The 111743-nt window shown below is 30.3% G+C and overlaps 9 protein-coding genes and 1 non-coding gene across 16 annotated transcripts; 5 read left to right on the top strand and 5 right to left on the bottom strand.

The window, feature by feature from the left end:
- Positions 1–12406: 12406 nt before the first annotated feature.
- On the bottom strand, positions 12407–19141 carry LOC129310807 (loganic acid O-methyltransferase-like). The gene is made up of 4 exons (XM_054952720.1): positions 19023–19141; positions 14629–14725; positions 13255–13914; positions 12407–12748 (listed from the first exon to the last, which is right to left on the bottom strand). The coding sequence occupies exons 1-4, from the start codon at positions 19139–19141 to the stop codon at positions 12407–12409; spliced, it is 1218 nt and encodes a 405-aa protein (XP_054808695.1).
- Positions 19142–24086: 4945 nt separating this feature from the next.
- On the bottom strand, positions 24087–27782 carry LOC129310806 (loganic acid O-methyltransferase-like). The gene is made up of 3 exons (XM_054952719.1): positions 27690–27782; positions 25536–26204; positions 24087–24434 (listed from the first exon to the last, which is right to left on the bottom strand). The coding sequence occupies exons 1-3, from the start codon at positions 27780–27782 to the stop codon at positions 24087–24089; spliced, it is 1110 nt and encodes a 369-aa protein (XP_054808694.1).
- A 5625-nt stretch (positions 27783–33407) lies between these two features.
- On the bottom strand, positions 33408–34955 carry LOC129310805 (uncharacterized). Its single transcript, XM_054952718.1, has 3 exons — positions 34612–34955; positions 34038–34125; positions 33408–33569 (listed from the first exon to the last, which is right to left on the bottom strand). Exons 1-3 carry the CDS (start codon positions 34953–34955, stop codon positions 33408–33410), a joined length of 594 nt encoding a protein of 197 aa, XP_054808693.1.
- Positions 34956–48228: 13273 nt separating this feature from the next.
- On the top strand, positions 48229–64246 carry LOC129310804 (probable disease resistance protein At4g27220). The gene is made up of 6 exons (XM_054952715.1): positions 48229–48280; positions 48472–48677; positions 55184–58171; positions 63045–63122; positions 63206–63290; positions 63475–64246. The coding sequence occupies exons 1-6, from the start codon at positions 48229–48231 to the stop codon at positions 63789–63791; spliced, it is 3726 nt and encodes a 1241-aa protein (XP_054808690.1). The 3' UTR covers positions 63792–64246.
- LOC129312199 (disease resistance protein At4g27190-like) lies at positions 58046–62391 on the top strand. Of its 2 annotated transcripts, none has more exons than XM_054954827.1 (2): positions 58046–58177; positions 59747–62391. In XM_054954827.1, the coding sequence occupies exon 2, from the start codon at positions 59825–59827 to the stop codon at positions 62255–62257; it is 2433 nt and encodes an 810-aa protein (XP_054810802.1). In that variant the 5' UTR covers positions 58046–58177; positions 59747–59824; the 3' UTR covers positions 62258–62391. The 2 variants fall into 2 exon arrangements, with proteins under 2 accessions (XP_054810802.1, XP_054810803.1); XM_054954828.1 differs by lacking the exon at positions 58046–58177 and adding an exon at positions 59628–59671.
- An 8530-nt stretch (positions 64247–72776) lies between the features above and the next one.
- LOC129311906 (loganic acid O-methyltransferase-like) lies at positions 72777–76748 on the bottom strand. 6 transcript variants are annotated; one of them, XM_054954397.1, is made up of 5 exons: positions 76394–76746; positions 75687–75742; positions 74968–75075; positions 73821–74483; positions 72777–73287 (listed from the first exon to the last, which is right to left on the bottom strand). In XM_054954397.1, exons 3-5 carry the CDS (start codon positions 75058–75060, stop codon positions 73162–73164), a joined length of 882 nt encoding a protein of 293 aa, XP_054810372.1. In that variant the 5' UTR covers positions 75061–75075; positions 75687–75742; positions 76394–76746; the 3' UTR covers positions 72777–73161. The 6 variants fall into 6 exon arrangements, with proteins under 6 accessions (XP_054810372.1, XP_054810368.1, XP_054810371.1 ...); XM_054954393.1 differs by having other exon boundaries at positions 75687–76205; positions 76394–76745; XM_054954396.1 differs by having other exon boundaries at positions 75687–75965; positions 76394–76745.
- A 20376-nt stretch (positions 76749–97124) lies between these two features.
- Positions 97125–97896, top strand: LOC129312027 (uncharacterized). The gene has a single exon (XM_054954576.1). It carries the CDS (start codon positions 97208–97210, stop codon positions 97748–97750), a length of 543 nt encoding a protein of 180 aa, XP_054810551.1. The 5' UTR covers positions 97125–97207; the 3' UTR covers positions 97751–97896.
- On the top strand, positions 97646–102524 carry LOC129312028 (uncharacterized). Its single transcript, XM_054954578.1, has 2 exons — positions 97646–97784; positions 102263–102524. Exon 2 carries the CDS (start codon positions 102276–102278, stop codon positions 102513–102515), a length of 240 nt encoding a protein of 79 aa, XP_054810553.1. The 5' UTR covers positions 97646–97784; positions 102263–102275; the 3' UTR covers positions 102516–102524.
- Positions 102525–102788: 264 nt separating this feature from the next.
- On the top strand, positions 102789–102890 carry LOC129312237 (U6 spliceosomal RNA). The gene has a single exon (XR_008593486.1). It is a non-coding gene; the product is annotated as a U6 spliceosomal RNA (small nuclear RNA).
- A 7869-nt stretch (positions 102891–110759) lies between these two features.
- On the bottom strand, positions 110760–111458 carry LOC129310552 (uncharacterized). Its single transcript, XM_054952424.1, has 2 exons — positions 111240–111458; positions 110760–111149 (listed from the first exon to the last, which is right to left on the bottom strand). The coding sequence occupies exons 1-2, from the start codon at positions 111328–111330 to the stop codon at positions 110857–110859; spliced, it is 384 nt and encodes a 127-aa protein (XP_054808399.1). The 5' UTR covers positions 111331–111458; the 3' UTR covers positions 110760–110856.
- Between the last annotated feature and the right edge of the window lie 285 nt (positions 111459–111743).

Below are 111743 nucleotides of genomic sequence, written 5' to 3'. Positions count from 1 at the left end.
TATTTAATTATTCACTTGGTGAGGGAAATAAGGCTCTACAGTCTTGCCTATCTTAGGTAGATGTATCTATTTGAGCGTTATATGAAAATATTTAAGAGATATTAAAAAAATTCATATTATCTTGAAGCCGCTATTGTTGAAAGATCTGTTAAAGAAGAGGCCATAGAGTTTTGTATCAAATACCTAAATAAGGTAAAGGCTATTGGAGTTCTAAAATCTTGCCATGAGGTGAGCAGTCTCGTAGGTAAGGGAACATGAAGGGTTAAAGTGAAGAGTATGTATTGTGAAGAAATATTGCAATCTCATCTTTATATCTTAAATAACATGGAAGAAGTCCAATGTTACTTAAATACTTACAAGAAAATGTTGAAGGACAAAAACTCAAAAAAAGAATGATATGTAGCTAACTAATGAGCATAACAAGACATTCCGCAAGTGGTTCAAGAAAAAAGTTTGCATCGAGCCCAATGTATTTGATATGATAAAATGGTTAGCTAAAGGGCCTCGTTTTGAGGTTGTATGTTGGGGTGGGTTTGACATAAATAGATATTCGTTTTATACAAAAACCCAAGTGATTTAACCAAATTTAATTTATACTGTCAGTTTTTCTAACTTATTAAAGGTCGAATGGATTGTTAAATTTAAATGCATTGTTGTTAAATTATGAATAAATATTTGTTAATAAAGAATTAGCAGTTATAGAAGTTTGGGCTGCTACATATTTTCTTTTTTGTCATATATAATTAAGAGTACTTGGTGGCTTGGTGGCCATCAAACTTTGTATGTGGCCAAAGTGTCATGCCTACACCAATTATTCCTCAATAAATTGTCACGATGGTAAGTAACAACTCTAATGTAACTTAAAGCCACAAATATCAGGCACACCATGAAGGCCACAAATAGCGGGCACAAGTCAAAGGTCATGAATAACAGGCATGTTGTGTTTGGTTCCTCTCCCGAGTATGTCATAATAATTTTTTTTCAATATATGAAAAAAATTAGTAAAAGAATCCAAACAATGTCTATAAGCCATTTTTTTAAACTTTCTTCTGCAGACTTTTTATATGCTTGTAGAAGATTTTTTTCAGAAATACAAATAACTTTTATCATTATAAAAATACTTGCAAAAATCTCAATTTTGACACTTAATTTGTCACTCTCAAAATGATATCATTTATTTCTTTTATACATGTTAAAAATTCAAAATTTTCAATCAAGAATCGTAATAAGTTTTAGTATGTAAGGGACACTTTTAGAAAGTCTGACAAAAGGCTTGTATCTAAATTCTAGACATGCATACTAAAAGCTTGTCTAATTTTCTCTTCTTTTTTCATAACCTTTCTTTCTCAAAGGGTTCATTGAACACTTGATATACAGCCAAATCCTAATATAAGAAGCGCCTAGACTTAAACATAAAATAATCAACCAAATAACAAAATTTTCCAACACTATTTCCAAACTTCCCTTATTAAGAATAATTGTCTACTATAATAATTTAGCCAATAACAATAATACATTTATCACCTTTATTAGCTATCATAGATTAAAATCTTCCTATCAAATATTTCATCAGACACTTCATGTGTATTAAAAAAATCTAAACACATAACAACCATCTTACTCTTTAAATCTCTTTCCCAACAACTTTCCAATCATCAACATTTAAATTTACTATATTTCCCAAATTCATTCTTTACCAAAATTAAATTTAAATCTAATAATAAATCTAAATCCCTCGCACACCACAACAAGCAAAGTAGAAATAAGGGACCAAAAATGATAAACACACACGAAGCTCTCATATCCACACAAGACAGAGGCGATGCAACAAGGGAAGAAAGAAATAGCAAGCTAAGCAGCAATCTGTAACAGCAAATGGATGGCAACGAGAAGCAAAAAGAATCAAAGAAACCTCACTCACACCAAGCTAACAATAACGCAGAACTAAGGAAGAGGAAGATCGTTGCCGACGCCAGGTTGAACGGAGAAAGAAGATTATGACAGCTTCAACATCCACCATGACAGCACGGAAAAAAAAATTCACTCCCTCCTACCAGCCGATGACATGCGGAAGAAAAATTGAAAGAGAAAGAATGATGCAGTGAAGATTCTCGAACTGTCTCTCACACCATTGCTATTGACGGTAACGAAAAGGAAATATGAAGAGGAAGAGTGTATTATTATAATAAATATTCGGTGGGATATTTTAGAAATTTCTTTTTTTTTCTTATATATATATATATATATATGTATATAATTTCTCCCTCCTAAACATAATGGGATCCGAATTGAAAAACTAAATTCCCTGTGACATATTTTTTTTTCTCTAAGTTGCAGCAACTTTTCTTTTAATGCTAAAATAAAAATAAATAATTTATTTATCACTTATATTTTTAAAATTTTTAGATTAGCCGTTCATTACACAGGCAGGGTCTTCTGTGACAGTCTAGTGGCTAGTGCTTTGTGACAGTGGAATGACTTTTTCAAATTATTTTAAATTTTAAAGATATTTGAATCATTTTATGTAAAAAATTAATTTTATCTAAAGACTAATAAACTGTAGTGCAATTTCAAAATCTATTAGCTCTTGAATAATATAAATTTATTCCTATGATTTTTGGTTGATATTTTTGTAAAGTTTTATATGCTGAATTGATCTTTTGAACTTATTCCAAAAGGCCAAAATTCACCATAATAATGATTGAGAAAAACAGGAATCAAGGGGAGGGTGACAAAATTTAACCAAATTTGCAAATTTATTCTATGTGATTTGCCAGAGGTAGACATGGAGCAATAGACATAAGGAGTGAGCCAAGATCTCACGGAACCAATATTTTACTGCTTCACTTTACACCCCACAAGCCTCTTTTATGTTCTCATTTAATGGGTTCAAAAAACTTGCAAAGAAATGAAAGTTACTTTTACCTTCACCAAATGACACGGCCTGCTTAGATCAAAATGGACTTTTTGTCTGACATTAATTACATGTTATTATTTGGTTATTCTCCAAAGTAATTTTTTCAAACTAGAAATGGAGCCAATATATTACCACAAACAAAAAATTACAGTAGCTTGTTCATTCCAAAAGGGAAAATAGCATTTGGTCAATGTAGAAACTTGACTGTGTTGACCGTTAGGATTTGATTGTGCTGACTGTTAGTCAAACCTTTAGTTGCCACCTTGGCAATATTTGAAAAATCAAAAATAAAAAAAAACAAATACACGTCAAATTAATTCCTTAGCTCTTCTTTCATTTCATCTCGTCTTCACCCTTTCATTTCCCTCAACGATCGAATGAACTCAGATCAATAGTTCCACATCAATGAATCCATATTGAGCAAACCCAGATCAATAAACCTAAATCCAAAGCAAAATAAAAGCATGACTAATGCAAATACAAGATTTTTCACACCTAAAATTGTGACCAACCCAAAATCGAAATCATCGCTAATTCTTTTACTAGAAAACTACAAAACAAAGTAAGGTATGGCCGAATCAAAATGAAACAGGAACTCAGATATATGAATTTCAGTCTAGTGCCATAAACGGATAAACTAGGACAATCAAGTCAAGACAAAGATTTGAACCGCAAAAACTAAATTAATGAACCCAAAAATTAGCATCGATAATCAAAGAATAAAAAACAATTAAGAACAAGAACCCAAAAATCATCACAATCAAAGAACACAAAAATCATCACTAATCAAAATCAAAGAACCCCCAACACCAAGACTTGGGCAACAGCGAGAACACGTTCAAGTAGTCATTGGTTTTGGGTTCCAGAATAAAAAAACAATTAAGAACAGTCATGAACCTAAAAAAAAAAAAAAACGATGCCCGCAAGCCTGTGCTCTAGTTCAAATCTTGATAGACCATCATGAACTCAAACCATTTTGCGATCTGGAAATCAGAAGAGCTAGACCTTAGCTATAGTAGAGGGAAGGAGGAAGAAGACAGCATCAACATCAGCTTCTCGCACCTGAGCTTTTCCTTCACTTATTAGCCAGAACAAAGAAACCCTCGACCCTGCTCTCCAACTTTAGATTTGACTCACCCTTTCTCTATCTTGATTTGACTCCATTGCACCCTCAATGCTCTCTTGTGTCTCTAGAAGGAAGGATCTGTAGAGAAGGTTTTCTCAAACCATAACTCTAAAATGGGAGTTGGCATTGTTGTTGGGGTATGAAGAATAGGTAGAAGAAGAGGTTGAGGGTTCGTGAATGATATCTTGGTTTTGAGGAGGAGGAGGAAGAAGATTGTAATGAACAAGATTTGGGTTTAGAGAGAAGTGAAAGGGAAGAGAACATAAAGGCAATTAACAGTGAAATTTTTAAATTTAATAGTCAATATGGCCAAACAGTTGGCTCAAGGTGACATTGTACCTAAGTAAAAAACATCAAGGTAAAATTGTGTTAAAAAATACTTTAAAATATAAGATACGCTTGAGTATATATATTGAGGACAGTTTTTAACCTTAACCTTTTTATAAATAAGTTGCATGACAATTTGACTTTCTATACAAAGTAACCTATGTTAAAAACTTTTATTTTTTTCTTTTTGCCTAGATTAACATAACACGTGAGTGTAGAAAGTTAAAAAATATATTAAATCTCTAATAATATTTACTAAATTTAGCTAGTGTAGAAAGTTTTAATTTATTTATTTTAAAAAATTAAACCTTTTCTAGCTACTCCCGTTATAAACTTAACAATGTAAAAAGTTTTTTAAAATATTTAAAAAATTATTCACTTTCTACATTTGTTATAAACTTAACCATGTGGAAAACTTGATTAGAAAATCTCCCATTCAAAAACCTATCTTGCTCTCTCTCTCAAAACACGAACAAGCTAAGCAGCTCTCACGCTCTACATCACTCTCTCTCATTAATGATGGAATTTTCTAATGGATTAAAAAGTGTCACAAATGAGACAGATAGCCATTCCAAAATCCGTTCCAACTTTTTGTGGCAAAATTTGAGAGAATTTTGCTTCTAAAAAACTTGCGAACGGAATTTGGGACCATTATTTTGTCCCTAAATTTTGTCTTTGGGATGGAATTTGATTAGCAATGCCATGTGGGACTAATTATTCCATCCCAAAATATTTCCGACGGAATATTGGAATAAAAGTTTCTGTCACAAAACTTTCCATCCTAATAGCGCGACTAAAGGAGTTGCAAAATATCCAATTATAAATTTTATTATAACTGTTATAAATATGATTCAAAATTTGTATGAAATTAAATATTCTAAAATTTATTAATTTTAATGCATATATTAATTTTAATCATTATTGAAAATTATTAAACATATAATAATACTTTTTTTGGTTGAATTATACAAATTACTTGTTATGTTTAACAAAAATGTTCTATATTTATAATATTATATATGTCGCGCCCAGATTGTGATCTCCCCAAAAAGGAAGGATCAATTAACGTAGGAGTCGCCACCAAAATTTAAAAGGATAATTTTGAAAACCTTTTTAAAAATAAAATGGTCTATAATAACCAGAATAAGGTTCGGGAGTCGGTTATGCATGGGGAAGGTATTAGGCACCCCACAACACTCGTTCATAAGAACGGTTACCCTAAATTGATTGTATAAATTAATTGGCCTTTTAATAATATCTTAGTGGTTCTTTATTGCACATGAAAAATAAAGGTAAGAAATAAAAGAAAATAAATTATTTATTTACATGGAAGGATTTGACCTAGAATTAAAACCTAGGGCCTACATACCCTGTGATGAGGATCAAAATCCACGTAGTTCGAATGTTATTATTTAGGTTTTTTAATTTTTTTATTAATTTATTTAATGAAGAGAAGGTTATTTTGTGTTACATAATTGTATTTATTTTTAAATAAAAAAATTTGACATAAGGAAGTACCTTTGGGTAAAAGAAAAATAATCAGTATCAAAACTTGCGGTGATTTAGTATCACTTATAATTTGTTGGTTGACACTCTAAATGCGCACGGTGATTTAATATCACTCATGGCGAACCCTAAAAGAAACTTCAAGGTGAATTTGCTATAAAATAATTTAACTTTGAAACTTTAAATATAAAATTAGATACTTGTGATGACTTAGTATCATTCGTGGTATCTCATTTAATATTTTTAGGAATCCACGGTGATGTAGTATCACTCTTGAGGTAACCTAAAATATGCTAAAAATTTTATTATTTTATTATTTTAATAATGCATAAGAGAGAAAAATTTAACAAATATTGGAACTTACGATGATTTAGTACCACTCGCAGTCCACTAGTTGATGCTTTTATATGTACATGGTAATTTAGTATTACTCATGACAAATTTTAAAGAAATTTTCAAAGTGAATTTTCTATAGAATAATTTAATTTTAAAATTCTAAATATAAAATTTGATACCTGCGATGACTTAGTGTCATTCATAGTTTTTTTTTCTTTTGATATTTTTTAGGAATTCAAGGTGATTTAGTATTGTTCACAATACATCGAATACCCACAGTGATTTAGTATCACTCATGAATCTTTCTTTGTTTTAAAGGTTTAGAAAAATGCATTATCATTGATACTCATTTCTCTTCTTTTCTTTTTAAGAAAATAAAAGTGAATGATTATTTAGTCTGAAATAAGGATTGATACAAATAAATTAATGGCAAACTCATTCTACCACATAATAAATTATCATCAAATAATCACCTTGACAGCCCACACACCACATGCTTAAGCAGAATCGAACAGCCGTACTAAGATCAATCACAATGATATCAATTACTACGGGTACAAGAACGCACAGGTAAAAGAAAAGCAACCCAAAAGGAAATTATGAGTGATATCAATTGAAGGAATGAGAAACGCATTACGCACATGAAGAATTGACCAAATTGGAGCATGCTTACCTAAGCAAACGTTTTGATCAATTCCTAAATGCTTGCGGAAGGATAATGAATTTTGAGTGTCAATTTCTTCCCTTTCTTTCGTCCCCCTCTCCAATCTCTTCTTTACCTTTTTATAGGTGCTAATTAAGGTTCTCTTATTTAATAAGAGGATCAAACAAAAAAGGTAATTTTTATTTTGAATCTTTTTTTTATTATTTGAGATTTCAGATTAATTAAAAACAAATCTCAGTCAAGGCACAATTTTCTCAAATTAAATTTCAAATATTCTAAATTTCTATTTTTTAAAAAAGTCAACTTTAATGGGATCATAATTAAGGGGATTTGGGGTAAAAAAAATTTATTGTTATTATTATCACAAAAGCCCTTCCTTTTTTTATTCCTTTATTTGATTTATCATGTTTTTATTAAATTTTAATTTACACTTGAAAACCCGGGTAAAATACAGTGTTTACAATATATAATAGTTATAATTAAATTTAAATGTTGAAATGTGATTTCTTTTGTAAATTAATAATTTAAAAATGATGGACACCTTAACCTAGAATTTATATATAATAGTTATAATGAAGTAGTATGTATGCAACAATTGATTAGAGATCTTCATACTGGAGAAAAACATAAGAAGATCCATCTTATAGTTGTGACAGCCGGGAAAAGGATCCCGATCCTGTGAGGGTGAGCTAACCCCAAATTCTCGTCCTTAGTTCAAATTTCAAGCTGCAACTTGCTTACATGAAGCTAGAATCGCTAGTAATTGCCGATCAACCACACGACATTGAATTCATTCCCAAGCCTTATACACATTGCCTATCACACTATGGGAGCTGGTCATGCTTGAAGTCATTACCTTAATGAACCATCTTATTTTATAAACTATTATTCAGTAACAGAAGCTATCTTAGGTTCCATTTGAAGCAATTAAAGATAAGAAGGACTTAAAAATTTGAACTCAATCTTGGTTACTATAACTTGATATTTCTAGAATTTTGGACTAATTTCAAAAATTCATAACTTATCCTATGAAATTCAGTTTGAGGTCATTCATGTCTCCTTTTAACGATGGATGAGTTCTCTATATAGGAAAAAAAAATGTTAAACTTGAATTTTAGTCAACAATTTAACACAGTTTATTCATTTAGCTAAATTATTCTGTTTTCCCCAGTCCACTTTTCAGATTTATTGCCTTGGCTTTGTAAATTCATATCTTGAACTATACTTATCCAAACTAGGTGATCTAGGACTTATTGTAAAGCCCTAGGTGTCCTATGTTAAATAAAAATATGGCGCAGAACTTTTATTTCTCCGATTAGTACAGTTTAAGGAATCTTCAAAACTGCATAGTTCTTAATCATACTGAGTCCAGATTTATGTGTCCTATCTTTCAAAATTCATACCTAGAGACATAGAACTCCAATTGATGTGATCTTAGACTTTATAAAAACATTTTGGCCTTAACTATATGGGAAAAATATGGAACATAACTTTTCAGTTCTCATTTGATATAGTTTTATTAATCTTTAAGATTATTTCATCTGGACTCTGTTCTGAATCCAGATTTTATGCTCTGATTTGGAAAATGGATATCTTGAACTATAGGAATCCAATTAACAATGTCTTGGACTTTATGAAAACCTTGGAACGTCTTAAATTATATTAAAATATAATACAAGATGTTTGATTGTTAAATTGATACGTGTAAATCAATAAATGTAACACTGTGTAGAATACTCTTCATTGTTTCCAGATTTCCCATCTCTGGTTTGTTAAATTTATTACTTACGTTTTAGAACATCAAGAAGCATGGTTTCAAGTTTATATTAAACTTTGGCATGTTGAGTTTGCTCATAAAAATCATCATAGCTATTGGCTCTGTTTAGGTTAGCTTTGGGACCCAAAACAAGACTATAGTTCCATTCAACATTCCAAACTCAAGCGAGTCCTTCACTTCAGTTCAATGATCACACTCTTAAAGGAACATAGAAGTGAAATTTAATGTTTTAGTTACTTATTATACCACTTTATACAAAATTATTTACAAAACACGCCAAACAGAGTCAAGGGAGTCATTCTAATATCATGCCTTCACTTTGCTTCTTCCATGAGTTCTTTACCTTTGCTTGAGCTTTCTAGAATGGCTCGAATATTTTGGGAGGGTGAGAGTTTACAATCCCAGTAGCAACGCAAGTCAAATCCACAAGTAAATAATCTCATTCAATCATACAAACAGTTTCAAATGTGTAAGCGTGCTATAACTACCCATGACATGTATTAATCTTCTCAATAATTATTCATGTAATTAGAAACATGCTTACATAAACATGGCCATATACTTACAGTACGAAAATTCATACTTTTCACAAAAATGAAGCAAGAGAATCTCACAATCATACCAATGCATGAACAGAATTATGCACAAGGGATAAGGGCAAGGTCACTCACAACCTTGAGTTTCTACTTTATTTTCAAGTAGCAAATTCACATTGAAGCTTGCCTTTGATTCTTCTTTAAGACCTTCAAATTTGACTTCTCAAGAATCTAAAGCCATGATGACGCAACTCGTAGATTGAAGAGAGTATTGTGAAGGTATATTAGGAATTAGAGGTTTTGTTATTTGTTTTCCCCTCTTCCTCTCGTCTTCTCTCTCTCTCTTCAAAACGCCAATGGATTCTGTTGCTCTCTCCCTCCCAGATATGGACTTAGGAATGGAATGGAAGTAATAATATATTAGATGATGAGGGAATGAATTAGCTTGGTGGTTGCCACATGGAAGTGTGGAATTAATAAAAGAAGACACCTAATCCTAGCTATTGTAAATTTCTGCCATGTAGCCACTTCGCCAACATTTCTAATCTGATTGAATGCCACCTAATCTAATGGCATGAAGGGCCAGATAATTTACGTGAAAAGGAAACGGATATATAAATGAAGACCTAAGGTTAGTGATCTCATCTTACTCAATTTAGTGACACATCATTCCTTTGCATTTCTTGTTATTATTTTTCCTTTACCATATATTCTTTTCACCTTTTAATTTCTTTGATTAAGTTGTTCGATCACTTGATTAAATTTGGGAGAAGAGGAACAAACCAATTGTCACATGCTTGCCGTCTATAATAGTCTCATCTTTTATAATCTTATCTATTGCCATTTGTAACCATGATTAAAATAACTTAATTATATCTATAATCCAAATAAATATTAACTTAATAATACTTAAACTATTACTTTGTCTTCCTGAACTTCACCTTCATGTCCTTCTTTCTTTTCACGTATTTACTTATTCTTTTCTTGGTCCATGATTTCATCAATGATTTCCTGCTAATTCTTGACATAATAATTTTTATTTCTCCTTTGAGCTATAAATAGAAATATGTCTATTTAACTTTATCTCATATTGAATTATTTCTTTTTCTTCAAATACATGGTAAATCTATATTACTCGAAATAATTAACCCGTTAGACTTGATCAAATAAATATTTATCATCTCTAATTTTGTGCTTCTCCTATTTACAATATTATTTTGAAGCCCTTAGAATATAAATATATTTATTATATTCAAGACTCTTCCTAATCCACCCAATAGCTTTGGGTGCTACTTGATTTAAACAAAGGATGTTTACATTTTAGTCCTCACTATCTTTGCCTTTTCTCTTAATTTTCTTGATATTCTTAGACATCTCTAAAATTTTATGGAGCATTTCTTGTATTTCCACATATCATAATTTATAATTCAATAAATTATATGATAACTGGACACAAGAGAACTTCTAAACATTCTTTAACTGTCGAGACTTATCTTTTACTTATCTCAAGCACATCTTTTATATATCTTTTAGCTCCTTTTCAATTGAAAAAAATAACATGCTAATAAAAACTTATCGCCTACACCTACATGCACTAGATTTAAATTTTAGGATGTTACACTTAAACACAAGGAGGGGATGTCGAAGGATTAAACTCATGCTAATTCAAATCATTGAATCTTAATATATATAATCTTCAATTACATAATATAATATTATATTAATAATATATGAATAACTATTTAAAATCACATTTTAACTAATTAGATACAAAATATTTGATGACTTTTTTATTTCATTATCTTTTTTTAATTATTTTTCAGTCTAATGGTAAAACAATTTATATATTAATAATAAAAATTTTTATTCCTTTTTTAATTTTTAATCCAATTCGTAGAGAAAATAGATAGTATTTTGTTATAATTTTAAATTTATAGTATTTAGCATACAATTAATTCAACCATGACAAATAAACCGATAATTACAATTTAATAATTCGAATGATATATATTTTCAAATTTTGTTAAATAAAAATAATAGTATCTTCGAAATTTTTTTTTTTTAAAAAAACTTAATAGTTCTTGTGAAGAGTTAAAGCCGCAAGGTCCTTACCAAAAATTCACTATTCCGTAATTTCATCGTGGTGTTTGTCCATTCGAAATCTTTCAACTCGGCTTCGCAATCATCAATCTCCTCCAGCAACCTTCCTCTCTTTCAGCCTCCAGTAGGAATGCTTCATCATCTCTATTACTGCATTTTGCAATTGCTCTTTTCATAAACAACTTATCATATCTCAAGTTTCTTGTTAATATGAGTCCCAAAAACAGGCTAGAAATTGCCTACCTTCCCATCAAATTTGCAATTATATTCTCTCTTACTTGGGTAATATATTTGTTCTGATCAAATACATATTATAAAAATTGTATTTACATAATTGAATTAAAATTAAGATTCAATCAAATAATTAAGGGTTAAGGATCATTTTTATCTTTAAACTTTATCCGAAAGGTTATTAAAATCCTAAACTTAATTATGGGTCAATTATATTTCTCAATTTTAAAGATTCATTTCCTCATTTGCTTGTCATGTTTCACCAATAGTTAATTGTTAGTAAGTCTCACATTATGATTTTTTTTTAATATCTTTTGTTATAAAATATTAAAATTGAGGGTCTCCACTGACCCTTTGAATAAAAGTTAAGGAGCAAAAATAACACTTAGCCTAATAAAAATATTAAAAAAATAATAGGACTCACTAATAACTAACAAATGTTAAGTGTTTTTAACGTCAAAGTGATAAATGGGAGAATCTTTAATGTTGAAAGATAAAATTGACCATAACTAAGTTTATGATCTTCAGTGACTCTTTGAGTAAGGTTGAAAGACAACAATAATCCTAACCCAATAACTAAAGAAGAAAAAATTGAATTATATTTAACTAACCCCTTAATTAGAAAAAGCTTTTATCTTGTATTTAAATCCTCAATCTACCTTCACAAAAAACGTCATTGAAAGTCCTTAGTATAATTTTAGGGATTGAAAATTAAATTCAAATTTAAATGAAAAAGAAATTAAAATGAAGGATGTGATACTAAAGTGCATCGATGAATGTGTAGACAAGGGAAAACATCATCACTTAGCTCATAATTTATTGGCTTATTGTTCCCATTGAGAGAAAGAGTTTGTGCCAATAATACTGTTTCTTACACAAGTTGAAATCATGCATGCACCTTTCGCTTGAGAAGAATAAAAAGTTGATGCTGTTTAATTTTATGAAAATCAATGATCTCTGGGAATTCCATAATTTTCTTTGCATAACGATCAAAGAGCTCGTCAACAATTTCGTCTCCAAAATGCTTCTCAATTAGCACTCCCAGCACAGCCCTTCCTGTGGAAACATACGTTTCTATGTCTGGTACATCAAAGGACTTTTGATCCAATATGACCATTTTCTCGAGGCTAAAATCTTTGTTACTTTCAAGTATTTTCTTCAGATCCTTCAGACATGGGAAAAATGTGGGCACGTTGAAAGTGTCCACTTTTTCCTCACTTACTTGTCCCTGCAATGACAAGAACTCTTAGCAAAAACCTTATTTAAGTTCTCTTACTTAAGTTGACTTAAATAATCTGGCAATAAATGACAATGAATAGATTTATTTCTCACGCAATAAACAACAAATATTATGCAATGTTATGAGAGAAAAGATATGCATACACTCGTCTTAATATTTCAATGGAACTTCTTACTTCCATCGTCCCTATTTACTTGTCATAAAAAAGAAAACAAACAAACAAACAAAAAGAGAGAAAAATTTAATGACACACTATTTTAATTCTTAACTAGCTAGCTACGTACCTCCATTTAATGTCCTCTGTCTAACAAGACTATTATTAGAAACAAGTAATAAGTATACTTTGAAATTTGGAACATGATATATATTCAAGGACAAGATGAAAATGCAAAGCAGAACAAGAAAATACCAATCGAGATAGGACTTGTTACTTAAATGAGTCTCACACTATCAATTAAGGAAGCTGCTAATATAATTCGAATTCAATTACGCACCAATTTGGCCATGTCCATTAGACAACTTCCCAAGAGTTCATTGTCTTTCCCAGCATACAAGTCTGTACTAAAATCAATGTCATCATGAGCAGCATATGTCATAACTGCCATTAATCCATTGCCCACAAGCTCTTGTGCTCTTGCATGCAGAAATGTCTCCAAATCCATCATAAACTGACTCTTATAAGCTACTTGAACTTCACTTGGAGCATTAGTATAATAAATTCTTCCCTTGTTGAAAGCACCACAATTTCTGTCTGTAAGCTCTCTAGGCAACTTAGATAGCCAAGGCAGTGCTGAGGATGAATGAATTACATGTATGCTCTGCCTTGGAAATAGGCGTCCATAGAAAGAGCCAGGAACTCCAGCTGCAAAGTACTTTTTATTGGGAGGAAGATTCTGGAAGAGAGTATTGAAATCATTTGACACTTGGTCATTGAAGAAAACTAGAAATTCTGGGGTAGTTTGATTTTGAGATTGGTACTGGAATTGTATTGCTTCTACAATGTTTTGTACTGCAATGAAGGCGTTAGGCCCAATGGAGCAACCCAAGTCTGCAATGCAAATTGGATTTGAAGATGAAGCACAAACGGCTTTCACGTCAAACTTGTCGGCTATTGCACTTTGGAACAGGCTTTTAGCTTCATCAATTATCTTTCTCTGCATATGTCAATTGGTTAGTTAATTATATCTTATGTGCATATTAGCATCTAAGAATAGTATAAAATACGAAATTTTTGATTAGATATACTTTAAAAAGTATTAGTCATAATTCAACCAAGGTAAAAAAATCAAAGCTTTTTTACACCCCCTCTTTAGAATAGTAGTGACTGGAGATGAAACTCGACTAATTCTTGTGCATGAATCATTATTCATTATGGAATTTTCTGTAAATGGGACATCTACTTGTTTACAATAAAATTTCAGTGTTGACATAATTTTACACTAATGAGAAAATGGTAAAAAAAAAAGAAAAGAAAAGAAAAGAAAAAAGAAACCAACTTGAATGGCAAGGCCAGGTTAGACTAAATGGACAACAGAAAAATCTTCAATGCCACTTTTATTGATGATTCTTTGGAGGAAGATAAATTATTTTCACTCGATCTATAAAAATATACTCCCTCAAGCCCTAATTATAAGATCCAGTTTAAAATTCATGGATATTAACTAAGAAAGTAGCTAATGTTGATACACGTCTAATTTTTTTTTTTTTTGGCTTCATACCAATTTTGACCTTGATTGAATGTAATGATTTAAAATGGCATGGAAGAAACAATAAATCATTGTGTGTGTGTGTGTGTGTGTGTGTGTGTGTGTGTGTGTGTTGGTCAATAATTTGGAATAATAATGTAGGCTGAAACTAAGATCAAATGCCTGAAAAGTTGAGTTTTGAGCATAGCTGCAAGGACCGTATCCTCCCTTCATTGCAAATGATTCAGAAGATTCAGTCTCCATCTCTTTCTTTTTATATCTGCATCATTCTAATATGGTTATTTGATGAAGAAGCTCAGCATGAAATTTAATTTAGAGAAAACCTTAACATTTGAGAACTATTGTTTCCTAATTTAATTCAATCAATATTTCATGCATATTTTCATAATTAAACTACAGTGAATTAAATCAATATCAATATTTATCTATATCAATGGCTTCCATCCTCATCATGTGACCCTAGCTAACACTCCAACTCGACTTTTATACATTGGGTGAAGTTAAGAGTTCAAAAATGTAAATTAAAGAGGAAACAGGGTCAATAAACGCTTAATCTAAAAAAATATAAAGAATTAATAAGTATACAAAACATACAGCTCGTTAGGAAGGAGCATTTGGAAACATTCAATTATGATAATCTTGGAGCTAATTAAAAACCAAAACTTGTCAAAGAAAACATTAATTTGATATATATATATATATATATATATATAGGAAAAGCCTTTGTCACAAAGCTAAGTTGCCTTTGCACACACACATTATGTTTGTATGTATATGTATTTATGTATATATGTTGAATATATATATATATATATATATTCCTCACAAAGCAAACATTAATTTGAATATATATATATATATATATTTCTTGAATAAACACACATATTCCATGAACACTTCGCTTACAGCTTCCAGAATATAAACTAAGAGGGGGAAAATTAAAAGGAAAAGAAAATATCTCAATACTTAAATGAGTATGTAGCTCCATCTACACTAGAGCTGTTCATTTTGATAATGGACTGTGTTAGAATAAGTTTTCAGAATCAATTATAAAGATAGGAGAAATGGAAAATGCTCAAATGCTGATAGTTGATTCTCAAATAGAGAGAAAAAAAAGCTTATGTCAAATAGAGTTTAGAAAAATTGGAAGTGTTTATATAAGATTTTTCAAAACCATGATTTTTAACCCAAAATAATTATGGATGTGTATCCAAACAAGCCCTATATAGAGCAAAAGGGAGTATTAATGCATGTATCAAGTAAATTATCCATTCTTACTTTGGTTAAGAAGAAAAGGTAAATGTGTATTTTTGCTTTTCAAGTATTTCCTGAAGAGTGCTTAATACCATAAACTATTTGGTGCAGCACTCTTGCTCCTAATATAATTAAAATATAGCATTTTTCACCTTGACATTAAATAATAAATGTTGACTGTTAATATAATATGAGAGAAGGTAATGGATTGTATAAAGGATATTTGTAAGTATTTAACATCAAGATAGAGAATTCTATGTTTTAATTATTTAGGGGTGAAAAGACTACCAAATAATTTAGGATACTGGGTGCTCTTCAGAGAATATATCAAGAACAAAAACGTACATTAAAAAAACTAGCCATCCTTACTAGACTATCCATATGAAAAAGCCAATTGTAATTCATGTGATAGGATGAAGGAATAGAATAGTGATTTCTACCTTTCTATCTCTCCCCTGCTTTCACCCTTCTTTCTTTCTTCTGTATGTCTCAATCTTCCCACTCAATTTTTCTTTATGTCTTCTATACTTCTATTCTCACCATTATATATACACAAAAGCATGAATCATCATTCATGTGACTCAATCCAATATTCTAATCTGATAATCAAATCTAAATTATTCATTATTTCCTCTTTTTAATTAATTACTAGACATTTTATCATTATAACTTTTTTATATGCATATCTCTAGCTATTAAAATCAAATCTAACTTTTTTTTTAAAATCAAAGTTATTGTAAATATTACCATATTCTGTGGATAATCATTATTTTTATGAATCACGGCATCTTATTTAATCAAATCAAATTATTAAATAAAGGAACAATATAATAAATAGTGCATGCATAGCGCGCGCGCTTGTGTATTAGTATAAAAGACACTTGGCATATACTAGGGTTGTACATAAGTTCAAAAGGAATTATAGGAGTAGAAAGTTTGCGCAATGGTAATTTTATAAATAAGTTGCATGACTACTTGACCTTCTACACCAATAGATTCCTAAAACAACCCGTGTTAAAAACTTTACACTAATTAATTTGACACTCGATATAGAAAGTTTAAAAAATATTGAATATTTTAAAAAAAATTACTAGCTTTAAGTAGCATAGTAGAAAGTTTTAATTTATTTAGAAAAAAAAATTAATCACTTTCTGTGCCACCAGTTATAAACTTAACAAGTGTAGAAAGCTTTTTCAAATATTTTAAAAAAATATAATATAAATACTCATATAAATATACATATAAATTATTTTATCATATTAATAATTAAAAATAAAATATACGTATATTTTTTAATAATATAATATTTAATGTATGAATGTAATCAAATAACATATATTTATATTTTCATATAATGATTATAATAACTGCAAGTACATGTATTTCAATTAAAAAAGGAAGGCACAAAAAGGCTTAGAAGGTATGTGAAGTCATTTTGCTAAAATGTAATGAATACCTAACATGGTAATTGGTAGACAGTGTGGCACAAGGTGTCAGGATGATGTGACATAAGGTGGCTTATGACATGGCACGAGCTAACACATTTGTGGTGAGAGATGTGGCACTAGGTAGCTAATAATATTAGTCAGCACACTTGTAACATGAGGTGATATGTGATATGATACAAGTTGATACACACTTGGCAAGTGACATATATGACATGAGATGGTCATTTTAATTTTTATAAGAAAAAATAAAATGCCACTATTAAAAATGTACTCTTTGCGATGATAATATTTATTACTATTAAAAATTATTAGTGACAGGAAGCCAACTAACTTGTCAAGTTGTGTCATAGTATACCTAATAGTTTTAACTTTTTTGATGCATTCCTTTTTAATTAGCTTAGGAATTTAAATATGTGTGTGTGTGTGATAAATAATTTATTTATTTATTTTTACTTTAGCATTAAAAGAAAAGTTGGTGCAACTTAGGAAAAAATATATGTTACAGGAAATTTAGTTTTTCAATTCGGATCTCATTATGTTTAGGAGGGAGAAATTATATATCTATATATATATAAAGAAATTTTTAAAATATCCTACCGAATATTTATTATAATAATACACTATTCCTCTCCATATTTCCTTTTCATCACTGTCAATAGCAATGGTGTGAGAGAGAGTTTGAGAATCTTCACTGCTTCACACTCTCTTTCAATATTTCTTCCGCATGTCATCAGCTGATGGGAGGGAGTGAAATTTTTTTTTTTTTTCCCTTGCTGTCATGGTGGATGTTGAAGCTGTCATAATCCTCTTTCTCCGTTCAACCTGGCATCGGCAACGGTCTTCCTCTTCCTTCCTTAGTTGTGCGTTACTGTTAGCTTGGTGTAAGCGAGGTTGCTTTGATTCTTTTTGCTTCTCGTTTCCATCCATTTGCTGTTACAGAATGCTGCTTAGCTTGCAATTTCTTTCTTCCCCTGTTGCATCGCCTGTCTTGTGTGGATTTGAGAGCTTCGTGTGTATTTATCATTTTTGGTCCCTCATTTCTAGTCTGCTTGTTGTGGTGTGAGAGGGATTTAGATTTATTATTAGATTTAAATTTAATTTTGGTAAAGAATGAATTTGGGAAACATAGTAAATTTAAATGTTGATGATTGGAAAGTTTTTGGGAAAGAAATTTAAAAAGTAAGATGGTTATTATATATTTGGATTTTTGAATGCACATAAGGTGTTTGATGAAATATTTAATAAGAGACTTTTAATCTATAATAGTTAATAAAGGTGATAAATGTATTATTGTTATTGACTAAATTATTATAGTAGGCAATTATTCTCAACAAGGAAAGGTTGGAAATAGCATTGGGAAATTTTGTTATTTGGTTGATAATATTATGTTTGAGTCTGGGTGTTCTTATATTAGTATTTGGTTGCATATTAAATGTTCAATGAAATGTTTGAGAACGGAAGGTTATGGAAAAAGAAGACAAAATTAGACAAGCTTTCAATATGCATGTCCAGAATTTAGATACAAGCCCTGAGGATTTGTCAGCCTTTCTAAAACGTGTCCCTTACATACTAAAACTTACTATGATTCTTGATTGGAAATTTTGGATTTATAGGATATATAAAATAAATAACTGATATCATTCTCAAAGTGACAAATTGAGTGTTGAAATTGAGATTTTTGCAAGTATTATTATAATGATAAAAATCTTTTGTATTTTTGAAAAAAAAATCTTCTACAAGCATGTAAAAAGTTTACGGAAGAAAGTTTGAAAAAAAAAATAGCTCATGGACATTGTTTGGATTTTTTTACAATAATTTTTTTCATATATTGAAAAAAATTGATTTCTAACATACTCGGAAGAGGAACAAAACACAACACGCCTATTATTCATAGCCTTCAAGTTGCGCCTGCTGTTTGTGGCCTTTGTGCTGCGCCCGCTATTCGTGGCCCTCATGCTATGCCTGCTATTCATGGTTTTAAGCTATGCCGGATTCATAGCTTATCCTCATGATAATTTAGTAAGGAATAATTGGTGAAGATATGACCCTTTGGCTGCATAAAAAGTTTGACAGCCACCAAGCACTTTTAATTATATATGACAAAAAAAAATATATGTAGCACCCCAAACTTCTATAAGTGCTAATTCTTTATCAACAAATATCCATTCTATAACATCTAAAAAAATTTAATCCTGGTTTATTAACTTAATGAGGTTAATTAGTGAGTTAATGAGATGTGTGGCTAGAGGGGCTTAACTTGGCATAATTGTTGTGATTTCAACCCTAGAAGTAGGTCCAAATCGATGGCGAGCCACCCAGGTAAAGGAAGAGGAAGAAAATGTAAAGAATCATTCTCTGTGCCACACGCCGTGGCGCATGGTTGGTCCGCCACGACACGCAGAGACAATTTAAATGTAACAGGCTCCTCTATACCATGTGCTGTGGTGGAAGGCATCGTGCACCGTGGCACATGGCCAAAAATCAAATATATCTTATTCATTCTACGCATGAAAACAAAAGAGAAGAGGAAGAGGAAAACGAAGAGAACTCTGAGGCTTTACTAGGGCACGCATATTGGATCTCATTGTTAATGTTTTGGAGCTCCCAAACACCTAAGGTAGGTAATCTGAGCCTCATTCTTCCTTTCTCTCCCTTATTTATGATGACTTATGGTAAGGTTTGAGTTGAAAAATGGATTTTAGGTCTATAGGAATATGGGTCTGAATCCATTGATTAATATGAGTATAATGGGAGTTGTTTAATATATTGGAACACCACATTAACAATTTTGGAAGTGGTTGGTCCGTGGAAGCTTTTATTATCCAAAAATTATCATAAATATGGTAGTTATAAGAGGTTAATGTGCATTAATGGTGGTTGGTGGTATCATTAGTGATAATATGCATTAATGAAATTTAATGAGCCCATTAGGTATGAATGAGTAGTGGTTATGAATTGATAAAAATAAAGCATGTGGAGTTATATGTGTTAAAGCTTCAAGAGTTAGACAATGATAATATTCTTGTAGTATAGATGTAGAGAGGTTCGTTTTTGGCACCATTGGAGCTTGTTGAAGCTTCGGGAAGTTAGTATAGTAAGGGACAAACCTTTGACCTCTCAAAGGTTTGAGGTAATCGGGGGAAGCTTTACTTTTATAGTTGAATATTAGTTGTATTTTGGTGAAATATGATGAATGAGTTAAATTAATAATGCATATTGATAAAGTGTTTGATTTGTGAAATGGTTTTGGAAAGAAAACCTTGATTTTGTCACCCTTGGTGTTTTATAAAATTGATTGTGATTTATCACTATGGGTGGAGAATTGTGATGAATTGTGTGTTGAATTGTGGAGCATTTGTGTTATGTGAGTTCATGTGTTAAGAAATGATTGTTAAAATGTATAGTATGTGTGAAATGTGCATAGCATGATCATTGACGGGAGTTCGCCTAAGGAGAGGAATAAATTGGTTAAAAATTCATGTGGTATTGGCAGTGACCGTTGAAATTGGGAACTAAACTTGGCACCAACTATTGGAATCGAGAGGTAGCCCTTATCTCATGGTTGTTTCAGGACTGTCCCACTTGTTCTATGAGGGACTTGACCTAACTAATCTCCATTGGTTCATGAGGAGGATAGATTAAAGGCACGACACCTCATAGTTGTTAATATTGAGGGAAACCAAATTACATAAGTAAGTGAATTCACCCTAGCCCAGTAGCTCCTCACAAGTGGAAGGCTTGGTTAGTTTGTGAAAGACGTAGCCACGTGATAATCACTGATTTTATGTCGGAGGTAACAGGAGGATATAAGGTTGGCATCTAATCATGCATATAAGTTTGGCCACATGATTGTTAGTTTTGTGATCCAACATGTATTGAAGGCACATGGTTATTATTTTTGCAACCCTATGTTATGTTTTTGCTAAATAACAGGATAAGTGTTTTGTGGCAAGCCCGGTCACATAATTGTTAGTTTTGTAAACCGTTGCCTAGTGTTATGTGATATATGTGCTTGTTTGCCTAATTATATCTATTTACAATTGATATGCAACTGTATAGGTTAAGTGAAACTAAGTTACTGAGTGATTGTACTCACCCCTCAATCCTCAATATTTTCAGGACCTAGCTTATCAGATTCGAGTCGGGAAAAACATACAAAGGTTTAGCATTTGTGAAGTATTCCTCTATATGCCTATCTTTTGCTACTTTCATGTGGATTTGTTAATATAATTGCCAACTAAAATTAATTGACATAATTTATGCACTACTTGCATGATTTTGTGTATAACTAGTGTATTTTATGCCTTGAGTTAGTGAGTTTTGGTTGTGAACCCATGGATAGAGCCAAAATACTTGTGCAAGTAAAAACATATGTATTTTGAGAAATTTGAAATAAAAGTCAATTTTATGCAATATTTTCTCCCCCTATATGTTTTGTGGAAATCAGGGTTAAGTGGTGATTTTATGATATAAGTGTTTTCGATTGTGTGTGGTACGTTGTACGAGTCCGCAAGAGTTCATTGAGTATGGTTGAATGATTGGTGTAAGCTATTAACACATGTGGTTGAGTTGGGACACCCATTTATGAGATTTTGTGGAAAAGTGGTCAAAATAAATTTTGATGTTCAACTTTTTATCGAAAATGAGTTTGAATGTAAAATCGGTGCTATTAGCTAGAGTTAGGAGAAAGCTCCATAGAGAAATCAAAATCACCTCAATCGGATGTCGGACAGAAATTTGAAACACGTCAGAAGTTGGTGTCCTGTGCTGTCATATGACAACACTGATTTGTCAAATTTCATGCAATGTGCTGTGGCACACGGCGCCTCATACCGCAGTGCATGGCATAAATAAGACACGTCGCAGTGCATAAACCATAAGTCATGGTGCACATGTCATTTTCTTACAAAATCTAGTTTTGATTTTTAAAACTCATTATTTAGGTCCCAATTGATTTCCAAGGTTTTGCTTTATTTTCAAAACTCTGATTTAGATTTATTAAATTATATTTGAGATTTGAATTGCTAAGATTGGGATTCCATCTAAAGAATTTTGAGAAAATCTTTTTATAAAACTTTACAATTTGGTAATCCTTTGAGGGTAAAACCCTAGATTACCATAATTCGGAGTAATTTATAGTTTAACCTCAGGGAGGTTACACATTTGCGGTTTAATGATAATGCATTTAAAATTAACAATTCATTTAGATTTTAATAAGTTAGAAAAAATGATAGCATAAGTTTAGTGGAATAACTTTTCACTTTGCATAAACAATAAATCATTTAAGTTTTAACAACAACAAATTTATAATTAATAAGTTGTTTGTTCCATTAGACTTGTATTGTTAGTTTTTATAATTTATTAAAGTTTGAATGGATGGTTGTTAATTTCAAATGAGTTATAATTAAAACTTGAATAAATACTCGTTAACGAATGACTTACACTTTATACAATTAAATTATATCCGATCAGTTTTTCTAATTTATTAAAACTCAAATAAATTATTGTTAATTTTAATTATGTTATTGTAAAACTCAAATGGACACTTGTTAAGAAAAAACTAACACTTTAGAAGTTTGGGCTTGATAAGAATATGACTTATAATATACAAATATTCTTTTTTACCATATATGATTGAAAGGGTTTTGTGGCTTCATGCCTACCCATCTTTTTAGGTGGCTTGTGGAGGTGGGGACCTTTGCCAATTATTTTTCAATATATTGTCACCAGCACCAATGCTTCAATGAATGGTCATTGGTGACTCATTGTTAATAGAGGCTCCAATGACCTTGTTGGCAATAGGATTTTCAACAATTGTCTTATAGTTACACCAACGATAGTGGAGTGACTTTTTTTAAAATATTTTAAATTTTAAAAGCAATTTAATCATTTCATGTAAAAAAAATATTTCATCTGGGGACCAATGAATTACAATGTAATATCAAAGTTTATTGGTCCTTAAATAATATAAAATTTCTCCAACAATCATTGGTTGATATTTTTCGTAAAACTTTATGGGTTATTTCTGTGTAGACATCTCCTCCTGACTCACAATTACATTATATGAGTAACATTGAACTTATCTTTTCTTTTTCTTTTTTTTTTAACAAGGCACCTAATATAATTGTCATTTCAATTTCCCTTTTTTTAATATTATACCTTCTTCGTAGCTATTTCTGTAATCAAACATTAAATTTGCATGTTGCAACAAATGAATTTTTATCAAATTTGTAAGCTTTATTTATTATTAATTATTAAAAGAAAAACAATTAAGGTTTACAAATTACGATTTATTTTCATTCTTATAATTAATATGAAAGAAACTAAACCCTTAGTGTGAGACATCCCACCCTTTTAAACCTTTAGTGAATGAGTGTCTACATACTACTCCTCCATCTCAAATTATGAGATTTTTTTTTTTTGATAAAATCTTACATATCAATAAATTTAATTAAATACATTTAATAATCTTATTTTTTTCAAAACAAAAGTATAAATTTTCAAAAACACCATTCATTTAATATATTAAAAAAAGATAGGGACAGAAATTAAATAGAGAAAAAGAGTAATATTAAAATAAGTCTATTTAAAAAAAATTTAATCTTCTCAAAGTGTTATATTTTAAAACATTAATTTTTTAAAAAAATATCTTATAATTTGAAGGAGAGGGAATATATAGTATATACTCTAAAACCTAAATAATTGAAGATTTTGCTATCCACAATTTCCAAGAAAAATCAAATGAACCAAAATAGTCAGTTGCTACTTCAAAATTATTAATCAACAAAAAAAAGAAAAAGAAGAAGAGGATCAACTAATCACAAAAGCATCAACTTTATTTTAGGGTTTATTATTTTTTCATAGGCATCACCTGTGGACTCACAATTAAATCATATGAGTAACTGTGAGCTTATCGTTTTATGCTTTTATTACGACCTTGCGCTTAAGAACAACAAAAAGCACATGGAATTTAAACTTGAGAGCGTCCAAGACTTCTGGGTATGCCCTAACTTTCTCAGTGAAACGATCAAAAAGTTCATCAACGATTCCATCTCCAAAGTGCTTCTCAATCAGTACTTCAAGCACAGCTCGTAATCGCGAAACATGAGACTCAATGTTTGGTGCAAGAAAGCCTTTGTTATCTATTAATTCTGATTGCTCGATGCTGAAATCTTTATTAGCTTCAAATATTTTCATCAAATCCTTCACATGTGGGAAAAATGTTGGGATGTTGAAAGTGTCCACTTTTTCTTCACTTATCAGTCCCTGCAATAAATATGACAACAAAATCATTAGCAAAATTATATTACGTTGCCATGTACTCATATTCATTGTTCATTTCGTCTAAGCTTCATGTTTTACATATCAGCATACTTGCTCCGGCACTATAATATAGATATTTTTTTAAAAACCTTATTAAATTCAAAATATAGGACATTTGATAAATTTTATAATTCTTTTAACTATATCCCTAATTCATTTATTACTCTTTTTAAAAAAATATACATTGAAATTTTAATTATCATTATTAAAGCACTTATATAGGGTATTTATTAATGACGGTAAAATAAAAAATATGTAAATGTTTTTAAAAAATTAAAGTTTCAACTAATATTTTTTGTGAATCGTTAATTAGTTACCAATTCCTTATATTTTGATTAGGAGGGAGTATATAGGAAGACATATATTCATTATTTAATTTATTAACTATTTTTATTATTAAATACCTAAAACCTAAGGACACATTTGACATTTCACATCTAAAAAGTCACATTTGTTTTTTGTTTCATTACCTTTCCATTCTACAGAGCAAAAATTCAATATTTACCAAACCAAAGGATTAAATGAAAAATTATCATGTCTGTAAATAAAAAGACATGACGAATAGACTCTGCTATTCAATGCTAATTATTCCTCAAGTGAATTCCAAATGATAGTGCATGCTATTTTAACACATCCTATGTTTAATTAATTAAGTCACTCATCAAATGATTATAATATATATTTCTCTAATTTTATTTATAAATCATTGTAAACACATTTCACTAGAATTTAAAAAAAATATTAAAATTCATTAACATTGTCCAAATATTCAATAAGTTCTCAACTTTACCTTTATTAAATATACATATTTTAATAACATACTTTCTTTTACTAAAATTTAATGATGAGTAAAAAGAAAAATTTGTTATAAAAATTTAATCATGTGACTTATAAATAGAATTGAAAAAAAAAAAATTCTCTATCTTATACTACAGGGAGGGTATATATAATTAATAAAAAAACTATAATATCTATCAGCCATGATTAGCAGTATAGATTATTTTTCAAACTCTATAACAAACAAATCAATGTCTAGCAACTTACCAATTTGGCCATGTCCATTAGGCAGCTTCCCAGAAGCTCATAATCTTTCCCAGCATACATGTCTACGCTAAAGTCAATCAAATCATCAGCAACAAGTATCAAGCAAGCCAATATGCCATTGTCCACAAGCTCTTGAGCTCTGGCTTGCAGAAATGCCTCCAAATCCATCTTAAATCGTCTCTCATAAGCATCAAAAACTTCCTTTGGAGCATTAGTATAGAAAATCTTCCCCTTGTTGCAAGCACCAGAACTTGTATCAGTAAGCTCTTTGGGCAGCTCAGAAAGCCATGAAAGTGCTGCAGAAGAATGAACTACATGCAGGCTTTGCCTTGGGAATAAACGTCCATAGAAAGAGCCAGGAAGTCCAACAGCAAAGTAGTTTCTGTTTGGAGGAAGCTTCTGGAAGAGAGTGTTGAAATCATTAGACACTTGATCATTGAAGAAGACTAGGATTTCTGGGGTGGCTTGATTATGATTTTGCTGAGATGGGCATTGGATCTGTATTGCTTCTATTACGTTTTGAACAGCAATGAAGGTGTTCGGCCCAGTGGAGCAACCTAAATCAGCTATGCAAATTGGGTTTGTAGAGGAAGCACAAATGGTTCTTAAATCAAACTTGCTAGCAATCGCACTTTGAAGAAAGTTCTTGGCTGCTTCAATTGATGACCTCTGCGTACATTATATGATTAGGAGTATCTTTGAAGGTTAAGAAAAAATAAATAAATAAAGTATTCTCCTTCCAGTTTAAAATATAAGGACTTTTAACAATACTTATACTAATAATATGCTTATTTTCATGCAAATATATAATGTTTTTTTACCCTTAATTTCAATTTATTTTGAATGAGAAAATGTTATAAATTTACAGACACAAAAGTTTAGGTTAATAAATATAAAGGGATAAAATGAGAATTTTTTTTTTAACAAATACTAAGATACTTATACTTTAAACCAAGATTAACTAAGAGAAAATACTTATATTTTAGATAGGACGGAGTATATCTTTGTAGCTTGTTAAAATCATAATAGACCTTATCTTTTTGGAACTTTAGATGTCCTTGGGTAAAATCACGAAAGCAACAAAAAAAATAAGAAAAAAAATGTAATGTCTACTGTTGATGATCAATAATTTACGGATCACTCTAAATATGTGTTTAAATTAATGACTATTAAACTTTATACTTATAAAAATAAATAATAAAAATTAGAGAAATATATAATCACTCTAATACAAAGAAATATATGGGGAGAATGACAACTGAAGACCATCTAACAATGTTAATGTAAAATAAAGAATATTTACAATTAATTAAGGTCCTCGTTTTACATTATTTTTTCTATCTGGTCTTGTTTACTTGAAAATATGTACTTACCAAAAAGTGACAATTCATCAACTATTCTAGTCAGTCTTTTTCATTATTATTTTCATTAAATACTGAAACATTTTGTATTTATCCTTAAAATAGTCATGCGTAATGTAACTTGTAAGAAAATCATTTTGTATATTTTGTTATGAAAGTACATTTGTATTGCAAAGACAGGAAATTTCTTTATTTTATTCCAATCATATTATTCTATTTCATCAATGTTACTCTCTCCATTCAAATATATAAGATATTTTTTAAGAAATTAGATGTTAAAAAATGAAAGAAATTTTTAGTGTTTTAAGGTATAATTAATATGATTTTTCTAAAAGTGCCTATAATAAATAAATTATTTTATATTTATTTTAAAATAAAACATTCTAATAAATAAAGGTAAATATAGAAAAATGGTATTAGTTTGAAGATAAATAACTACTTTATTAAAAAACTAATATTCGGTTAAAAATGTCTTATACTTTTTTTTTTTAAAATATTTATGTTCTTAATTTCCTTGATGGTCATCACTATTTGCGTGTCTTTAGAGTAACATTATCTAGATCCGCGGGGGGAAAAGGAGGCGACTTCTGTCTACTATAGTGCAGTAGTGGAGAGAACTGCAAATCTACATCGTTAAAAAACATTTTATGATTTTGATTTGATAGTTTTCAAAAATATAAATTAATTTATACCATTAGAATTTGATGTAAATAATTTAAATTTCTAGTGGAGTTGTGGAGAAAAATCGTAATAAGCAAAAAAACCCCAAGAGTGTATGATGAAGGCTAAATACCTGACTGGCTGAGTTTTGAGCACAGCTATGAGGACCCTCTCCTCCTTTCATGGCATAAGATTCAGGACACACTTTGGCAACTTCACCCTCCATGTTTCTCGTTTTTCTGCATTATTGTTCTAATTAAATGTTTATAAGACATAGAAAAATGTATTTAAAATAAATAAAAGGATTTTGTACCTACTTGCCCTTGATTATATTCTGTATGAAAAATTACCTGAAGTAAGAAGAATTTTAGAGTAGATCTAGAGTTGGAAAGGATTAGAGTAGGGAAACAATTCTTGATTCTCATAACAGGAGTCAAGGATGATGAGTTCAACATTTAATGCAATTTTTAACTTCCACCTATCAACATTTAATTAATTCATTCCACTATCAACATTTAATGCTGCACCTACATTTTATTTTACTTCCTTTATTTCAATTTTTTCGTAATTTATGATTTAAGAGAGAGGTTGAGAATTGATTAATTAATACATACTCCCATCTTTATATATAAGGGAAAAAATATATCATACAGTTTAAAAAAATTGATTAACTATAATAATTATATCTAAAAATAAATTAAATTAAATTGTCCTGTGTTAATTAACATAAGTATGCATTAATTATTTCTTATTAATATAAATTATGAAAGGTGATTTAAGACATGCTTAATAAATGATTATTGAAATAGGTAATTTTTCTTACATAAAACAAATAAAAAGTGATAGTTTCTCCTACAAATAGAAATGAAGGAAGTGTAAAATACTTCCTTATTCTAATTTATAAGGTATTTTTTAATAAAATTATAATATCCATTGTTTTTCCACTCGAGTTGACTCCAATTTTATTATTTTTATATTTTTAATTTATAAAATTGTATCAACTCATAAGTTTAGACTAGATATAAAATCAACTAAACTCACAAGTTGATTCTTGGAGTTTATCATTTATACATTTTTGTTTTATATAATCATGTCAACTTACTCATAAATTTAAATTAAATAAAAATTTGATTAAACTAAACTCATCAATTTTTTTACCAAATTAAGCAAGTTAAGCATATATTGTCATTATTGTGTAAAACTTGGTTCATAAAAATAGAAGGACCCAACTGTTTGAAGAGAAATAAAACTTAAAAAACAAAAAATAATATTAATAAAAAAATAAGAAATCATAAAAATAAGTGGCCTTATTTTAAAATTTTTATGTTAAGAATGATAATCTATCAATATAGATAAATTTAATTTTAATGATTTATATTTAAAATATATGTTAAAAAAAGGATGGTCATATTTATATGTTAATTATTTAATTATATACTTTTAATAACTAACTATTTATTAATAGAAGTAAATAGTTTACAATCTGAGCGTACATCTTTATCATTAGTTTACTTAAACTTGTGAATCTAACAACTTTGCACATACCAATGAAGTTTGTTAATACAAATGATAATCTTAATTTTATTATAAACTTTAACAAAAATGAATTTCATTAATAAGAAAGAGATATAAAGAAATTTATTTAGAGAATAAAATAATCAAGGCTAGTAATGAAATAATTATCATTAATAAAATTTTATTTTTGTTAAAATATTTTATATGTTGGACACCAAATCACCTCCAAAAATATCTCATAAATTGGGATTGGAGAGTTCTATAATATCCTTATTTAATGTCACTAAAACATGTGGGTCTTATAGTAATGTACTCCTCTAATCCTATTTATAAAGTAAAGAAAGAATGTTTGCTTTAGTCCTATTTATAAGGTATCTCAATGATTATTATATTTACCTTTATAATTTTATCCCTATTAAATGTAGAGAAGTTTATTAAATGTTAGAGTAATTTATTTTAAAGTAAATATATTTAATAGGGATAAAATTAAAAACTTATTGAATTTGTAGATAGAGTTAATGTGGTTTAAGATTTTTCTTAATTTCAATGAAAATACTAAAATTGACTTATAAATAAAACTAAATGGAGTATATAATCTAAAATTGTTGATATAGTTATGAAAGCTTATGCCTATTAATTTTTTTTAACTTTTAATAAATACTTCAAAAGCTATTATCCCTGTTTTAAATTATAAAACACTTTTAAATAAAGTCACACATACTCAAAAAGCTCATTAATTATATTTTATAACTTTTTTATTAAAATAAAAATATAAATTCTCAAAAATATATTTCATTTAATGCTTCATTTATGAACAAATATTAAAAAGAGAGAATATAATGCAAAAAATAATATTTAAAAGTATCATTAATAAAATAAATTTTATTTTTATCAAAGTGTATTATATTTTAAGAGGTTAAATTTTTTTTAAAATATCTTATAATTTAAAATCCACCAAAAATTATAAATGTCATAGATGGGTTCTACATTTAATGCAACTCTTAGCTCGCACTTACCATCATTTAATTGACTCACCTTTAACTCTCATCATTTATTGGTCAAAAAAAAAATAATAACTCTCAACATTTAATGCATCAGCGTACATTTAATTGACTTCAACTCCGTTTTTTTCAAGTCTTTTCTAATTTATTAGTCTTTCCATTTAAATTTATAACAGTTTTATAAAAAAAATACCCATGTCGCTTATTAATAAAATATTAAATAGAGAAAAAATATAAAATAAAAGGCAAGGGTAATATTAAAACAAGTACTCTTTGTGTTTTTAAATATAAGAGAAATTATCATGTATCTCTTTATTTTTATTTGGAAAAATTAATATTTTGATCCCTATAGTTTTAACTTGATTTTAACTCAATCTTTGAATTTTGATCCAGTGCAATTCAGCCCCTATGTTTTCACAATTTAAAATATTGGTCATTATATTTTAAAAAAATATAAAAAAATTATTTTAAAAATTATGAACTTATATTTTAAATTACTAAAAATTTTAATCTTCATAATTTTTCTAAAGATTAGAAATATTTATATTTGAAAATAATTTTTCCTAAAAAGAGATGTTTGGCGAAACTGAAAAATCAAATAACTCGAATGAGGAGAAACAAAAAAGATGAAATAAAGTATTGACCAACATCATTTTTTTTTTCTCTGGAAGAACCTTCACGTACTGTTAATAGCATTATAACTCAAGAAAGAGCATTGGTTGATCATACCATTAGAATATACTCTACTCAAATAATTCTGATGTAATTTTGCTTTTCTCTTTTGCTCTGATTGTACCTACAGTTTTCTTGAATGAAACTTCCTTTTCACTCAAAATATAAATAAATAAATAAAAGAGTCGACCAACATCTCTGATTTTTTTAAAAAAAAATTCAAAGTGCATTTGTTTCAATGGTATGTCTGAAATATAATTCATTATCTCTCCAGTTCGGTATTCAAGGGTAGAGTGAAGAGGTCAAAGTTCTAAAATAACAATTTATTATTTTTTGAAATAATTTTAATGTTTATAATTTTATTTGTTAAAATATAGGGACTAAATTGTATCAAGTGAAAGTTTAAGGACTGAGTTACAATCGAATCAAAATTATAAAGATTTAGTTACAATGAGTCAAAATTTATATACTAAATTATACTCCTCTCATCCTATTTATAAAACAAAAAGAGAAGAAAAAATTTAATCCTATCTATAAAGCACTTTTTCAATGCTTCTCTTTACATTTTTGTTCTTATTAAATGCTTTGAATAAAAATATCAATAATGAAATTTAAGAAAATTTAGTAGGGGTAAAGATGAAAACTTATTAAATTTTAAGACAAAGTTAATAAAGTTTAATATTTTCCTTGGTTTCGGCAAAATATGCTGAAAGTGATTTATAAATAAAACTAGATAGAGTAACTAAGTTAAAATTATAAGATGAAATGATTAATTTTTTTTATTTATAAGCAAAATTATAAATTTTAAGAACCATTTATCATATTTTTTCTAATTGTTGCTCATAAAGTCAACATTTATTTTCACTAGACAATTTATTTCATTAATTACAGGGATAATTCAACATATACTAAGAAATGAGTACGCTAGTTAAACTAGCATAACCCTTCACCAGTTGAGCTACATGCTTATAGGTCAATAAGTTTTATTAAATAAACTTTACAGTTTTATTTTTATAAAAGAATATAAATTTTTAAATATTTCCTTCACTTAATATTCCATTTGTAAAAAGATATTAGAGAGAGGATTTAATAAAAATGATAATATTATTGGATAAGCATTATTAATGAAATTTTATTTTTGTTAAAATATTTATGTTTTAAAATGTCAAATATATTCAAAAAAATATTTTATAAATTAGGATGGAGGTATAACAAATAGGTCAAATGAGTACCCTTAAAAGAAATTGATGTTTGAACAATTTTTTAAAATATATCTTGTCTCCCATTACTCTATATATATAGAAAAATGGACTGTCAAAATTGGTTTATTTTTTGTATTTGAAAACTACCGCAGTCCACATAATACAAACATCAAGCAAGAAAGTAAAAATAAGTACAACCTAAAGATTGAAATATAGACTTCCACCAAGGTGTCCAATTTCCTGATATAATTTCCAACCAGTTGAAACTAAAGAGATTCAAAAGGAAGTGGATGTCTTTTTTCAGAGTTCAGAATCTTTGTCAGTTTCTCTAAGAACATTTCCATAATCCTGTTTCTTGATAAATACCACAGTGACATAAGAAAATTTAGGAGGACCAAAAAAATCCAAGTCAGTTATCCACTTGAGCACCGCAGGTAACTCCATCAGGATAAATTGCACCCTGCCTTCATTCTGTCCTGCTACATTCTTTCTTTCAACAATAAAAGCAAAATCATGGAAAATAACTATTTTACTTCCCTTGGATTTACCTCTTCCTCGCTGGATAATCTGATTGATGTTAACAAAAAATAAACCAACCCTTTCAAACTATTGCAATTTGAGGAGTGATATTTTTAGAAGTAGACTAATATGTCTTCATAGCTTCCCATTTCTTATCATACTGTGTCTGCCTCTCAGCATCAGCAATTGAGACTTGAATAATAGCCCCAGCATTGTTTATCATCTCTTTAATATGTCGAGGGTGAATTTATTCTGCATTGAATTTTTTCTTATTTCTGCAATCCCAGAGAGCTTGAACTATGAGCAGAATTTCCTTTAATTGATCTAGCCAATTATTATCAATTGCAACTTTGTTAACCCAATCAACAATGAATGATTTGATATTTGAAATTCCTTCAGATCTAATTGTGAGTTTTGATGAAAACCAAACAGCCATAGCCAGATCTCAATGAAGAAAGATGTGATTCAGAGTCTCCTCAGCATTCCTGCAAATGGCACATCGATCTTCATTTTGCAAATGATGTTTCTGCAAAATGTCCGAAGCAGGGATATCTTTATTGATAATTTTCCAAGAGAATAAAAGAACCCTAAATGGTAGTTCAATCTTCCAAAACTCTTTCCAATTGACTCCTTATGCATAAGACAAGATTTGATTGTGTTCAACCATAAGAGAGGACAATCCTTTTTTAACTGAGTAAATTCCATCACTTGTTTTGTTCCAAACAAGAAAATCATTCTGGTCAGAAAAGGAGAAAGGTGTTCTTAATATATCATCCATATCATTGCGGCAATAGAGAGAGGAAATAAGCTGTTGATTGCAAACAGGATGATCCTCGTCAATAAGATCTGCAACAGATAGATTCATATTGCCAAAATTACAGCATAAAGGAAACCATTTCACATGGTTAAACGAAATGCCACTTCCGCTACTAACCTGCCATTTCAGGTTGTCCGCAATGAGGAATGATACCTTGAGCAATCTTTCATGATCCAAGAATAGCTAGCTTTGGCCTTGCAATTTCCTTCGAGAATCCGTTTTTGATACTTGATTTTAAGAGTTCTTGCCAAAAGAGAACTATCATCATACATGATGATTCTCCATGCCTGCTTTGCCAAAAGAGCTTTATTCATTTCATTAAAAGGCCTAAAACTCAGTCAATACTACAGCAAAGTTTTCGCTAGGAGAGAAGGTGCATCCTGTTATTTCTAGAATTTGAAGATCCCCAAAAGAAATTTGCACACATCAAGTCGATCTTTGAAGCCATATATTTGGATAAAAGAAAACAAGACAGTAGATAAACACAAGAAGAGATCACAGACTTGATCAATGTTAATCTAGCTGCTTGAGATGAAAGAGAGGCTTTCCAACCACAAAAGTTTCTTGTTGATCTTTGTTCAAAATATCAGCAAAAATTCTCTGCCTATCTGAGAAGTTATCAATATAAATCCCCAGATATTTTCCAAGGCAATTTCCAAATCTAACATTGAGAATATTAGCTCAAGAAATTTTATCATCATCCAAAGTGTTTGGGCGAAAAATTACTTCAGATTTATTAAAATTGATCTCTTGACCAGCATGGAAGCAGAATTCATCAATTGTTTTAACTGTTCCACAAAATTGGCTGTTTGCTTGAAAAACAGAATAGTATCATCAGCATAACTGAAATGAGTAATAGGATAGGCATTCCTGCAGATCTTGACTCCTTTCCATTTACCTTGAGCTTTCGTATTGGATATGTGGAGAGAAAGAGCATTTGCACACAAGATAAAGTGATAAGGATAGAACTGCTTCGATAGCTTTCCGTTCATTAAAAGTCGATATGACACAGTGGTGACACATTGCATAATCATGGAAATCCAAATTGGTGGAAAGTTCATCTATGAAAGAATTTGCTAAAGAAAATACCAAGAGACTTTATCAAATGCTTTGGAGAAGTCAATTTTAAATGCAGCCCAGCAGCCCTTCGCTTTTTGGTTGAATGAATGTATGCAGCAATTCTGAAGCTATTAGAATATTATCCTATATTCATCTTCCTTGAATAAAAGCACTTTGATGAGGAGAGAATAATCACCAAGATTACATTTGATCCTATTCGCAAGGACTTTGGAAATAATTTTGCACGCTACACTGCAAAGACTGATAAACCTGAAATCTTTGAAAGTTTGAGGGGCTTCACATTTAGGAATAAGATGAATTAGAGTTTTATTCAAACTCTTCAGAAGAAAGCCTCTGTCACGGAAGGTAAAGATCATGTTGTAAACATCCTCCCCAATCCACTCCCAGTAGTGTTTAAAAAACTTTACATGAAAACCATCAAACCTTGGAGCACTATCATCAGGCAGGTCAAAAACTGGTTTTTTAACTTCATCTGAAGTAAAATTTTCCATTAGAAAGTTGATGTAATTTTGCCTCAGTGGTGGAATCACCTGGCCAAAGACATTTTGTCCTACTTTCAAACTATGAATATGAATTCCCCATGTCAGACACATGATCAAAGGGTCATAACACCACACCCTAACAAGCATTAGAAGCTCAAACCATATAATGACTGCCTGGATGGACCATGATAACAGTTTCTTAAATGTCGCTACACCGAATGTTCCATGATATTAGCCCGATCATTTAGATTTTTCATACTTTATCAATTAAAATGAACTTCCACATTATGATCATGCCTTTCACACAAGTAATTACATTTCTCATATTTCAATCATATGTACATAAAATACATCACATTTACCTTTTCAACTTTTCAAAACAATTTCCTTTAATAATAAACTTCATAAATCAAAACCCTTTTCAACGCAAAGTCATGCAAATTTTCAAATCATGCAATTTATTAAAATCACATATATTATACTATACATTTACTTATAAACAATTAAATTAGCTAATTGACGGAATGAATTATTTGGTTATCTCAATCTTTTTATTTCTAGAAAGGGTTATCCGTGGTACTTTTTAACCTGTTAGTTTCCTCTTGCTTAAGTCAACACATGAACCATGTTAATCTACACAATTTATCACTATAAGTCAATACCAATTATCGCATTTAAACTAAGTAAAGCTCGCTTTATCACTTTCAGTTAAGAATCTTAACTCTAATTCACATTCCCCATACTTTTTATAACTTCCATTAACCTTCCTATAAACCACACAAGCATTTTTATCTTTTTAAACTTCACAATTTAGGTTAAATTGAGCCTATAGTTTCAAAACTTAGTCATTACTTTTTAAACTAGTCATAAAACTTTAGTTTACTGCCCAATAGCCTTTTCATAACTATTAAGTTAGAAAACAACCTCTTAAAGCTTCTTAATTTAATTTCTCTATATCCTAAATTTAGAGAAATTAAGGTAAAATAAAAGCATAGGTCACAGCATGTGACACAATAAAAAGAATCTCAATATAGCCCACATGCTCTTCTCTGGATTATCATTCTCTCACTCAATCATATTCATTCAACAGCTCAACAAGACAAAACATCAATTTACCATCCAAATTCCTGGTTATTTACTTAGTCTATTAATTTACCCTTAATTAATAATTAATTTTTGGATTAAAAGTTCATGATAAAAAAATGAACACCATATCAATATGGGGAAAGACACTACTAAAGTCCCAAAAGGAAAGAACATATTTTTACTCGAGTCTATTTACATCACGACGTTCATGTCTTGAATTCGAGTTCTAAATATGCAACTACAATAAATACTTATTGAGAAATGTTTGTTGTCAATGTGGTCCTACCAATTTGGTTCATAAATAATAGGGGTGTATTTTATATAGATAAGATGTATGAGATATTATACTATTATATATCAAGGACATAAGGAAGGAGCATGTGTTAAGACAAAAAAGGCTTACATGTAAAACATTTTTTAAATACTCCCATCGTGCTTTATGTTTCATCATATTTATTTTTTGAGAGAAAATTTTGTTTCACATTGCATGGTCTTTTCATAATTTTCAAAACAACATTTGATAACATTTTAAATATTTTAGCGCCTTAGAATAATTTGCTATTTGTTATTGCATGCAAAAAAAAAATTACTATTTATTATCATAATGATTTTAGAGATAACGAGTGAGGGACATATTCAGTATATCAAAGTTTTATGTGTGTGTGCATTTTCTTCTTTAACTTTCATAATTTTTGCAGAGTAAACCTTAAAAATTAAAAGGGTTAATTGGCATTTGTATCCCTAACTATTCGTGAACACTACAACAGAGTTTTGGTTGCAACAGTTATAAAAGCATTGCTTAATATGGGTATAAGCAACAGTTTTTATATGTTGCCATTGATAGCTATTTTAAGCAGCAAATATTTGGCAACATTTAAAAATTATTTCCTAAAATAGAATGGGCAATAATTTTCAAATGTTACAATAAAATTTTTAAAAAAACAATATAAAAACTGTTGCCTATAATATTTCTAATAACAAAAAATTATTTTCATTTTTTAATAACTTATCTATATTCTTTTATTTGTTTATTTATTTTATTTTTCTTATTTTTAATTTTTCATTATAAAAAATTAAAATTTAATTTAAGTATTATCTATATATATATATATATATATGTTTATAATATTTTTGCATTATAATAATTAAAAGTATTATTGGAATAGTGGTTAAAACCATCTCATCTCTTCAAGTGAATCAAGGTTCTAATCCCAAGTGAGGAAAGAAATATTAAACTTTGGTTATTTAATATTTTTGCAACAATTCTTAAATGTTGCATATACTTATATAGTAAGCAACAAACGAAAAATAGACCATTGCCTATTGTCTTACTATAAGCAATGATTTTATAATTTGTGATCTAAAATATGAAAAAAAATCATTATCTTAGACTATAGGTAATGGGGGTAAGTTTCACGTTCAAAAATCATTACCTCACTATTACAAAATATACATTTTACGTCCCTCAATTTACGTTATTTTTTGTAAAATTGACATAAAAAATAAAGGTGGTGATAATATTATAAATAAGTATTAAATATGTAAGACTATCCATATCTTTTTTTAAAAAAGGGGACATATATTGTAAAAAATAAAATATTTTAAATTATTAATTTTTAAATATTTTTCACGTCCCTTTTTTAAAAAAGGAACATTGTAACTTACCACGTCCCTTTAAAAAAAAAAGGATGTAGATTGTAGAAAATAAAATATTTTAAATTATTAATTTTTGAATATTTTTCAAGTCTCCTTTTTAAAAAAAAGGAACATAGATTGTAAAAAATAAAATATTTTAAATTATTAATTTCTGAACACTTTTCACATCCCTTTTTTTAAAAAAGGGGACGTGGCTTTTTAAAAAAAAGGGACGTGAATTGTAAAAAATAAAATATTTTAAATTATTAATTTTTAGATATTTTTTACATCCCCTTTTTTAAAAAAAGGGATGTGAATTGTAGAAAATAAGATATTTTAAATTATTAATTTTTGAATATTTTTCACTTTCCTTTTTTAAAAAAGCGACGTGAATTTTAGTCAGCTTTTTTATATTAGATCGAGCTTCTTCTTTTTTTCCTTATTTTGTATTTTGAAACCTAACTCCTCTCCCTTTTTCCTTTCAATAGCAGTATGTCTCTTGTAACACCCTCAAATTTACAGACCGATTTTTCGTAAGTTATTAATTCAACAAATCTTTTTTTTTTCATTGAACCCTTATCATGGTAGAAAAATTTCTACCATGATATATCCAAGACAATATACCACAGGTCTTAAAATATCTCAAAAAAGCAATTAGAACCATGAGGGACAGAAATGATCCTCATAGCATGTTATTCAAATCAGATCATAAATCAAGAGGGACAGACATAATTCTCTTGATCATATAAATACTTTTAATAAAAAGGATTAGAGTTTACATGCTTCACAAAGAAGATATGTCCTAAGTTGGCACAAGATACATTGTATAATCTAAAATAAGAGGCAACATAAAAGATGGTGTCTCATACACCACAGTTACACCTCTGGTGCTTTCTCGGTCGGACTCGCTCCTGTAAAAATATTAACCACAGGGAATGAGACTTAAAAGTCCCAGTAACCAAAAATTAATATGTAATGATGCATGCGGATGTAACTAATTATGCGATTGCTAAGTGGGCACACAAAACATTTAACCGAACAATATTTTCAAACAAACCGAACAAGTATTTAATTGCATGACTGCACCTTATATCCTCCTTTCACCATGCTCGGACGCCAAATCACCCGGCCAAAGGTGAGTTGGACCAAGCGACACGCCACTCATTGGGTCCAATGAGGGCTTACCACGTGGTAATAATTAACCGAACAGAAATTCCCATTAACACCATACATTAAAATACCCTGACAAGTCATGCATCATTCAAATATCCAAATAGGAATATATCCGAACAATAATATCTCATCATGATAAATAAAAATAAATTTTTAACCCACTTGACAATAATTTCAAACAAGTATATAACAGTATTTACTTTCAATAATTCATAATTTTTCCAAACAACAAGTCAACATATAACCATTCACAAACACACTCATCACAATATATTAATAATGGTTACCTTGTGTCTTGAATAACAAGTTCCCCTTCACAACTCCTTTTTCACCACTATCTTTGTCAATATAATCTACATAATTATTTCACAATACTATATATTAATTTTACATTAAAATAAATAACTCTAATTTAAAGAGTTAGAAAATCTTAGATCTATAATCCATATTAACACTAATTTAAGATTTTTACCTCATTTAACTTCCCAAATTCTTTTCTAAAATTCTCGTACCCTAATAAACTATTTTTTAAGCCTCAAATCACTTCTAGTATCACAATTTCATCCTTCTATATTCTAAAAATTCGTCCAAAAATAAATTAAAAATTTTAAAATTATCCTGAAGCCTCAAATCACCTTTCTATAACCTCAAAAATACCCATTCATACTTAAATAAATATCTAATAATCAGAGGTTCATCCCTACATCTCAGATTCTACATAAATTCAACCATATAGATCTAGATTTTAACTTAAAAATTCTTAAACATGAGTTTCAACCTCAAGAAAATATCCTATAATATTTATTATATCCCTAAGAGTTTTAACCTATATTTTTACTCCATCATATCATCAGATTAACTATCCTATAGAAAAATCCTAATCAGAATATTTACTCTATCCTACAAAATAATCATATCACTAGAAAGCTAATATTATTTAGAAAATAACTATAAAATTAATTTTGTAATTAAATAAATTTTTAAATGCTAATCTAAACAGGAATGTTAGAACATACTTGAAGAAAAAGAAAATAATCCCCCCTTGCGAGAAAACGCCGAGCAACGTGAGAGGAAGAGAGAAAAATAATATAAAAATGGGATTGTGGTCCCAAAATTATATTAAAAAAAACTATAGGTTTGAATTTAATTATTCAAACTTTTGGGCCAAAAGTTGCAATTTCCTCTAAATTGCATCTTAGCCTCTCATGCTTCCTAATGCACACACCCCCTCCTTTTATACATGAAGGCACCTCTTCTCTTCCCTCATCTAACCAATGTGGGACTTAGAAACAACAACCTTCTTCCCCCCCTTTTTTTTGTTCCTTCTACATTCTCTTTTTTTTTAACACACACATAAAAAAATTATTTATGTATTATATCTTAACTAAATATTGCTTATGTGATTTTAAATTTAAATTTTTAAATTCATAATTAAATACCTAACCATAATATTATTTCTAAATAACCTCAAATAATATAAATTCCTATTATTATCATTTTTTTCCTCAAAACCTAAATTCCACAATTTCTTTATTATATAAAAATCAGGATGTTACAATTCTCCCCTCCTTTTAGAAATTTTGTCCTCAAAATTTAATAGATAAACTTAAAAACTATGTACCTAAGCAAATAAATGTGGATAATCTCGCCTCATACTCTCCTCGGTCTCCCAAGTAGCATCACCTAGGGCTCCACCCTTCCAAATCACCTTCACGAGTCGGATGGTCTTATTACGCAGTTGTTTGTCCTTAAAGTCCTCAATTCGCTCCGGTTCGGATCTAAAGGTCAAATTCTCCCTCAATTCCACTTCTTCAGGTTTAATAACATGGGAGGGATCTGGGTTGTACTTCTTCAGCTGTGATATGTGGAACAATTATGGATACCTGCAATCTGTGGAGGCAATGCAACTCTATATGTAGTAGATCCAATTCGCTCCAAGATCTCATACGGGCCCATAAATCTAGGTGTCAACTTTTTTGCCTTAATGGATCTACCAATGCCTGTCACCGGAGAAACCTTCAAAAATACATGATCTCCTACTTCAAACTCTAACGGTCGTCTCCTTTTATCGGCATAGCTCTTCTGTCGGCTTTAAGCTGTTAGCAATTTTTGCTTAATCATTGCAATCTTCTAGGTGGTCTGCTCTACAATTTCTGGACCAATGATACTCCTTTCACTTAATTCTGTCCAACACAAAGGCGATCTACACTTCCTTCTATACAAGGCCTCATAAGGCACCATCCCAATACTAGAATGATAGTTGTTATTATAAGCAATTTCAGCTAATGGCAAATGATTATCCCAACTACCTGGTAGTTCAATGGCACAAGCTCTCAACATGTCCTCCAAAGTCTGGATCGTCCTCTCTGTTTGTCCATCTGTTTGGGGGTGGTATGCGGTGCTAAAACTTAGTCTGGTACCCATAGCCTTCTGTAGCACACCCCAAAAGTTTAAAGTGAACCTTGGGTCACGATCTGACACGATTCTAGAGGGTATACCATGAAGACTAACTATCTCCTTAATGTATATCTCAGCAAATTTTTCTAATGTAGAGGTAAACTTGATCGCTAAAAAGTGAGCCGATTTAGTGAGTCGATCTACTATCACCCAAATAGCATCCTTACTTGAGGGTGTTCTTGGCAGTCCAGTGATGAAATCCATGGAAATATCATCCCATTTCCACTTTGGAATATCTAACGGTTGTAGTGTTCCAGCTGGCTTCTGATGTTCTATCTTTATCTTCTAACACGTTAAACATCTAGAAACAAATTCGGTTACATCTCTTTTCATTCCTGGCCACTACCAACCTCGCTTCAAATCATGGTACATTTTAGTTATACCAGGATGAATTGTATATTTGCTCCTATGAGCTTCTTCTAAAAGGATATTTCTCAATCTTGGATCATTAGGTACACAAACTCTACCTTTATACCTCATCTCTGTGTCATCAGAGATGGTAAAATTTGGGGCCTTACCTGCCACTATCTCCTTCCTTATATTGCTCAAGTAGTCATCACTCTGCTGTAAGACTCTGAGATCTTCCCAGAATTTGCTCTCAAAGTCTGCTACTTGGAGTGCGGCCATTTGATGTTCAATCACATCTACTGGAACATCATGAAAACTGTTCCACAAATGATATTCATGAACCATCAAATGTGCAGCATGAATAGTCTTCCTACTTAAGGCGTTAGCTACCACGTTAGCCTTACCTGGATGGTAATGTAATTCAAAGTCATAATCCTTCAGAAATTCCATCCATCGTCGCTACCTCATATTAAGCTCTTTTTGATCAAATAAATACTTCAGGCTCTTATAGTCACTGAAGATTTGAAACTTAGATCCATACAAGTAGTGTCTCCATATCTTTAGAGCAAACACAACTACAACTAACTCCAAATCATGAGTAGGGTAATTTTCCTCGTGTGGTCTCAATTGTCTGGAAGAATAGGCAACCACTCGGTCATTTTGCATCAAAACACATCCTAAACCCTTTAAAGAAGCATCAGTGTACAGAGTGTACGGCACCACAGGGTTAGGAATAGTCAACACTGGAGTAGTGGTTAACCTCTTTTTCAATTCTTGAAAGCAGCTTCATATTTATCAGTCCAAATAAATGGGGCATCCTTTTTAGTCAGCTTAGTCAAGGGCATCGCCATTTGCGAAAATTCCTTAATAAAGCAACGATAATAACCTGCTAAACCTAGAAAACTTCGTATCTCCGTCACAGATTTTGGCTGTTCCCACTTCATCACTGCATCAATCTTGCTAGGATCCACCGCAACTCCATTTCTGGACACAACATGGCCCAAAAACTTTACTTCTTGGAGCCAAAATTCATACTTGCTTAATTTGGCATAAAGCTTATTTTCCCTCAAAACTTGCAAGACAATTCTTAAATGCTCACCATGAGCTTCCTCATCCTTTGAATAAATAAGAATGTCATCAATAAACACTACTACAAACTTATCTAAATAGGGTCGAAAGATCCTATTCATGTAATTCATAAATACCGCAGGAGCATTCATAAGTCCAAACGACATCACCATGAATTCATAATGCCCATATCTCGTCCGAAATGCTGTCTTAGGTATATCCTCCGCTCTTACTCTCAATTGGTAGTACCCTGACCTTAAGTCAATCTTTGAGAAAACTGCGGATCCCACAAGCTGATCCAGCAAATCATCGATTCTCAGAAGTGGATATTTGTTCTTGATGGTTACTTTGTTCAATTGTCTATAATCAATGCACAATCGGAGGCTTCCGTCCTTCTTCTTTACAAAAAGGACTGGAGATCCCCAAGGTGAAACACTTGGTCTGATGAAACCCTTCTCAAGTAGCTCTTCAATTTTCTTTTTCAGTTCCGCTAACTCTGAAGGGGACATCCGATAAGGAGCCTTAGAAATTGGCCCTGTACCGGCTACCAATTCAATTGAGAACTCTACCTCGCACTTTGGGGATAAACCGGAGACTTCGTTTGGAAATACATCCGCAAATTCTTTAACAATTGAGATATTCTTCACGCCTTCATCAATCTCAGCTTGGATAGAGAAGAAAATCATATAGGCCTGGCAACCCTTCTTCATATATCTATCAACTTGCGCCGCCGACAAGAAAACATGATCTTGAGTCTCGACTGGGGTCACCGACAAAGAAGATAAAGACACATTCCTCTCTCTACAATCTAAGATAGCACCATTTGCAGCCATCCAATTCATTCCCACAATTACATCCATACCTCTCAGTGGTAGGATAATTAAGTCCATAGTTGTTTTCCTATTTTTAAACTCGACTACTAGGTTAAGACATGCCTTAGCGGTCCTCACAGATTCTCCCGCAGGAGTAGACACATTCATATCAAAAGGTAAAATACACACAGGCAAATCAAGGTTCTTTACACAAGTTTCAGAAATAAAAGAGTGTGTAGCACCCGAATCAAATAGTGCAACAATATCATGATGAAGGATTTTGATGTTACCTCTAATGGCATCTGGGGAGTTCATGGTGTCCTGAGTAAGAGCAAACACACGACCAGAGACAGTAGGATGTTGGGAAGGGTTCTTCATATTTGAGCCCTGGTTGTCCCCACAAAACTTTGCAATGTGACCGGGTTTCCCACAAATGTAACAGACCCAGCACTGTCCGAAATGACGACGCCCGCATTTAGTGCACTGCTGAGAGCTCACTGTACTCGGAGCAGGGGTAGATACTGTTGGGCCCCTCTATAATTTGTAATAACCACTATGATAGCTCCTCTGTCCTTGGCCCTTTTGAAATGGACCCTTCTGCCTTCCCTGGTTTCATGAGCTACTTGAACTTGATAGTTCTTCTTCAATGCCTCTTGTGGTTGGGGATAGGTTGGGGGTCTACTATATGAATACCCCCTCTTCTCTCTCTCAACCTCCCTCTTACTGTGAGCTACTACTTGCAATTTTATGCACATTTCATTATAGTCTCAGATCAATTGCTCCCTCAATTCTGGTCTAGCCTTCTCCAATAAGCGCTTGACCTTCCATTCAGAATCATCCCTATACTACAAGTATATGGAGTATCTAGATAACTCCTGAAACTTAGCAATGAATGTGTCCTCATATAGGTTTCCTTGCTTAAGCATGAAACTCAGCTTCCTTCTCAGACCTTAACTTTGATGGAAAGTAATGCCTGAACAATTTTTTTCCCTTAAACTCTTCTCATGTGAGTGTCGAATCATCCTTAGGTCCCACTGTCTCCCACCAATCTCTTGCTCCCTTCATTAGGAGCACTAATGCTACTTAGTAGTGCCTATACATATAAGCAAGGGTTTTTAGCCATTGCCATAGATAAAATATGTTGTGGTGAAGGAGCATATTATTAACTCCAAAAACTTTTAAGTGATGCAATGTGGTCCTTAAAGTTATAAAAGCGGTGCAATTCTTCCCATGCTGTTAAGAGCAAGTAACACCATTAAGTGTAATTAAAAAAAAAGATATTTTTTCTCTTTAAGTTTTTGTAAGGGTATTTTTTGCCCTTATAGCAATTTTTGCAATTTTTTTTAGTTTTTAAGATTCTTATCACCAACATACTCAAAAGGAGGGGTGGAGAGAGGGGGGACCCGGCAGGGGTCATGGCCCGAAAACTTTTTAATTTTTTTTGGATAAAATATAAAGGTTATATATTTTCGACTCTCTTAAGTTAGCACATCATGAAAGTTATGAAATACTATATAAAATTCTCATTTCAATTCTATATGTAGTCTTTTATGTATATATAGAGCAACTATTTCAATAGCTTAAAGATGTGGTTGTCATATAATCTATTTATTTTTAACAAGATAATGCTATACATTTTTTTAAAGTATTGATGTCATTTTTATTTTGCTTTTATTTTATATTTGATTAAAAAAATTATGAGAACTATTATTAACAAACTTTGTTAAGTACTATAACAAAAATCTCAAGATAGCATTGAATGCTATGTACTTGATATTTATCATAAGTTATTTATTTAAAAGTATTGATGTGCTTGATATATTGAAAGAAATTTATGGTATAAATAATTTTTACTCTCATATAATTTGATAAGTTGAGTTTTATTATTGTGTTGATATATTTATTTACTACGATTATCAATTAAAAGAATTAAATAGTAAATTTAATAAATAAATGATAGAGCTTACTACATTGAACAGAATTTTAAATTCTAATGATACATTTAAATTATTTAATGCTCATAAGCATGATAAAATTTTTACCCATTTGATAATAATCTATGTCAAAAGGAAAATTTTTAAAACATTTATCATAAATATAATAACTAATTATTTTTATATCATGAAAATTGATGAGCAAAACGTAATATAATATACATACATATATATATATATATATATATATTGTTATATATGTGTACAATTCAATATAGATATACTCCATCCATTTAAAAATAAAAGGCATGTTTTAACAAATTAAATGTTAAAAAATAAGGTATTTTTAATCTTTTGAGGTATAATCATTGTCTTTTTTAAAAGTGCCCTTACTAATGGTAACTTTATATTTATTATAGGATGTTTAATAGGATAAAATATGAAAAGATATAATTAGTTTGAAAGTAAATAACCACTTTATTAAAAGGTAAAATTTGATTAAAAATACCTTATATTTTATAATGGAGGGAGTATATGTTAGAATATTTATCTTATGTTGATAATATATAATATATATATATTTAAATTTTTTAATTATTATATACTTTATCATCTCAACTTTTCTAAATAAAAATTTTTGGTTTTGACCCTGCTCTCAAAGTCTAGGCTCTCGAAAAATAGTTGAAAGGCAAAAACGTTCATTTTCTTCTTGCACTTAATGACATCACTCTTTATAATAGCAGGGGGTACCTACTTTGCTCATTTTCTTCTTCACGTTGTGTATATTGTGGTTTCCTGAGGAACCACAATGGGTAATGGATAGGAGGGTCTTCCAAAACCTAGGGCCATTTCATAATGAGCTTCTCTCTCTCTCTCTCTCTCTCTCTCTCTCTCTCTCTCTCTCTCTCTCTCACGCTACACACACTCTCTTAATATAAGTTACTTTTATCTAATTCGAACAAGGAAAATTAATTACCTTATTAAACTGGTCTTAAAATTGAATAAGTTTAACAGTAATTAATATTATCAATTTGAAAATCAAACATTCTTTCTATCCTAATTAAGGAAGGGCATTTTGAGGAAAAAAAAATACTCTAAATATTCATGCAAAGTGACTTATATTAAAAACTATAAGAAAATTTTAGAAGATACCCCAAAATAGAAAGCAGAGGGAGATTTCCATCCCACACTTGAGTTCCAATGAATAAAGTTCATTGGGCTTTGCCCGTTTTCTTTTTTAAAAAACGCGCGCGCTCTCGTTTTCTTTTCTTTTCTTTTCTTTTAAAACGCGCGAGCGGGGGGTGCAGGTGCAGGAGATCGATTTCAGTACTTATCACATGATAAATGCTCTGAATTATTCAAATTAAAAAGGTTCAGATTTAATATTCTATTTTATATTTAATAAAATAAAAATTCTAAATTTTAATAAATCTATTCTATTATCAATATAAACAATATAAATTTAATTTAGATGATAAATTTAATATTAAGTATTTTATAAATTAACTATTCAGATATATTCTGTATAATTTAAATTTAAAATTTTTAAATTATAATTTTTTTTGAAAATTCATTTTGAACATATCTTTATTTTTATTTTTTTAATATTATATTTACTAAATTTTTTTTAAATTTTTAAAAATAATTTAATTTTAAATTTTAAAATTTCAGAATATGTTTGGATCGTTAATTTATAAAAATTATAAAAATATTAATATTAAATTTATCATTCAGATTAATATATATTATTCAAATTAATGATAAAGTAGATTTATTAAATTTAAAATTTTTATTTTATCAAATTTAAAATAAAATAATAAAAATTTGAACTGTTTAAATTAAAATTTTAAATGGTTAAGATTGCTAATCATGTGATGAACACCGAAGCTGATCTCAGGGGTGCAGTGATGTTTTTAATAGTGATTGATGCTGTTAATGACATTTTAATACTTGTAGTGTCAATTATTTTATGAATTAAAAAAAGGCCTTGAGAGTGGACTTTTCTCGTTAAACAAAGTCTTGCTTGCCGCCTTACCTTTCCCATAATCTCTCATCGGATTCTGCAAATTTCGCTTCAATGCCGTCGAACTTTCTGAGTTTTATCTGAGTCTTTTCTCTGAGTCCTTACCACCACTTTCGAGCTTTCTCTGAGTCGTTTTATCAAGAAAAGTTTAAAATATATATATATATATATATATAATACGTTTGTTTGTTGTGATTTCTGTCTCCTTTTGCTGCCGTATCTTTCCTTTCTTTCAATTTCTTTTCATCAGCAGTTTATTTTTCTCCAAAAAAAAATAATAAAATCCTTCTGATTGTTGTGATTTCTTGTGCGGTCGTAACATTTCTTTCAAATTTCTGTTGATCATAGGTTTACTTTCTTCAAAAAAAAAATTCCTTTCGCTTCTTGTGATTTTTGTGACTCTGAACCAAAACAATTCTTTTAATTTTCTTTTAATCATCAGCTTATTTTCTTAAAAAAAGAAAATCCTTTTGTTTCTGGTGATTCTTGTGCCACCGCAACTTTTTTTTTCAAATTTCTTTTGGCCGTCAGTTTATTTCCTTCAAAAAAGAAAAGAAAACAGAGAAGGAGAGGGAGCTGCGATTGCTTTGAAGAAGTTTGATCTTTGAAGCCGCCGCCATCTATATCAGGTTAGCCTACATTATATTTGTCTCTTGCTTTTCACAGTTCCATTTGCTTCTTATTTTTTCTTCTTTGTTGTTTATTTGCATTTATTTGTATTAAGTATTCAAATTGTGATTTTTCACATTTGTCTACACTAACTACGAAAAAGTCCACTCTCTCCTCCAACTTCTCTCTTCCTCTATTGTTCATACCTTAGCCCATGTGAGATTGTGCAAGTTTAGTTAATGATTTTGGGTTTAAGATCTAAGTACGCGGTTCTGTTAGAAGAGTCTCAAGGTCAACATAATCTTATCTAGTTTGTATCCATAAATAATGAGTAATTATATAAAAACATGTACTCTATGTACATATAGAAAAATGGTGCAAATCTTTCCTGAAGTCTTTCGGGGCGCGCAATTTGTATCCTAATTTTTTCGAAGACGCAATGTTCCCCTGATTTCTTTGCCGTCGACTTCCTCCATCTTCAGATCTCCGGCGTCGACATTCCTTCATCCCTTCTGCTCCGTCTTCAAGCTTCTTAGATCTGTCAGCTCCTCCTCCTTCGACGTTGTCGTTTCCAATTAATAGAGGCGGTGGTGTTGACGAGCCAGGTGGCTGCCACGATCAGCGGTTGGAATCTCAAGCTATTAAGTTCCGATTTAAGAGTCAGATCCCACTTCTTCCAAATTTTCAGGTATGTGTTAACTCTAGGCTTTCAATTTATATAAATTTAATAATACTAAAGTGATATGCATGCGTGAAAAATTCATTGACTAAATACAAAACCTAAATTATCTTTGTAGTTATCAACTAATTGGTGTATATTGATTTATATAATCAAATCAATAGCCACTTTAACAAATAAATTAATTAATTATATTTCATTAACTTTGATCCAATTAATTAAAAAATAGAAAATAAGTGATAGTTGTAGAGTTGTAAATTGAACTTCTGTTTATTGAATTTAATTATATAGTTCACTTATTATGATTCATATAAGATTATAAAGAGCAATCCAAATTCATTAAATAATGCAAATAGATAAATAAATATTCCAACAGGTATCACAAACGACGCCTCGTACTCCACCTCCTGCTCTTTCGTAGCTCCGATCCCATGAAGTTTCTTTCTAATCGATCCTTCTTCTCGTCACTCGCTCGAGAAAGTTTTGCCCTTTGTTCATCTTTGTGATCAATTTATTCTTCCTGATTGAATTTTTTAAGCACCAACTTACAAAAAAAAAAAAAGGGACGGAGGTTGGACTTGGAGATACTCATCAGCCCGACCCTGACCCTACAAACCTTGGTCAATCTTCGGGCAAGGTGGGGTGTCGGGCTAACAGACCTAGCCCGTCCACTTTCTGGGTCATGCTTCGAGTTCATTGCCCAGTCCGACCTGGCTATGCACATCCCTAGTTCCACTAATGCAGATAGAAAATTGCAGTCATTCTCGTGAAAAATAAAAAGATCATGGAATAGCAGATTTTCAACAACAATAAAAAAACAATAAATCTTCTCACCTCAGCATCCATCGGTGAGAAAACAAGGAGTAGAGAGGAAGAAAATAAAAAACATAAGTCAAGAAGCTTGTAAGTCAAGAACAAATAGAACAAATATCCAGAAACCACCCCAAAAAAAAAAAAAAGCAACAACAGCAACCCATATCGACCAACACGGAGGAGGGACATGCAATCATGGTCAGATTGGCAGCAAGAATCTCGACAATGGTGAATTCATGGAACAACAATCACTCAGTACCCCACTCGTGTTTATCCAGTATCTCGTTCCTCCATAATCCTAACACTCCGATCCAGATCTTCTCTCAAGCTCTGTCTCCGAGTCGCCGTGATGAGCTCTCCAATCTCTCGAAGTTCCCTTCCAAGCTCAAGTCAATGTGAAGGATCGGCGTGTTCAGAAGGCGATCGATGGGTGCAGAATCGTGTTTGATGATGCAGTGGATTGACTCAATGAGTCAATCGTCGCTGGAGGGCGACGGCAGCGGCGGGAAGATCCTTTCGCCGTCGAAGATCGACAACGTTCAGAAGTGGCTGAACGCTATGATTACGTACCAGGAGACTTCTCTGTACACTCTGGAGGAGTTGAATTCCACCGTCGCAAGCGAGATTCTCGGGGATCTGAAATCCGTTATGAAGAACTCAACAGAGTTCGTGAGTAGTAAGTTTGGATATGTGACTAAAGGTTCCACGCCATGTTCGAATTTCAATATCTCATTTCACCACTTGACTCTCCATTTAAATGAAAAGAAAAGTTGAAAAAAAAAATATAAGAAAAGAAAATAAAAAAAAGTAAAATTAAAAAAAATATTTTTCAACGCACAGAAGAAATAAGAAAAAAATGAGTAAATATTATAATAATTATAATACTCTTATATTAAATATATATGTTTAACGTAACTAGATGTGTAAAAATATATTGAAAGTAAACATTATATAAAAATTAACATCATCAAAATAATCTAAAATCAATTATTTGGTAGAAATTACTTTCATGTTATTATATTTTAAACCAAATAATTTAGTAAAAATATATTATTTTTTTATTTACAAAAAATTAAAAAGTGTATAATTTCTTAAAATTAAATATAGTAACTAAATAAATAAATTTCAATTCAGCTCTTGTTTGGTTGGTGAGAGTATTTTGCTTTTACTTATAGTCATGAGTTCCACAACCAGCATATGAAACAGAACATAAAAAATAATATATATTCATAATATCATAAAAATATGAAAGGCACATATTTATAAAAACATGCAGTTTACAAAGAAGATGGAGACATGCACAACACTAAGACAAAGTAATGCGAGGTCTTTAATTTTTAAGCTAAAGACTTTTACCATCATAAAAATTATGTGAATCAGTATTAAATTATTTTTATAATAGTTAGTATCACTTATTATAGTGTAGTAAATAAATTATTATAGCAAATATAATGTAAATCAGAACATTGAGGTCATGAGGCAAAAAAATAAAGGGTAAAAGATGATGAAGCAAATACTCATGTGTGAAGAAGCAAAAGGGCATATGTGAAATAAATATTTTCCTCTCAAAATCTTTACATTTGTGAAGAGAAAATATGGTGACTCTCACACCCAATTTTCTCCTATATTCTTCCTTCCTTTCACTTTTTCTTTTTCATCCAAACAAGAAAAAAAGTTATTTTTTTTATTTTCTTCTCACATTTTTTTCCTCTCATATTCTCCCCCCATCCAAACAAAACATAAGTGGAAGATAGAACTCAGAGAGACATGGGAGATAAGATAAGCTAGGAAGTTGCAAATAGAGGAAAATGTAGAAGAAGGAGAATGAAAGATATTATAATACTCTTCATCATGTTAACTATAACTTTTTTTCATATTTAAGGAAAGGGTAATATTGTACCTGAAAGTTTTAAAAAAAGTTTAGAATACTAGTCATTTTAGGGATAAAAAATTCAAGACATTTTTACTCTTTAAAATAAATTAAGAGACATTGTGCCTTCTTCTTCTTCTTCTTTTTCCAGTGCCTTTTAAAATGTACCAATCACGCCTCCCAAATAGTTAAAGGATAGATTTGCACATTCCTCCGCTCGCGGTAGCCGAGAGACGTGACCAATGGAGAGTTTGCATAGCACAAATGAGATGATACTCTTGGACCTAAGTCTGTCTTGTTGAATGATCCATGAGGGATCTGGATACGGTGATTTGTTTGTTTGGACAGTTTGGAAAATTAAAAAAAAAAATAGGCATTTAATCCTTGCATGACAAAATTATAATTTATTATTTGCCCTCCCGAATTTTGGAAGGGAGGGGGCGTAAAACAGAATAAGAATTTAAGAAAATTATGAATTGTGGAATTTGAATAAAACATTCTCAAATTCTTTAGGATTGGTTTAGTGGTAACTAATTTCTAACAATAAAATAACACAAATACCTTTAGACTTACCTTATTTGATTGGAGTGTTGACCGGTAACTGTGGATCAAAGAAAGCTATTAATTTAATAAATTTTATAATCATATTTACATATCAAACATTTGAGATTTACAAGTCAATATTAAAATTTACATGCGAAACACTTCCTCCAGCCTTATTAATTACAAGTATCTCCAACATATTTTATAATATAACATGTTCTATTTAAGCATAATTTTTTCACCTAATATCCCTAGCTAACTATACTACTTTATTGGGATGGGAAGAAAAGTTAGGAGGAAAGAGAAGAGAGAGAAAATAAAATTGGAGAAATAATGGACCTGTTTGGTAATATGTTATGGAAATATTTTTCTATTTTTAGAACAAAAGAACAAAAAAAAAATATTTGATAACATATTTTTAAAAAGTATTTTAAAGAATAAAAACTAAAATATTATTTTAAAAAACAGAAAAAATAAGAAAAATATTTTTTTTGTTCTCAAAACATGTTTTACAAAACACTAGTTCTCAGAACAATAAATAAAAAACAGTTTCAAATAGCTCCAATGTTATCCTTTCTTGTGTTTGGCAGGAAAAAACATGCAGAAAATAAAATAAATGAAGTTTACAATGATGCTATACCCTTATATCAATATATTTTGCCTTATGTTTAGTAAAATTAGCACCATAAAAATATTTCAAAATCATGTTGGACAAATATATTTTCATATTTTTCTATTTTAAAACCAAACAATCGAGTAGAAATATATTTTTCTATTTAGAAATCAAAATGGATGATTTTTCTATTCAATGATTTGTGCATGGACATGAATGTGGATTTAGGCCAGGAGGAATACTTGGTCCTAGAGGTAAACATGAGTAAATAAGCAGGCTATTCCTTTAGTGCTACAATTTTTGGGAAGTAGCAAGTAACAAGTTTGCACTAGCGTGCAATGATCTGTTGAGGGAGAATAAACCAAATCTGGTTGCATTCATTAAACCTTGATCAAGCAAAAGAAAAACTACTTGAATAATGAAACATCTCATTTACATTGAACCTATATGATTTGTGGGTGGTATTGGGATATATTGGTAGGAGAATAATTTGAGGAGTAAACTTGAGAACGGATTAGTTCCTCAACATACAGTTAAGAGTAGGATTTTGAATGGTGAATGTAATGCCTTACAAGGTAGGAAGGAAACAATGTGGGATAATTAAGCTGTCATCGAGTACTATGAATAGATATAAATGATGGATGCTTTCAATTATATTGCATCTCTCTTTATAGTAGAGCAAAGGTATTAAACCTAACTTGCATAGATGCAATCCTTTTAAAGATTAGATCCATTTTTGCGGGTTAGTGTAAATAGAAGCAGAAAGAACCATTTACATATGGAGAATTAAAAGCGGCAGGAAAAATAGTAGGTATAACTAAAAATTTAAGTAGGCCGATTCGAATAAGCCCAACCCAAATAGGTCCAAACCTAAATAGGCCCGATTCTCAAAAAAGCTCGAATAATTAAGCCCAACTAGAACTCCTTCGGCTTTGGGATGCCCAAATATCCGAATTTTATTTTAAAAATCATTTTTAATTAATTTTTTAACTTTAAAATTAATTATTTTATTTTATAAAAATATAAAATATATATTTTTGATACTTAAATGATGTATAGGACTCAAATATATGAGATATCTTAGCATAGAATGACTCAAAACTTAAAAATTAATTAATATTTATTATATTTTATATATTTTTTAAAAATAAATTTTTTTATTTGGGTATTCGGGCCAAGTCTGAACCCAATTGGGCTTGGCCCGAATTTCTTTAACCCTATTTGGGTAGCTCGAATAGGTTTAAACATAAAAACCCTAACTTTTTAAAGCTAGACCCTAAATATTTTCAAGCGGGTTCAATTTAATCCGTCAAGCTCATTCAAATTACCGACTTCATTAGTAGGCATATATGAGATCTGCTTGACTAGGGTGTATGTAATGACAAGTGGTAGCAAGATTTTTTTGACATGATTGATCAAAGTTCGAATATATTCTAATCATCAGTCATCACCCCTTGTTATTTTGCTTTTCAACCAAATCATATTTTGAGGCAATGTGGATGCAGCATACGCAATTTCAAGGACCATGTGGTGTTGGCAAGCATGAAGCAGCTGCTTACAAAGTAGAAGAGGGTTACGTTGTGATTGATCAATAAGAAGAAAGGAAGGATACTACTTCCAAGATGTATCTAAATAAGTTTGAATAGTGGAGAGGATCCATATTTATAAGATCGAATCAATAGAAATTTTTGGGTGCTCCAAGAAAGGTATAGATTCTCTCCCTCTTCTTTCCCATCTTTTTTCATTCTTTTTCTTGTTAGCCATTAGATTAGATTTGAACTATTCAGATTTGATCTCTTAAAAATTGTCAAATTATTAAATTAATAAAAATGTAAATGATAAAATTCAAATGACTAAAATTTAAGAAAAACATTAAAAACACAATAAAAGTAAAGTAGTAATAAAATATTTAAAAGAGATCAAATTTGAATTATCCAAAATTTTAATCTAATGGTTAGAAATTGAGAAAAGGAGGAAAGAGAATGGGAAGGAAGAGAAGAGAATCCTCTCCCCTCCAACAGTACCATGTAATTTTAGTACTTGAGATTTTAGATTATGCGTAAGCTTCTACGTACAATAGATGTTGATTTTCGCTATCCTCCCTCTTCCCTCTTGAGGGGTGGGGGATCCCTCAAATAGGTAAACGATTTCTTATTTCAAAGGTACATTAAAGATTTGAATGAATTTCTGGCTTCTCATTTCAATTTAATAGGATTGTGACTTCTAGAATTTTAGTTTCGAACCTCTCCCATTAACTCCGGCCTTCGCTCTTTTTCTTTAAATGTGAATGTGAAATTAATAACAATAAATTACATATAAAAGATAATCGTGCTGAAACACAATGCAAACGTAACTAATCATTATGATTTATGGACACTCCCTCTAGTCATTACTATCAGAACTTGTTTGAGAGAGTAAACAAACCTCCTATAATAATGTCTAAAGAGAGTACTTATGTGTTGGGAATATGATACCGTAATATTTATGTCAATAAATAAAATTCTAAAAAACATAATTATACAATAAAAGAAAAATGCTAGACACGTTGCATCTTCAATATGTACGGTGGCCTCTTTCAACTTGAAACGCTTTTGAAATTTGATGACTACATATTCATCTATTGCACTTGCCTTGCTATTTGCATGAATGACTTACTTTCTACACTCTCTTATTCAGGTCAGATCAGTTTCAATGGCCGACTTTGGAGTCAGTTTGGGGGCGAATGTTGCAGCAAGTGCGGTGACAGCAATAGGACGAGAAGCTCTTTATTGTTATGAATTCAATGAGATTGTTACAGACATGGATGTTGGACAACAGAAATTAGAGTCAACCAGAGCTGGCATGGAAGCCCAATTTAGTAAAGACAGAGTCAACACTAAAGAGCCTTCGGATTACCTTAAGGAGCAGGTGAAGGACGCAAAAGTTCTCATAGCCGAATCGGAGAAGCTGAAAGGGGAAGCAGAAGCAAGCCAGGACTGTTGCAATGGGGCTTGCCCTAACTGGATAGGTCGATACACTGTAGCCAAGAAAGCAAAGAAGAACAAGGAAGCATTGAAGACGCTCCATGACAAATTGGGGCCAAAGCTATTATCACGTCGTCTATCACTTCGACCCATGGGCCCATCAGAAGAATTTATTCCTTTCAAATGCACAGAAGAGGCTGGCAAAGAAATCTTAAAGGCAGTGAGAAATGATAAGAAGATAAGAATAGGGCTTTGGGGAATGGGGGGTTGTGGTAAGTCGTCCTTGTTAAAAAAACTGCAGAAGGAAGTTGAAGACTCCACACCTTACAAGACGGCATTTGCTACTGTGTCCAATCCTCCAAATTATCTAGCTATTCAAGACAGCGTTGTAAGCCGGATGGGCCTGGAATTTGGGCCGACAGAGCGAAATGTACAAGATAGAGCTGCAAGACTGCGTATGGCATTTGATGCAATGGATGATGAAAGTAAGTATCTTATAATCCTGGATGAAGTGTGGGATGTGCTTCACTTAGAAGCCATAGGAGTTCCTGTCGGTGAGAAATGCAAGGTTCTTCTGGGTTCTCGGAATAGACGTATATTTGACATGATGAAATTTGATAAAGATGCAGTGATTCCGCTGCCACTTTTAACGAACGAGGATGCCTGGAAACTGTTTCAAATGCATGCTGGTAAAGTAGAAGATTCATTCCTACAAGTGGCTCAAGAGATCACTCATGAATGTGACAGATTACCTGTTGCAATTAAAGCTGTGGCTAGTACTTTGAGGACTAAAGAACTTCATGAGTGGAAAGAAGCATTCGCGACATTGAAAGATCGTAGGCGGCCACTAGATATTGAAAAAGGACCGGATAATCCTTATACATGTCTAAAATGTAGTATTGATGAGTTGGAAGGTGCAGAAGAGGTATCACTTTATTCATTATGTACTCTGTTCCCTAACAATTCAGAGATTGCCATTGAAGATCTCATCAGATTTGCATTTGGGTTAGGCATATTTCTGGATGTCAAGTCATATGAAAGAGCAAGGTCGAAAGTGCCAACAGTCATTGATAAATTCAAAAGACACAGTTTGCTGCTACATGATGAAGGGCAGTGTGTTAAAATGCATTACATGTTGCGTGCCTTAGCCTTATGGGAAGCGAAGAACAAAGTTCAAGTGATTATGGGTCCCAGACAAAGTCTAGAGGATCTAACAAAGGAATATTATATGAAAGATACAACCAGATTATATGGCCGTAATATATATGTAATGCCAGATCAGTTGAATTGTCCTGAACTTGAGATACTACTAGTGTCCAATGATAATGGATGCTCAACAGAATTCCTAGATGCTTGTTTCAAAGGGATGGTAAAGCTCAAAGTGCTCGCCATCAAAAATACATCCATTGGGATGAACCCAGTTCTACTGCTACCTGGATCAATTGACAGACTAAAAATGCTTCGAACTCTTTGTTTGAGAGGATGGACATTAATTGATATCTCTGTTCACCAAAAATTAGAGATGCTTCACACTGTTGAGCTATCATATTGTGAAATAAAAGGGCTTCCTGAAGAATTAGCAAATCTAGAGGCATTAAGATTATTGGAAGTGTCACATTGCAAAATAGGAGGGAATCCTTATAAGGTGCTTACCAGATGTTCCCAACTGGAGGAGCTGTATTTCGTTGAAAATGATCTTCCAGATATGGTGCAGGCAGATCAAAATGTTGCTGAATTTTTTCACCGAATTGGCTCCTTTAAGGTCCTCCAAAGGTATCATTTAGAAATTGGAGGCTCCATAAATACTTCCAAGGATGATTATTCGTTGTCTAAACTCATATCCGTAAATAATTTTGATGCCTCTATCCCAAATGCAGTAGTCAAGGCATTGCCCCAGACACTTGAGGTTCTTTGCTTTGAAAAATTTCGGGGGAATTGTACAAGCATCGTTCCTGACATATTCCCAACACGGGGTGAATGTTTGGATGAGTTAAAAGAATTTGTACTTCGTGATTCTGATTGCATAAAATGGCTGATTGACACCACAAATGATCAATCATATCAAGCTAGAATCATCTTCTCCAAGTTGCAGGTGTTGAAAGTGGAAGCCATGAAATGCTTGGAAGCCTTATGCCATGGTCCACCTCCTTCTGGCCTTTTTGAGAAATTACAGAAGATGTTTATAACAAATTGTAGCCAATTGGCATCTCTCTTCACAGCTACCTGTGCTCAAAAAATGGTGATGTTAGAAGAGCTGGAAGTGATAGGTTGTGGTGACCTGAGGAATATGGTTACAGTCGAAAAAGATGAAGATATTTCAGTAGGGTCAGTGCTCCCAAAGTTGAACCAAGTCAGGGTAAAAAGTTGTGAAAATCTTGAATGCATAATGCCGATCTCTCTTGCTAGTGGCCTTCTGCGACTGGAGAGTCTCGAAATAGAAGATGCTGCTAAGTTGCAATATGTATTTGGCGAAGACAATCATGAAAAAGATCAAAATCAGAACCAGATGATCATTGAGCTACCAATTATGAAGAAACTCAAGCTCATTAACTTGCGAAACATCATCGGCATTTGCCCACAAAATTATCGTGTGAAGTGGCAATTGGATGAACGGTTTGTGGAGGCATGTCCAACGTTGAGGGATGCATCTTCTTTAGATTCAGAAATAAGACAAGAAGATGATGAGGAGGCTATGAAGCAGGTAGTGGTAAGACTAGTTTTTTATTTATGTGTGTATGTGTGTGTGTAGCCTGTAATTCTTTGGTTTGCAATAGATGGCCTGATTTTCAGATGGGTATAGTTCTCTTATCAGGCCAAAAACATTATAAAATGCCCTAAGCAATCAGTTTATTCTAGCTACGGACCAAATACCTAAATTGCCAATGAGAAAGCAAAGACCTTAAGTGATTTATTTTCCAAGACTCGCTACTTGTTAAAAAGTAGAGTAATTTGTAAGTTGCAATAAACATTCTTCATTTTATGATGGATTATTGAAGATTTTTTACTTAAAAATTTTACAAGTTTCAGTAATATGTATAACCCAATGACCTGATTTTTTCTTTTTTAGTGGCAGTAAACGTATGCAAAGTTGGATTAACTATGTCATGGATAAGCTAAACTGTATTTAAGCTTTAAATTTAAGGTTAAGTGATTTTGGGGGAAAGGAATGTGAAACAGATTTAGATCTTTTCCCTCTATCTTTCCTCCCCGATCTCCCTCTTACATATATATTTTGAATTTCCTGGAATTAGGAACTTGGAAAATGTTTGTGTGCATCACTGTCTCTTCCATTTCAAATATACTTTTAAGAGAATTTCAGATTTAAAATACTGCATATAAAATTCATGCGTTTAAAATTTTTTGTTTGGGAATTATAGAAAATTGAAACCAATAACATCAAGTTACTATACTAGATTAGGTATTTGAATTTTGATGTTTTCATTTCAATTTTATTATTGACTTGAATCTTAGTTTGATCTCTGTCACATTCCAAATTGCATTATTTCTTTCTTTTAATAGGAAAGTGCAAATAACATTTACATCTAAGGGAGAATTTCATCTAAGCCTCTCAAAATTTTATTCCAAATTGAGCACTTTAAGATTCTGAAATTCCACTGCAAACTGAAAGGCTCAATCTGGAAATATTTTTGTTAATTACTTAAATGCCCCTTCTTCTTTTTCCTGATTGTTAACCTCGTTGACAGGGATCAAGTGAATTTATTGTTGTCACGCATGGCTTGTTATTGATTAACGCACAGGCACTTGTTAATAAAATTTTCTTTTTGGTAGGATGGTTTTTTTTTTTTTTTTTTTGGTTTTTTCCAGAGGAGGTGTTTACCCAATTGACAAAAAATACAGGTTGAGCCCTTGGGCTTGCAGTAGAATTTCATAATCTTAGGGACCTAATTTAGAGTAATAAAGTTGCTTGAGGGGCCTCAAATGAAATTCTCCTTACATGTCCTACAAAAATACAAACACAACAAATTAACAAGTCTTTTGTTCATCAAAAAGAAAAAAGAAAAGAAAAGAAAATTAAAAAGTTTCCATTATGATTTATAATATACTAATGGAAAGTATACAATCTAGTAATTATGCCAATAAAACATATTCTAAAACAATAACTATAAAATAAGGGCAAACAATTTAGACGCACGCATCTTCGATATATGTTATCCGATCATTCAACTTCAAATGAATTTTGGTAACTATAGATTCGTCTATGGTGTACTTACCTTGCTATTGCATGAATGACACATTTCTGTTCATTTCTATTCAGGTTAGATCACTTTCAATGGCCGATGCGGAATTGGGAGTCAGTTTTGGGGCAGGGGTTCTAGTAAATTGAGTGTCGGCGATGAGACGGGAGGTTCGTTATTGTTATCAGTTCAATGAGCTTGTTGAAGAGCTGGGTGATGAACAAAACAACTTAATGTCAACCACAAATGACATGCTAGCCCAATTAAGAAGAGAGAGAGCCAACTGTAAAGAGCCGTCATATGTCCTTCAGCGTCAATTGCTTAAAGCAGAGTATCTGATAGGAAAAGCGGAGACGCTTAAACATAAAGCAGAAGCAAGCCAGAGCTGTTGCTATGGGGCTTGCCCAAACTGGATACGTCGATATATTGTGGGCAAGAAAGCAGAGAAGGAAACGGTAGCAATGAAGTATCTTAATGCAAGTTTGAGACGAGAACTGTTGCCATTACTTCAACCCATGGGCCCAGCAGAAGATTTCATTCTATTCAAGAGCACAGAAGAAGCACGCAACAACATCTTAAAGGCACTGAGAGATGATAAGAAGATAAAAATTGGGCTTTGTGGACCGGGGGGTTGTGGTAAGTCAACCCTGTTAAAAGAATTGCACAAGGAAGTGAATGACTCTAAACTTTACCAGACAGCATTTGTTGTTGTGTCCCACCCTCCCAATTATCATGCTATTCAAGAAAGCATTGCAAGCTGGATGGGCCTGGAATTTGGGCCTATAGCGCAAAATGTACGATCTAGAGCTGCAAGACTGTGCATGGAATTTGGAATGGTTGATAAAAAATTTCTTATAATTCTGGATGATGTGTGGCAAGAGCTTGACTTTGAAGCCATCGGAATTCCTATTGGTGAGAATTGCAAGGTTCTTCTTAGTACTCGACGGCAACAGATATGTGACATCATGGAATTTCACGAAATGATTTATTTGTCACTTTTAACAGAAGAGGAATCCTGGCAATTTTTCCAACGTCATGCTGGAGAAATAAAAGACACATTCCAACAAGCAGCTTGCGAGATCACTCGTGAATGTGGTGGATTACCTGTTGCAATTAAAGCTACGGCCAGTATTTTGAGGGGCCAAGAACATTTTGCATGGAAAGACGCACTGGCAACATTGAAAGAACGTGGATGGCCGCTAAATATTGAAGAAGGACTGGATGATGCTTTCACATCTTTGAAATTCAGTTTAGATTCGTTGAAGCATGATGCAGAGGAGCTATCACTCTATTTATTATGTGCTCTATTCCCCAAGCATTTAGAAATCGCTATTGAAGTTCTAATCAGATTTGCATTTGGGTTGGGCATATTTCAAGGTATTGACTCATATCAAGGAGCTAGGTCCAAAGTGCATGCAGCCATTGATAAGTTCAGTAAGTACTGTTTGTTATCGCAAGAAAGACAATATGTCAAATTACACGACCTGTTACATGATTTGGCCTTATGGGAATCAAAGGAAAAAACTCAAGTGAGTATGGGACCTAGACAGATTGTAACCTTGACGGAGGCAAAATATATGAAAGATACAAACAGATTATATTGCCATGATATAAGAGAAATTCCAGATCAGTTGATTTGCCCGGAACTTGAGATACTAGTTGTGTCCAATAATGGTGGATACTCATCAAAATTCCCATATATGTTTTTCAAGGAGATGGTAAAACTGAAAGTGCTAGCCATAAAAAATACATCTATTGGGATGAACCCGGTTCTACTGCTACCTGAATCAATTGATAGACTAAAAATGCTTCGAACTCTTTGTTTGAGAGGATGGACATTAATTGATATCTCTGTTTTTCAAAAAATGGAGATGCTTCACACTGTTGAGCTATTATATTGTGAAATGAAAGAGCTGCCTGAAGAATTAGCAAATCTAAAGGCGTTAAGATTATTGGAAGTGTCACATTGCAAAATAGGAGGGAATCCTTATAAGGTGCTTACCAGATGTTCCCAACTGGAGGAGCTGTATTTTGTTGAAGATCATCTTCCAGATATGGTGCAGGCACATCAGAATGTTGCTGAAATTTGTCATCGAATTAGCTCCTTTAATGTACTCCAAAGGTATCATTTAGAAATTGGAGGCTCCGTAAATACTTCCAAGGATGATTATTCGTTGTCTAAACTCATATCAATAAATAATTTTGATGCCTCTATCCCAAACGCAGTAGTCAAGGCATTGCCCCAGACACTAGAGGTTCTTTTCTTTGAAAAAATTCTGGGGAATTGTACAAGCATCGTTCCTGACATATTTCCAATACAGGGTGAATGTTTGGATGAGTTAAAAGAATTTGTGCTTCGTGATTCTGATTGCATAAAATGGCTGATCGACACCACAAATGATCAATCATATCAAGCTAGAATCATCTTCTCCAAGTTGCAGGTGTTGAAAGTGGAAGCCATGAAATGCTTGGAAGCCTTTTGCCATGGTCCACCTCCTTCTGGCCTTTTTGAGAAGTTACAGAAGATGTTTATAACAAACTGTAGCCAATTGGCATCTCTCTTCACAGCTACCTGTGCTCAAAAATGGTGATGTTAGAAGAGCTAGAAGTGATAGGTTGTGGTGAACTGAGGCATATGGTTACAGTTGACAATGATGATGATATTTCAGCAAGGCCTGTGCTCCCAAAGTTGAACCAAGTCAGGGTAAAAAGTTGTGAAAATCTAAAATGCATAATGCCGATCTCTCTTGCCAGTGGCCTTCTGCAACTAGAGAGTCTTGAAATAGAAGATGATGCTGAGTTGCAATATGTATTTGGTGAAGATAATCATGAAAAAGATCAAAATCAGAACCAGATCATCATTCACCTTCCAGCTATGAAAAAACTCAAGCTCGTTAACTTGCGAAACGTCATCAGCATTTGCCCACAAAATTATCATGTGACGTGGCAATTGGATGAACGGTTTATGGTGGTATGTCCAAAGTTGAGGGATTTCTCTTGTTTAGATTCTGAAATAAGACAAGAAGATGGTGAGGAGGCTACGAAGCAGGTAATACTAGTGCGCATTGGCACACACTATTATTTACAACTTAGCCTAACAATTGCGACAATCACTTGCTAGCTTGACAGGAAGTTCGTTTTTTAAGTCCAAAGGCTTGCTGGTGTCGTAGAAGAAGATGCATCAAAAGTCTTGATGCAAGAATTTGATTTAGTAGTTGACACTCAAGAAGGCCTTTAAGAGCAAAATTTATATTACTTTCTTTTACATTTGTGAATTACTCTCAGTAAATTACACTATATTTTAGGTATATAAAATTAAGTTGATCACTGAAGTTAAACTTAGAAACTAAAATGCATCAATTATCAATTAATGTGCAGAATAACACAGAAACATCAAAGGGAAGTCTTCATAAAAATCCTGCGTCAGAAGAATCAACAGTAGGAACTTCATCACAGGTAGGCTCACTGCACTCTTCTTCATGGGATAACATGATACAGAGGATAAACTAAAAGGCTAAAATTGTTGATCATATATACAGGAGTTGATTGTGAAACAACCACAGGTTAAACTTGAACCGCCACAGATTGTGATAGACTCGCAACAAGCTCTTGAAGATTACAAAGGTATCATTTGAGTTAATCAAAAGAACTAATGTACATATCCAAGTTGCACAAACTGTTAGCCACTTTAAAATTTCAATTGAAATGTTTCCAAGCTTCAAATAAATTGCAACTTGCTGCGATGACTTCCCAAACTTTCTCCTATTTTAAATATTTAAATTGAAATTGGTATCATTGTTATTTGTAGTGTCTCTTCCTCTGTCTATGGATCCAACAGTGCTTTCACCAGGTAGTAGCATCACTACCACTCTCCTGACTGCAGAAGCACTGAGGACTTCGTCTTCAACAAATCAGCACCCTCCAGCAGAGGAGTTGATTGATTTTCATGGTCTGTTTAAGATTAAGGCAAGGCGTGCTTTCTTCCTCGAAGAGGCATTTGTCAAATATCCACATTTATGGCAATGGAAACGCAAACAAAGGACTCCTAGGATTTGCAAGGTGGGATATAAATCCTTGGCTGACATGTTGGCATTCTTAAACTCAGACACCAAAGACAATGGATAATTCAAAGATGAATGAATTTGAAGATCTATACTATGAACTGGAACATTTTGGCTTTGACAAGATGTGGCTGGCATCTGTTCGACAAAGAGTGACGGATATGCAAGCCAATCATAATAACAAGTTGACCTGGCTGGATCAGTTGGAGTCTCAAATAAGCATCTTGGAGAACGACTCAGTGATGCAAGAGCAAGCTTGGTCAGTGTGAAGGATGATCTCTCAAAACCTGAAGATGTATTTGGCTTTTAAGTATGCTTAGTGATAAGACATGAAACTCTTGAGATCACTCTATTTGTCTGAACTTTGATTTGGTTTGTGGTTTATCATACTTTATTTTCTAAGAACACCCCCTGCAATTGTACTTCCAAACAACATGTCAAAAATTGCCATGTTGACTAGATCTTATCTTTCTTTATCTTGGATTTCAAATATCTGTAATAATAGTCATTGTTCTTGTATCCCCACGTATTCTTCATGCTGTGAGTAATATATATGTTATTTGGGCAAATCCTCTAGTTCTTATGGCTCACATGCCTGATCACTTCCACTCTGACCCTAACTTTTTGACTACTAACAGGTGAAAGCGGAAAGACAAACAAAAACCAAAAATCAAAACTTGTGTAACTCCTATTACAGTAGATTACTATAAATTGTTAGAATGGAGAAAGAAAATAATATTTAAATCAAAATAAACTTCAATAGAGTATAATTATATTTTTATTTCGTTCTATATTATCTAACTAAAATCTTCAAAGATACTTAGGCCTGGGTCGTCGCTGAGATTGCTAATGGGTAATAACAAAGAAATTTAAAAAAAAAATACTAATGGAAAATGATAGCATATACAAGTTTAAAATGTTTCTGTATGTTTTCACATATTGCTCTTGAGGAAGGAAATTATTATGTACATTTTCTTTTAATAATTACTTTCTATCTTTTACCAAGATTTAGTAACAAGCTTAACATCTACAATGAAATTTGAACCTACCCTTGCAAATAAAGGTGAAAATAGGTTAAATTAAATTTTGGCTAAATAAACTAAAAGTTTAAACCCAGCCTAAAATTTATATAAGACTTTTGTCTCAATTCAACCCTAAGCCTATCAAATACCTAACTTGCAAGTCTATTTTTTAAAAAAGCTTTATCCTTAACCTTTTAAATAGTCTTACACACTAAGCTTTAAAAGCTTTATATAGGCTTTAAGGCCATCAAAGCCAACACTTACATAAATAATATATTATATATATGTATATTAAATAATAAATAGACTTTAAGCTCATAGGGCAGGCCTTGTGACAATAACCCCAACCTATTTTTTTATAGTACAAAAGTTTGGATAAGTTGGGTTATAAAGTTACTAACGAATTGCTCACTAACAAAGTTCTCACATTAACAGTAAAATTCAAATCCACAACTTTATAGTTGTTGGCCAATCCCTTTGCCAACTAGAGCAACTATTCTTGGCTTGTGAAACATATATTAATTTTCTAATAGATCAACTGGCAACTCAAAGCTTTCTTGTGTTAGAAATGGTAATATACCAAAGAAGGGATGAATGACTTTTCTATCAAATTTTCATACTCTATTTTTTGCTAAAAACAGAGTATGCTATAAGTGTATTTTTAATGACAGCAAGCCTTATAATGAGTACAAAAAAATTATCTCTATTTACCTATAAAATAGATAAGAAGTGTAATATGCATCTTAACAATATCATAATATTCCACACAAAATTACGCTACTAGGATTTGATTAATCCCCTCTTAGTTATCATGATAGAAAAGGGTGAAATAGATTTATAATTAAAACATTTAAAAATTAAGATCTCATTTAAAAAAAACCTTTTGAGTTTGAGGTCAAACTCCCGCCATCTGATGATCATACCAAATATACTCATGCTTCTGTTAATTATCATGTTTTTTATAACTCCTATCATCACACAATCATGATTATTCATATTAATTTTCCTTAAATTCATCTTTCCAAGCACATATATTTAATTATTGAGATTCAATTCCCATCATATAATTTTTAAAAAAAAATTACATCATATAATATACTAAATAATAGTTTATTTTACAAACACTCAAATACCAGACAAATAAGTAAATAAACGAGCTAAATTATTTAGTTATCTCAATTTTTTATCATTAAAAAGGTTATCTATGGAAATTATTACCCTTCTCTAGCTTCTAATTACTCAAAGAGCACTTGAGCAATGGCAATTTATAAGATGAAATACTATATGGCAATTCCCAACTAATCATAGTTACTTAATAGCTCAAATAAGATTACCCAAGCTCCTTAAGTCCTAATCATCTTTTATTAACTTTATTTAACTTCTATTAAGTTAAATAACACCAATAAAGGGTTCCCATAACTCCATAACTCTCATTTTAAGGATAGGGTTTATCCAACCCTAAAGCACCAATATAAAACTCCTTCAAACCACCAATTCTAAGTATAGAAACTTAAATCAATTCTTAATAATTTTATTTCAGTCATTAGATTTGGATCCAAACTCTTGGATCGTGCAAAACCATCATCTTTGATTTCACAAAAGTAAAAGAAATCCTAGTAGAAAGGAAAATTAGGGAGATATAAAGCTTACCCAAAATTTTAAAAGTCTAATTAGTTCCCAATAATCTCAAAATTGAAGCCCTAACAAAGTTAAACCCAGCTCCCTTCTCATTTCCTTTTCTTTCCTCTTCTTTTTTATTCTCATCTAATTTAACTAAAGTTTGTGCCATTCATTGCAATGCACAAGATATTTGCCATGTGTTTCAATATCTCACATATGATTTGGGCCTCCACTTGGGCCTTATTAGCTCAATTATTATCCTAACTCAATTTCAAAACTATCCAAACAACCCAATAGATCCATTAGTAATTCGAAAATGTAATTAACTTGATTAATTCATCAATTTACTAATTTTACCTTTAATTATATAAATTCTGGATTAAAAATTTGATATGTTACAAGAGGAAATATCACACAATCTTAATTTAAAACTTATCTAGTGTGTGAAAAAATACATTCATTTATAGCTCTTGGATACACTTGTTGAAATGTAAATTTTAAAAGGGAGACTTATAAATTTTGAACAGAGATTTATAAACTATCACACATTAAATTATAAAATTGTTAGGTTGTAAATTGATGGGGGATTTGTTAATGATCTCAAAAGTTGACTTGTTGACTTGTAAATTATATGGAAAGATTTGTAAACAGAATTGATATTTATCAAGTCATTAAATAAATATAAAAGTATCAATATTTTAAAAAGATATTAAATAAAAATATTATTATTACTTACTGACAGTATCACTAGGAAAGTAATTGGTCACCGGTAGACAGTCAAAGTAATTGATTAAAATGGTGTTTTAGTCTTTTACATAATTAAAAAAAATAACATTAGCCACTTGGCATTCATTTCTAATTTTTGAGACTTAAAATGGCATCAATTTTCTAATAGAATATTTATTGACAAAATTACAAAGGAGTCCCAATTAAAAAATTTATTAACATATAGGTTCCATGAATTTGTTAAAAAAAAAAAAACTCCTAGGCCTTCTTCGCTTCGCTAGAACAATTTTAATGGAAAAGACAGGAAAAAGAACAGGGATATGTTTCAGAAGCATGTCTGATTTGCTGGAAAGAATGAATCGAATCTTTAAAACATATTTTTCTTAAATTAATTTTTAATAATGTAAAAAGACAATATTACCCTTCTCTTCTTAATCGAACCACATTTGTGAAAATACAAAGGAAATGAAATAGAAAATGAAGATTCGAGTGCTCTTTCTCCCATAACGGCAAAGGTTGGGAGCAAAAGGCTGAACGAAGATTGTGGTGTCACCATTGGTGGAGCGACATGTAATTGACGGGGGCATATACCCCTTTCCACTAAAAAAAAAAAAAAAAGTTTCAGAGTATAAGGTTTTATATTTTAAAATTTATACTATTTATTTATTATACTTTGCACTATTTATTTTTATATTTTAAATTTTAAACTCATTTTAATTTTACTTTTTTAATCTAGATCTATTCAAATTTTTAACTTAGCCTCATGAATATTAACCTACAATTTCACTATACTTAAATGCCAATATTATTTATTAATTATTTAAAAATAAAAAAAATTAATATAACAAAATAGACTTGCTCCTCGTCCTGAATATTACTCAGGGGTTGGTTAAAAAAAGACAATGATAAATAATAAAGATTTAAAAATCAAGAGTAAATTGAATGAATATTTTTCACTAGCTCGTTATACTTACGAATCTACAATTAAAAGTCAGGTAAAAAATAAAAAAAAAGAGCAATAATTGATATGAAAGAGATAAAAATATCTTTTTTTGTTTGAGAATTTTAGCTCCGTGATTGCCCTTCCTGATTCAAGATTTTAGTTCCACCACTGGGTGTCGCCAGAAGGGAAGGCTGGGATAAAAATTGTTTTCCTAAAAAGATAAAATTTTCCTTGGCCTGGCCTCAAGAACCTGAATTCCACTCTCTTCCCTTAATGAACTTTAAATTTGATTCCTTCGTTGACAAATTCCTGCCAACCAAACCAAGAATTTTCTCTTTCCTTTTCCTTTTCTTTTTCCAAAACCCAAATTCCAACCAATCAAAGGAGATGTTAAATTCTAGATGACTTAATTGTAGTTAATTTAATATATAAAATGATATAAATGTTTTTGGACTCGTACCTCTTTCATTAGGTTAACCGACCCACAGGTGGCATGCGGCCGTTGACCAATCACAGGCCACAGTTGATTGATTAAAAAATAATTTTTTGAAAAAATATTTTATTAAAATATTAATACTTTAATTTTTTCAAGTCATCAATATTTACAAGTGAAACTTAATATATTTACAAGTTAATCTCTTCCAATATTAATATATGCTTTAATATTTTTAAATTAAATTTAGTAAATTTACAAGTTAGATTTGTAAATTTGTGAAGCTTAACTTGTAAATCTGTAAAATTAATTATAAATATTAACTTATTGGTTAAATGCTATTTTTTTTATTTTCTAAAAGCATTGAGCATCATATATTAGTAAGTGGGAAATATTTTTTTAATTATTTTTAAAACTTTTACAGATATAACCCATATTATATAATCAAATCAAACAAACAACTCAACATTTATTATATTTTATATTATACTTAATTTATTATATTTGTTAATAATATATTATTGTATATCAATAATAAATATTTATGAATTTATAAATTTTTAATAATAAACTCCTTGTAACCATACTCTCAAATTTTAAAAAATTTAATTCATATTTTGTTAGACATAAAATTTTTTTCAATCATTGGACCAATTTATTCATGTTCTTTTAGGGGCAATTTGGTCTTTTTATTAAAAGCCTGTCAATTTCACCGTGATTTGCTTAGTGTATGACATCTGGGGCACAATGACCATCTGACGAGGTTTATTATTTAAAAAAATGCTACCAATTACACTTCCCTTTTGACACTTACATCTTTGTAAAATAAGGAGAAAACAGGCTTATAAAAAATGTGAAATCTAAAAACAAAATGAAATAATCATTGGAAAAAAAAAATACACACACATGAGGAAATGCCTTTGTCAAAAGATAAATACTCTAATGTTCCACATGAAAGTAAAATCTATATATATTTATATAAAAGTAGATTTATAAGGTTAGGTATGATGATTTCACTTTAAATTATAAATAAAACTACCTTATCCTCACATCTCTTTATTATCTCTTAACTTTCTATTAACTTGTTTGTAATTCATATTTATAATTAAAAAATCATGTTATATTATTTATAATTTAAATTTATAATTAAAAAATACCGCAAACTTAAGTCTAATGATGCCATATATTTTTATATTTTTATTTTATTGGTCATTATTTAAAATATAAATAAAACTAACTCACTCTCACCATTATCGTAACATCTCATTAACTTGTTCCTAATTTTAAATTTCAAATTTAAAAATGATTATTTTTAAAACCATCAAAAATCACCTCCCATTATCTTCTTAAATTGTCAAAGACCATTCCACATTTTTTTTATATTTAATTCAAAAACTACTCTTCTATGAAATCACTATCTCAAATTATGTATATGTTAGAAGACGGGATGTGAAAGCTTCCTTCTTTCCTCATCTTTCTCTTTCTCCTTCCCTTGCCTGTGGTGTTTAACAATTTCTTCTTCTCTATTCGTTTTCTCAAGTAGTTTTTCTCTTATGGTATGTTATGATTCTTTTTCTTGATGAATTCTCCTCATTATAGATTTGTTGTCAAACAAATGCACTTTCAATGCTCTACAATTGATTCGAAATGGAATTTCATGTTTGTGCATTTTGATTCTTATTTTCGTCCATTCTGTCCTTTGCATTATTATAAGCTTTTATAACACTATTTCAAGTCAGTCCTCCATATGTTTGTATTTCCATAAGTCCATCTTAACTTTATAATTTGTATTTACTAACCATATCAACATCTTATGAGTGACCCTAATATTTGAAAGATATACAACAACTCTAATATATTCATCAATATTGTAGGTAGATGACTTTATCTTTTCTTATAATCCCCTCCTTTTTGTTCTTGTAAATGGTTTGCTATAGAATAATATATTCATAGTTATCATCTAAATTACTTGATGTCTTCATTTGTTTCCCGTTTAAAAGTGTCAAAAATTATAGTATTTCTAAATTTAATGTATGAGTTAATTATTTTTATTTAATAACAACTCACTCCAAATGTTAAAGTAAATCTCACTATTTATTTAAATTATTTTCTTTCATATCCCGTGTATAGCACATGCCATATACTAGTTAAAAAGAAAAAGAGAATATCTCAATACTCAAATTAAATGAGGGTGGCCTCTATCCACACTAGTGAAATTCATTGGCATGAATTAAAAGAACATCTCTAAGATTTCATCAAATTATGAACATACAAAGCAAAAAAGGAGCAGTGCATATAGCGAGTAAATTATCCGTTATTCTTACTATAGACAGCCCATTTGAAAAAAGAAAAACTGGCAATAAAATTCTTTTTAAACTATGTAAACAACACTTTAGTTTGTCAAAATGCTATAATTCTCCTGAAATTTTAAGAGATTTTTATGTAATGAACAATTAATATAAATGATTAAATTATCTTTAATTCAAATATCAATTATCATTCACAAGTTTTATTTTAAAATTTATAATTTTTCTTTTTAAAATCGTAAGAATTCAAAAGAAATTCACAAGTTTCCATTTAAAATCATGATATTATTCAAGTGTTATAAATATCGATTGTCATTCATCAGTTTTATTCTACGATTCATAATTTTTTTTTAAAATTGCAAAAATTTGATAGCAATTCGTAAGTTTACATTTAAAATCCTGATATTTTTCAAGTGTTATAAATATTAATTGTCATTCACAAGTTTTATTTTAAGATTCACAATTTTTCTTCTTTAAAATCACAAGAATGTAACAACAATTCAAAAGTTCGTATTTAAAATCCTGAACTAAAAGCAATTTAATCATTTATATTAATTCTTTAATAATAAAAAAGTCTTAACAAACTTTAGAAAAATTATAACATTTTGATAAACCAAAATATTATTTATTAATTTAAAAAAATTTTATTACCATTTTCTCTTGAAAAAACCAATTCTAAATGATGACATAGGGTGAAGGAACAGTTATTTCTACCTTTCAATGTATCTCTCTTACTTCACCCCTCTCTTTCTACTCTACCCCCCCGGCTTCTCTCTCTCTCTCAAAATCTTCCCTCTCAATTTCTCTCTCCTTTACACACAAAAGAAAGAATCATCCACATTAATGTGACTCAATCAAATCCTAATATAGATATCAAATCTAAATCATTCATTATATATTTTCTCTTTTAAATTAATTACTTAACATTATATATTTTCTCTTTTAAATTAATTACTTAACCTTTTATCATTTTAACTTTTTACTAGACATAGATGATCTCGAGCTATTATGATATTTTGTGGATGATCATTACTTTAATTTTATGAATCATTATATTTAAGCCTTATCTCATTCATGAATCAAATCACGTTATTAAGTACAGGAACATTCACATGTACCGAATACATTAAGATTCATTTACTTGGAGAAATGTACTACTCTATTTCTACATATAAGGTGTTTTAGTTTTAACCAAATCTCACTCATATACCAATAAAAGTGTATTTTTTGGATGAAATGAAATAAAATCACAATAATTTTTTAGTTTTGCTCATAATAATATCACAATTAACATCATATATGATGGTATTGATGTAGAACACACAATTAATATCTCTTTCATTTTTCAAGATAATAATAAAATTATTTAATTATTCAAAAATATCATGACATTCATCATATTTAGGAGATAAAATAAACCTCTAGAAGACACTTAGTACATCATAATGTTGGCATAAATACACTATAGTATAAAAAAAGACACTTTGTACAATAGGCTTTTACACTAGATCAAAAGGAATAGGTGTAGAAAGTATGGCCACTAGCAACTTTTTCACTAAATTGCATGATTATTGAACTTTCTACATCAGTTACTAAAACAATTAGTGTTAAAAAAATTTCGACACCAACAAATATAACATGTTATGTTGAAAGTTAAAAAGTATTGAATATTTTAAAAAAAATTATCACTAACTATAACAAGTGGAGAAAGTCTAAAGTAATTTTTTTAAAAAAATTAATCATTATACATTGATTATGAACTTAAACAGTGTGAAAAATATTTAAATCATTTAAAAAATATTTAACCAGTTATAATTATTTGTACCAGTGTAGAAAACTGAACCTCTTATAATCAGAAAATCCTCCCCCATTTAGCTTTTTTTTTTTTTTAAGGGGGGGTTCTCTCTCTCTCACATATTCTAGAAATAATGACTATTCGTAAATATCAAGCAAATAAAATATAAGATCATAAAAATCACTTAATATCATAACAAATGGAAACAGCAATACCTTACCACAAAATTATATATAAAAAACTTTTAAAACACATGAGGTCAACACATGTTACTTTCACCCTTCATCATAATTAAGTCCAACAAGCAGAATAGAGGCAGTTGCATTATCATAATTAAGTTCATCAGGAGAGAACTGTTAACTTATCCATCTATGTCTACACCTGCTTGCGCTTGAGAACAACAAAGAGCATTAGAAGTTTAAGCTTCTGAAGATTCATGACTTCTGGGGATTCCATAACTTTCTCAGCAAAGCGAGCAAAAAGTTCATCAACAACTCCATCTCCGAAGTGCTTCTCAATTAGCACTTCCAGCACAGCTCTGCATTGGGAAACATGCCCTTCCAAGTTTGGCTGAATGGAGCTGTGGCAATCAAATGAGTTCCATTTTCTCCACACTGAAATCTTCATTACTTTCAAGCATTTTCTTCAGATCCTTCACATGTGGAAAATACGTGGGCACGTTAAAAGTGTCCACTTTTTCTTCACTTACAAGTCCCTACAATGGCAAAAAACTATTAGCAAATTCTTAACTTTCCTATCCATGGTCGATTCTATCAAATTCTCAACAATAGTTTACAAATAACAAGTTTTATGCCCATTTGAACTTGGTGGCAACTCTCAATTTTCCATGAGGCAGAACCAACACAATACCAATTGTCAATTAAAAATTATACCATGTTTATATTCTAAACTTAGTGAACCTTACACTTATAAAGTGAGAATCATGTAACATACATATTATTACTTATCAACTAAATTGGAAACCTTTAAACTCAGAATTTGCAGCATTTTATGAAGAAAAAAGGACTTATCACTTTAATATTCATATTCTCTAATGCAAAAGGCTTATAAGATAGAGGATGTCATGAGTTATAACAAAAGGGCAAATATATAGAGCTATTCAAATGGGACTTACCATTTGAATAAACCCAAATTAAAACTATTTGACTTTACTTTGTTTTATCACACAACACACTCTTAAGCAATGCCAAATTATTAAAAGAAAAAAAAAAACGAACGAACACTCACAAGTTTTGCCATGTCCATTAGACAGCTTCCCAGAAGTTCATAATCTTTTCCACCATACAAGTCCACACTAAAATCAATCACATCATGAGCAGCAGGTATCAGAAGAATCACTATCCCATTGCCCACAACCTCTTGTGCTCTGGCTTGTAAAAAAGTCTCCAAATCCATTTTAAACTGACTTTTATAAGCATCTTCAACTTCTTTTGGAGCATTAGTATAGTAAATTTTCCCCTTGTTCCAAGCATCACAGCTTCTATCAGTAAGCTCTTTGGGCAACTTAGATAGCCAAGACAGTGATGCAGATGAGTGAACTACATGTAGGCTCTGCCTCGGAAATAAGCGTCCATAGAAAGAGCCAGGAACTCCAGCAGCAAAGTACTTTTTGTTGGGAGGAAGTTTCTGGAAGAGAGTGTTGAAATCATTTGAGGCTTGATCATTGAAGAAAACAAAGAATTCCTGGACACTTTGTTTTTGAGATTTGCATTGGAGTTCAATTGCTTCCATTATGTTTTGTGCTGCAATGAAGGTATTTGGCCCAGTGGAGCAGCCCAAGTCTGCTATGCAAATTGGGTTTGTTGTAGAAGCAACACAAATGATTTTCAAGTCAAAGTTGTCAGCTATTGCACCTTGGAGAAGCTTTTTGGCTGCTTCAATTGCTGATCTCTGCAGATATCATGTAGTTCATTAGTTATATCTGTTAAGCAAATAAGCAGATTAAAATCCTATAAATTTAACCAAAAAATATAGATGATAATTTTTTAAGAGACAGACAAAATTCATATAAGATCGACATTTAAATGATGAGACTAAAATGAGTTTAATATGACGGATCTATCTCCATCTCTCTCTTCTTCTTCTTCTTCTTCTTCCACCTTTAAATTTACCCTGTAAATCTCTTCTGAACACGTTCCTATATTGCATAATTGTCATGACAATAATAACGTATGAATGATTTTTTTGGCATAGAATATATGACATCACGGATCATCTATTCTCTGCAAAACTAAATTATCTTGTTAATAGTCATATAGCTTTTTATAAAACAGAAGATTAATGCCTGTGTGTACACAAACATTAGCCATCAAATAAGAATCAAAAGATTTCACAAAACAAACTGTAATTAAGCGATAAGATTAAGATTAAATGCCTGAAAGTTTGAGTTTTGAGCATAGCTGTGAGGACCCTCCCCTCCTTTCATGGCATATGATTCAAGAAAAGCCTTGTTAGATTCATTCTCCATCTCTTCCTTCGATATCTGCATGCTTCAAATATGTATCAGATCCAGAAGCATGAATGTAACCAAAAAGAAAGAAGAAGGAGGAGAAGTAAGAAAACAGACATGTAAATGAAGAGTTAGACTACTTGCCCTGAAGCGTATGTGAATGAGGGGAAGTAAGAGAGAGGGATGAAAGATATATAAACAATAGACAAAAACTAACAAACTCATCCGTAGAGACTTGGGATAGCGTGAACTTTATGAGAAAAAACAAAAACAATAAACACACACAGTCACAAGAATACATCAAGGCATTGAATGGCATTGGGCTTGGGATTATCGCTGCCCTATGAGCACATAACGTTAAGGGCACCGTCAACCGGCCAGGTCAATCTAACAACATTTGGGATGGACGAAATGCACGATTATCACATAATACAAACAATTAAGTTCGTTAAAGGAGTGTCAGCTTACTTATCACAAGATTATCACATAATCATCGTCAAAAAACTGCTTTGCTAATCAAACTCATTCTTCATTTCTTTTCTTTATATCTACGTAATGCTAATAAGTTTATCAAATCCTGATCCATGGATCTAAAAGAAAATTAAGAAAGAAAATAGTAAAACATATAGGTAGAATATACTTGCCTTGAAGTCTATATCAGCGTAAAGTTTTCCTTCCCCATGAGCACAGAACGCTTCTCCTTAAAGACAAAATTTAGCAGCTCGAGGGAAGTAGGAAAGTGTCATTGCTAACAAACTGAACCAATCTAATCTCAAACATTTGCCCTCTCCCAAGAAGTTTTCTGCTCTTGCATGTGCTTAATTTCTATTATTTTGATCCCCCTCTATTCCAAAATCCTCAACTGAACTCGAGTCATTTTTATAAAGACAATCTCTCGCAGGCAATGAAGTTCTCATCCAGAGCTGATCAAACTCGAAGCAATTAATCAATCAATTAAATCGATATAAAGAGCAAGAAAGTTATGTTTATCTATAGCCACATTTTACTTTATTTACAACAAACATCGTGAAGGAAGTATTCATGACCTGGTTTCTTTTACCCACATTAGGCGCTTCCATCCATATTTTGCATACGATTTTCGCTCATGAGCACTGGAAACCCAGTTCAATCTGGCACCGTCGGGATGGTCGACAATCGACATACTCGATAATACCAATCAGACAACAAATCAGCAATCATTTCATTTAGCTTCCTCTTGTCAGTCTTAGACATTTTATTTCCACTTTCCATTTTGCCTTTCTAAACTTGAGGATAACCTCCCTTTCTGATCAAGAAGCTATTATTGAATTTGAACACTCACAAAATCCAATGAAGAAGACGTGAAGCATACCAGAGAAATACAAGCTTCCGAAACAGAACTCCGCTCAGGTCCTGAAAACGACGACGCTTTGACGGAAAATTCAGTGGAAAGTCTCATCTCAACCGTTCATTATTTCTTTAATCTTGGCGGTCTGTCGAGTTGACCCAAAAGAAATTAGCCGTCTTTCTCTGCGCTAGGGTTCTCAAGGAAGCAGGAACCGTGTGATACAATTCAAAAGCATCGTTGAAGTCAAATCTAGCAAGTCCATCAGCCACAAGATTCAACTGGTGATGTAAAGTATTTTGATCTCCATTGAAGCAACAGCATTCAAATGATCTCCTTAAACATCAAAGACCCAGCATTATAGCAAGCACAATCTTTCTCCATCGTTGATGATGCCCACAAGTTTTTCTTTTTTCTTTTTTTTTTTTTTCTTTTTCATAAATATCTGTCCACAGATTCAATACTAACGTGTTCAAGTCCACAGCCCAAGCAAGATTTAAACCCTTAAATACAGTCCATTCCTCGGCTTCAAATGGATTACAAAAGCCCAAATAGTTTGAAAAACTCACAATAATGAGCTGTCTCTATTTACTTCACACTTCTAATAATGGAATATGTTAATTCTCACACCGTAATAAATTAATATTAAAAACTCATATTTACTATCTAACTCATTCAAACATCAATACCTCTAATGGAAGGGCGTCTATGAGTAACCCAAAAAAAAAAAAAACAATTCTCACTTTTAATTGTTTTATTCTATTTCTATTAAAAAATAGGATTAAAGTATATTTTTTTCTCATGTACTCTCATTTGAAAAGTGCTGGACAACATGTACATAAGTGAAACATTGTTCTTTTTTTTAAACAATTTTTTAGAAGAGCAACAATCCCCCTCTATCTAAAAAAATATTTCACTTATCAGTATAAGATATCTAACACTCTTAAAAGGAAATACAATGAGATACTAGCAAATTATAAATAATATGATAAAATTATGACTTTCTTAAACTTTACAGTAAACGTAAGCTCACGTCACCTAATTCATAAAATTCAAATTTGAGAGAAAAGGGGAGGGAGAGAGGACCTATGATTATCACCCATAAGCAAATTCTTTGATAAGTGAGTTCATCTCATAAGATCGTTTGAAGAGAAAATTTTTAGGAAAAATCATTCATAATTAATTAGACTAATAGGTTACAAACATAAAATATTTGATATCCATAGGACACGTTATTTTGAGAAGTGTTACAAAAGGCCTTTTTGTTAAAATTAAAAAATAAATATTTTTTCATTAGTTTAGAGATTTTATGAAAAGAGATTTATTTTTTAAAAATTTTCTAAAGACTAAATATTATTTTATGTTAGTTGCAATAATAAAAAAAAAATAATTATTAATTAGTTATTTTTAAATTTTATGATATCTTTCTTGATTTTTATTTTATAAAATTAATTTATTATTATATTATTTTAAAATTTTATGATATTTTTACGTATCTCGTGTCTTTAAAATACCCTCTTTTATCTACTGTATTAGATTATTTTCAAATGTTATTCAAATTAGCTTCTTAAAATAATTAGAAATTGGTTATTTTTTGGATTCTAATGATTTTCAAAAATTTAAATAAACATAATAAAAACTTATAAAATATATTTTTTAAAAAAAAGCAAGTAATTTCTTCATAAAATAAGCTGAAACAAACAAGCTTAAAAATTTTCAAAAGCACTTGTGATTTTTTAGTATTTTTGTTCACAGATTTATTTTTTTAAAAAATATAGATTATATTAAAAAAATTAATTTAAAGCATAAGGTTAAAGTCAGAAAGCCTAGAGAATCTTTCGGGCATGTAGAGTATTATCAGATTATATTGGGCCTATAAAACTATTTTTCTTCTTCTAACAACCTTAGACACGGTTCTTCTCCGGAAAAAATTAAAAATAAAAATGCAGGCAATCCCCTTTTTTTTTTTAATTGTATAGATATTTTATACTTCCAACTTCTCAATATTTATGAAAACTATTCTAATATTGTAATATATTCACTTTTTAAATATTGGTTTCCCTCATAGTTAAATCACGGCTCTGCCTCTTGAGCCGGTCTAGCTAATTAAGAAGAACACAATAGCGGTAAAAGTTTTTTTGACAAGCATGTAATACAATTACATATCCAAAGTTAAAAATCACACAATGTATATCTTTTTTTTCATTATGTTAAGTTTAATGCATTTTTTTTAACAAATCTGCGTCATTTCAGAAACCGTATTTATAAATAAAATTTAAAAAAATCCAATGAAAATACTTAAATATGTTTCTCAAATTTAATGCATACATATCAACTTAAGTGTTATTATCAAAACGTGTGAGATTTCGTGAGATGATTGTTAGCCATTAATTGAGTGGATATCGTCAATCACTGGATTAATGTGCTCCCTCTAAAATACTTCTTTCAGATCATAATATAAAATATCTTTTAAAAACTTTACCCACTTCAAAATATAAAATATTGAATAACTTTTATATTTATTTTCAAACTATAGCCCTACTTTATTTATTATTCTTTTCAAAAAAAATCATGCATTAGAATTTTAATTGTTATTATCAAGGCTCTTATATAAAGTATTTAATAAGAATATAAATAGAAATATGTGGATATTTTTAAAAATTAATGTTTCAACTAACATTATTCGTAAATCTTAAATTAGTTAATTATGATTTATATCACTACTATAAAAACATAAATATAAGACGTCATAAAAAATAACGGTCAAATAAAAAACACGTCACATATGAGATAGGCGGGTCATGGTGAGAAAATAAATGACGGGTTTTAAAAAAACCATCATATATTATCAGACTTTAAATGACAGGTATTAAAAAAAAACCTATCATTTATTTCAGCCCAACATTTTATTTACTGGAAGAAAAAAATAAAAAATAAATTTGAACTTTAAATGACAGGTATTTGAAATACCTTCATATAAAGTTCAAAGAATATATGACGATTATACAAAAAACCATTATATATTGGTACCTGTCGTTTTAGATTGTTAAATTAAAAAATAAAAAATTTTAAAACTTTAATGATGAGTGTTTTAAACACTTGTCATTTAAAATCCAGAACTATATATGACAGGTTTGTTAAACACACATCATATATTCGTGGCCAACGTTTGATTTTCTTGATTTAAAAAAAATAAAAAAATTTTACTTTAAATGACGGTTGTTTAAAACAATCGTCATTTAAAGCCTTTCTTATATATGATGGGTGTTAAAACACCTGTCATATATTCTTGAATAAATGACGGTATGAATACCCATTATTTATTTCGTTTTTGTTCAGTTTCCTGGTTCACTTTTTCATTCACGCCTGTTCGTCGTCTCTATTTTCTCTCTTCTTCACTTCTGCACGAAATCGATAGAAATATCTCAATCTTTCTCCATTGTTGCCGTCAACCACCTTAGTCCCTCACCGGCGTGAAAGTGCTCCTCCAACACCGTCCGGTTCCTTTCTCATTGGCTTCCTCTTTGTGTTTCATCCTCTCTTCTCTAAGGTAACAGGGCTTGTGATTTCTATACTTTTTCTTCATTTTCTTTTAATATGCTTAGATTTCTAGATTATGGGATTGATTTATTTAAGATTATGGATTGTTTTATTAGTTGATTTTTATTGTTTAAATTTTTCCTCATTTTTTGCCCATTTTAATATTATGGGGTGTTGAAAATTGCTAATGTTTAGTGTTTTATTGATTTGAGAATGATTGTAGATGATTTGCTTTACCTTAGGATGATTATTAAGATGAAAATTAGTGATCAAAATGAGATATTTTATGATGATTGTATTTTTCTATGAATTTTGACTGATTTATTTTAATAATTTTTTTTAAATTTCATGTATTGTTTGATCAGAATAGTTTTATCCTTCAAACTAAATATTGAAATGTACTAGTGTACCAATTTCCATCACAATTAGAGTTCATTTTAGCAACGAAACTGACACGCGCGGTTTCTGTAAAAATCATTGCTATTTTATTGATATTTTTACATTTGGTAAAGAATGATTTGTTCTTGGCTTAAGATTGCTAATATAGGATATGTGTAATCTTATAATGATCAAAATGAGACAGAATATTGATTCAAAATGATGTTTATAGTGTTTTTTTTCTATGAATTTTGAATGAATTTTATATAATTTTATAATAATTAGAGTTAATTTGAAAATGCTATTTTGTGAGAATTTGTTTGTTTTGTGATTGTATATAGTTGGAATTAGTTTGTTGAGTGACATGCCAAGATTGAAAAGAGGGTTTTAGCCTGAGAAATACTTTCTTTATGCTATTATGCTGCTGAATTTTTTATCGACGGTTGAAGGAGTATGTGAATGCTCATGCATTGTGACTTATGATTCATTAATTACTCTATATTATATGTAGAGTAGGCAATTTCTTTATTGATAATCTTTCTATCATTCCTTTCCTCTTCATATTCATGAGTCACTGATCACTTTTCCTTGAATGAATTGTCTTTTAGATTAAAAAGTTATGGTTAAAGAATGGATGTCTTCCAATCAATTAAGTAAAAAATATTGAATGGTGTGAAAGAGTTTATGAGGTTTGCTCTTGAGCATGTAAAAGACCTAGAAGAATAATGTGCCCTTAGTAAGATGTGGTCTTTTCAAGCAAATTTATGTATCTGAAATGGAAGACCATTTAGTGTGTTATGTTGACATAAGCATGGAGAGACTAGAGGGATGAGTCTACTAGTAATTGGGAGTATAAAGAAGCTTTGAATCAAATGATTATGACACAGATACTTATAAGGGTGACTATTTTGAAGAGATGGCCAATGCATTTGAAAGGAAACTTGAGGATGTCCTGAAATGTTAGAGATGTTGAAAAGTGATGTAAAGAAGCCCTTGTATGCTGGTTGCACTGAATTCACAAAGTTGTCAGCAGTGTTGAAATTGTATAACTTGAAAGTGAGCAATGAATGGAGTGATAAGATTTTATAGAAAATCTTACACTTATAAAACAACTTCTACCTACGAACAACAAGCTCCCATGGACTATGTATGAGGTAAAATAAATGTTACGCTTAATTGCCATGAGTTAAGAGAAAATACATGCCTGTCCTAATGATTGCATATTATTTAGAAATGAATATGCATCATTAATGGAGTGTCAAAATGTAATTCCTTGCACTACAAAGAATGGGAAGAGTCCAAAGAAGGCATTTTGGTACTTTTCCATTGTACCTAGATTTAGATGGCTGTACAATAGTGCAAAGAATGCAAAAAATTTGACATGGATGGGATGAAGGATCAAAGATGAAAAGCTTCAACATCATCTACTCTCTCAATGGAAAAAAATTGATCTCGATTACCCTGACTTTGGAGCAGAAGATAGAAACCTTTGCCTTGTATTATCTACTGATGAAATGAATCCACATGGGCTTTAAAGTAGCAGTCACAATACATGATCAGTTATTTTGGTAATTTACAAATTACCTCCATGGTTATGTATGAAGCAAAATATATGATGCTATCCTTCTAATTTCGGGGCTAAAACAATCGAGAAATGACATAGACATATATTTGGCTCCTTTAATTGAAGATTTAATTTTGTGGAAGTACGGTGTTGGGGTATATGATGGACATAGAGAGGAAAGGTTCAATTTAAGGGCATTGTTGTTTGGTACAATCAATGATTTTCAGTATATGGTAATTATCAGGTATAGTATCAAAGTAAAACTCGGATGTCTATTTATGAAGATGGCACACATTTAGTGAGATTAGAACATGGGATGAAGAATGTATATCTTGGATCATAGATGGTTGCATCCTGACCATTATTACGATGCTTTAAAAAAGCTTTCAATGGAAATTCAAAAGAAGTAAGGCACCTTGCCACTGATAGGTGAGCAACATTTTGACAAGGTGAACCTTTTGCAAAGCATCTTGGGACATATGGGTGGAAGAAAAGGTCTATTTTTTTAACCTACCATATTGGCAATCTTTATATGTGAGACATTTTCTTGAGTGATGCACATTAAGAAAAATGTGTGTGACAGTTTGATTGATACATTACTTCATATTCCGAGAAAGACCAAAGATGTTATCAAAGCAAGACTTGATATGATTTCTATAGGGATAGGGAAAGAGTTGGCTCTGTAAGAGAAGGGAAGTCACACATTTTTCATGCAGCGGCTCATACATTGTCTAGAAGAGAAAAGAAGACTTTTTATGAGTTTGCTTGCTACTGGAGAAAGACCAAAGATGTTATCAAAGCAAGACTTGATATGATTTCTATAGGGATAAGGAAAGAGTTGGCTCCGTAAGAGAAGGGAAGTCACACATTTTTTCATGCAGCGGCTTCATACATTGTCTAGAAGAGAAAAGAAGACTTTTATGAGTTGCTTGCTTGCTACTGTTAAAGTTCCAGAGGGGTACTCTTCAAATATTAAGGGCTTGTGTCATTGAAGGATTTGAAGTTGAAGGGTTTAAAGTCGCATGATTGCCATGTGTTGATGGAAAATTTTATTCTAATGGCTATACATCTATTTTACCTGATATGGTTCACCCACGATTATAAAATTGTGTTTCTTCTTCAAGTCATATGTAGTAACGTGATTGACCCAATAAAATTGCCAAGATTGCAAAGCCGAATTGTGTTAATCTTGTGTGAACTTGAAATGTATTTTTCGCCTGCATTCTTTGATATAATGGTGCACCTCACTATTCATCTAGTTAGAGAGATACAAATGTGTGACTCAGTTTTCTTGAGATGGATGTATCCATTTAAGCGTTAAATGAAGATACTAAAAGAATATGTGAAAAATTGGAGTCGACTCGAAGGTTGTATAGTTGAACGATACATTTGTGAGGAAGCAGTTGAATTTTATACTGAGTACTTATCACATGTCAACCATATTAGTCTTCCAACTTCTCGGCATGATAGTAGAACTGATGGAGAAGGAATTATGGGCAATAAAATAGTTACAATCTTTAATTTGCAATGGGAACAAGCACATTTATATGTACTACACAACTCTGTCGAGGTTGAGGAGTATGTAGAGATGTAGATGGTCGAGCTTAAGTAGGATAACCCTAATAGATCAGAGATTTGGTATGCAAACAAGCATAATAAGAGTTTTACAGTTTGGTTGAAACAACACATTCTTGAGAAGTTGACTACCAATCCTGATTCAGTTTCTGAAAAATTAAAATGGTTGGCAAGAGGTCTAGATAAACAATTTTTTTTCCTTCACTGGCTATCTCGTTAATGGGTACACATTTTATACCAAAGCGCAAGATGATCGGAGCATAATGCAAAATAGTGGTGTAACTCTTATAGCCCAAGCAATGCATATATCTAGTACTAAAGATAAAAATTCCTTGTACGCAAAAATGTCATATTTTTGGAATAATTGAGCGCATTTGGGAGTTAGATTACATCAAAGTTCAAGTTCTAATTTTTAGTTGTAAGTGGGTTGATTGAAAAAATGGTCTTAAAGTTGATGACTTGGGGTTCTTAATGGTGGATCTTAATAGAGAAGGTTATAAAGATGAGCCTTTTATTTTGGCTTCACAAGCTCACCAACTATTCTTTATTCTTAATCCGGCTAAAGTAAAATGGTCTATCATTTTATTGAGCAGTAAAATAAATGAAGATATGAATGATTCTACAGTTGAAGATGATCCCTTTATGGGAATATCATTTGAAAGTTACTTTATTGAGATGAAGCCTTTTATATGAGAAATAATCATAATAAAAGTTTTGGATTTCAAAGAAAAGAGGTAGAAGCATTCGAGTAAAGAAAGAGAGAGCAAAAATAAGGAACGTACAAGAAAAAGAAAAAGAACAATTTAAACTTATAGGTTACTTGTTTTGTGTGATTTAAAAATTTATTGTTATTTATTATGTGCTATATTTGTTTTGTAATGTGTGATTTACATTAAACCTGTAAATTACTTATTATGTGCTTTATTTTTTTATATGTTATTTATTATTTATTTTGATTTTCTACTTTTTTAAGTAAATGGCTTCTTAAAGGAGTGCTGGTCTTAGTGGACCTAGTAGTGTTGATCCTAGCATTGAGATGAATGACCAGTAAATTTAGCAAGAAGCAAATCAAATAACTAGAGGATTGACATTGATGACCGAAAAGAATAGAAGAAGGGCTGCTGGATAGAAATATGAAGTGAATGGAATTAATTTAGCAAGAAGCAAATCAAATACTAGAGGATTGACATTGAATGACCGAAAAGATAGAAGAAGGGCTGCTGGATAGAAATATGAAGTGAATGGAATTTCAAAGGTCAACCTATCAACACCAACAGAAATAAATTCATCAGCTACATAGGGGTTATGGCAAAAGCAAATGTGCCGATTACAATTAGGCATTGGAAACAATGTTAGTCTAGCTACTAAAAATTATATTTGGGAGCAAGTAGAGGTAAAATACTTTACTCACATCGTTGTAATTAATTGAAATTACTTGACTAAAAATCTAATTAATTATTTTTGTTTACAATCAGCATTTGCAATTGATGTTAGTCGAATGAAATTTGTCGTCGTCCAACAAGCTAAAAATCTATACCCTTACAAGAATAGGTGCATAGGATATGCAGGAATTGAGCAACAAATAGTAAGTTAATATTTATACTATATAATTTTAGCTTATTTCATGGATATATGTACTATACTCACATTTAAATTTACTTAAATTCGTAGATCGAGCGAGAGGGTTCAGGGGCAAGCTCAGTTTCACGTCACAGACTATTCATAGGAAGGCCGAACCAATAAAGAAGGAACATTATTGATGAACGTGTTCAGGAGCTTGCTGAAAGTATGTAAGTACATTAACTTAACTCAACACTTTTTTTTATACTTAATCAACTAATTTAATTTTCTTATTATACATTGCATAGGCCTGAGATCGAGAAAAGTGGCACGCTTGATGATGATGTCTTGGGCAAGGTGTTGGTAATCCCGAATACCCTGGTCGAGTTAGGGATATGGCTTTGTGTCTCGAAAAACAAATATTCGGGTCACAAAAGAAAGTAAGGTCAACAGAGAATGTGGGTGCAAGGGCTAAGATTGCCACCCTGAAAGAGGAGCTATCTATGCAACGGGACATGATTGAAGCTTTACTAAAGGATAAGAAGAGGCAGGAGGCAGAGTTTCATATTACTCCTAGCGAGAAGGTAGTTATAGTGTCATGCAGCCTATTAAAAATCTCCTTGAGGTAAAACACTTATAATTTATTTCACTATGTTTCACTATTTCTATTTTCCATAACTTTAATATAGTATATTACTTATTAATATAGGGTGAGACCTATGTGAGTTGTTGGCAAATGGCCCGCATCATTATGTGGTTGCTATCGGTCGAGTGTTTAATTTGTCGAGAGACATGTTACATAATATGCCACTCCTGTGTCCTATGTACGTATTGCTATTGATGTGCCGAAGGATTTGAACTATCCACTACCTATTCCCACCGAGAATGCAGGGATTATTGGAGAGGCGATGGATATTTTGTTGGATGACAAGCTAGTCAAGTAGGATGCCAAGTCTAAAAAAACTAGCAAAGATGCACAGTCAAAAAAGAAAGATGATATCTCGATCTAGGCTCTCCTCTAAAAGGCAAGTCTCCTATAAAGTTGTGCCTGAACAAGAGCCTTAATTGCCAAGCCAATATAAATTTGCTCCAGGCATATGCACGGTACATAGGTCTAATCCTCCGGTCTTGCAAATCCTGTTCGAGGCTGGTATATATGGTGAAGACCGATATGATATGCTTTCGCTTGATGTTGTTAATGAAGTGCGTTAACATGATATGACCAGTCTCACTGTTCTTAGCTTCTACATACGGTAACTTTTTTTCATATATGAATAGTTAATATTTAAATATAACTAATCCATTTCTTGTATTTATAATAGGTGCTTGTATGACAAATTTGTTATCCCTTTCAATCAACAAACGAAGTTCGTCTTTGTTAGTCCTCATGAAGTGGGTGCACATGCCTTAATTAAAAAGTAATAAAATTTTACAACAAACAAAAGGCATTAAGTGAAAAATTCAAAGCAAGAACTCGAAAGAGAACATTATTTATAATACCGTACTATCAAAGGTAACGAAATTCTCACTTATCTCAATAATTTTTTTTATTTTTAATTTAATGGATTAATTATAATTTTTGCCACACTTGTTAATACTATTAGGGACCATTGGATGTTGATCGCCACCGAACCATTCGGCAACACTCCAAAGCTATATTATCTCGATTATCTTGGAGGGGAACTAAGGAAGAGACAAATTTTATTGGAGTTGATTAATACGTAAGTGCATAAAGTATTTTACATATTTATATAATTATTTAAATTTCCTACTAACATTTTTTTTATTGTTTCATTAGGACGATTGTGTTATACCACACTAACACAAAACAATCAATTCCAAGGTCATTTACAAATTTTGATGCGGCCTATACTTGGAATATAATTAAGGTAATTGAAATCATTTATTAAATTAAAATTTAATATATTAATACATATTCATATATTCTTTAATTTTTAGTGTCCAAGACAAAAGAAAAATAGCTTGGATTGTGGCTATTACATCATGAGGTTCATAAAGACATCAGTATCCATAACGAGAGCATAATTCCTGAGATGGTATGTCAAAAATATTAACTTTTAAATTACAAAAATATTTAATGCTAAAATTATATTGATATATGTGAATCATTTAAATGTTGCAGTACTATGATGATTCTTATGTTGAAGAATTCGGGGATGCAGAAATAAATGAAGTAATTGAAGAATGGTGTCAATACATTTTTTCAAATGTGAACCTCATACAAAGAAGATTAATAGAACTACCTTGAAGAAGTAGTTAGGAATTTTTTAATAGGTAGTTTATTTTTAGAAAAAGTTTACTTCATGTAATACATTTGTTTATTGATTAATTTTGAAATTGAACACAATAAAATTTTGTTGATATTCAAATCTGGAATGGTTGCTGCTGCCATTTTGATTTCTTTTTGCAGGGAGGCTGGTATAAAAACAGCTTACGAATTTAAAAAAAAAACCACCCAAAAAAATGACGGTTATATAAATAACCGTCATTTATATTAAAATAAATGACAGGTAAAAAAATATGCTCGTCGTTTATACTGACTTAAATGACGGGTATCTTATTTACCCGTCATTTAAAGAACGATCCAAATTATTATCATACTTTAATGACGGGTAAGTGATATACCCATCATTTAAAGTCAGTATAAATGACGGGTATATTTTTTACCCGTCATTTAAAGTCTCTTTAAATGATGGGTAACTGATATATCCGTCATTTATACTGACTTTAATGACGGGTAAATTCTCATTTTGCTTCTCCCTTTGTAAAATTTTATTTTAAATGATGATTTTATAACCGTCATTTATTGGGGGTCTTTAAATGTCAGCCGAATAAATGACACTTATTAGCCATCATTTATGGACTAAAATAACCGTCATTTTTTTGTGTAGTAGTGTATTATAATCAAGTAATATGTTTACATAGGATTATTAAGGACTGTGATTAATTAATTTAATAAGTTATGAATTAATTTGATCCACTTTTTTTTTTTTGGCCTGAATCTGATCCACATTAATATTGTTGCGGGGCAACTGGCATGAATTAGGCAGAGAAAATTCCTTGATTAGGTTTTAGTTAGATTCCCATTTTTTACCTAATTTGTATGGACACTTATCTTTTCATATCTCTAATTATTTCATGATCGAATAATAATAGAGACTTTGACTTATACACTATCCTCAAAATGCATGCATGCTTGTTTGTTAGTTGCTAATTGACGCCTTCGTCTATGCTGGATAGATTTGAAGTTTCGCCTTGTAGAATTATATATCAATTAATGGAGTTTGAATTTCGAATTTTTTATATAGTTTATATTTAAGTAGTGCTTTTGTACTCTTATAGTTAGGTTATTTCTTTGACCTAAATTTTAGTTTTTTTTTTTTTTACATACCAACTGGTTTTTACAAAGTTGGCAAAGAAAAAACACTGTGTTTTTATAAAGGAAAAACTATATTCTTTATTTTATATACTTTTTTTAAAAAAAATTAGCTTTGTATACTTAAGATACTTGCTTTCAATTAAACCAAGACATATACTCTTTATAAATTATTTATTCCATAACAAACTCTTGATCTTATTTAATCTCTTGTTTTTCTTCCTTTTCTTCATCTTTCATTTTTTTCCAAGAAGCAGAAAGGGGAAAAAAAGGTTTCTTTCTTTAGTACCAAAAAAGACTTATTCTTACTAAATTCCACAGCTCAATTTTATCCCCAATCAATAGGCTCTATATTCTATTAGATTTTGTATATTAAGTATATTTAAAAATAATCTACTTTATTTGAAATAACTTAGATCATTTGATCAGGCCACATCCTAAACTTTATATATTTATAATTTATTTTTTAATTTTAGACATAGGATTTCTTTTATTTCTAATATGTAGTACTTAACATCAACGGAACCGCCTGCATATATACTCCCTCTAGTTGTATATTTTGATTGGAAGAGATAATGTTTTTTTTTTTTGGTCTTATTCATCATTAAAGTCTAGCTAAAATGCATAAATTTCTCTAAAGGCAATTGTATATCACCCCTTACCTTTAAATTAGTGATTAAAAAACTGGACCGAAAGGTTAGATCAATCTGATTTAGCTTAGTCAGCATGTAAAAATTGCTTCGAGAGTTGAGTTGGATTGGCGTTTTTAGACCGACGATCAGATTCAAAACCGGACCCGATTTTTAAAAAATGGATTGTTCAAAAAATTCTTTTTTAATCAATTTTTTTAGAAAATGACTAATTTTTAAATCATTAATGTTATGTTGTATCATGTGGCTTGTTAAGTCATGATAAACTTAAAATATTTGGTTTTACTTTGAAGTCAAGTAGAAATTTTATATTTAGATTATTATATACATATATAATTTTTTAAATTTAAGTATTATGTCACCGGTTTGACCATTGGTCCAACCTAATTGAATCATGAGAATTGTGAATTGCTGACCTTCCCGATTTAATATCCTGTCCAATTCTAAAAACATTGCTTTACATGTTTAAAATTAACCCTCTAAACTTTTAATTTTGTTTTTCAAAATCCCTTACTGTCAATTACTCTATTATGTTATTAATAGAGTTTGTCATGCCAAATTAAAGAAAAAAGCCACATAAAAGCTTACATGATATTTTATGTAGGCAAATAATAAATGTACAAAAATTATATTATTTATTCATGTTTTCTGTTATCAATGGTGCATATTTTCTTGTATTAAAGGATAAATTTTTTATATAATTCTTATCAATAACCATTTTTACATGTTTTCATTTGTTTAATATAAAAGTTTGTTTTAATAAAAATATTTTTTTCATGTGCCATGTTTATTTCATTAATATAACATGACAAACTCTATTGATAATATGATATGGTAGAGTTAATTAATAGTAAGGGGTTTTGAAAAATAAATAAAGGTTAAAGAAGAGTTAATTTTAAATGTTGAAGTTGAGGGAAACATATACATTGCCTCAGTTCCTCAAAGCTCAAATGGAATTTCTGCATTTTATCATGAATTTTTATTAACAACTTTTTTTTTGTTTTACCATTAATTATTGGTGAGAAAATATAGATCATTAAAGTATGCATATTTATTTGAAAAGTTAGAAATTATTAGACTTTTACATAAAGTTAATGAGATTTAACTTTTAATGTGTTTAGTGAAATGTATTGTAAATAATTTATAAATAGGATTAATATTAACCTCTCAAACAGTAAAATTGTAGTGTATAAGAACACACACATTTATGCTTCTCGGTAGGGCTGCACAAAGACTGGACGGCACTGGATTCACCCAACCCGAAGTCCGGTCTCTTTCATGAAAAAAGACTGGGTTAGGCAACCCGTATCCAGTTTGTCCAGTAATAACCCGAAGATTAACAGGACCGACTTGGTCCATAGGACTGGGAGACTGGTCCTGTCAGTCCAGTATCACTTAGCTTTTTTTCCCTCTTTTTATTCTATGAGAGGCAATAATCCATTCCAAACATAATAAACTCAATTAAGATAGTAAAAATACTTATAATAATAATAAATCCATAATAATTTCTAACATAAGAAAAAAATATTTTTGTTATAGTCTAATTATTTAAATTATAAACTTTAATAAAAACAGTACTCAAAAAATTCAACAACACTATATTACAATAACAATTTAGAAACAAACTTAATAAATCTTTATGCAATCTCTCCTTAGCATCAATTACACTTTAAACATTTATAAAAATAAATTAATTATAATTATAATAAAAAAAATAATAGGACTGGACTGGACCAAGTGGTCGGATGCCTGGTCTCTTGTCCAGTCCAACCCGAAAAAATAGTTGGTCTTTTTAGTCCTTTTGGTCCTGAAGGACCAGTGACTATACAGACCGAACAAGACTGAGACCATCTCGGGTTGGACTGGACCAGACAGGACTGGGAGACTTTTGCACAGCCCTATTCTCAGTATCATTTAGTATAAGGTAAAGAGAGAAATATTTTTATGTTCTTATTATAATACATGTTATTGAATTTTTATCATAATTAGTTTTTTCTTTTACTCCTTTAAATATTAGTGAGAAAAAATATATTAATTAAATTATGTTTATTTAATATAGATAATTTTGAAAACTGATTAAATTTGTAAAGAGAGTCAATAAATTTTCTTTAGGTTTGATGAAATATGTTAAAAATAATTTAAAAATAGCATAGGATATATCCAAAATTTAAGCAAATTCATTCATTTGACTTGAATCAGATGCCTGGGAAAGAAGCCATAATAAGAGGAAAACGAAAAATGAATATTGAAGGAAAGGAATCTGGAAAGAAAGTAAGCAGCAATGTTTTGGAAGGTGGGTTTGCATTTTCAATTGAATTTAATGAGTAGATGAGTTATGCTCCTTCCGATGCAATTCTATATTTCTATTTATAAGTTCATGTCAACATATGTTTTTATCAAAATCAAAAAAATATATTAAAATTGATTAACTCTTTATTTAAAAAATTTTAATTTTAATTTTATCTCTATTAAATATGTACATATATTTTAACAGTGTATATATTTTTTTCACTAACATTTAATGAAGAGTAAATAAAAAATCTCTTAATAAAATGTCAATCATATGCCTTATAAATATGTTAAAACAAATCACCTTCTCTTCACTTATTTATAAGACAATGTTTACTACTTGTGTTAACAAATATAAAATATTTTTAATTGAATCTTATATTTCAATAAAATAATTATTTATATTTAAAATAGTTCCATCTTTTTATATTTATTCTATTTAATAAAATATTTTATTTTAAAATAAATATAAAATAATCTATTCATTGAAAGTAATTTTAAAAAAATAATTATATCTTAAAATATTAACATTAAATTCTTAAAAAAATATTTATATTTTCAAACGGATGTGTGTTAGTCAAGCGTCTTGTCATATATAGTGTCCTTTGTTTATCTCGACAGGTCCATATCATGATTATTTTTTAGTATAAATCATTAAATGTTCAATAAATTAATTGAAACTCAAATTACGACCCCAAATAAATAAGTTCGTTCACTATAATTTTTTTTTTCCCAACATTCACGTAGATCAAACTTGAAAGCTTCCCATCAATTTAAATCAATATAATTGAACCAGTACCTTTGTATTAGTATTAATGTTTGAACCACATTCTTATTAATTAAACCAATCTTCATTAGTATAATCAATTATTTTAGGGAGAATCATTTAGTATTTAAGTAACTAATTCACTGTTCAAATTAATTACAATATGTCCAAAATAAAAAAAAGTCTTCAGAAGAGTTATTTATATTTTAAATCTGAAAAAAAATAAAAAATTCTCTCAAATTTATTTTTTTGGGTTCACAGTCACCAATAATTAATGGAAAAATCACATATAAGAATCACGCAAATAAATTATTAATAAATAAGGATTAATATATAATGAATTTTATTAAAATAAAAACATGATTTGTTTTTCTTAAATGAAACTTGTTGGTAATCCTTGTCAGTAAATAATTTATTTAAATGGTCTCAGAATGTAATTTTTCTTTAATCAAACTAGGTGCCGATACATGAAACATCTTTACTTGGTGCTTCATATATCATAATTAACTTCACCATTATTTTGACTTAGTTGCTTGAAAGGGCCCATTAACTTTCTTTTTGGCCCCATTAAATGTAAACGCGTATGATTGTACCATTTATCCTCTCCACAATATTACCCATCGTTTTCACAGCCACATATAATATGATTATATTATTTTTAGTGTTTTCTTACTTCCTCTCTCGCCTAATTTAAAGTTCTCGTTCCACTTACGAATAAATTCTTTTCATCATGTACGTTCACACTAGTTTTGACAAGTGAAGACATGGATAGTTGACATATGATTAGTATTTCAAACATTATTGAATATTTTTTATTGAATAAAAGAACAACATTATCCCTAAACTATAAGTTCAAGTATAATTTTAAATTTATTTTTAATATAATGTTCACTTTTAACTTTTAAAAATAGTATAACCTAACTCTTATCGTTGATAAAAGTTAATTTTAAATGATTAAAAAAATATTAAAATTATGAAAATGGACCAAAAAAATTGTAATAAAGGACCAGACAATTACATACAAAGAACTAAGAAATTTTATTAGTTTTTTTAAATTTTTTTGAGGGCATGTTCTATCATTTTTTAGTCAATGAATGATTAAAGTTAACTTGGTGATTAGATTGTATTGTTTTCAAAAAATGAAGAAAATACTATATTAAAAATAAGTTTAGAGTCTCAAACGCTTTTTGACATATACTTTAGAGACTAATTTATTCTTTTATCCTTTTTATTTGTGTGCTCATAACTAATCTTTGCTTCATAACTGTATAATTTTTTTGTTTGGTGTAAAAGCATTCAATAACTTAAATTTGTTTCATATCGAGCCGTGTGGATTTAATAGTAGAGGGTAAATCACACTGTTGTAAAAAGTTGGAAAAAAATATTACACTAAAAATGAGTTAAGTATTTCCAAATACTATTAAACTTATAATTAAGAACGAATTTGTTCTTTTATCCATTTTTATTTGTGTGCTCGCAACTAATCTTTGCTTCATCAATGTTCCAATTCTTTTTTTTTTTTATTGTAAAGCATCCAGTAACTTAAATTTGTCTCATATCGAGCTGAGTTGATCTACCAATAAAAGCTAAATTATATTATTGTCAAAAGTTAAAAAAATATTATATAAAAAATAAGTTGAATTCTAATTATTTTACCATTTTCTATGTGCTCATAAATAATCTTTGCTTCATGACTGTACAATTTTTTTTTTAAAAAAGCAATCGGTATCTTAAATTGGTCTCTGATCAAGTTGTGTGGATTTAACGGGAGGCCAAAATTAGCATAACTCTTTATTAAGATTTGAATTCAAGATTTCTGATTAAATAAGTATAACTTTCTAACGAGTTAAAACTAATCATCCAGTGGCGTAGTGATCTTTTGATTCCACAGTTCTCTTCTTGTGATGAGTATGCGTCCCAAGAAGAAGAAGCAGACACTTTCACGACAAGGACGAGCTGAGTTTGATGATAATGTGTCAGTGTATATCTCAATCTACAGCCGGGTGTATATTGTTCTAAGTAAATTCTTTTCTATAAAATAACTCCCTCAATCTTAATTCATTAAATTTCTTTAATGAAGATCTGGCTTCCTAAAATTTAAAATATTTTAAAAAAATAAAATTTTATTAATAATAATTTTTTTAATATTACTCTTATCATATATTCTCTTTTTTAATATTTTTTAATAAATAAAGGGTATTTTTAAAATTTTATATTTTTTGTAACAAGAGAGTCTATATTTTTTTTTAAAAAAGTAAAGTGTCATAAAGTGTATTTATTAAACTTTATTAGTATATATAATTTTGTTTAAATTGTCTTATAAATTAAGACGGGATGGTACTCAGTATATGATAATATAGGGTATATTCATTAACACATGGATCCTATTTAAAAATAGTTCACTCAAATTACTCTTTCCATTCAATTTTATTATATAATATAAATATTTTTAATCAAATTACATCTCTCAATGAGTGAGTTAATTATATTTAAAATTACACACTCGTTTCATGTTTATCATTATTTAGAGTGTCTCAATTAAAAACCTTATTAATTACACCTCTAATTAAGGGTATTTTTAAAAAAATATTATTAATTACACATTAAAAGATTTAAAATACCTTATATATTTTTTGAGTATACATGATTATACTAAATCTTATAAATTTCATATATTTTCATCCAACCAAATCAGAACACATGAATTTTAATGTGTTAATAATATTAATAATAAAAATTTATTATAAAATAAATAATATTTAAAAGATACACTTGTATTGATTTAATTAAAAGTAAATATTTAAAATATAAAATTAAGTATATAAATTTTTACATTATTTATAAAATGTGAATTCACTTTTGTCTTCATGAAATTTATGGTACCCACTATCAAGTAATCAAATAACAAGCCATGTGGTGGCAGTTAATTACTTTACAATTAGAGGCAGCTATTATTATATGGAATGTGAAAGTGAAAGACAAGGCCAGCAATTCAAACCCCACGCGAACTTAACTTTTGCTGCCATCCCAATCTCTTTTGCCATTTGGTTACACCGGTAATGTAAACTACAAGCCATGAAAACACAAATTCACAAAAAGCCAAACTCTCTCATTTTCACACTAAACTAAATATGATTTACCTATATCCCGTGATACTTATTAATCCAAATTCTTCGAATCAAGTTGATCGAACCCGAGACTAATGCTTTGTTGTTTTTTTTTTTAAGAATAAATAAATTTAATTAAAACCAAGAAGTACAATTACAATAAGCATAAAGAAGAAAAAAAGGGAAAAAAGAAGAAGTAAAGTTAGACTTAGAACTATCTCCCATTCTCCCTCACTAGGAGATCACTAGGAATAATTAGGAAACTAAAGCTTGGGGGAAGAAGAAGCCAAGTGAAAAAAAAAAAAAATAGTGGAGTGAAAATATTTTCTCTCCATGTGTTAGAGTAAAGAAAAGAAAACACTATAATTTTTACACCTTTACTATTTTTAGATACAGTTAATAAATTTTAAATTTTTTTATTCCAATTAAACGTATTATAAGTGATATTGTAGGATGAATATTCTGTATAAATATGATTCTACTCTTACTATTGATTTAAAAATTTAATAATAAAAAATTTATAGGCATTATTATTATTATTATTATTATTATTATTATTAATTACTCCCTTTGTTAAAAAATATAAAACATTTCTTAAGAAATTGAATGTTAAAAAATATAAATTATTTTTAGTCTTTCAAAGTATAATCATTATTTTTTTTAAAAGTGTTCTTATTGATAATAATTTTATATTTATTATAAAATATTTAATAAGAATAACTATAAGAGTTAATTTGAAAATAAATAACTACTTTATTAGAGGATAAAATTTGATTAAAAATGTCTTATATTTTTAAATTGAGGGAGTATTAATTAACATAAGCCTAAATTAATTATGTTTATTAATGTAAATTAAGAAAGGTAATTTAAAAATTTTATAATAAATATTTATTGAGATATATAATTTTACTAATAAAAAAATTAAAAATGATAATTACCCTAACAAATAAAGCAACAAATAAAAATGGAGGGAGTATAAGTGTTGTTTAATTGTTTTCTTCCCAAAAAAAAAAAAAAACAGTGAGCGAGTTAAGAGGGACCCACGCGGATGAACACCTGCTAAAGTCAGTTCAGAGAGTCAGACAGTACCGTGACAACCATAAACCACCACCCTTCGCTCTCCTTCCCTGTTCCCACCCCACCCCCCCCCCCCCCCCCAAAACGCGCATTCTCGCCCACTCTCCTCCAAAAAAGAATATTCATAAAAGGAAAAATATCAATAAAGATATCTTAACTAAAATTACTTTAAATCAAAACTCCTAAATTTACAAAATATCATTATAGTTAGAGATCCTATTTTAATATTAAATTTATAAAAAAATAAAATTATCACTCATTTAAATTAATATTAAAATTATTTTATTTCATTTATTCATTTATTTGCAGGATATTCATTGTATTGGAATAAAATTAAATAAAAGTAAAGCAATGAATACCTAAAATAACAAAGTAAAGTAAAATAATAAACAACATTCTATAACTTAGGAAGGCAATAAATAAATAAAATAAAATAATAAATGTTAGTTTATAAATAAATAAATAAGTGAAGTAACACAGTTTTAATATTAATATAATTGAGAATTTTTTTTATTTTTTCAAAAATTTACTATCAAATTAAGACTTTAGTATAGTAATATTTAAAAATTTAAAAATTTTAATTTAAAATAAGTTTAGTTAAGGGGTTTTTATTGATTATTTTCCTTCATAAAATCCTCCGAAGCGAGTCAACAAAATCTCTCTCCTTACACGGACATTCTATTTCACCTCATCCTTAACGTGTCCTTTTATTTTATTCTTTCCCCATTTTCTCCTCAATTTTTGCGTTCTCTCTTCATTTCACTCGTTGACTCTTCTTCCTCTCTTTCCCTTCTCTCTCTCTCTCTCTCTCTCTCTCTCTCTCTCTTTATATATCATCGTCCTCTCCTTCAACCACTAAACCTCACTCATATTTTCTCTGCTCTGTTTCCCGCTTCTTCTTCTTCTTCTTCTTCTTCTTCTTATTCCTCTGCACAATTATGGGCAATTATGTCTCCTGTAATCTGCGTACTCCATTGATGAAGAATACCAGGGCGGCGAGGGTGATCTTCCCCACCGGCGAAGTCAAGCAGTACAAGCAGACGGCGAAGGCGGCGGAGCTAATGCTCGAGTGTCCTGGCTACTTCATCACCAACTCCGGCTCTCTGCACATCGGCCGGAGGTTCTCCGCTCTCGGCGCCGATGAGGAACTTGAGTCCGGCGGAGTCTACATCTTGTTCCCCATGAGGAGGTTGAATTCCATGGTCACGGCGGCCGACATGGCTGTCTTCTTCATGGCTGCGAACTCTGCCGCCAAGCGGATAAAAGGAGGAAAGGTCGGTGTTATGCCGGACAAAACCCGAGAATCTTCTGTGACGGCGCCGGCCGAGGAGTCGGAAGCGGCGGAGAACGGTGGTGAAAATGGAGGTCCGAGGTTGAGTTTGGAAGGGGTTGAAACAGGGTTTCATTACAGGTTAAGTTATTGCAGATCAAGGAAGCCTGTGTTGGAGACTATAAGTGAAGAACCGATTTATCTGAGATGAAGATTTCAGAGACGAGAGAAACAAATCAGGATAGGTTAGTGTGAGGGAATCTTTTAATTCAATGAATGTTCATATGCAGATACATATTCTCGAATTAACTTGTTTGTGCTCTTAGTAAAATTTTGAACTGAGAGAGATATGATCTATATTTCGTCTACGCTTAATTTGGATCATTTGGGGGTAGAAAGAAAAGAAAGAAAAATTGAAAGCTGATATGTGCGTGGCATCGAAGTTAATTAATTTGTAAATCATAAAATAATGAAATTATCACTATTTGATAGTTTTGGACTTTTCTTTTTGTTGGAGTAATTTTCGTTTGTTTTATCTAGATTATATAGAATAATTGGTTGTAAGAATGGTTCAAATGGTTACGACAACTTGATTTTAAAAAAAAGTTAAAGGATTAAAATTAAAAGGTAGCGTGTAAATTTTGAGGAATGAACCATCAAGTTGTGGATAAGCAAATATCAAAAAATTCTATCTCATGCTTTGCATTATATAGTTAATATAGTCTTATTAAAATTTGGCAAAATTAATCTATGGTAAGTCTAATTTTACTCAAATTTAAATTAGGTTTTTTATAGTTTATTTTATTTTAATTAAATCCTTGTTTGTCTTAATTAAGTTCCTGAAGGTTGAAATTATTAACGAATGATTTTTTTTTTTTGAGAAAACACTTTTAAAATATATAAAAATTGATTTAATATTTTTAGGAAAAAATGATTTAGACCAATATTTACATTTTTATTGAATTTCTTATAAACTTTATATTTGTATAAAAGTTAGAAGGAATAACCTAATTATATAAAATTTTGAGTTATAAAAATAATATAATTAATTCTAAAATTATATAATCTCTTACTAAAAATAGAAAAATTCTTAATTCCATTTTTTAAAACGAAAATTCAAAGGTTTTAACTTTTAAGGATTAACATATTTAACCGATTAAACTACAATGATTTAATTAAAATAAAATAAAATAAATTGCAGGAATGAATTCAAAACTAAAAAATTAGAAGGACTTATATATTAATTTGGGAGATAATGAGGATTGAAATTTTACCACTGAATCGAGGAATTTCCTAGAATCTATCCCTCTTTAGAAGATATCATTAATTTCTGGTCAACAAGCTTCTTTCCTTGTCCCTTCTTGGAAGGAGCCGAATCAATTTGATTGATTAAAAATATTTCGGTTTTAAAAGACATCGGCGTTTGCATGTGATGCGTCCAAGTTTAATTTTAGAGAAACAAAAATGGGCATTTTCAGGACATTAGAGAGTGTCACATCTTTTGGACTGTCTCTATTGAAAAAAATTCAAATCAAACAAGTTTTACTTGCCACTAAAATAGGATTAATATGTATAAAAAAAATTTATTCATGTACAGTTCTCTTGGTCTCATATATAAGTCACCATTAGTTATCTCATAAAAAATAAAAAAGTGGTCGAACATTTAAATGCATTAAATTTTTCCAAAAATTAATAATATTCTTCAAATTTCTCATATTTAATTAAGTGAAGAGTTACACTAAAAAAACTTTTGATTACCAAAAAAAAAAAAGACTTTTGGCAACAATCAAAAGTTAAAAGTCTTATACCGCACTGTGTTTAGAATATCCTATACATGTTTTTATTTGGATTTTAAACTATTTTTATTAGAATTATTTTCTATCATGAAAACGGTGTTTTTTGTTGGTAAAAAGAATAATTGTTTCTCTTTTCAACTATAATAGTCTTTTAAATATTATTTTAATTTAATCTTTTTCTACTATAACTTCCAATTGTTATTATGTTTAATTCTATTCAATCACTGTATACTTCTGATTGTAAGTTATATTCTTTCTTACTATAGTTAACTTTCTAGCATTGGTTTCATTTTTTCATACTATGATAAAGTGTTTTAATAGATTCTTTCCCCCCCTTTTTTTTAATCATAGCAAAATGAACTAAGTAGGTTTATAGAAAAATGTTTAGGTTTGAGAAATTTAGGTTCCCATCACAACAATAATATGATCATGTCAATACAAGCCAATCATTAACATTGCTCAAACACACGGTTACATAAAATATATCACAAGTTGATCATAAAATCATATTTCAACTTATTTTCCTACTTCACTAATAACAAATCATTTAGCTCATATTTCAACTTATTTTCCTTCTTCACTAATAACAAATCATTTAGCTTTCATAGAAAAAGAGCATATCCACAATATATGAAATCTCACAAGTGCATAGCATGCAAGCATATAAGAGAATTATATTGAGCCATGTGGTTGGGTCAACTACTTATCTAAAATGGTCAAACTTTGAGATTAATTATTATTTACAGGTAAAAGCAAATTACTTGCTCTTGAAAATTTTACTTTCTCTTTTACATGTATATTTACTTTCTCTTTTACTTAATCTTGAGATTAATTATTATTTATAGATATAAGAAAATTACTTACTATTGATCTTATTGTCTATAATCACTCGCCTTTAGGATGTAGATCCTTTAGAATTTGACATGACTTGATCCTATTCATCTTTTATATAGGTTTTTCGTGTCCTTGTATTAAAAAAAATTTACTTTCTCCAACCTTTTTTATTATTATTTACAAGTATTTTTTTATTAAAAATAATTTTATTCGAGACACAGTCAGGTATTATTCGTGGACTTCTCTCTTAACAAGTGCTTTATCAAACCTTTTTAATACCAAACAATCTCAAAATCAAACAGGCCCAATAAGAACAAATCTAGAATTTTTGTTCAATTGTTGCTTGAGCCTAGCAAAGAAGCCCATTTATGGTGTCTCTTTCTCTGAATTCTTGGGCCATAATTAAACTATATGATCACCCCTTCTTCTAACTCCAGTGAAACAAAGATTTGGTTAGTATATTCTTTTTTATTTTTATTTTTAAAATTTTTGACAATATTTAATTGTGGATTTGGAAAGGAATGTGCAAATTAAAAAGGTTTTGTCATTCACAATATTTTTGTCTTAGGATGCACGAATTTCTCTCTCTCAAACTAGGGATCCAATTCTGAGACTACTTAGTACAACCTCCTACTAAACTTAACTATAATTCATTAACGCTAGAAACCTTATCGTTAGCATAATTATATGAGAAAAAAAATAAGCGTCAAATAATTATTAACAATTAATTTTTTTGAGATCTGGCCAAATAAAATTAATTTTCATGAGATAAAGTTTGCCAATTATATTCAGGTCAAAAAAGGTTCGCCAATTATTAATGCATATATAAAATATAAATTTTAATTTAATTATAAGATACTTTTAGATAAAATCACACATGCTAATAAAGTTCATTAAATACACTTTACAACTTTATTTTTTAAAAATAAAAATATAAACTTTCAAAAATATCATTAATTTGATACTCCATTTATAAAATAACATTTATAAAATTTTATTTTTATCAAAGTGTTTTATATTTTGAGATGTCAAATCTTCTTTAAAGGTGTTTTTAATTTGGGAGGGGGAAGTCTTTATTAATCCTATCCATATTTAAATATAAATACATTTTTATTATTTCACACAGCTTTTAAAAGTTAGTTTATCTGAATAATCACTCTTTATGGACCACAATATAAGATATTAGTAATTATTTAAAAAAAATTTAAAAATAAAATTTTACATTTTTTTAATTGTCTTAATAATTACAATAGAAATTCTAATGTTTAATTTTTTTCAAAAAGAGTAATAAATGGAGTACATGCATAGTTAAAAAATAATTATAAATTATTCAATATCCTATATTTTGAACTATGTAATAAAGAATGACAATTAAGTCTTAACGAAATAAATTAATGAAAATTAAGTTCTCAATATAAAATAAATTATAAATATCAATTCAAATAGTTATAAATAAAAATGTTTGTTATAATTTAAAAATTATATTTGATATTTAAATATTTATTTGCAATTGAAACTCCATGATTTGGAATAATTTGAATTGATATTTTTAACTTATTTTTTTAAAAAAATTATCAAGGATTTAACTGATATTAATTCAATATTTTGGAATTTAACTGTCATTCTCTCCTAGATAAGACTTTTAAAAAATACTTTATATTATGGTCCAGTAGAAACATATCCTAAATGCAATATTTTGGACTAAAATGCCATCCTGTTATTGATGCTTAACTTTGTTCATGAATTAATCTCCGTCGCTCGTTTTAATAAAGAGTTTTTAGATTTTAATTTTTAATATTCGTGACTACGGTTGAATCATGAAACATAAAACGTTGTTGTTATTATTATTTTTTTTCTCAAGATAACTATGATATGATGAGAAAAAGGAAGGGTCTCTGTATCTATATACATTGGAACTCGAAAAAAGCTCAGCAACGCAAATCTGAAATCTCTCCTTTACTCTTTACTTGGGGAAGCAAGCAAGAGAGGCGTTACCAATAAATTCGACCATTCATTTCCTTTTCTTTTTTCAAAATTCTTCTATAAATAGCAGCCTCCTTGTTCAACTCTAGTCACACATATCTGAATTATAGGATCATCTGAAACATGGGTAGAAAAAGTGGCAGTGGTGGTGGAAAAGGCGGCGGCGGAGGCAGCAAGGCAGGAGGTGGTGGCAGCGGCAGTAAAGGTGGCGGAAGGGGCGGTGGAAAGAGCTCCGGTGGTGGTGGGGGAGGGCAAATGAAAGCACCAGGTGGAGGTGGAGCTAACATATCAAGGAGTGGCTTTGAGAGCAATCCTCAAGGCTATTTTGGTGGTCTTCATGCATCAGCCAAGGCAAACAAGTAGTCTGTCTCATGTGTGTTTGACTCCTTTACTTTAATAATGATGATAATAATGATAATAATAATAATACAATAAACTTTTTCGGTGATTCCATATCTTGCAAAATGTGTCATCATCAGCTATATATACATATATATAGTTTAATACTTTAATTAAGTTCAGTGCATGCCTCCATTAAACAGAAAGATAGTCCTTGCGATTTCGCTTAATTATTAGTTAATAATGATTATAATGAGAAGTTGATAGCTAATTAAAATATGAACATACATAATCATCGTCTCTTTGGGACATCTGATAAAATTGAGACGTTACATAAAAGATTAGCATAACTCCTGTGTAAAGATGAAATATAATGCACAAGTCCAGCAATAAAGTATACATAGATCCACGACTATCCCATTACTTTGCTGGGAAGAAACAAGAAGCAACAACACAAAATAATAATAATGAACCAATGATAATTCTTAATCAGAGACATACCCAAATAGCATAAAACCTGGATTGTGTTTCTTCTGAGTGTTCGGGGCCAAATCTGGGTCTCTTTCTCTCTCTCACCTAAATATATACTAGTCTCTTATTTATGTTATTACCAGAGATTTATTATTTTTGAGCATTGCATCAAGCTGACATAAAAATAATGACGTTAAATTAGTGCCTATTTTTTTTCTTACTTTTTTCAAATGGAAATTTATGCTATATTGTTATTGTTTCGTTGTGGATTTTTGTTTAAGATTAAGAGGAAAAGTAATTTTATTTAAGTTTAAACATGATCAGAAAGTTGTTGGAGAATTTAAACTAAACAATCAAGGGATTTGTTGGAAAAAGTATGTCAAGATGAGCTCACAATATGTTTTAAAATTTTACAGAAACTATCCATTGGTCCTTCCAAGTATTTCCTTGGAAGCAGAGGGTCCGTGAACAAACAGTTCAGTTGGGCCTAAGAAGCCTATTTGTGCACACTCTTCTGTCCCCATTAACCCAAAAACTTGGTCATTTTATTACAATACATCAAACAAAAAAGGACTATTATTGCAAATAAAAGGTAGGACACAGAAAATGAAAAGGCAAATAAGGAGAAAATGGAAAGATAATTCTTAAGAAGATGGAGAGGAGATGCATCTTAGGGTTTTTTTTTCCTAATTTATTCAATTTTTAAAAATATATATGATATTATAATTATAATTCAGTTGTTCTATTTGGTTTAACAACTCCTAGACGTTTTTAAAAAAATATCAAATCGAGCGGTGTAATTAAGTAGAACGAATTCAATTCAATTTAATTTGGTCCGACTTTGCTCACCCTTAATATTGTGGAACTGCATATTTGCTTTTTTCTTTTTTTAACCTCAATTCACTGCATGTTTACGTTTGAACCGTCGAACATTCGAAAGGTTTCTATAATGTATGCAATAAAGAGAGACAAGTATGAGAATGAAGAGGGTGCATTGGAATCCATGAAAAAGATCAGAAATAGAAAACTGAAACACCATCCACGTCGACCATATCCATATGATAGGGCTGTACAAAGAATTAGTCTTTTATCAGACCCAAAATCTAATCTTTTTTATAAAAAGAATTGGATTAAACAAATTATAATCCGGTCTGATTTAATAATAATTTGAATATTAATAAAAAAAATCAGATCCGTAGAATTGAAAGATTGATTCTGTTAATTCAATACTCACTTAGTTTTTTTTTTCGAGAGGCAATAATTCATTTCAAACTAATAAAGTTAATTAAGATAATAAAAACACTCATAATTATAATAAATCTATAATAATTTTCAATAAGAAAAAAATATTTCAATTACATTCCAAGTAATTATTAGTTTGAGCGTGTGACTGTGTCAGGAACTAATAGTTTAGATATTCAGTTTCCTGTCTAGTCCAAGTTAAAAAAATAGTTTGATCTTTTTAGTCTTAAAGACTAATTTTTAATAAGATCGAATAAGATCGGACCTTCTCAAGTTAAATTAGGTTGAATAAGATTGGAGGATTTCTATACAGCATTGTTATATAATGTTAATTCTAATGCACTTTATTATCTTCTTACACATACGATTGAGATTGTGCATAATTAGGCCCACTCGTATGTGTGTATGCATTGGGAAGCAAAAATGAAATCGGTCAGCATGTGCAAACCCACTGTTAATTTCCAATGTTCATGAACAACGTCACCTTTTAGACTCCATTTTTATTTGTTAAAAAAACTGTCATTTTTTATAAGTAAAATCACATATTTTAATAAATATTAATTATAAATTTTTTAAATAATCTCTCATAATTTTCATTAATGAAAAACAGTCAATGCATGTTTATATTAATTAACATAAAGCATTTTAGGTTAATTTCTTTATTTTTACATATAATTATTGTAGTTAATTTATGTTCTTAAATCATATGATACATTTTTTTTTTAATAGAAATGAAGGAGTATATATCATGCCACAACATTTCTCTCGTAGAAATCTCAAGTTGTCATATTTGCTTTAGATATCCCTTGAAAATAAGGGCAGCAAAGGCCGCAAGGCGGAGGCGACTGTAGAAGCAAAGGTGGAGGTGAAGACAAAGGCAGTGGCGACACCGGTGGCAGTTACGGTGGTGGAGGTGGTAGCGGTAAGAGCGGCGGCGGAGACATGAAAGCGCGCGCCACGTGGGGGAGGAGCGTATACATTTACATCGAGGGACGTGCTAGAGGGCAACCCGCAAGCCTATTTCAGTGATCTTCACGCTTCAGAAAAAGCCAACAAGTGAGTGTTTTGAAATTAAACCGGAGTCTTAACTTCTAAACAATCCTCATATACTTCAAAATAAATAAATAAAATAAATCTCTTTTTTTAAATAAATTAATGAGAATACTTATTATTTTTTTAATTTAACAAGGCTATAATGATCTATTCATTAAAAATATACTAACAATTTTTTATATTTAGAAAATAAAAAAAATTTAAAAAAATTTTTATATATGAGGACAAAGGAAGTATAATTTAACCACGTGTTCATCAGCATGTATTGTTTCTATACATTATCATTTTTTCTTTATCCTTCGTCCAATACATGTATTATATATACTTCATCCAAAATAATGCACAAAAAATTAAATTTAAATTAATTAATTTCGCCCACGAAAAAAAAAGAAAGTCTAAATTTTTCGTTTTTCTGTTGTTTGGTTAAAATAAATCGCAACGTGTTACAACAACATACATATTATAAACCCAAAACCCAATCTTTTTTTTTTTGGAATAACACAAATAAACTAGAAAAAATTAGCTCAATGGTCTCAAAAAATATAACTCATAAATTATGAATGAGGTTTTTAAATATTTTAAAATATAATCTATTTATAAAATCAATTAGATGTGTTTTTCTTTTTTATCCTCAGAATAAATCTATTATTAAAATATAATATATTTGATTTAACTAATCTTTAATTAATTGGATCTTTCATTTTTATCATCAAAAATCATATTGTGTGTGCTTCCTCGCTGATTTATCATCTCTGAATGTTTTCTTCATTAGATTTTTGGATATGATTTTCTCAGATCATTATATTTATCTCTCGCAAAGTGCTTTTCTTTATCAAAATTTTTGATCTAATTTTCTTAGATTACCATCTTTATGGCAGAGCTTTTCCTTTATCTCTCTCTTTGTTTTTCCCAAATATTACGAAGAGGATTTTAACATTAAAAAAGAAACTCTATTACTAATCTGCGATACTATATCATTGATATACGACTGTATAGCAATAATAAATAAATTGATAAGTTTTTGCTGATATGGCTTATATATGAGTGATATATAATAATATATTATTGATATACTATCGTAAATCAATATAATTAGACAATCAGACATAAACTTATTTATAATTGATAGACAATCGTATATCAATAATGTAGTATCACAAATCAGTAACACGAAAAATACATAATCATTTTCCTAAAATAGATCAAACAAAATCTCAAGAAACCCTCACTTGAACTCTAGCTCTTGTAATAGAGTCTGACCGAACTTCCTCACCCCGAATCAGCGAATCTGCAGCTTTAGTATGGCTTTGTGTAAAAGTTGCAATTTCAGACTTCCTCACCTTGCATTCATGATTTTTCAACCTAAATCTGTAGCTTCTAGTCTACCTTTCCTACATTCTTGTGGTCTCCTGGCTGAATCACTAACTCTATTTATCTATTTGTGTGAGCTGTTTCATTTTCTACTGTTAGTTTCTTTGCCGTCATGACTGAGAGTGCAGTGTCGTCTTCATGTCTTCGGGTGGGTGAAAGGAAACCGGTGTGAAAAAGAAAAATCAGGGTATTGTGATATTTAAGGATAGTTTTATCTTTTGTATCAAAGATAAACTAGGAAACAACCATTATTTTAATTTAGGAAAAGGTGAGTTATTAGTTTTATTTAGCCATATAATGTTGGCTAAATTTGCTAAAGCTGCATAGTATATTATATGTATGTACAGTGGTGGACCTATATATTATTAAGGGTGGGCAATTGCCTCCCCTCAAGTTGGAAAAATTATAAAGAGTGGTAGGGGTTTTAAAAATTTTTCCCCATTGTCCCTATGATTTTGAACCCATTAAATCTAAACTGAAATGTATTTGAGTTCAAAAATATTTAGGTTTTTTATATTTCACTTAAACCTAATAGATTTTAATTTTAAATTTATTACATTTAAATTTAGATTACTTTTATAAGAATATAATTTTAATTTTGTTTTTTAATATTTTACAAATCTAAAGTCAAACTAAATAATATATAACCTTAATAAAAATAAAATTTGAAATTTTAAAACATACAAAAACTAAAAGAAGACCAAAAGACAAGAAGATGAAGAGACTCTTTGCTAGAAAATAGAGTCTAAGATGAGAGACAGAGTGAATGGCGTGAAAATGTGGGGTTAAGTGTGAGAAACTGATTAAAGCAAGCAATGATATTGCTTGTTGCCACAGTAACAATAGAAAGCGCCTTTTTTGTTAAGTTTGTGAAAAATTGGTTGTATAATCGAATGGAAAACCTATGGTTTAATAGCATTGGTAATGGGCTGATCATTCAACATTTTTAAAACATGAAGCGACATAGAGAAAACTTGTAAGGTATGTAAATATTTATTTTATATATTAAATTTTTATTTTTTAATTATTTTTATATTTTATATAATTTATGCTCCCACTGACTCAGAGACCTGCATCTGCCACTGTGTAAGTATGAAGTAATTTCCAATCATTTTCTTCATTATTTGATAAGGTTGTATAAATAATTAGTAGAACCACTGGAGGGAGCGTAGGTGGCCATTGAAAATAACTACCATGTCTAAGTTGCTTTTAGAAAAATGAGTGAGGACACAGTGTCATCTAGTTAATTTATAATTAATTAATGATTAATGATTAATTAGTGATAGTAATTGAAGAAAACAGATAAGGACGTTCAGGTATTTATCGGATCAATATGGGTTTGGTGGATTAGTTGGATTGGTCCTATGTACGTGCTGTAGTGCATAATATGACACATGTTCAAAGTCATTCTTGACTTGACATTTCTTAACATTATGCGAAACTTTTATATACTCAAAAAATAAAACGTATTGTTTTGCCTTGGTTAGATCTTAATCTCTTTCATTAATTACTTGACTATTGAGTAATTTATGAAAATAAAGAAAAGAAGAACTATGTTGTTGTCTTATTCTTTCGATAGCTTCATTAATTCCAAAACTAGTTATGGTTTTAAATTTTAATTAAGATTATCTAGCTAACTGCTAAATCATTTAACAATTATTATGGATAATTCTTTTTTTTAATACAAAGACACGAAAAATCTGTGTAAAAGTAGAATAAAATCAGGTCATGTCAGATTCCATAAGAGATTTGCATCTTAAGGGCAGATGATTGTAAATAATAAGATTAAAATTATCCTGAGAGGCAAGGTGAGCGAGCATGTCCGCACATCTGTTTGCTTCCCTAAATGTGTGTTTAAAGGTAATGATCCAATCTTTCATGATTAAAGTTTTGACTCTGTTGATAATTCTAGAGAGAGGATGGTTATTAGGGAAATTATGTTGGATATGTGAAAATGCTTCCACGAAATCAGAGCATATGTTGATTTTGTCGAAATGGACATTCCAACAAAGTTGTAGTCCTTTTAAAATGTCCAATAGTTCTGCTATTATGCTTGGATGATAACCGAGGTATTTGAAAAAACCCTTAATCCAATTGCCTTTATCGTCTCATATGATTCCACCACAAGTAGTCACTCTGATGGAATTGACAGCCCCATCAGTGTCAAGACGGATCTAGCCTGTTTCTGGGGGTGCCCAACATACCTCTAGCCTTTTGCAATCACGACTTAGGAAATTAACTTTAGATTGAAGCCTCATGTCATTGGTGATTTGCTGGGTACTAGAAAAAGCAATGTCGACATTCTGAAAGGTTTCCCCAAAATAGATTTTTTTACAACGCGTCTTCCAGATGTTCTAGCAAACCTGAGCAAAAAGTCTTTGCCAAAAGATCTTTCTTGTATTTAGATTTCCTACCTTAACTTTTGCATTCTAAATTATCTAATCTTGCACAGAAAAGGAAAATAAAGTATTAAGTTTTGAGGGTTCACCAGTTCAATCCAAATGTTACGAGCTTCTATGCAATCTCATAGAATATGGATTGAAAAATCAAGAGAATTGCATCCAAAAAAACAAATTTGTTAAAGAGGAGTACTCCCTTCAGTGTAGGTAGATTTGAGTTGAAGTATGTCCCAAATAGCCTTCCAAAAAAAGTATTTAATTTTTTTATAAGTAGGCCATTTTTAAATCCTAGCTCAAATTCTTTTGTGAACAAATTTCAAGTAAGGGGCGTTATATTTGACACACTAATTATATCCCACTTTTTATTTATAAATATCAAATCTTAATTTACTTGCAAATTCATGTTTTGAAAATTGCAAATAAAGTATAAGAATAATGAGTTATTGAAAGTAACGATATGTTTGACAAGATTTTTCTTTATAAATTTGTGAATCTTTACTAATGTCTTGGAACTTTTTCGTTAGAGACACTTGGTATCCCAAATTTTTTTTGAAGTATTTTTTTTGAAAGTTTAAAAAATAAATTATTTTTGCCCCACTGTTAAAAATCATAGGGTGTTTTTAGATTTCAATTGAGTATAATTAATTATGAAAAAAATTAATTAATATGATTGATTTGGAATATAATTGATTATATTATGTAGCATATGATTGATTTTAACCAGAATTAAAAATAAGATAAAACTATGGTTTTGTAAAAATGTATCCAAACACCCATGTTATATGTTAAAATCAATTATAAATTTAAAATTATGTTTTTAAAAGAATATCCAAACACCCATTATACATGCCAAAATCAATTATGAGCTCAAAACAATGATTTTCTTAAAAATATCCAAACACCCCCATACAACAATGCTCTCTTTTGGAAATTTCCAAAGCAAAAATGCTTCAAAAGAAATTTACAATGCCAGGCGTTATTGGAGAGAAAGTTTTAAAATATTTTTGCCATTAAAAATCACAAGGTGTGCCTATATTTCAATTAGGTATAATTGATTATTAAAAATTTAATTAATATGATTGATTTGAAATATAATTGATTATGTTATGTGGTATATAATTGATTTATAAAATTGATTAATAAGATCAATTTTAATCAGAATTGAAAATAAGGTAAAACTATGGTTTTACAAAAATGTATCCAAACACCCATGTTATATTTTAAAATCAATTATGAATCTTGAATCATGTTTTTTTTTAAAAAATCTAAACACTCATTATATATGTCAAAATCAATTTTGAGCTCAAAACTATGATTTTCTTATAAATATCCAAACACCTTCATACAACAATGCTCTCTTTTGGAAATTTTCGGAGCAAAAATGCTTTAAAATAAGTTTAGAATGCCAAACGTCCTTGGAAAAAAAATTTCAAAATATTTTTAATCAATTCACTAAAGAACTTTTGGTCCTTATTTTTTTATTTCCAAATCATTTATTGGTCCTTATATAAATTTACTTCAATCTTTTAGTCCTTTAATGCCATTCCCTCTAGTTTGTTTGAGAAATTCCCACTCAAAAAAAAAAAAATCTAAATTCAAAACATGTTTTCATTATTGGGTTATATCAGCTGCTAATTGCATAAAAATATCATTCACCATAACTCTTGAAATTATATACATCGTCAGATGATCATCAAAACCAAGGTGAAAATAACACAGAAGAAAAACAAACTCACAAAGAAAAGGAAATTTCCACATCCCAGAAAATGAAGTCAAGATTTCCCCCCCTCTATCATGTTATTTGATCAGCAAACAAGAGGGTATATTGTTCACACATCGTTATTAGATATGAACCCAAAAAGCAGTGATACAAGGCAGAGGCAGAGAGAACCGAAGAGAAAGACAAGTCCAATAGCACCACAGATTATGGCCATCAATTCTGCGAACTCTGATAAGAAATTAGCTTTATGATCATTTGGAGATGATGATATCTTGTGCTTATCCTCACAAACATGCTTATAATTCCAACCACATCTATCCACAAGCTTTTCTCTCTCCTTGATTCTATGGATTCTCGCCCTTAAAACCCTCAGGTTTGCATCTACACTGTTTTCTGGCTTCCCTGCATGCAGATAAAATCATTATATATAGTTAAAAGATCCATATCTAGGAATAACAAACCTGATGTATCGCGCGCGCGCGCGTTACATACCATTGTCTCTAAAGCTCTGGGACCTCATTCTGGGGTAGTGAAATATGATCCTCTGGTTGGAGCAGCAGAAACATGACAGAGACGAAGCCATGAGATGAATATATGTCCTACACACACATATGCACTTTTGTGAGTGTGTGTGTAGAGAGAGAGAGAGAGAGTGTGTGTGTGATGACTAATGGCAAGCCGAGTGTGTGTGTAGAGAGAGAGAGAGAGAGAGAGAGAGAGAGAGAGAGAGAGAGAGAGAGTGTGATGACTACTGGCAAGCCGAATACAATATTTTATACATTGATGGCCAAGTTTTTATGATTTTCTTTTTGGGCAGCAATACACGGAAGTACTTTGATTGAAGGTTATAATTTGGGAAAATCGCATCTAAAGATCTCAAATAAAAAAATTTCACACCTAAGACCTAGAGGCCTTATATGCAAATGTGTTTTCTAATGAAAAACTCATTTGCATCTCATTTGAAATGGACAAATTTTTCAGGTATATGTATAACAA

Source organism: Prosopis cineraria, unplaced genomic scaffold, assembly GCF_029017545.1.
Source record: "Prosopis cineraria cultivar Desert tree isolate PC_DT_omini unplaced genomic scaffold, ASM2901754v1 PC5, whole genome shotgun sequence".
NCBI classification, from domain to species: Eukaryota; Viridiplantae; Streptophyta; class Magnoliopsida; order Fabales; family Fabaceae; genus Prosopis; species Prosopis cineraria.
Note: the sequence above shows the minus strand (reverse complement) of the source record. Positions and strands in the feature narration are given on the sequence as shown.

Coding starts and splice junctions, on each gene's coding strand:
- LOC129310805 (XM_054952718.1), bottom strand. CDS start 34,955: ATGTGTCTGACATGGGGAATTCATATTCATAGTTTGAAAGTAGGACAA. Junction 34,126..34,611: donor CAAACTTTCAAAGATTTCAG/GTTTATCAGTCT, acceptor TACTCATTTCAG/TTATGCTGATGATACTATTC. Junction 33,570..34,037: donor TGAATTCTGCTTCCATGCTG/GTCAAGAGATCA, acceptor TTGGCAAAGCAG/GCATGGAGAATCATCATGTA.
- LOC129312028 (XM_054954578.1), top strand. CDS start 102,276: ATGGGTAGAAAAAGTGGCAGTGGTGGTGGAAAAGGCGGCGGCGGAGGC.
- LOC129310552 (XM_054952424.1), bottom strand. CDS start 111,330: ATGGCTTCGTCTCTGTCATGTTTCTGCTGCTCCAACCAGAGGATCATA. Junction 111,150..111,239: donor CCAGAGCTTTAGAGACAATG/GTATGTAACGCG, acceptor ATCTGCATGCAG/GGAAGCCAGAAAACAGTGTA.
- LOC129310804 (XM_054952715.1), top strand. CDS start 48,229: ATGATTTTGGGTTTAAGATCTAAGTACGCGGTTCTGTTAGAAGAGTCT. Junction 48,678..55,183: donor CACTTCTTCCAAATTTTCAG/GTATGTGTTAAC, acceptor TCTCTTATTCAG/GTCAGATCAGTTTCAATGGC. Junction 63,291..63,474: donor AGCTCTTGAAGATTACAAAG/GTATCATTTGAG, acceptor TGTTATTTGTAG/TGTCTCTTCCTCTGTCTATG.
- LOC129310806 (XM_054952719.1), bottom strand. CDS start 27,782: ATGGAGGGTGAAGTTGCCAAAGTGTGTCCTGAATCTTATGCCATGAAA. Junction 26,205..27,689: donor CTCAAAACTCAGCCAGTCAG/GTATTTAGCCTT, acceptor TAATGTACGCAG/AGGTCATCAATTGAAGCAGC. Junction 24,435..25,535: donor TAATGGACATGGCCAAATTG/GTAAGTTGCTAG, acceptor TATTTATTGCAG/GGACTGATAAGTGAAGAAAA.
- LOC129312199 (XM_054954827.1), top strand. CDS start 59,825: ATGAGACGGGAGGTTCGTTATTGTTATCAGTTCAATGAGCTTGTTGAA.
- LOC129310807 (XM_054952720.1), bottom strand. CDS start 19,141: ATGAATAGCAGGCATAGCATGAGGGCCACGAATAGCGGGCGCAGCACA. Junction 14,726..19,022: donor GTGTTTTGTTCCTCTTCCGA/GTATGTTAGAAA, acceptor AGAATGATGCAG/ATATAAAAAGAAAGAGATGG. Junction 13,915..14,628: donor CTCAAAACTCAACTTTTCAG/GCATTTGATCTT, acceptor TGACATATGCAG/AGAAAGATAATTGATGAAGC.
- LOC129312027 (XM_054954576.1), top strand. CDS start 97,208: ATGGGCAATTATGTCTCCTGTAATCTGCGTACTCCATTGATGAAGAAT.
- LOC129311906 (XM_054954392.1), bottom strand. CDS start 76,480: ATGAGACTTTCCACTGAATTTTCCGTCAAAGCGTCGTCGTTTTCAGGA. Junction 75,076..76,393: donor CGGAAGCTTGTATTTCTCTG/GTATGCTTCACG, acceptor TGAAGCATGCAG/ATATCGAAGGAAGAGATGGA. Junction 73,288..73,820: donor TAATGGACATGGCAAAACTT/GTGAGTGTTCGT, acceptor TTGCCATTGTAG/GGACTTGTAAGTGAAGAAAA.